This window comes from Sarcophilus harrisii, chromosome 2 (genome assembly GCF_902635505.1).
Source record: "Sarcophilus harrisii chromosome 2, mSarHar1.11, whole genome shotgun sequence".
Taxonomy (NCBI): Eukaryota; Metazoa; Chordata; class Mammalia; order Dasyuromorphia; family Dasyuridae; genus Sarcophilus; species Sarcophilus harrisii.
In genome coordinates this window covers 615,081,134-615,225,312 of record NC_045427.1, presented here as the reverse complement: position 1 = coordinate 615,225,312, position 144,179 = coordinate 615,081,134, and the positions used below count along the sequence as shown (strand labels likewise).

General features: G+C 40.5%; 1 protein-coding gene and 1 long non-coding RNA gene across 2 annotated transcripts; one reads left to right on the top strand and one right to left on the bottom strand.

Moving 5' to 3' along the window:
- The first annotated feature begins 31,333 nt into the window (after window positions 1-31,333).
- On the top strand, window positions 31,334-104,051 carry SLC29A3 (solute carrier family 29 member 3). Its single transcript, XM_012547968.3, has 6 exons — window positions 31,334-31,428; window positions 42,599-42,876; window positions 80,247-80,329; window positions 91,750-91,976; window positions 96,701-96,863; window positions 100,759-104,051. Coding segments are annotated over exons 1-6 (1,419 nt in total). The 5' UTR covers window positions 31,334-31,427; the 3' UTR covers window positions 101,426-104,051.
- A 4,761-nt stretch (window positions 104,052-108,812) lies between these two features.
- Window positions 108,813-115,815, bottom strand: LOC116421949. Its single transcript, XR_004232547.1, has 3 exons — window positions 115,435-115,815; window positions 111,351-111,568; window positions 108,813-109,082 (listed from the first exon to the last, which is right to left on the bottom strand). It is a non-coding gene; the product is annotated as an uncharacterized LOC116421949 (long non-coding RNA).
- Between the last annotated feature and the right edge of the window lie 28,364 nt (window positions 115,816-144,179).

Here is a 144,179-nt window from a genome sequence, read left to right as displayed (position 1 = left end):
TCCGGCTTAGGGTAGAATCATTCAAGAGCTGGTTAGAGGAGGGAGGGCACCAAAGCTGTCACAGTCAAGGAAGGCTCTCTCTAGGATATAGCGACTCAGATTTCCATAGGTGCCCCATGCAAGGCTATGTATCCATTTTACAGGGGGGAAAATTAAGGCTCTGATATAAGTGATATAAGTGAAGTTGCTCCCCAGGCCAGAGTTAGTCTTAGAATGGAGATTTGAATCCAAGTTTCACAAGTGAGAAGCTGAGGGATGGTTATGAGCAAAGGCAAGGAGTGTTTGTGGAGCAGTGACAGAGAAAACAGGCACAGAACCTACAGGGATGGTGGGCAGAGATGCGGTGGGCTGGAGAGGCTGAAGCCAGCTGGGGTCAGTTAGCCTTGGTGACGGTGACTTTGGGGCAAAGCCGGGAAGGGCCAGAGATCCCAGGGGGTGGGGAATGACCTCAAGATCGGCACAGAGGTCCCACTACAAAGCTGTGTGCCCTCGACAGAGCCATGTCGTCCGGAGGGAGGGGTTTCCTTTGGTTCCATGGTGTCAAGAGAAGCTGCTTACCAGGCACAAGGGTTCAGACCTGGGGGAGAGAGTGGCCACAGCCAAGGTCTAGGATGTGAGGGGCCGGGCCTGGGACCAGAGCAGGGAAAGAAGGGACAGCTAGAATGGGGCCTTGGTGACTGAGCACGTGTCCGGGATGGGTAAGCCCTTGGGAACCAGAAAAGCTGCCATGCCCCAGGTCTTGGGGGCCACCCAGCCTGCCGCCATCCCCAGGGCTATGGCCCTCCTTCTCCCCCCCAGGGCCATTCCACAGAGTGTGGGATTCCCCCACATGCTAACCCTGCCCCCAGCCACAGCCAACACAAGTGCCCTCGCAGAGGATTTCCCTACTAAGGGGAGGCAGCCTCCCCTTCCCTGAAGTGAGGACGCTGGGTGATTTTCCCCTCACATAGCACCAACAACAGCACCATGTCTGTTGTTAACCCTTGCGAAGCAAGAGCGGCCTTTGCTTGTTTATCCCGGTGCTCCCAGAAGTGCTCCTGCTGGCGAGGCCGTGGCCGTGACGTCCTGTCCCCCGTGCTGCCCAGCTGCTGGGGGTTTCAGGGAAGGCCCTGGTGTTACTGGTGAGGCACTGGAGGGGCAGTTATGGAAGCCACGTTGTTTGTGATGGTGGCCATGTGGGTCACAGGAGCAGGCAGAAGGGGTGGCCAGCCCCAGAGGGACCAGCATGGGCTGGTCTCTGAGAATGGGGGCAAGAAGCCACGTGTGGCTGAGATTGGCAAAAGTAGCCATCTCGAGAGAGAGAGACCCCTCTGCCCAGAAAGGAGCAGCACGGGGAGACACCATATTATTTCTAGTCCTGCTCATAAACCCCTCGACAATGAGACAGGAGTCTGGAAAGCCTTCTCTTTTTTAGTGGGAGAAGAGTAAAATGAGGGAGACGGCATGCTGGCCATCGGTGACACCCGTGGAAGGCCGCTCTCTCCAGAGGAAGGAGATGTTCCCCCCTCCCCCCCAGCTCTCTGCACTCCCTGAGCAGTCACAGACTCCATATTTATTTTCTTGCCTCTCCCAGTAGTCACTGTGTGGGGTTTTTATGGCTTTCTGCTTCCTAGAATTCCTCATCTCCAGCCTTTTTCATGGTGCAACCCTGTTCCATTACACTCACAGAAGACGCAGCTTTCTCCCGATTGCATCAGGGAGCAGGAGCATCTGCCCATCCCTCCCCGTTCTCGGCTTGACTCCCCGTTCCCTGAGAGCCAATTCCACTGATGAAACTGGCAGCGCAGCTTGACTGCTGGACCCCAGAGTCCATCTACCCCCATGAAATGCCCCTGGGACCACGTGACTGTAGAGAGGGAACATAGACATATGGATAATACAGTAATTGGTGAAGGATGGAGAGAGGGGGAAGAAGCATTCCTACAGAACTTATTCCATGCCGGGTGCTGCGCTAAGTGCTTTACAAATATCTCAGCTGATCCTTACAACAACCCTGTTATTATCTCGATTTTACAGCTGAGGAAACTGAGGCAAAGAGACAAACCCCATGCATATAAATAGAGCCCCGTATATTCTATGTGCTGCCTCAGACATTTATTAGCTGTGTGATCTTGGCCAAGTCAATTAACTTTTCTGTACCTTCACTTCCTCACCTGAAAAAAGTGGGAATTGGCTTTGATGATCTTAAAGTTCCTGTTCTATCTAAATTTATGATCTAGAACCCATTCCAATCGTATAGTCTAGGTGCAAGACTTACCACCAACAGGCGGCCCTTTTCCCCCCTTTTCTCCCCATTCCCACTACCCAGAATGCCTCCATGTTATTTGATTCTTCTCACAACTTGGATGATAGAGGGAGTCACTCCTTCTATTCCTTCTGGGGAGATAGAAGGGATTCATGCCTTACCCCCGTTCTGTTACCGTAGCTTACAGAACTTTTGCACTGGGCCTAGTCATCAGTCCAGACACACATACTTTTTGGCCTTTCCATCTACCCTACAACTGAACTTTTAAAAAGATATTTTGTTTTCCCCAATTAGAATATGAGCTCCTTGCGAGAAAGAATTATCCCCGCTTTTTCGATTTGTAGCCCTGGCATTTAACATCATTTTTGGTACATTGTAGGTATTTAATAAGTGCATTTTCATTCAGTCATTCATTTTCAATTTAATAAATTTTTGTTGAATCAATGGGGAAAAATCATTTCTTCCTTTAAATTTTCCATTCTGTGCTAAGCTAGGCAGTATAGGGACTGTTTTTGTCAGAAACAGACCCAAACTGTGGAGTCAACTGTTTTCGATTGTGCTGAGTGAGGTAAAAGGAGGGAAGGGTAGCAGTGGGGAGGAGACCCCAGAGATACCATAGCTGGTTCTGCTCCTTCCAGGGGAATCCATTTATTGAGTAGATGTAAACAATGAAAAACCTTAAAAATTGATCGAAAGTAACAGTTTCTGGGACCTACTGTTTTTAGGAAGGAGACAAACTGGACCAATTAGTTCTCTTCTGTCATCCTTTAGTATCAATAAAGTATTTTCTCACACAATTATCTCTACACTGCCTAACCCTTCATGATTAGGGGCTTCACTTTGAATTATTCTTCTAGTCATGAGGAAGCGTCCATCCAAAATATTCCTCCAATACCTCATAAGGGTGTGGACACGACCCTGTTCCACATAGATTGTGCTGGAGAAATATAAGCCTAAGCAACACCTACCAAGCGGGAAAGGCTGGTAATAGATTATACATCCAAGGCAATGGTGGAAGTCTAGTAGTCGTATCTCAGGTCCTTGTGAGTTCAAATCTGGCCTCAGACACTTAACACTTCCTAGCCATGTGATCCTGGGCAAGTCACTTAACCAAAAAAACATCTGGGATGAATTCCTGCCTCAGACACTGCCATTTAACCCTTAGTTTAAGAGGGCAGTGTTCCCAGAGCTGCATGATCAGCCAATCAGGGGTTGGGAAGATGGGTCCCATCCTCCCTTCTCTGTGAAAGTTAATCATTGAATTTGTCCCCAGCACCACTGTATATCACCCATAGTTGCCCAATGCTCCCCCACTTTACAACTTTCCAGTTCTGTACCAACTCTCAACTTCTCTTCTTCTATCCATCTTCTTTGGGTGATTATAAACTGACCCTCAGGCACCTATAATCAGTATTATGCAGGTACCATTAAAAATCCTTCTCCCCTAATCTGTTGCCCAGGATACTGCCCCTGGACCACCTTGTTGCTGTAGCAGGTGCTTCTCAGCTGGCAAGGGCCAAGGAGTAAGTGGTCACTCCCACTTCTTTTTGTTTTGGGTGGGACAAAATGAATCATGCAGGATAAGAGGGCAGATCTTTCCTTCTAACCTCCCCCTTCTGCCCTTCTCCATGGTGGAAGTAGTTCCGTCCTGCCAGTTCCCCAAGTTCAAAACCTTGATGCAGCATGATTCCTTGTCCTCACTTTCACTTCTCATACAAAATCTTGATATTTCCATCTCATCTTTCTATTCTCATGAAATACTGCATTAGCTCTTGCTTCTTGCCTGGACCATAGCAATCACTTCCTAACTGCTCTTTGAGCGTTTGCCTCTTCAATCTAGTCCCCCTTCCCCAGTTGCCAAGGCGATTCCCCCAAAAGTCCACATCTCACCGTGCCAGTCTCCCCCTCTATAAATTCCAGTGGCTTCTTGCTAACTAACTCTGATCAAACATCATGGAATCTTGATTTCATGGGACCATGGGCATAAAACAAGGGACTTCAGGGACCACCTCATCCAACTTCCTTACCTTCTCATCAAAAATCACATTATGTGACTTGTGTAAGGTCACACAGGCAGTAAACATCAAAGGTGGGATTTGACCCATGGTTTTTACCTTCAGAGTAAGTATTCCTTCCATTGTACCTTAGCATATAATAAATAAATATACACATATCAGGAGCAGATTCTGAAAAGAATTTTTGTTTTGTTTTCTGACAGAAATGCATAATCAAAAAGATGAAGAACATCATAATTGTTTTCAAGTGGATAAAAGGCTATAAAAAAGGAAGGGGCAGTGAGGTGGTACCATAGTGCATAGAGAGCTGAGCCTGACAACAGGAAGAATCATTCATCTTTGGATGTTCAAATCTGACCTCAGTCACTGGGTGACTCTGAGCAAGTCACTTTACCCACCTCAGTTTCCTCATCTGTCAAGTGAGTTGGAGAAGGGAATAGCAAAGCATTCCAGCATCTTTGCCAAAAACAAACCCAAAAAGGGTGACACGAAGAGTTAAACACAAGTGAAAATGAACTAAATGACAAAGGGATGACTTTTGTTTTTCTTGGCCCCAGAGAGTACAACTTATAACAATAGATGGGAGGACAAAGCAGTAAATTTAGGATTGAGGCAAAGGAAAGCTTCCTAATAATTAGAGCTAACCTAACTAAACCAATTAGGAAGGGAGTGGGGTCTTTGTTACCGAAGATATTTAAGTACAGACAGGATGACTTGTTATTGCACATATTACAAGGGGTTTCTGTCCTGATATAATTTGGACTAGTTGATCTAAGCTGCCCCTTCCAAATCTGTGATTTTGTTGTCCAAAGAACAAGTAATCTAAATCCAGAGAGGCTCATTACCGATTTGTCATTGGATGATGAAATTGTTAGTCACAATAAGCCTAAAACACCATCTACAACATTATGGAGGAGGGATGAACTTTATATTGGTGGAGGGAATGGCTATATCAATAAGAACAGAGCTGTAACTAAAATGGGGCGACTAGATCTTTGCCACCAGTCTAACTGCATTTTAGCCCAAGTCCAAGCCCAACTTGAAAATAAGGAACTTAGAGCCTAATTTGCAAGATTGATGAGTTAAAATAGAATTCTACCAGATGGCTCATCCTTTCACCTTTCTCCTCCCATCTTTCTTCTCTGCATTTATAGATGAACTCTCTGACCTCCTTATTTATTTGAGTATATTTAGCAGTAGGTCAAAAAAGGAGTTCTGGCATCTGAGCCATACTCCCATAATTCAATGAGGGAAAATGAATTTTGTGTCTCCAGCCCCATTATAAACATGATTAGCTATGGTTTCACCGATGAAATCTCTGAAGGATTGAAGTCTAAGAATATAATAAAATCCAATGGTACTATTCTCATTCACTTGTCCTGTGATGAATAGTATATGTATATTAAATTAGCAGTTAAATAATATGACCTGTGGCACAAGGTAATATGTAAGAATTACAATTTTTTTTAATTACATGTGTTTGTCTGTGTGTATATGAACAAATATAGCCATGCTGGAATCATGGAGATAATTAGATTTTAATATCTGACTGGTTCCATTTTGTTTCCAAAGTTGCTTAAAGTCATGATTAAATTTTTTAGTGTTTGCATAAAAACAAAACCCAAAAGACATGGCTTCCAGTCCCTGACATGGATGACTAGCCGTATAACCCCAGAACCTTACTGGGCCTTCCTCAGCAGCTGTCAGTGCATCCTTGCTTACCTCTCAGGCTCTTGTGTTAATTGACTGAGATGATAGTCATGAATATACTTTAAAAGACTCCGTCCAGAGACAAGATAAGATTTTTATTTTTAAACTAGTCTGGGAGGATTAGACAGAAGGTACTGTTGGTCAGGGACTTCAGATGCTTTTAAGAACTAGATTGAGTATGACAGGCATCTTATTGCCAGTTTCTCAACTATGTCTCTAGGTATGTTGTTACTGACTTGAATTGAAATGACATTAGGAAGTAGTAGCTACAGAGAGCCAGGCACTGCTGTCAAGCTTTAGAGGAGAGATGGGAAATGGGGAGAAGTTTCGATCCTTGACCAGATAAACTGACAATCCAGACATGACAAGGGGAACAAGTTTTTCTGAGAGCTAGATCAAGGGCAGTGAATTTAAAGGCTGCTAGAGGCACAGGTAGTCCTTCAGCATCATGGAAACAGCAGTTGTTAGCATTAATTAACAAGAATAATTAGTTAAAATAGGAAAGTTCTAAAATGGTGGTCTTCTTTAGGGTGGGATCAGGAGGGAAGGAAGGAGACAACTTGGAACTTAAAATGTAACCAAAAGGTCAATTAAGTGACACAGTAGATAGAGCTCTGGCTCTTGAGTTCAATCGGTCTCAGACTTACTGTCAAGTCACTTAACCCCAATTGTCTCACCAAAAAAGTAACCAAAATTAAATTAAATTAAATTAAAAATTAAAAAATTAAATAAAAATAAAAATAAAAGAAGTGGAAAAATAAACTAGAAAAGCTTCAATGTGGCTCACTTTCTACCCAAAGTGAATTACTCTCCAGCTCAGCCTGGGTTCACACTTGCAGCTTTCCAAGGTTTCTGTCCATGGAGAAGAATGGAGTTGTCGTTAATGTCCCAAATTGTCTTAAAAAGTTGATTTTGAGAGAAAAATCAGAACAAAATGGGATGGAGGGAATTGCGAATGCAATGAACTAATCTATAAAACGAAAGCAGATAGCAGAATGGATTAAAATTATAATCCAATAATATGATCACAAGCAATCACGTGAAACAGAAAGACACAGAGAGTTAAAATAAAGGGCTAGAGCAGAATCTAATATGCTTCAGCTGAACTTTAAAAAAAAGCCAGGGGTGGCAATGTGATCTCAGACAAAGCAAAAGCAAAAATATACTTAAGTAAAAAAGAATAACTACATTCTTTCTTTAGTTTCAGGGAAACTACATTCTTCTAAAACTTATCATAGAAAATGAATAAATATTTAAAAAATCAGAGCAGGTTTCTATGATAAATGCCTCATTTCTTAAATATACACTGAGTATAGAAAAGAGCCAAATTTATAAAAATAAGAACCATTGCCCAATTGATAGTCAAAGGATATAAACAGGCAATTTTCATAAGAAGAAATCAAAGCTATCTTTAGTATTACTTTTTTTTAAAAGCTCTAAATCACTATAGATTAGAGAAAGGCAAATTAAAACAGCTCTGAGGTATCATCTCACACCTATCAGAACTGACAAATTCTAGAGGGAATGAAGGAAAAATAGGCATATTAATGAATTGTTAATAAAGGAGTGAACTGGTCCAGCCATTCTAGAAAAACAGTTTAGAATTTTGCCCAAAGATCTATAAAACTGCGTGTACCCTGTGACCCAGCTACACTACTTTATCAGCTTTGTATCTCAAAGATTTCAAAGGAAAAAAAAAAGTACTTATGTGTACAATAACATTTATAGAAACTCTTTGTGTTAGCAGAGTTGGAAATCGAGAGGATACTCAGCATTTGGGGAATGGCTGAACAAGTTGTGGCATATTATTGTGATGGAATATTATTGTGCTATGGGAAATGATGAGGGGGTGATTTCAGAAAAATATGGCATGACCCGTGTGAAGTGATACAACATAAAATGCGAAAAACCAATGGATCATTGTACACAATAAAAGCAAGGTCGTAATGATGAGCAACTGTGAAAAACTTAGTTACTTTAATGACTACAATGATCCAAGACATTTCCAAAGAATTCATGATGGGAAAAAAAATGCTATCTACCTCCGGAGGAAAACTAATGAACTCTGAGTGCAAATTGAAATATAATTTTCTCACTTTATTTTCCTTGCTTGTTTTTGAAATATGGTTAATATGAAAATATATTTTGCATGATTTCACATGCATAATTGATATCATTTTGCTTGTCTTCCCAGTGGGTGGAGGAGGAGTTGAAAGGAAGGAAGGAAAGAATTTGGAACTCAAAATTTAAAATTAAAATAATGTTAAATAAATTTAAATTTATTTCAGGACATCTTTCCTACTGCTGGTTCTGAGCATGGTTTGGCCTTGGGTATCAAAAAAATATATTTCTTAGCATTTCTAGATCCAAAGTCAGTCTCTTACTAGCTGTATGAGCTTGGGCAAGTCACCTAATCCCAATTGCCTCACCAAAAAAAGTAAACAAAAATAAATTAAATTAAATTACAATGAATTCATGAAATTCATAAAATAAAATTCAAATGAAATTCATTCATATCCAAATTGTGTGTGTGTGTGCACGTGCCCAGAGGTGGGGATGGAGGGAAGGAAAAGTACTCAATACCTCCCTAGTTTATCAATCAATTCATCTAGTAGAAAACCCTTAGCTCCCTTGATTTGCTTGAAAATCCCTTTTCCCGTCACCTTTCCAAGAGGGACAAATAGGTTAACACAAATAAGCATTAACAGATAAAGGAGGACAGATGTAACAAAAAACACACTCGGTATATAAGTTAGGTGAATTCTACAGCTAACTCTCAGTTTCCCCAACTATGAAATGGGTATGAAAATAATAGTCCTTACCTCCCAGAGATGTGGCGAGTTTCAAATGAGACAATCTTTGCAAAGTGTTTAGCCTGAATCTGGCACATAACAGATGCTAAATAATGTTAGTTATATTATCATTATCATCATTATCCACTGCATTTTTCCACAGCTTATGCCACTCTAGTCCCTTGGTGATGAGCCATATTGTTAGAGAGCTCAACTCTGAGTCAGAAAGACCCAAGTTCTGATTTTGACCCATAGCAGCTGCTTGACTCTGGACAAATCATTCAGCTCTTCATTCTCCCAAGCAACTCTCCCAGTTGGTGAGTTGTAGAGCAGTTTGTTGATCTGCTTTGGTAGGTGGGAATGGGGGTGGGAGGTGCAGTTCCTTATTTAATTTTAATTTTAAATTTAATTTTAAAAAAGAATTTAAAAAAATTAACTACTGAAGGGGCAGCTAGTTGGTGAATGTAGTAGAAAGAGCACCAGCCCTGAAGTCAGGAGGATCTCAGACACTTAACACTTCCTGGCTGTATGACTCTGGGCAAGTCACTTAACCCCAATTGCCTCAGCAAAATAATAATAATAATAATAATAATAATTAAGCACTGCTGCTGTTACAATGCCTGGCTTGATCTTGGAGTAGACAGATGATTATAATTCCATCTCATCTGGGCAGGAGAAATCTAATTTTCCTTCTTTTCGAGGCACCCTTTCCTCTGATTTCCTCTCTGGATTGTGGGTGTGGGGAGGGTACATCAAGCCAGAAATTCAGGATTTGAATTCTGGCTTTTCTATTTGTTTTCTGGGTGACATTGAAGTCACTACATCCTCTGGGTTTTGGTTTCATCATCTTTTATTTATTTGTTTGTTTGTGCTCAGAGTCACATAGTGCCTGACGTTAGATTTGAATCCAGGTCTTCCTGACTCCAGGACCTGTGCGCTATCCATTGCATCACCTAGCTGCCCCTGCTCATCTCTTTTTTTATTCATTTGTTTATTTATTTATTCTTTTTTTCTTGGGAAAAAGCAACTTTCCCAAGGCTCCCAAGGAGCACCATCCAGCTGCCCCTGCTCCTCTTTTAAATGGATGAGTTGTACCAGATGACCTCTCAGGCCCTTTCCAGCTTTAGAGCTAAGATGCTTTAAATGCAGAGTATTGTTAGCTCTAAGGATCCTAAGCTCTCTGTCCAAAGGCTGCCTTGTACATCAATGGATGCGCTGTTTGTTCTAACCCTCCAGGGCCAGATGATTCCAACTTAACAACAAAGCCAGTAGGGAGGAGTGGTTTGTGTGGAGCTCTGCTCAGCAAACCAGTCCTTTGCTGGTCTATTGGGTCTTATTCTCCAGGCAGAGCCTGAGTCTCCCTAGGGGTAGGTGAGGGGGGAAGATTCCAGGATACAACCCACAGGAGCCTGGGGGAGAGCACATTATTTGTTGGACTTTCCTTTGAGTAAAAATTGTAATATCAGAAAATTCTGGCCTCTAAGTCACCAGGGTCTTTATTTGGTGGTAATAGAGGCTCAAAGTCTCTTGTAAGTACTGAATCCCGAAGTTCCAGGGTTGGAAAGGACTACTCAACCACTTAGTTGACCCCATAGTCCAGCCAAAAAGAGTTTCCTGAGACATCCAAGAGCCAAAGGAGCTGGGTTGAAATCCCACTTGACACTGACTACCCGTGTGCCTCAGTTTCCTCACCTTTAAAATGAGGGATGTTGGACTAGAAGGTCTCTGAGGTTTCCTCCAGAGCCAGATCTATGGACTCTGAGCTTCCAGTGAGGGGGAGACTATCCCCATAGGCAGAGAATTCTGATTATTTGGACATTTTTCTTGACATCAGTCTACAGGCAAAAAATGGTCCATTTCAGGGGTGCTTCCTCCATGAAGCCTTTCCTGATTCCTCTAGCTTGGAAGAGTTCTTTCCCTCCTCAAATTTTCCCATTGTCCCATCTCACCCTACTCTCCACTGCATGCATCAGTGTTATATATCCTAGCCCCTCAAATTGCCCCCCAATTATGTGTAATCTCCTTTAGCTCCATTAAAAAATCTTTGTAGTCTTAGAGGGCAAAGTGACTTACACCAAGTGTGACCATGATAAGCTGTTCAATCTCCATGTCCTCAATTTTCTCATCTGTAAAATGGGGCTGATAATAGATCGAGGTAAAACTCAGATGAAAACATACAGAAAATGCTGTGTAAACTCATCCGCGTCAGTTATCATTGTAATTAAGCCTCTAAGATTTGTCAGATGGAACTGAATAGCACATAGCCAACTTTTTTAGGATCAGCAGGGAAGGGGAGCTGACTAGAAGCTTAGTGATGGATTGAAGGGAATGTTAATTCACCCATAAAGGGGGGCTACCAAGGCCAGAAGGCCTGGGGGATAGTTCCTTCCTTGCAATGGCTTCATGGACTCTTCAGTCACACACCTAACCAGCCCAGAGAAGGGGTCAAAGTTTGGATCGAGTGCTCAGAGAACAGGCAGGAGAGGCCAGACTGATCCCGACTTCTATCTGGGCAGCAAAAGTATCAGGCAAAGGACCCATCTGATCGTGTGGCTCGGACGCGAAGGGAGAAGTCACAGCAGGACAGGGAAGTGGGACAGAGAGAAGCAGGCAGAAATTGGTGGGAATTCTCAGATGGGGCAGAGATCCCCCAGGATCTCAGGAGGAAGGAGGGCAACCTTGAGGGCCGAAGAATAGCCTTGCCGTGGGTAAGGCAAGCGCGCTTTGGCGCCCCAAGGAGAGCCAAAGCAGGAAAAGCAAAGTTCTGCTCATTTTTTGGGTTTTTAGGGAGCGGGCCAGAGGGCCTGAGGCCTCCCAGAAAAGAGAGGTGACTGTGGAAAAGACTGTTCGTGTGGCAGGGAAGCATTCCCTAAACTTGGCCAGCAGATGGCAATAGAGAACAGATAATTCTGTCCGCCCCCATGCTGCCCAGGTAGGGCTCTACGGGTCACAGCCATGCTGCCCCCATGTGGGATGGGATGGGAGCTGCTGTAGCTTCTCCAACTCCCTCAGTGAGAGTCAGAGCCTTCTCTGGGGCCTCCCCTAGCCCTTACGGCAACTTGGAAAGTCCGGGGAGTGCACAGAACCCTGGGATTTACTAGCTAGGTGACCCAAGAAGGGATTGGGATGCACCCAGGAGGGGCATCGGCCACAGCCCCCCACCGGAGAGCTGCCTGGGGCCCTGTTGGTCTAAGGTACTTGCCCAGCTACCCGAAGCCTAACTGAGGCTATTAGCTCTTTAGCTATTTTGCCATGCAGTAACTCTCAGGCCTTGTTTTCCCTGCCCATCCAAGTGTGAAATCAGCTTCTTTTTGTGACTCAGTCCCAGCAGGAGCAGGAAACTTTCTGGTCTCGGTTCCCCTGTCTGTACAGTTAGGGAGGTATTCTAACTCTATGATCTATGACCTCCTCTAATGGAGGTTACCCAAGCATCAGAGAGCTAAGTGGCGCAGTAATAGAATGACAGTTAGGGAGACCTGAGTCCAAATATGGCCTCAGATATTTACTAGGCAAGTCACTTAACCCTGTCTGCCTCGGTTTCCTTTTCTGTAAAATGAACTGGAGAAGGAAATGGCAAATCACTTTGCCAAGAAAACTCCAAAGGAGGTCATGAAGAGTCAAACACAACACCTAGAGATCAGAAGTCACAGAGGGAAAAACGTTGGCAGGGGAGCAGCAGCTACTAAGACATTAAAATGGTAGCTATGAGATCAAGACTAGACATGGAGGTCTTTTATTTTTAAATGCAAAAATCATTCTTAATGATACAAAAACAGGTGGCAGGCTGGATTTGGCCTGCGGACTATAATTTGCTGTCATGAATGACATATTTAAGTGGGAAAGTAGCATAGCAAAATGAAGCTGATGCTGGATCTAGAATCAGGAAGAAATCGGGTCAGATTCTATCTTTGATTGAACTTATCCACTGGTAAATCCCTCTCCCCCTCTGAGCCTCAATTTCCTCATCTGTAAAATATGGTGATCATATTGAAATGACTTACCCCCACGAGTTTGTTGTAAATCTCAAAAGAGGTGATGCATTCAGCTTTATCTTTTGCATTTAATTTAATTACATATACACAAAATGTTTGCATTTAATTGAATTTAATTACATGTAAATTCAGTTTTTAATATTCATTTAAACTTTTTTTGAGTTCCAATACATTACATTTGGAAGAACCATACATATCACTGATTGTTAGCATCAGAATATTGAAGAAAATCTGGGTGGTGGCTAATAAGGAGCTATGGCTTACAACTAAGGTCAGGAAAATGAATACTTAGGATTGGAAAACTACCCAGGGAAGATGTCCCATTGTAACATATGTCACTTGAAGACCATAAATGCTAAGAGGAACAAAGTTGATCTGATCTAGGATTGCAAAGGGGACTGCCCTGCCCAGGGAATTACCGAAGGAAGGCTGGATGACCCATTCCTCAGGAATACTAGCCTCCTGTTCAGGAATTTATAGCTCTGTAGGTTTCCTCTCAATTTCTCCCCGATTTTGTTATTCTGTGTAGGGTCTGAAAGTGACTGAAATATTCCACGAGGTGGCAGCATTGACCTACAGTGTCCTTCCCTCTCCTAGCAACTGATTGCCTTGATTAAAAGCTTCACGTATCTCCTATGGGGCAGAAATCTGCGTGGGGCTGGAGACACAGAGGGAGTAATTAAAAATGCCTGTGCAGATGGAAAATATTTAAGCTATCTCTGACTTGCAGGTCACGGGAGAAGATATGATGGATCTCCACTCCATTCTCAGAAAATGTACTTATTTATCACTTATTGTTTGCCTCTAATTAGGGCAGCAATCAAATTCTTTCACTCCACTTGTGGCTAAGAGATCAGAAAAATTGACCAAAGCCTACTCAATCAGGCAATCGGGGCGGTGGGATGATCTATCTAGTGCTGTGAGAGACCTCAGCGGCCATCTAGTTTAGCTCCATTATTATACAATTGAAGAAACTGAGGCAGGCAGGGCCACAGTCAATCTCCAAGCCTTTGGGAGAGTTTCGTGGTGCTATAAATTACAGAGGAATTGCTATCTGCATGGGTAGAGAGAGTTTCCTTATCCAGGAGCTCCCTACACTGATGAAATCACATAAGTGGGAAAATAAAAATAGAATACTTTCACAACTTATCTCACTGGGTGGTACTAAAAAAGAGCGTTTTGCTGACCTAAAAGTGCCATATAAATGTGAGTTGTTATAATTGCTGAGGCCTGGCTTGAAAGCTACCTACTAACAGCCTTTCCTGAGTAACTGAGATTCATCTTCCTTGGAATTCCCTTGACCTTTATGAAGTAAGTATACACCCATTAGGATGCCGACATGCCTTTTAAATGACTGAGAAATAGCTATTGTGCACATAAAAACATGAATACCTGGGACCTCAGTCTGGGACCTCTCCAAATCTCCAAATAAATCATTTCGTTTAACCTTCCAAATCCTAAACCATTTGGAGCTATTCATCGTCAAAGAATATCAAGATATTTTAATATAGGGCTGATTGTAATGCCATTGGCATGGGAGAATGGGAAGAGCATGAAATTTGCAATCAGAAAAGATGAGTCCCAAAGATCTCCGTCCCGGTCATATACTCCAGGGGGATCAAAGACGCAAAAGACAAGTCCAATGTGGGTCAAAATATTCATAGCTGCTCTTTGGTGTTCATAAAAAACCTAAGAAACAAAGTGGAGGCTCATCAGCCCATCCACTGTGTAGGGTGTGCACAAAATGTAGTGGGTGAAAGGAATGGTAAATATGGTGAATGCAAAGAAACCGGGATAAGACTTTCAGGTACAAAGCAAAACCAAGTTAGAACACTATGCACATTACCACAGATAGAAGCAAAATAACAGTAAGGCAAAGAGAAAGGCTGTGAAATTACAATGAGCAGTTCTGGTTCTGCTCACTGCAAAAGTGAGGGATGACTGGATATGGCAGGGCCATTTTAAATTTGAATTGTATTGAAAATGCAAAATTTAAATTTTGAATGTGTGAATGGGTTTACATCCAGAAGTAAGTGTGATAGAAAAACCAAGGCATAAATCAGACTTTTTTTCCTTTTTATTAAATATAGATATTTATTTATTTAATATTTCCCCCCCAGTTACATTGAACAAATAAAACTTTTTAAAAAGATGACTTGAATTTGAATCCTGGTATTGCTTCTGTTGTGTCTCAATTTCTTAATCTGTAAAGTGGTGGTATTACATACATGAGTGTGTATGTATGATGAGGTCAAGGTAGCAATTTCTAGTTCAAAATAAAATGACAAATTCACAATGGCCATTCTCTTTGCCAAAAAGTAAGTTTATTTAGGAAAAGAAGTTACAGACAAAACGAAAAGGTAAAATAGGCACCGGGGGTGGCAAATATAACGTAGATTTGGGAGAGTAACAGGGTTACCAAGGGAAAGAGTTTGTAAGAGTCCATTAAAGGAATATGTCATGAGACCTGACTGGCAGGTTAAATCCATAGAAGAATCTATTAATAGGCTAACCAGCATTAGCTATAGGAAGGAAAAAAAAATGTCATTAAAGGGGAGATACTGTGAGGAGGAAGGAGTATTTTATGATGGGCTTAGTTTTGAAAAGGACTCAACAAAGATCTTTTTTGTGGGCACATCTTTTATAGGGGAAATACAACCTTAGGGGTTTCTCTTAGGGAAAGAGGGGAAGCACCAAGGAAGAATTTGGTAGCTAAGTGAGAGGGATCAAGGAGGAGCTAGATAAATTGCAAACTGGCATACCAGGTCCCAGACCTGTCTAAAAATATGCTAATCAATATCTCAAAGGTTGTTTTAAAATGTCCAATGGAGATTCATAAAGAGTTCCATTCATACAATCACTCCATACAAACAGGATAGTCTGGGACTTGGTTGTGCCTAACGATAGCCAGTTGGACTTCTTCCTGACAAGGAAAAGGAGTAAACTCAAAGTCCACATCATGTATACATGTATATGTAGGTGTATATTTATGTATATTTGTGTATCTATATACAGAGAGATATATACATATTTGTGTATATGTATGTATATATGTGTATACACATATACATACACACACTTTTCATGCGATTGTTATAAGACACACAAGCTTTGTTTCCTCACAAAATGTTGCTTTTTTTAATAAAGCTTTTTATTTTCAAAATATATACATGGATAATTTTCAACATTCACCTTTACAAAACCTTGTGTTCCAAATTTTTTTCCTCCCTTCCCCCTACTCCCTCCCCCAATCAGCAAGTCATCCAATATATGTTAAACATCTGCAATTCTTATATACATATTTCCACAAATATCATGCTGCACACACACACACACACACACACACACAAAAACCAATCAGCTCAAAAAAGAAAAAAAAAGAGAAAGAAAACAAAATGCAAGTAACAACAGCAAAAAGAGTGGTCCACACACAGTTCCACAGTCCTCTCTCTGGGTGTGGATGGCTCGCTTTACCACAAGATTATTGGAACTGATCTGAATCATCTCATTTTTGAAGAGAGCCACATCCATCAGAATTGATCATCGTATAATCTTGTGTTGCCATGTACAATGATCTCCTGGTTCTGCTCATTTCATTTATCATCAGTTCATATAAGTCTCTCCAGGCTTCTTTCTCTAAAATTATCCTGCTGGTCATTTCTTATAGAACAATAATATTCCATAATATTCATATGCCATAACTTGTTCAGCCATTCTCCAACTGATAAGCATCCATTCTGTTTCCAATTTCTTGCCACAACAAAAAGGGCTGCTTTTTTGCACACATGGGTCCCTTTCCCTCCTTTTTGATCTCTTTGGGATACAGACCCAATAGAAACATTGCCAGATCAAAGGGTATGCATAGTTTGATGGCCCTTTGGGCATAGTTCCAAATTTCTTTTCACAACTCCACCAACAATGTATCAGTGTCCCAGTTTTCCCACATTCCCTCTAACATTCATCATTATCTTTTCCTGTCATCTTAGCCAGTCTTAGAAACATATAGTGGCATCTCAGAGTTGTCTTAATTTGCATTTCTCTGATCAATAGTGAACTAGAACACCTTTTCATGTGATTAGAAATGGTTCTAATTTCTTCATCTGAAAATTGTCTGTATATACCCTTTGAGCATTTATCAATTGGAGAATGGCTTGAATTCTTATAAATTTGAGTCAATTCTCTGTATATTTTAGAAATGAGACTTTTATCAGAATCCTTGAATGTAAACATTTCCCCCAGTTTATTGCTTCCATTCTAATCTTGTCTGCATTGGTTTTGTTTGTACAAAAACTTTGTATCTTAATATAATGAAAACTATCCATTTTGTATTCAATAATGTAATCCAGTTCTTCTTTGGCCACAAATTCCTTCCTTCTTCACAGATCTGAGAACAAACTATTCTTTGTTCTTCTAATTTGCTTTATAATATCATTCTTTATGTCTAAATCATGAACATATTTCAACCTTATCTTGGTATATGGTGTGAGGTGTGGGTCAATGCCTAGTTTCTGTCATGCTAATTTCCAACTTTTCTAGCAGTTTTTGTCAAATAGTGAATTCTTATCCCAAAAGCTGGGGTCTTTGGGTTGTCAAACACAAGATTACTATAGTCACTGACTATTTTCATAAAATATTTCTAATGAATCTTAGAGGAATGGGACTTCAAAGCTTATGTGCTTTTTGTGTTCATTTTTTAAAATTTACATCTTTTCATGAACAAAAATCTATTTTCTCTTCACTTCTTAAAAAAATGCAAAAACTTTTGATATAAACATACATAGTAAAACAAAACAAATGCCCTCATTGGCCATGTTCAAAAAATGTCTCCTTCTGCACCCTGAGTCCATCTCCTGTTAGGAGGTAGAAAACATGCTTCACATCATCACTCCTTCCCAGATCACCTGCTCCATGATATCTCTTAGAAGTGACACATTTAGCCTCCATTAGTAATCTCAAACAATGAACCCATTAGAAGATGATGGTTAAATATTCCATCTTTGTATGCTCTTTCTGGCACAACAGGGAGAGGCATGGAAATGGTTCCATGAATACAGATAATCCCTAGATCAAGTCAGAGATAGTAATTCTCTTGGTCCAAAAAAACCCTGAAGGATTCTTGAGGACCTTCATATTTTCACCCCTATTGGGAGAGTATCTAGTGATTCTCCCTGGAGAATTTTCCCCCAAAATCTAAAACCTAGAGATGAACTCAGCTCACCACTCTTCAGATAATATTCAGCTGTCATCAAAGCCAATGTTACATTTCTCACAGTTTTTGTTCTATACTGGTATTGGCCATGTGGAAGAGGCTGGGAGTTCTGAGTTTAGGGACCATCTATCCAAGCAAACACTTCTGGAGCCCAAAGGGAATTACAGAGAAGGTGCTGTCTAGGTCCTGGAAAAGCTGTACTCCTCTCTACTCCTGTCTAGCATCCCTGCATCCTTGCAAATACTGCTTTCCTTTCCTTCCACCTCCCTTTTACTCTCATGGAAAAACATTCCTCCAAAACTCATTCTGCCATTATTTTTCCCAGTGCTGGAGGCCACCTTCTAGCATGGTCATTCCAACCCTGCAAATGTTAGGAGCACCAGAGCCCTCCCTTTCCCCTTCATCCTGAATATAGAATATAGAATCACACCAACTTGCTTCTCAAGGAGTACATGAAGGACTCTTTCTCTAGAGAAGGCCACTCTTGCATCTGGTATTACTCACAACCCGTGTCCCAAGCTTTTGACCTGTCTGAAAATGGATGGAGATCCCAAAGGGCCAGATTGACAGGACTGTGGCTATAGAGCCTGGGAAGATGGCGCCTCATCTCTGCCACTTTGTTACTTGGACTATTGTCTTCAGATGCCATATTCCACAATATGCCACTATGTCCACAGGATTTTCTTGGCAAAGATACTGGAGTGGTTTGCCATTCCTTCTCCAACTCATTTTACAAATGAAAAAACTGAGGCAAACAGAATATGATCCTTGCCCAGGATCACACAGGCTAGGAAGTGTCTGAGACTGGTTTTGAATTCCATTTTTCCTGACTCCAGGCCCAGCCCTCTCTCCATTAAGTCACCTGGGCAAATCATTTAACAAAGATGGGGGCCTGACTCATCAGAGGTCTATCTCTTTGGATTCATAGTGTTTAGAGGAAAAGATCCCTAGATTTGGATTATGCTTCCTAATCCAGTTCTTCCAATCATGAATAAAGGTCCTCTATCTTTCTAGGTGACAAGGAGAAGGCGGATAGGAGGCCTGCAAAATAAAAACTATTTTCATAAAATTGCTAAGACATTTTCATTTTTAACATAATAAATATTGATAGAATCTACATAAACTCCTCGAGGAGCTTAATTCTTTTGAAAAAAAATTTAATGATAGTTTTTATTTTCAAAATACATGCAAAGATAGTTTTCAACATTGACCTTTGTAAAACCTTTTGTATTCCAAATTTTTCTTTCTTCCTTCTCCCAACCCTCTGCCCTAGACAGCAAATAATCCAATGTAGGTTAAACATGAGGCACTCAATAAGTCTTTCAATTATAAAAGGATCCTTAGACTTAATAGTTTAAGAACTGCTGCTCTAAAACTTCAGCTCATGCTGGCCCCAACTTCCTCTCTAGAGTTGTACTCACCCTTCCAGGTTTACTTCTTCACAAAGGGATACAAATGAGGGGGGGGGGAAAGGTCTGGGGACCATGGAAAGGAGTGCCACTGAAAAAGAGAGGTCTAGAAAACTTGGGTTCGAACTCCTGAGCAAATCAGGATTAATAAATAAATAATTAATAATAATAAAATTAAAATAATAAAAATTAATTAATAAATTAATCTCATTTGTAAAATGAGGTGGTTGGTCTAGAAGGACTTTCAAGTCCCTTCTCCTAGCCCTAAATTTATGATCCTATCACTAAGCTCTGTGGCAGACATCACAGGTCCCATTCTCTGAGAACATTTGACTGAATCGAGTAAACTATAACAAACTCTGGGTCATTCCAGGGCAGCCCATTGGATTGCAGCCCATGGCTCTTCCCTTGCCCAGAATCCCTGCCATCTTAATCCTGCAGAAGCACACCTGCAGGAGAATATCACAGTATCACAGGCCCATACATCAGCATTCAGCATTCTATTTGGACCACTGGGGTGGATTAACTCCACAAGACCTCTCTAAATCAAGTTCTGCTGACAGAGCAGGCTGCTCCAAGCACCCTTTCACCAGACCAAGGCCACCCAAGCCATCCAATCTCATTGCCTTTGGTGAAAAAGACAAGAGACTACTTATTCCTCCCAACCCCATGTTCTTAAACATGCCTTTTCCTCTCCACCTTATGCTCCTAGGCCCTATCAAGCCCCATTCCATGTTCTAAAAATCTCTCATGCATACTGCCTCCTCTCCTTCCACCCTGTTTCACGCTTTCATGATCACATAACCAAACTATTGTAGTAGCTGCTGATGGGTCTCCAGGCCTACCCAAGCTTCCTGCACTTGCTGTGTTGTTCAGTCATGCCTGACTCTGTGACCCTATTTTGATTTTTCTTGGCAAAGATACTGGAGTGGTTTGCCATTTCCTTCTCCTGCTCATTTTACAGATGAGAAAACTGAGGCAAACCATGGTCTCAAGGTAGTTGAATTTGAACTAGTCTTCCCGACTCCCAGGCTGAGGCTCTATCCTGCCTACCTTTTACTTGCTGTTAAAGTGATCTTCCTAAAGCTCAGGTCATACTATGTAATTCCGCTTTATTCAGTAATCTCCAGTGATTCCCTGTTACCTCAGGAATCAAATATAAAATCATCTGTTTCCCTTCTCTCTACATACCCTTTGCTGTTCCTTAAACACAACTCTGGCCCCCCAAACTTTGCCTTTGAACTGGCTGTCCCCCATGCATAGAATTCTATTCTGACTTCCCAGCTTCCTTCAAGACTCAATTCAAATGCCTTCTATAAGAAATCTTTCCTTGTTCCCCACAATGCTAATAGCTTCCTTCTGAGATTATCTTCAATTTTCCCTATATCTATCTTGAATGGATACACTTGTTTGCCCATTGTCTCCCCAGTCTGAAGACATCTTCCTGAGTTCAAATCCAGCCACAGACATTTTCTGCGAATGACCCTGAGCAAATCTGGCCTCAAATATTAGCTGCGTGACTTTGGGAAATTTAATTTAATCCTATTTGTCTCAGTTTCCTTATCTGTAAAATGATCTGGAGAAGGAAAAGGCAAACCACTTCAATATCTCTGTTAAGAAAACTCCAAATGGAGTCAATAAACAACAGTTATTACTTCTATTCCCAATAAGAATGTGAGTTTCTTAAGGTCAGGGATTGTGTTTGCTTTCCTAAGTCACTACTTTGTCCAGTACCAGGCACATAGCAAGGGCTTAATAAATAATTATTAATTTGCCCAAGATTTGACTATCATATTTATTTTGTACCTATTTTAAGTTACATGTTGCTTCCTCTAAGAAAATTTAAGCTCCAAAGAACAGAACCATTCAATGTTTGTCTGTCTAGTCCTGACTATTCCTGGCACATATTAGAAGACTAATAGTGGACAGATTGACTTTAGAGTTAGATGTGCTTTTAGCAGGGTCTTCCTTCTTTATCTAATTCTTTGCTACATTTCTAGCAGAATCTGATATTCCTGCTCAATAACTTGCTAACAATGTGATGTCACAATTGTAACACTTGCACAATTCCAACTCACTTAGTTACACACAAGTAAGGCTGGGCCTGACTTCCTCATCTCTTGAGATCGTATTTTAGCTTTAAAATTCAGCTCTCCCATCCTCTCCCATCCTCCATCTCCCATTTTGTTTTTCCTACTAAACCCAGTCCTTGCATTATCATTAGCCCTAATCCTCTGAAGTATCTGGAGTCCCGATCTCATGTTTTAGTCTCTTTTTTAACCTCGCTGTCGATCGCTGCAGTATTTCGCTGGTGACTGCCCCAGACTCCCCTGGCGCTCCGACTTTCTGTTGTTTGCAGTCTGTAATTCCTCATCCCCTGTAACCCCTACCATCTGATTGCTCTGCTTTGGCTCCAGGGCTGCTGAGCATCGTTGGAGCAAGTGATGAAATTGAGCTGATTTCACCCACTACAAATTCATGGTACATGAACTCAGCTGGACCCTCACTGCTACTCAACAATCTTTCTTCTCTGCCCTTATCAATTCCTTAGCTAATCTCCCATAGCAACTACTTCAGCCCTTTTCTTCTCTCTTCTTTTTTCTTTCTGCACCCCGATCCTTGTACTTGCAGCTGATACTTAAACCTGTTATTTCGCTGAGAACACTGGGTCTTGTATTCCCTCAGCAATCCTTTCGATCATTCAGGCATTTATTAAACACTTACTATGTGTCAGTCACTTTGAAAGACACTGGGAATAGAAAGACAAAAAATGATGCAATCTCTGCCATTAAAGAGCTTCAATTAATCTCACCCATTTCTCCTATTTCTCACATCTGATCAATATCATCTTTGCTGTTCTTCCATCTAGCAGTATATTCAGAAGATTCCAATTATTTGCAATAGTCTATTAGCCCAGTTAATAAAGTTATCCCTTTCCTCTCCAGCTGTGTATATTCTTCCAAATATTCTTATTTATGTTTCAAAGGGATACGAGGAAGGCAACAATGAGGTTTGGGGATTACTTGCGAAGTTGAGACTTGTTTATGGACATCCAGATAACATGTATCCAGACAAAGAACTTAAACCCAGGCCTTCTCAGCAAGACCAGTCTTCCCTCTACTGCCCCACGATACTTTTAATTTATGCTTAAAAGTGAAATTTGAGTAGAATCTTAAGGTTTGTCATGACCTTCACACCAGTTCCTCAACAACTTTGTGATGGAGGTAAAACATGATTGCTATTTTATAGCCAAGGAAACTAAGTCTCAGTTACGTTAAATATACATGTCATTCCTCCTTCATTCTAGAAAAGAACCATGACATCAGGCATGTGATGTATGAAGTAAAATAGATTTGAGTGAGAGAGGGCTGTGCAAAGGCAACAGCCTCACTTTCTTCCCTGAGTCATCTGGGTCCATTAGCAAGACAGAGATCAAAACTGCTTGAACTGTGGTCACAACACTATAGGCGGTTGTGCAATTGAATGTGGTGCTCACCAAAAAAAATTGGCAACAGTGAAAGGTTTCTGAATGCAACGACCAAAAATTAATTCAGCATTAAATGAGTGATGAATCTGAGGTGTTTTGTCAGTGCTTGCCCATGTGATATGGGCAATGTACACACACATTATGTATAGCTTCACTGCAGCCTTGGTTCTGAACACACAACCTGTACATTTTGCACGATGCGTGCATGAATGCTGCCAGAAACCCCTGGGTTCAGATTTGAGGGTGGGTTACATAAAAATTTCTCAGGTGAAAAGAGTCTGATATAGATGAAGATGACCCTGGATGCATTGGGGACCTCTCCTTTTTAAATAAGTTCTTTAATAGATCTCAGTTTGACTGACCTCTCCTTTTTAAATAAGTTCTTTAATAGATCTCAGTTTGACTGAAGCAACACACGTTCAGTGATTAAAGCTAAGTAAAGAACTGAGGCAAAGAAATGGCCTCTTTTATCTAATCCAAAAAAATCTGGGAGGAAAAGACCTCAGACTTTCTGGCCAAAAGAGCAACAATTCCTACTTATTTTCACTCTGAGTCAATTGGGCCCAAATAATGACTATTTTGACCAGAAGGTCTGAGGTTTTCCCCTCTCAGATTGTTTTGTTTGGGGTTTTTGGGACTAGACAAAAGAGACCATTTCTTTACCTCAGTTCTTATCCAGCCTTAATCACTGAATGGGTGTTGCCTTAGTCAAACTGAGACCTGTTAAAGAACTTGGTTTAAAAAGACCAAGATCTCCCATTGCATATAGGGCCATTTCCAGCTATCCTGATCTATATCTTGTCACTGGATCTAGATGACTTTGGAGGGGAAAGTGAAGCTGGTGAGGTTAAACATATGTAGCTTAGAATCAAAGTCAGGATTCAAACCCAGATTTGTTGCTTTCAATGGCAGGACTTTTTTCCACTATATTTTTGTCTTTTTTCTTTTTGGAAGTGCATATCGCAACAACCGTAGGCCAGCTGTGTGGATCAAAGGTGGCAGTTGCCCACTCTAAAGCAAATACTTAAATGAATTAGAAAGGCCACTCTTTATTCACTTGTTCTTTTCTCTCTCACTAGCAGGAGTCTCCTGGGCTGCTCTTCCAGTGAAAACTCAACAACAAAAATAACACAAGAGCAAAATACACTAGATTTGCTCTCTGTGAATAAGGCCAGCTGCTGCTCCTCTTCTGAATGGGGTCACAGTTGTATTTCCCTAATTCTCTGGACTTGAGTCCCCATCTGGGATATTCTTTTACTGAAATGGTTGGTGATGAGCACCCAGTTTCATTTAACCAATTAACATATAATGAATTTTTAAAGGGGTATTTTTGAGATGATATTTTATATCTCAGATAGAAAAGAAGATATTTACAGCAGGACAAAAGTTACAGACTTTCCCCCAATACCTGGGGTGCACAGTCTTTCCCATGTCATTTTGGTATCTTGGAAGACTTAGCTCAGATTTTAAAAAGTTTCGACATAGTATTTGTTCCATCAAGTTCACTTCCAAATTTGGCACAGCTGATAGATGAAAGTGTCCACAGTTCTCCTACTTCTGGGTTAGGTTAACACCAACAATGATAACAACAAGCATTTATCTAAGGTTTTAAAGTTTTCCAAGCACTTCACAAATATTATCTCATTTTATCTTATATTTTATCATCTTTTTGAAGAAATTAGGCCACAGAGAAGTCAAGTGACTTTGCCTTGAATCACACAACTAGTGTCTGGAGCAAGGGAAAATTCAATTTAAATTCAACTATAAGTCAAGTCTGATTCTTCCTCTAGATCATTCATGCTAACACCCCCACCTTCACCCAAAGATTTGTCATGGTCCTTCTTTTCTTCTCTTTCTATACTATTTCACTTGATGATCTTATCAGCCCTTATCAGATTTTATCATCTCTATGCTGATGGTTCTCAGATCTACATAGCCAGATCTGAGATCTATTAGATCTATAATTCTCAGTACTAATTATTAGTATCTATAGATCTCACTATTGCTTACGGTTCATCTCCCTGCCTCAAATCTCTTCCCACTCCAGTCCATTTTCCATTCAGCTGTTAAACTAATCTTCCTAAAGCTCCAATCTGATCATGCTACCCCCTACCCATCACCATTTAATAAACTCTAGTGGTTTCCTCTTATCTCCAGGCTCAAATATAAAATCCTCTGTTTGTCATTCAGAGCCCTTCATAATCTGTTCCTTTTCTATCTTACCACTATTATTATTGTGCCCCCACTCCTACCTCTGCCAATTCGTTCTGTGATCCATTGCCACTGGCTTCCTCAATTTCCTCAAACAAGACACTGAAACAAAAAAAAGGTCATTCTATCTGTTTCTTTGGGAAAATAGAGACTCATCACAAAACCTAATAATCTGTGCTGCTAATTGTAGGGAATATTTAAGACACAATTATTCTGAGATCCCACGTTATTTGCCTAAAAAGGCATGGGACATGCTCTCATTTGCTTTTTATACAGAGTATGGATATATAGTCCCTTCCTGGTTCCATTTTACTATGTGGAACTTTTGGAGGCTACTTCCATCTACATATGACTCATGGTCTTGTATTATGTGGTAAAAAAAAAGTATTTTCTAATTTGACTTCTACACTAGAACTTAATAGGTAATAAAAAATGGGTTATCAATTTCTCATCTCTCTATTTTTGTCTCTCTGTGTCTCTCTTGGTGTCTCTATCTCTGTCCATCTGTCTGACTCTCTCTAATTAGAATTAGGACTGCTTAGAGTTGCATCTGGAGGCCAGGTGAAAGAAGGGCATCTATTTTATCTCCCATTTGACAAACATGTATCTGTGAGCACATGGCCACCTCTGTCTCTTTTGTGTTTATTCTTTCCTGATCTTAGGTGAACAAATACCCAAGATAGAATTGTCCAGGTGATGACCTTCCAAAGGTCTTTGGCTGTGTCAGTAGTATCAATGTCCTCCAGAATGATAATGGCTGAAGCAAGAGAAGCACCTGCCTCAAGAATAGACAAACTGAGGAAATATTGGTACAGAAAGGTAGTAACTTAAGGATTATGACTGCTTTAGAGAGCATTCCCCCTCATGGTAGGAAAAAAATACTAGTTGAAGACATAACAAAAACATAGATTCAAAAGTCCTGGACACCCAAAAAGGAGAAATGGACTTCTGGGGCCTAGAATTGACAGGAACTCCTTTGTCACATATATTCTTTGCATATGTGTCTTACTATCTTTGTAATGAAAGTTTGTCATCACTCTCCCTTTCTCCCAAACTCTGAGTATATCTGTGGGAGCGTGAACCCCTGGTTTGAAAGGAATGTTTTGTGTCAACTGTTCTTGTTATACCTTATTAGGAAATATTTTTCCTAAAAGATAATTTAGCTAACTAGTGGATTCCTGATGAGAAACATATTAATAGGGACCCAAGAACCATAATGTTGTGGTAAGCATTGCCCATCAAGGTTATCTCTAGAACCTTGCCATCCCTTTAGGATGTATAATTAATTGTGAATCAAGAGAGGCAGACCTGGACTGTTGTTATATTCACAAGTTCAGGAAATAAATGATTACCCAAGAAGCCAGGCCTTGGACTTCTAATGATTCTTGCCATTACTAAATGAATTAGAATTATCAGGAAACGTTGAATGTCTTTAAACTGATATGTAAGCTCTTTGAAGGCAGACACTCTGTCTTCATTATATTATAGTTCATATTTACATAGGGTTTTAATTTTCAAAATGCTTTCCCTCACAATGATTCTGTGAAGATAGCTGGTCCAAGTGTTCTTATCCCCAATTTCCAGATGAAAAAACTGATAAAGCCTGGGGACATTAAGCAACTTGCTCAATCATCTGGCTATTATTTTAAGTAAAGAAGGCCACAAAAATGACAGAATGCCTAGAATTAGAAGGAACCCAAGTAGCCATTTATCCAACTGACATCCAAAAAGAAATCCTTACTATAGTGTCTATGTCCAATAAATCATCCTTCATTATCTATTAGAAAATCCCCTTAACTCCTGAGGCAGTCCATTTCACTCCTGTATTTCTATAGCACTCTAGGAAGTCTTTTACTAAAATCAGTTTAAAATTTTCTCTTTAAAACTTGAGCTCATTGTTCCTGATTCTGCCTATGGGGCCTTCTAATTGTTAGGGCAATTCTCTTTCCAGGATACTGTCCTCCCTTTCATAGTGGCAAAAAACTGGAAACTGATTGGCTGCCCATCAGTTGGAGAATGGATGAGTAAGCTGTGGTATATGAACATTATGGAATATTATTGTTCTGTAAGAAAAGACCAGCAGGATGATTTCAGAGAGGCCTGGAGAGACTTACATGACCTGATGCTGAGTGAAGTGAGCAGAACCAGGAGATCATCGTACATGGCAATCAATATTACATGACAATCAGTTCTGATGAAGATGACTCTTTCCAGAGAGATGACTGAGGCCAGTTCCAATGATTTTGTGATGAAGAGAGCGATCTACACCCAGAGAGAGGACTGTGGGAGCTGAGGGTGGATCACAACATAACATCCTCACTCTTTTTGTTGTTGTTCATTTGCATTTTGTTTTCTTATTCATTTTCTTTCCTTTTTGATCTGATTTTTCTTGTGCAACAAGAGAATTGTATAAATATGCTTACACATATTGGATTTAACATATATTTTAACATGTGTAACATATATTGGATTGCTGCCATCTAGGGGAGGGGATGGGGGGAAGAAGGGGAAAATCTGGAACACGAGGCTATACAAGGGTCAATGTTAAAAAATTATCCATGCATATGATTTGAAAATAAAAAGCTTTAAAGTAAATTTTTTAAAAGGGATACTGTCCTCCCTGTTAGATCATTCCCATCTCCTCTACTGCCCGGGCAGACTTTGTAAATTGTTGATACTATTTGAAGGTTTGTAGATGGGGCAGGGATTAGCCTGTGATTTCATGGTCATAGAGAACTATCCATGAGGACTGATTCAGATTGAGCCCTGGTCTGCAATTTATAATTTTAGAGAATGTTTTCATTTATGTAAAAGGAACAAGTTTTCCAGGATGCCCCATCTCGATGCCATATCATCCCTTTCACCAATCACAAGGCTGAGAATCTAGTCACTTCTTAGTCCCCTTCCACGTCACTCCCTGAAAGTTCAAATGGCTCCATCCCAGGCGTGCTCCTCCAAATTTTCCCACCATCCTTCCCCATTCCCACCAGCCCTCTGCCTCAGCCACATTGCTGATCTCAGGCTTGGGGCTTTCTTCACTTTATCTGATGGACCAGAACGCTCCCACAGAATCCAGATGCGCCGCCAGTGCTAATTGCCAGCCCTCCACATGGTTCAGCCTCTCAGGCTGTCGGCAGCCTGACTTAATCCCGACTGCTGCACATCTTCAACTTGGAATCAGAATGTGATGGACTGCAGCAGCTCCCAAATGCTCCCCCAGCTGATGGATGATGGCGCCCGCTGGATTCCAGGATGGCCCCCGGAGCTCCCGGGTCTGCATGTCAGTGCAGCTGCAAATCATTTTAAGACTGATTTGCAAACCTCAGGCTCACCTAATAATGGGCTTTGTTCCTGAGCTCTGTTGTCCTCTGCTTTCAGGTGTATTTCCAGTAGTGGGGATGGGTTGCTTTTCCTAGCATAACACCCCCTTGTGGCTACGGGTGTCACTGACCCTACAGGTGTTTAGGACTAAAAGTTAAATCTATGCTCTCATTCCCCAAGGTGGCTAATAGACCTCCTTGGAGCTCAATCCCATGGCCTGGACCTCCTTAATAGCTTGCTTTAATTTAATAAGTTTAAACAGGTCATAAACACCCTGGCAAATATTTGCTCCTGGGTAGAGAGGTTCTTTCTCCAATTGTGTTGTTCAATTCATCCCGTTTGGGGTTTTCTTGGCAGAAATACTCAAGGGATTTGCCACTTCCTTCTCCAGCTCATTTTACAGAAGAAGAATTGAGTTAAGTGACTTTCCCGGGATCCTATAGCGAGTAAGTATCCAAAGCCATATCTTCTTGACTCCAGGTTTTTCTGCTCCCCCCCCTCCACACACTAGATCCCAGCTCTAGTATAATATAGGGATCCCAGATCCCTTATAGCTCCTACATTCCATGTTTTATATTCTAAGATTCCTCTTCTCTCCTACCCAACTCTGAAGCTCTAAAATTCTATGGATTAAGCTCCATTTCAGTGTTCTGGTTCTCTGTATTCTCAAGTCCCATTGCTATATTCAGTTCTCTGAGGGCCCTACTAGCTAGCTCTGTTTTTTCTAATCAACAAAGTTCACAATCTGTGCAAAAGGAGTGATAAAACATTTTTTCCCCAATGGTTATTATCCTATGCTTAGGGTCAAGGTACAGTGTGTCCAGGCAGGTCAATGTGAGCTTGGAAGGCACTACCACAGATGAGGCACCAGTAGTGTACATCAACATCTGTAGTGGAAATGGCTCTAAATGTGCAGATCTCACATTTCTTTTGTAATTCTGCTTTGCTCACAGAGCCCAGCGCCTTCGATAGTCATTTTCAAGGTGTCAAGGGAGACAGGAACATAGCAGATTCTGTAGTGTCTGCAGTCATTCTGGGGTTTTCAGTAGTATCACATACTGTCAAACCTCAGACTGGCTGGGACCGTTTTCTTGTGTTGTCAGCAGAGCAGAGGAGAAAGAATGCTAGTGCTCTAGTCATATGGTTGGCCACCTGAACTGTCAATCAACCCATTTTGCTGTTTATAAGACATTTCAGCTTGGGGCATAATGTGACATATGTGACTACCTGGTGTAGGGAGCACTACTAGAACAACATTCATAGAATCGTTGGCCCTCACAGACCACTGAATCCAATCTCTTCATTTTATGAATAAGGAAAATGAGGCTCAGGGAGGTTTATTGACATACTTCCCCAAGACCACACAAGGCAGTAGAAGTGGGACCCTCCATTAAAGGTCCTCTCTATTGTACCACACTTCCTCCCTAACACATATCCCAGCACCCTTTGCTACTTACAGCAATTGCCTTTCTCCTGGCCCTTAATTTCAACTCATCTTCCTATCTTGCTTTAATGTTTATAAAACACTTTCCTTCCCAAAAGTAAGAGTATTATTATTTTCATTTTACAGATTAGGTAACTGTATCACAGGAAGTTCAGTAATTTATCCAGCAATACATAGTTGCTATCAGCAGGATAGCTGGAACAAGACTTCAAATCCAAGTCTCTTAGCTCCAAGTTCCTGACTCCTAGCATGACACACTGCTTTGGGCACAGCAGCAGCTGAAGTTAGGGGTTTCTAGGCAGAACTGAGTTTTTCTAGGTTGTCCTGGCTCAGCGTGCAATAACCAAGAGGAGAGCAGAGGGCCAAGACAAGGAGGGAACAGGCATTGGAAATTTTTGGGGGAAAAAGGTTAGATTTCTGAAAAGATTTGGTAACTTAAGATCAATTTATTGACACGTTAATAAGCCTTACAAAGAAATGGTTGGTCCTCCTGAAGAGTTTATATTCTGTAGATAAAGAAGTATTTATCTTCTTTATCTTATCAATAATCAATGAGTATTTATTAAGTGCCTACTATGTGCCAAGTTATGCTAGATGCTGGAGACATAAGTAAAGTAAATGAAGCAATCCCTACTCACATCATCCATGTCTTATCACCCCTTTTGCACAGATCGTGAACTTTGTCGATTAGAAAAAAACAGAGCTAGCTAGTAGGGCCCTCAGAGAACTGAATATAGCAATGGGACTTGAGAATACAGAGAACCAGAACACTGAAATGGAGCTTAATCCATAGAATTTTAGAGCTTCAGAGTTGGGTAGGAGAGAAGAGGAATCTTAGAATATAAAACATGGAGCGTAGGAGCTATAAGGGATCTGGGAACACACACTATACTAGAGCTGGGATCTAGAACAGAGAATATCAGAGCAGGAAAGGACTCTAAGAGAATAGAGTGTATGTGTATGGGGCAATGCTTAGCTAGACAACATAGAACATTAGAAAAGAAAGGATTTAGAACATGATGTGTTGGAACCTTAAAACATACAGAACAAAACTGGAAATTAACTTAATCCAAAGGATCTTGGGGAGCAGGAGAGAAGGAGGAGTCATGAACCTTAGACAATAGAAGGGACTTTTAGAACCTAGAATCATAGAACACAGTGGGTCAGAGGTGGAAGAAAAGGGACTTTAGAACCTAGTGCGATAGAACACCACCTCAAAAATGGAAGAGAAGGGACCCTAGGACTTAAAGTGAGAGAATACAGCAGCTCAGAGTGGAAGAAAAGGGAGCCTAGGACTTAGAGACACAGAACACCTGTGGCCTGACCCACACTAGGTGCTTAATGAGTATATTACAGATTAGGAAACTGAGGCCCGGAGAGATTCCCACAGCGGCTGGGTAGCCCACCGCAGCGCGCCTTTCGCCAGTCTGACTGGCTCCCAAGGGCGGGCCCAGGCTGGAGGCGGAGAAAGGCCGCCCCCGAGAAAGGGCGAGGGAGGAGCCGGGAAGGGCGGGGCGGAGCCCGGGGAGCAGCTCGGTCTCTGAGGCTGCGGCGGCCCCGGGGGAGCAGCTGCGGAGCCCGGAGGAGGCGACAGTGAGTGCTGGGGGGAGCCCGCGCCGCCGCGGCCCCGAGGGGGGGATCGGGCTGGCCCGGCAGGATCGGGCCCGGGGAGCGCGTGGGGTGCGCGGGCTGGGCCCCGGCCCGGATCCAGGCCGTCTGAGCTCTTTGTAGCCCACACCGCTCCCCCCGCGGCCGCCGCTCCTTCCTCCCGGGCCGCTTTCTCTTTCTCTGTGTGGCTCCTGGGCCTCGCTCACACTCTCTCAGCTGGCTCGGCCGGCCTGCAGCTCCCTCCTCTTCCCAGGTCTGTGTGCCCAGCTCTCCCCCGCAGCCCGGCCTCCCCGGGCCTTCCGACCCCCCTCTCGTCCGGTGGCTGCGGGCCGTTTCCCTTTCTCCCTCCTGCGCCCTTTCTGTCTGTCTCCCTCAGTTCCTGGCATCTCCCACCTTCCAGCCTGTGCCCCTCTTCCTCACTCTCCCATCTCTGTTTTTTTTCTCTTCCTCTGCATACGGCCATAGTGGACCTCAGTTTTTTGTTGGTTTGTGTTTTTACCCCTTCTTTTCCCACCCAGTAGATTTCTCCATGCTCCTGCAAACCAGCTTTGGGGCTGGGGGAGTAAATAAGAAGTAGCCAAGGCAGTGCGCTTTAGTGGAACCGGGAGTCCACGAATCTGGACTTAAATTTCGGCCCTGCTAATAGCAGCTGTTTTACCTGAAGTTTCCTCATTTTCCTCATCTGTGCTGGATGGTATCTAAAGTTCCTTCCAGTCTAAAACTATGATCCTAAGAGGAACTAAACCCGGCCTGTGCCGCCCTAGAGGTCTGATTGAAGATAGAGCAGCTCCCTGGAATTAGTGGCTCATAAAGTTAATCTCCCTGTTTCAGAATGGATAATAATAGTTTGCCCTGGCTAATAATGCTTGATGCCTTCAAAGCTTCCTCACTTGGATTATGCTCACTCTGTGAGCTAGGTAGTTAGCTCATGGGGAAACTGAGGCACAGAAAGGGGAAATGACTTGTCGAAAAGGACAGAGCTGGTAAAGTTGCCACTAAAACTCAAGGTCTTTTGCTTCCAGAGCCTGGGTACTGCCCTGTACTGCCAAGTACTGCCATGGCAATACCATTTCTTTGTTGTTTGCCCACACGGATTTCCTCTTCCATAGGTGATAATAAGAGCTAACATTTATATAGCGTAGTTGCCTGCCACTGTGCTAAGCACTTTGCAAATATTAAATCTTTCAGTCCTCACAACAATCCTGTGCTATTATATTTACATTTTACAGATGAGGAAACAGACAAATATTATAAATTTTAACTCTTTTGATCCACCCAACAATCCTGTGCTATTATCACCTCCCTTTTAGAGATCGAGAAACCCAGGAAAACATTGCACATTTTAAGACTTTTGATCCCTACAATAATCCTGTGCTATTATATTTCCATTTTACAGATGAGGAAACTGAGACAGATATTACAAATGTTAACCCTTTTGAGCCACACAACAACCTTGTGCTATTATTATCCCTGTTTTACAGATGAGGAAACTGAGGCAAACCATTAAACGACTTGCCCAGGGTCACACAACTAATAAGTATCTGAGGTTGGATTTGATTTTTCCTCATTCCAGGCCCAGTGCTCTATCCGCCATACCCCTTAGCTGCCACAGTGATGGAAGCCCCATTTGGGTTCCACAGCAGGTGACTATACAAATTGGACACAGAACTTGGGGTCTAAATAGAATGATATTCCAAATGTGTCTATCACTGAATACTACATTATTCAAAAAAAGTATTTTGGGTACCCTCTTTTTCTGTACCCCTGAGCTATGTGCTACTGCAGAAAAGGCAGTAGTTTCTGGCCAAAAGGTGAGTGATCAGGATCACTGCTGAATGTTGGACTCATTAGCCCGGAAATAAGGATATAAAATAATAGAATGGCAGAACTGGGAGGAAATTCAGAGACCATCCAAACCATCTTTAGACCCAGAAGGAAACTGAAGTCCAGAGGTTAGCGAAGCTGAGCTTTAAAACCTACACTTGGAAGTCCTGCCATCTCTCTGAGCCTCAATTTCCTCATGTGTCAAATGGGAATAATAATACCTTCCCTATGTATCTTCAAAAGGCATCAAGGTATCAGAAATCAATTGCTATCTCCTGATCTTGCACCCAGGAAGATTCAAGTCCTAACTCTGACACATAATAGCTATGGTCCTGAGCACTCCTGAACTAGAGAGGGAGCTTCCGCACCGGGAATTCCCTATGCTGGCAAATCACAGGTCTGCTTTCTCTATTCATGCCCTCCTTCTTCAGAAAAAGTAACTAGTGTGCAAAGTCATGAAGCTCAGTTTGGTATAAACTGTTTTTTTCAAATTTAAAACACTCTTTAATATCAGGTGACAGGAATAGGAGTGGTGGCCATGGTGGGGGCAGTAGGAGAAGGAAAGGGCAGGGGTCTCTATTTAAGTTCAGGCCTTTTAACTCTGTGGAGAGTGTTCATTCCTCTATACCAGAGGCATCAAATTAAGGTAGAAATGGCCACTAAATTATATATATAAGGAATCTGACAGATCCTCACGATGACCTAAAGAATTACATATTAAGAGGCCATTGGTGGTGGCATAATGCACAGACCACGGGCATTGAATAAAGACCTGAATTCAAATGTGATCTCACTCTTTGTGAGACTCAGGGCAAATCACTGCTGTGTTTTCCTCAGTTTCCTCATGTGTAAATTGAGCTGGTGAAGGAAATGGCAAACTGCTCCATAACTTTGCCCAAGAAAACCCCAAATGGAGTCATGAAAAGTCAGACACAAATTGAAAGTGTTCTATTATATTTTTATTTTGTTAAATATCTCCCAGTTTGATTTGAATCTGTTTTGGGATCTTTGAGTGTTTGACCCTTCTAGCTACATTATTCATACCCTTCAGGAAAGCAAGAGGACACGGGTTTGTGCCCATTCTTTGGTAGCCCGTCCCTTGCCCCTCAGTTTTGTGGCCAGCCTCTGTCTTCTTTCATTTTCCCATCCAGAAGCTGGTAATTTCTGAAATCTGGTAAGGTTTCGTTCTGTATTAATGCCTTGGACTGAAAGAGAGACAGAAAGAGACAGAGACAGAGAGACAGACAGAGAGAGACAGAAAGAGAGGGGGGGGAGAGAAACAGAAGAGAGGGGGAAGAAGGGAAGGGAGAGAAGAGAGAGATGAGAAAGAGAGAGAGAGACAGAGACATACAAAGAGAGAGAGAAAGATAGAGAGAGAGACAGAGAAAGGAGAAAGACAGACAGACACACTAGAGGGAGACAGCGACAGACACACACACACACACACAGAGAGAGAGAGAGAGAGAGAGAGAGAGAGAGAGAGAGAGAGAGAGAGAGAGAGAGAGAAAGAAAATGAGAATATTAATGGTTCATCCTGACTCTAACCCTCCCAATTCCCAACTTTGAGAAACTTGCTCAATCTTGACAATCCTTTTCTCTACAGTACCCAAAAATAATTGACAAGAAAGTCACTGAATTTGGTTTGGATGGGGTGCAGAGTGAGCCCTTCAGGTATCTCCTCATTCTTTCTCCCTGCCCAGAGTGAGTGGTAGAGTGTCTGGGGGAAAACCATTCCTCTCTTCCCTGCTGTCCCATGTGATTCGGAACTTATCTGCTTAAACATTTTAAAAAGTGAAATCAAAAGTCAGACCATGCTGGCGAGTTTGGAGGAGCGAGATTCTCTGCAAGTTGCAGTTGAGCTTGGAGAGTGCTCAGGCGGGGGAGTTTAAAATAGAAATGCTGACACCAATGCCTCGATGCCTGCAGCTGGACCAGCCTGCTTTGCAGCCATACAGAGTTATATGTTACAGTTATTAGTCTGGCTGGGTCAGATCGCCCCAGTGGGGCCCGCCATTTGTTTCCTGCCATCTCCCCTGCTTCTCCTTCTTTAGTGGGTTATCCCACCAGATGAAGACAGCCCCACTTTGTCCAATTTGATGTGAATGTAGATTCAGTCTCATCTGTCCTGGCTTTTCTTGTGATGCTGTTTTGTTTGAGGGAGGAACAAAGAAAGGGACTGATGGGGATCCCAGCTTTAGCTTTATGGATATATATCTGATTTTTTTTCAAGCTTTAACAGGGAGATGCTATGTAAAGCACAAAAATAGATGCTCTCTTAGAGTCAAATTCAACACCCAAACAGTCAGGCATTGCTTTATTTTGTGTCTGAGGCCAGCAGGGAGGCTGCTGCCCAGGATGGGAGAGATGGGGAGAGCTCTACTGGCTAGGACGAGATTGGGACTCCAGTGCCATTGTTTCTATGTAGCTCCAAGACTCTGAAATGCTGCCCACACCCTTTGTGTTCCTTTCCCCAGGAGAAACCTCCCATCATTCCACCCTGGTTGCAGTTCTGCAGCTAGGTGATAAAGGTAGAGATAAAAGAGGGGTCCAAAGCAAGCTGAATTGAATAAGGCTCTGTTAAATATATTCTATTTCTCTCCAGGGTTCCCAGAGTAGTTCAGGATAGGAATTTGACCGAAGATAAGGGAAGTGGCCAATTAGACCAGGCTTAATTCAGGTTAGACTGGTTACTTAGATGGAAACGAAATAAGTCTCTTAAAAGAACATCTGATTGTTAGCAAAACTTAGTTACAGCAGGCAAAGGATATTCAGAGCAGGGAAAAGCCATCCGGCAAGGTTACAGCACTGATTCAGGTGGGCACAGCGTTTCTGCCTCTGCGTTCATGACGGTCCGTTGTCATGACGCCTGACCGAGGTGCTGAGTGAGTATTCACATTTTAGATTTTGTTCTTAGGGCACTAGAGAGCTGTATCACCAATCAGAGCTTAGGATTCCTAGAACTGATTAAATATGGAGAATCCTATTAAGGAAAAGCCAGCCTAGTTTATAAGGGAACAGGGTTTTAGGCTATTGCACTTACCAGAGAGTAATGTCCACCATTCTTTCTCCTTACACCTAAAGCTTTCCTATCAGGTTTTGGAGGCCTCCCTAAGTAAGAAACCCCTATTTTATTTTATTTAACCCATTTATTCCCCCCCCAAGTTTTCCTGTTACCTTTGGTTTTAACATGTCATTCCTCTTTAACCACCTACAACCTTTGAAACTTCCTTTTTAACAGAAGAAAAATATAACCAACTAACTAAATATAACCAAACTAACCAATAAAGTAATCTTATCTGACAGTGTGTATATCACATACTGTAACCATATTCCTCCACCTCTCTACCAGGAAAGAATACATTTTAAAAAATTTCTTTGGGACCAAAATTGGCATTGCAGTTAATCATAATTCTTTTTCTTTACACTATTTATGTTGTAGATATAGTTCTCTTGATTTTGTTTATCCAAGTCTACGTTGTTTCTGAACTTCCTTTCTATGCTTCTCTAAATTCCTTATATTTGTTTATTTTTTATAGTTAATTTTTTGGGGTAAAGTTATATTCTGTAAATTCATATACTATATTTTTAAGAGATATTTTCCAATTGATGGGCATCCACTTGTATTCCAGGTTATGATATAATTGTGTTTTTTTAAAGTTTTTGACACTACAAGCATTACAATGTACATTTTGAACCATAAGGCTTCTTTTTCTGTCTTTGACCATCTTGGTCTAAATACCTAGTAGTGATCTCTTTGGGCCAAAGGGTATGAAAGGTGATCTTTCTCACATGATTCCAAATTTTGAAACTTTGACTATAATAAAGTATATGGCCACATCATAAATTTTAAAAGCTTCCTAACTCCTTCTGAAAGTCAATTGCTCATTCAAACAGTTAAGAAGCATTTATTAAGTGCTTCTGTGCCAGGCATTGTGTTAGGCATGGGTATATATAGAGAAAAAGGAAATGAGTTTTACCCTCAAGGAACTTAGATTCTATAGGGGAAGGGGACAGCATGGGCATATTTTAGTATTTACAGAACAAAAATAGAGTAATTGTTAGATGGGGACACCAGCATGAGATCAGAAAAAAGCTTCCTGCAGAAGGAGGCATCTGGCTTCAAGTTGAAGAGAAATGAAGATTTCTAAATAGTGAGTGATGAAGAAGTGCTTTTCAGTTTTGACCCTTAACAGCCTGTACAAATACCCAGAGATGGGAAATGGAGTGTTATGTATAAGGAACTTATTCAGTGTGATTCTTTTTTTATTTAAGTTTTTATTGAAAATTTTTTATCTCATGTCACCAAGTTTCTCTCCCCTCACACCTTCCCCAAGAGTCATCCCATGAGGCAAATTAGTAATTTTTTAGATTAGCAAAATTGATCAATACGTCAAGTATGTCCAAAAACATGTGCAATTTGTAACACCGATGAATTTCCCACTTCCACAAAGGGATGCATTGAGAATATCGTCTCATACCTCTTCATTCTAGTCTTGTTTGATTTTTATTTTGTTCTATTTCCTTAGAGGTAGGGGGAGGCAACTGGAGTTTAGTGACTTGCCCAGGTTCACATTGCTAATAAGTGTCTGAAGTTAAAGTTGAGGCTCCTGCAAAGGAAAATGCTATGTTGTGATCTACATTCAGTCCCCATAGTCCTCTTTCTGGATGCAGAAGGCTCTCTCCATCACAGATCTATTGGAATTGGCCCTCATTGCCTAATTGTTAAAAAGGGCCCTGATCAGAGTTGATCATAATCTTATTGTTGCTGCGTACAAAATTCTCTTGTTCTATTCACTTTACTCAGCATCAGCTCATGTAAATCTCTCCAAGCCTTTCTGAAATCATCCTGCTGATCATTTCTTATAGAATAGTAATATCCCATAACATTCATATACTATAACTTATTCAGTCATTCCTCAACTGATGGGCATCCTCTATGGTCCTTCTGACTCCAGGGTCCAAACTCTAACCACTGCATTACTTACTTGTCCCTGTTACATTTACTTTTGATTTTGATTTGTTGGACCATTCTTTGCATTTTTGTAGTTACTGTGCGCATGTTGTTTTCTTGTCTCTGCTTACTTCATTCTACATCAGTTCACGTAGCTCTTTCCATACTTCTCTATTTATCACATACATCAGTTCCTGTGGCATAATAATATTTGATTAAATTCATGTAAATTTGTTTAGCCATTCCCCAATTGATAGGTATCTACTCCCCTCTCCCACTTAGCTTTCACAAAAAATTGTGGCTATAGATATTTTGAAGTATATTGGGACTTTTTTCTTATCAATGGTTTCCTTAGGGTATAAGTCCAGTAGTAAGGATTCTGATTAAAAGGATATAGACATATGGGTCACTCTATTTGCATCATTACAAATTATTTGTCAGAACTATTGTACCACTTCATAGCCTCACCAACAATATGTTAGCATGCTCATCTTCCCATAACCCCTTGAAGAGTGACTGTTGTCATTTTTTGTAAATTCTTTGCCAATATGCAGGTTGTGAAGTGAAGCCTTCAGTTATTTTGATTTGTATTTCTCTAATTATTAGTGATTTGAAGCGTTTTTTAAAATATGGTTGTGAACATTGTACTTCTTTTGAGAGCTGTTTGTTCATATCCTTTGACTATCCATTGGGGAATGCCACATACATACATGCATATATATATATATATATATATATATATATATATATATATATATCACATTGTATTTTTTGTTAAAGCTTTTTACATTCAAAATATGTGCATAGATAATTTTCAACATTCACTCTTGTAAAACCTTGTGTTCCAAAATTTTTCCTTCCTTCTCCTCACCTACTCCCCTAGAGAGCAAGTAATCCAATATAAGTTACACATGTGCAATTTTTCTATACATATGTCCATGTTTATTATGCTGCACAAGAAAAATCAGATCAAAAAGAAAAAATGAGAAAGAAAACAAAAAGCAGCAAACAACAACAAAACAAGGTAAAAATACTATGTAGTGATCCACATTCAGTCCTCACAATCCTCTTACTGGATGTAGATGGTTGTGTCCATCACAAGTCTATTGGAATTGGCCTGAATCACCTTGTTCAAAAAAGCCACGTCCATCAGAGTTGATCATCACATAATCTTGTTATTGCTGTGTACAATGTTCTCTCAGTTTTACTTACTTCACTTAGTATCAGTTCATGTTAGTTTTGCCTCTTTGAAATCATCCTCCTGATCATTTCTTATCGAACAATAATATTCCATTACATTAACAAATCATAATTTGTATAGCCATTCCCCAACTGATGGACATCATCTCAGTTTCCAGTTCCTTGCCACTACAAAAAGGGCTGCCACAAACATTTTTGTACATGTGGGTCCCTTTCCCTTCTTTAAGGGAATCTTTATGATCTCTTTGGGATACAAATCCAGTAGAAACACTGTTGGATCAAAGGGAATGCAGTTTGATAGCCCTTTGAACATAGTTCCAAAGTGTTTTCAGAATGGTTGGACCAGTTCACAATTCCATCGACAATGTAGTAGTGTCCTAGTTTTCCCACACACCCCCCCTCCAACATTTATCATTATTTTTTTTTTCCTGTAATCTTAGTTGATCTGAGAGGTGGTTAGTGGTACCTCAGAAGTGTCTTAATTTGCATTTCTCTAATCAACAGTGAATTCGGGAATTTTTTCTTATGATTAGAAACAGTTTTAATTTCTTCATTTGAAAATTGTCTATTTATATCCTTTGACCATTTGTCAATTGGAGAATGACTTGAATTCTTATAAATTTGAGTCAATTCTTTATGTAATTTAGAAATGATACTTTTATCAGAACCCTTAGATGTAATCCCCCCCCCCCAGTTTTCTGCTTCCCTTTTAATCTTGGCTGCATTGGTTTTGTTTGTATAAACCCTTTTTGATTAATATAATCAAAATATCCATTTTGCATTTCATAATGTTCTCTACTTCTTTGGCCATAAATTCCTTCTTTCTCCACAGATGTGATTCTTAACATTAAGGTCATATCCATTTAGAATGTACTATGAAATATGATATAAGGTGTTTTTATTGTTCAGTAATTTTTCAGTTGTGTCTAATTCTTTGTGACATCATTTGTGATTTTCTTGACAAAGATACTGGAAAGTTTGCCATTCTATTTTCCAGTTGATCTTACAAATGGGGAAACTGAGACAAACAGGATTAAGTGACTTGCCGAGAGTTAGCCAAATAGTAAGTGACTGAGATGAGATTTGAATTCAGGAAGATGAGCCTTCCTGACTCTGGGCCCAGCTCTCTGTCCATTGTGCCACCCAGATGCCCTGATATAAGATCTGGTTCTAAATCTAATTTCTGCCAGACTGCTTTCCATTTTTCCTAGCAGTTTTTAACAAATAGGGATCTTTTTTCTAGATAATTTAAGTTTTCTACTTTGTAAAACACTGGGTTATTAAATTCTATTGTTTTTGAATCTCCCTTATCTAGTCTATTCCATTGATCTTGCTATTCTTTCATCAAAGCCAGATGATTTTAATAATTACTACTTTATAATATATTGTGAAGTCTGGAAATGCTATTCCTTGTTTGTCCTTACTTCTTTTTATAATTTCCTTGATATGCTAGATCTTTTTTTTAATGAATTTTCTTATTATTTTATTAAGTTTTGCAAAGTATCCTCTTGGTAATTTGATTAATATATCACTAAAAGTGTAAATTAATTTTTGGTAGTATTGGCATTTTTATTTATATTGGCATGTCCTAGCCATGAACACTGACTTTAGCTTTTTAAATTGTTCTTTATTTCCTTAAGGATCACTTTGCAATTGAATCTATTAAAGTCTTTTGTGTGCTTTGGGAAGCTAATCCTCAGATATTTTACACATCTTACATTTCCCTTTCTATTATTGCTTCTTGTGTTTTGTTATTATTATACAGAAATGCCATTGGTTTGTGATTCTATATTTTATAGTCTACAATGTTGCTAAAGTTCCTAATTGTCTCATTTAGTATCTTTGCTCATTTCTGTTAATCATATCATCAGCAAACAAGGATAATTGTCTCTCTTTATTATCTTTATTCCTTTTATTTCTTTCTTTTGTCTTATTGCTATTGCTAGCATTTTTAGAACTATATCAGATAATAGTTGGAAGAGTGGGCATCCTTGCTTCACTCTTATATTTACTGAAAAAGTGTTCTGGTTGTATTTGCTGTTTGCTTTTGGTTTCAGATAGATGCTTTTTATGATATAAAACAAACCCCTTTGCCTATACTTTATGGGGATTTTTTATGTATAAAAGTTCTGTACTTTGTCAAACTTTTTTTCTGTGACTATTGAGGTACTTGTATAGTTTTGGATATTTTGTTTTTAAATATGATTAATTATGTTTTCTTAATGTTGAAACATCTTTGCATCCCTGGTACAAATTCCACTTCATCATAATGCATGACTTCTTAGATAAATTACTACAGACTGATAGAATTTTATTTAAAACTTTCGAGTCAATGTTCATTAATGATATTGCCTATAATTTTCTTTGTTTTCTCTTTCTCTGGTTGGATATTAGGATTATGTTTGTTTCATAAAAAGATTCTGATAGGGCATTTTTTTCTCAATTTTTTGGGAGCAGAGAAATTTGTAAAGTCTGAGTACCAAACGTTTTTTAAAAGTTTGATACTTTTCAACAATGAGGTGATGCAAGACAATTCCAATGGATTTGTGATGGAAAGTACTATCCACAATCCAAGAGAGAACTATGGTGACTAAATGTGGATCAAAGTATAGTATTTTCACTATATGGGGGGGGGGGGTTGTTTGCTTATTTTTTTTCTTTCTCATGCTTTTTCCCCTTTTGATCTGTTTTTTTTGGGGGGGCAGTTTGACAAACATGGAAATATGTTTAGAAGAATTGCACATGTTTAACTTATGCAAATAGATTATTTACTATCTTGGGGGAGGGGAGAGAGTGAAAAAAATGGAACATAAGGTTTTGCAAAGGTGAATGTTGAAAACTGCCTTTGCACATGGAAAAATAAACTGCTACTATATTTTATAAAAGAAGTTTGATAGACAAAATCCTTACCATTTCAGGGAAGGGGGAGGTGAGAGAGGAAGAGAGAAAAATTTTCAAAATGATTGTTAAATTTTTTTTTTTTTACATATGATTGGGGAAAATATTTTTTTTAAAGTTTGATAGCCTTCTCCTGGAAATCCATCAGATGTAGGATTTTTTTTTCCCTTTGGCAGTTCCTTTATAGCTATTTCTTTTTCTGAGATTGGGTTACTTAAGGTCAATGTGATTCTCCTAGTCTGCTTTTGATTCTGACATAAGCCTTTCTCTGTCTCCCAATAGTGGCCATTGTCTCAGAAGATGGATTTTATCAGAGTTCCAACTCAATGTACAAAACTCCAAACAGCCCTTCACCAGATGAACATTCTCCCTTGCTTGAGGGACAGCCAGAAAGCCATTATAACTCCCCCAAGCCTCATGATCGCTACCATGGGGCCTACATCATCTTTTTCAGCATGGGAATTGGTTCCCTGCTGCCCTGGAACTTCTTTGTCACTGCAAAGGAGTATTGGATGTACAAACTGCAGAACTGCTCTTCCCAGGGAGCCTCGGATATTCAGGTAATATCCTCTTTCTCAGGAAGAGGTGACTGGTGGGCTAGAGAACCTTACCACATTAAGAATTCACAATACAGTTTATCTACAGACATCCTGATTTGGTAAGATAGTTTAGGATCACAGCTGTCAACTTGGAAGGGAACAATTCCTCAAGTGGCAGAGCTGGGATCTGAAATCAGGTTTAAGCAAAAGATTGAATTTGAAGTTCCAGAGTTTTTGGAACTCTGGCCTGGGACTCACTGCAAGTGGATTTGAGATTTGGCTTGACCATTTGATAGGAATTCCCCTTTCTTTAGTGTTTTAATATTATTTTTTTCCAAGTGCTTTCCTTCCAATTACCCTGAGAGATAGTTGGTACAAGTCTTGTTTTTTCCATTTTATAGTTGAAGAAAGTTGAGATTTGGAGAAGTGAAATAACTTGCTGATGATCATATAACTAATAAGTGGGAAGGTCAGCATATGAACAAAGGTCTTCTGACTCCAAAACCAATAGCCTTTCCATTAGAGCTTGTACTTTGTATTTGTGTAACTTTGGACCGTCACTTAAAGTCTTTGGGCCCCATTCTCCAATTTCTAACTCGGTGGGGGTAGGTGGAGGACAGTAAGGAACTACTTTTTTCCACTTGAAATTTTGAAATTGAGGGAGTGGGAGGTGCTGGGGATGAAAAGCCACAAGAAGTAGGAAGAGGAGTTATGTAACAGCAGTCTCCAGCTCTGCTCCTTTTTTTAATCCTTGGACACTGAATTACCTAGGACCCCTTATCTCCTCTACCTCATGACCATGGGGCATTTGAATATTAAATATTCATAAGGATGTGATAGTGTTTTTTCGGAATTTCAAGGTCTCTCATGCAGTGAAGCAATTAGACTTTTTCCATTTGGCTTCAGAGGGCAGTACCAGAAAAAATGGGTGAAAGGGCAGGTGCTGGATCTGGGGTCATAAAGACCCAAATTCAAATTCTGCATCAGATATTTATTAGCTGTGTGTCCCTGGGTAAGTCATGTAATGTAACCTCTACTAGCTTCAGTTTTCTTATTGATAAAATGGGTATAACAGTAATTTCTACTTTACAATGTTGCTGTAAGGATCGAGTGAGATACATAAATGATACATATTAATATATTAAGTATTCTCAAAACTTAAAGTACTATATACATGTTAGCTATTATTCTTATTATTATTTAGTTTCAATGCCAGGAAAATCTTTCTAGCAATTCAAATTGTTCATAAGTGGAATGAGCTGCTCCTAGAGATGGTATGTTCCTCCTCCCTGGACGTCTCTGAACAGAGACTGGATGACTATTTTTGGAGTATATTATAGTAAGCCTTCCTCTTGTCTATAGATTGGAGTAGATGGCTGCTCAACTTCCTTTTAGCTCTCAGATTTTGTTTAGAATTTTGTTGGGCTGTGAATTCATCACAATGGGGAAATCTTGGTCTCCCCTAGAGAGGGACTGTGCTCTGTGGGTAGCTTTCATACTTGTGGAAAATTCTTAGTGTTTTGTGGGAAGATTTATTATTGTCTTTCAGATCATCTAGAAATTTCCACACTCCTGAATTTACCCTTGGAAGAGCTCCAGCTGGGATGAGGGAGTGAGAGGTGGAGCTTCATTTTATCAGAATCCAGAGAAATCCTAGATTCCTTCTACTATTCTTCTTCTGGAAAGAAAATCTGGCCCAAGAAACCTTTCTTCTTCTTCCTCCCCTCCCATTCCTCTTCCTATTCTTCTTCTCCTCCTTCTTCATCTTTTTTCTTCTTTTCTTCTCCTTTTTCCTTCCCCTCCTTCATTAACATAGGAAAATTTGAGAAGAAATTCCCTTTTTAATGAAGATAAGCGACTTCTTTTATATACATACTTTACTTGATATGTGTAAAAACACTGTTAAAAGAATAGGTTCATGATCTTCAACAGACTGCCAAAGGAGTCCATGACTGAAAAAAAAATTGAGAACTTATGGTAAAGTACCAGACCTGAATTTAGTAAGATAAAATTCTATAAAGGATAAATGTAAGACTTAAAATGGTTCAAAAAATCAATTTCAAAAGTGCTTGATAGGGGAGACATTTTGGGGGAAAAAAAGCAATCTGTAGTCTTAGAAAGCTGCCTGGGGCCACTAAGAGGATAGTTAACTTGCCCAGAGTCACCAGCAAATTCTATCAAGGGTAAGACTTGAATTTAAATCTGTCTTCCTGGCTCAGAAGCCTGTGCTCTTCTGCCTCCCCACTTCATTCCTCTCTCTTTCCCCATTACAGAGAACAGACCAAGTGAATGTTCTGTGCACAGCAAAGATGCACAGCACAAGCCTCGGGTATTGCTCAAGAAAGCAGCTTTAATCTGTGCCATAACTAAGCCAGTAGCTCTAGACGAGCTTAGTCTTCATTTTATTTTTGCATCATTAACAGATGAAGTCCCAGGTGCCCCCTGGTGACCTGAAGTCAAAATACCTTTTACAGGGAGGGAAACTGAGGTGTTGATGTTGCCTCGGAGGTGGGAGGCAACCTGGTGCATTATCTCACATGACCCTTTTTGGGTTTCCATAGAAACTTGGGCTTGACCGAGCTGGTTTATGACTCGCTTTAATTTATAAGGCTTTCCAGCTTTCTGTCATCTTGTCCATTATCTATAAATCACATATGGCCCTTTGTGCTGGATCTGGCAGATTTCACAGCTGGCCCACATCTGAAACGCCCCTCCCCTCCATCTCTGGGCTTCACCTGGGGCAGGTGGGATGACCTGGTGTGTGAGGCTCGGGTGCCTGCTTTCAGGAGCTTCCCTCCACCTACTCCCCACCCCTCCGGATATCTGGGGATGGGAGGGAGGCTTCCCAGGAATGGGCCTCTTGCAAACTGGACATTTGCTCCTGCCGCTCTCCAAGGCTGAACCGTCTCCAGCTCGCAGCATTTAACATTCCCCAGCCCTCCTGTGATGCTTTATAGCTTTTTTCCAAGGGCTGGCAGGTGTGGATGTAGTACCTGCTGCAGCATTGAGCCCCTGGCTTTTGGCATCCGAGATGAGAGACTTGTCACCTCTCGATTCATGGGCCAAGCCTTCTGCAGAAAGCATGCTGCTGCGTCTCCCTGTTTCACCTGCCATTTTTCTTTACTTAATTCCTCATTGCTGCCACCCTCCCCGCTTCCCTTGCTCTCACCCTCTTCCTGATTTTCCTGTAAGACTCGGCTAATCTGACATCCTCACCTGAAGGCCACTTTTGGTGGAGATGGCAGAGGAGGAGGGTGTCAAATGATTCCTGTCTCCAGTCGCCACCTGCAGCCTGATTAGCTGTGGGTTTTTTTTCCCCTTGTTTATCCAGAGACGAGTGCTACGTGATGGGGCATACATATTCTTTGGAAATCCAGAGCTGTACAGACAGCGTGTCAGTGCAGAGAACCCAGAGCATCACCTGGAAGTCTGCCTAGAGCTGCCTTTCCTCCTGTACAACTTCCCACTCCTCCTTTCTACCTAGGACCCCTTGTGTTACTGGTTTTAAATGCTTTTATGGAGCAGTCTTGTTCTGCTATTGCTTCCTTAGCCTCTAGAATAAGAATCTCTCTCCAATCTTTTGGTTATTAGGACAAATTTGGTGGGTCCAGGGTTAGAAGAAAGTAAAGATCGCAGCACTTGTGGCACCTACCTGCCATACATAATATCCCCCAGAAGGACTATTTTAAGTTCTAGATATTCTGTAAGGGGTCTGCATTAACTCAAAGCACAAGCCCCTATTAGTGTTTTCACTCTTGCTGGCAATTGGTTAAAACCAAAGGTGCTTAAGGAAATAGCATAATAAAAATTGTAGTAGAATGTTCTCCTCATAAATGCTCTCTGTTTCACAAACATATACTCCATTAGTGAGGAAAATTTGTATGCATAGGAATCTTACCCAAGGGGCCCTGATATCATAGCACGGCTCTCAGTAGGCTTGATCTTTTATGGGCACTTGTCTTTGCCAGCGTATCTCTGCTGGGAATTGCTCCTTGCTAGTGTATTCTGATCTAATTTCTTCAGGACCATTCTAGCCACCTCGGTTTTATTTTGCTAGGGTGCAGTGGCTAGAGTTGTTGCATGATGAAAGCAGACTGAGAGCTCTTTAATCATAACTATCATACCCAGATAACAAAAATCAGACAGAATTCTTTCTGAGGTAAAAGTAGATTTTTTTTGGCCTTTTTTTTACTCCTGTGTCAGGGCTAGAGATCAAAGATTTGTTGCTGTTGTTGTTACATCTGACTATCTGACTCATGGTTAGCTACTCTTTTATATCCTCAGTCTTTGGAATTTGGGTTAGGACTGAGGGAGACCAGGTGAGTGTTCTCCAACCATTATCCAAATTTCTGCTTTTATTATGCACACGTGTTAGCAGCAAAGGCTGAGTATTTGATGCTGCATTTTAGCCAAGGAAAATCTCAGTATCTCTGTCAAATTACAATACATAGTGGACTTTTTGTATTTCATGGGGCCTCCCAGCCAGAATTACCCAGTCATTGAAGAAGTGAGTAGAGGATTGGTTGAATTTTTATACAATCTGATGGATGCAGAGAGAGGAGAGTGTCAGTTCCAAGTCTACTGTTGTTAATGTGATTCACAGGATGATAGATGGTTCACTAGAGAGCAGTTCATTCAGTTTAGTAATTATATTTGCTTGGGCTCATTCTGTTTAACGTAAGAAAAACATTCCTAACATTAGGAAATATTCAAGAATGAAATGGGTCATTCCTGGACATTGTAAATAATGGAATGGATCATTCCTGGACATAGTAGTGCCCTTCTTGCTAGAGGTCTTCCTGGGTGACCCTTGGGGAGAGGTGTTCTAGATGGAGTTCTTGTTCTTCAAAGGGTTGGACAAAATGGCATTCAAGATCCTTCCAACTCCAAGATTCTATGTTTCCAGGAAGAGAGCAGTTCTAAAAAGATGCTCAGACTTCAGAAAGACTTTGGTGAACTATAGATGTGATTCCCTCAGAATAAGAGTGAAACTAGACAAATCCTGGCTACATGTCTGGGAAGAAAAATCTGGTTGCCTCAATACCTAGTCATGTTATGGTGGGAGAAAAAAGTTCCTGTAACTTGAACACATGACTCAAAAGGGTGACCTTTATCTAGAGCAAAAAATAGAGCCTGATTCTAGGATAAAGAGTCTGACAGGCTGATAAGAGTCACTCATTACCTGACTGTCTAGTCTAAAAGGAAGAGTAAGTGGAAGTAGAATTAATTAAGAGTCATGAAGACCAAAGAGTGTTTTACCAATACTGAATTTGATGATTGCATGTTTTCCATTACACTGAGGAACCTCCAAAATGTAATTAAGTGAAGCATGAGGATTTAGGTTAGATTTAAAGCAGAATTTCACAGCAATTATTAAACTAAAGATTAGCTTAGATTCCAGTGCCTTAGAATCCTATTGCAAAAGATCTCAAATCAATAGCTCAAGAAGGAATCCCAATCTGCAGCCTCCTTAAATGGCCATAGATGTGGCTTGCCATGGCTGAGCAGTGAGAAGATTCTCCACCCCCAGGGACACTTTTTTCCTCTGCCTTCCCTTCGTCCTTTCCCCTGACCTTGGGCCACCCAGACCCTATTCCAGCTGCTTGACAGCTCACGGGGCTTTGATAAGATGGGAGTCTTTAACCTTATTCCTTCCAGCGGGATGAAGGACCAAGTCTCTTAGGTTCCTCTAAGCCTTACCATCTGCCTTGCTTCCATACCTGCCAGATTTCCAGGGACAATCATCTGAGCTCAGGATGTAACCTGAGGACCCCTGGGCCTTGCTTTGTGCCTTGCCTTTGCACCATTAGAAATTCTAGGCCTTTGCCAAATGCTTGACATTTTCACTTTCTTCAATATTCTCTTTCTCCCAGTTAAACTTCTTCAGAGCAGGAACTATCATGTATTTTATTTTTGTATCCTGAGCTCTTTTAATGTGCTCTGCACATAGTAAGAAGTTAATAAGTACTTTTTTCATTTATTTCATTTTTCATATTGTTGCTGCTTGAAGACTTGCCTTGATGTGGGATTCCAATTCCATTTTAGAATAGCTCTAATTGTTAGGAAGTGTTTCCTCCTACTTATCCCAAATCTGCCACATTATAATATCTATCCCTTGGGAACAAGAAAACAAATCTAATCTCTTCCAGGTATCAGCCATTATACATGGCTGACCACATTATACATGAAGACCATCTCTAAATCTGCTCTTCTGCATTTCTCCTACTTCCTTCAACCAGGGCCCCTGTGCTTTGGTTTGATCTCCCCTCACCATTCTTTTGAATGTTCTCCAGCTTATCAATCTTCTCCTGAAACTGAATTCTGCCTGCACAAAAAGGGATGAACTAGAAAGCTGCTGCTGTAATCCAATCCTTGAGTGTCTAAATCCATGCCGATAACATTAGGACCGGTGCAAATGTTGATGGGTTGAGATTTCTTTTAACCTGAATGTCACTGCTGCTGCAGCAGCCCTCCACATCTGTTGATCAAGGAATTTTCACCTTTCATTTTGCTTTGATTAACTCATCAAGACAGTTCATGCTGTCCTGTCTAATCCATCAGGTGCCTTGGCTGTGAGAAGGAACATTAGGTACCTTCTTTGGGGACAGATGCTCTCCTTTTGGGGGAAGAAAAGCCTGTTTGATGTTCAGTGAGTAAGGACCCACTTGATAGGCAGAAGGAACACTTAAGCCCTTTCTTTTTTTCCTTAACTCATTGCACAGCTCCAGGAAAAAGACAAATTGCAACCTAATAGATGCTAAGGATACTTTAGCTACAGGGATGACTGGAAGCAAGAATGAGTAAGAAAGTAAAACCAAATCAAGGAAAATCCTGTCTAATGCTCAGAATGCTGAACTGGAAATCAAGATACTCTGGTCTAATTCCTAAGCGATGACGTTGTTATACTGTGTGGCCTTGGATAATGGATCGATCTCTCTGTGACCTTACTTAAGGTGCTCCTGGCAATTTTTATGAGCCACAGTAATGACTTTGCCTCTTTTCCAATGCCTAGTTCCCTATTTTGTATGCAGCAGGTGCCTGATAAATGTATTTAATTGATTGACGTATTGGTTCAAAGAATTGAGGATGTTTATCCTGGAAAAGAACATCTGGAGACTATCATTTCTCCTCAGATTTTTCATAGGTTGAGCTGGTATCATTCAGGAATTTGACCCCATTGTGGGAACTTTAAAAGTAGTTTTAGATTTATCAAAAGCTGATCTTCCAATTATGGATGGATTATAATGGGAATGAGGGTAAAGAACATTGAAATATAGAAGCTACAAGAGGGAGCAGTTGTGGGAAATCTGATCAGTGAAAAGGAGCGAAAAGAAGAGGAAGGAAAAGGTGAGATGGGGCCATAAGTTTCATTTCCACTTAGGTCCATTTAAAACTTCTGTTTGTATTGGGACTTTGGCAGAAATCTATTAACAGGGACCAAAGACAGCTGAGCAAGCATGCATCTGCTCTGGGGGAAAAAGGCCTGCTATATATAAATAATGCCTTGTCTGGGGGCCCCAGTATCAAATTGGCATGGGAAACAGACAGTTTGCTGTGGCAGTTAGCCATGAGTTAGCTACAAGAATGAAACACAACCAAACAGCATAAAAAACAAAGCTAAGGATTTTGTTTCTTGCAAAAATGGAAGATAAGAGGAATTTTTTTTTCAGAGACATGCAGAGACTGTGCTGGATTTGGGTTTCTTCCAGGGCCAGGGGGAAATGTGTATGGGGAAAGTAGAAGTTCATCTCATTATTAGAGTCAAAAGTAAAAGGTTTGGAAGAATGACTTTATCTTCCTGGTCATCGGGGAGGCTGAGGAGTTTCTTGAAAGAATGGAAGAAGTAATTCAAAGAAAGGATTTTTTAAGCCCGGCTACTTTTATTATTATTTTCATATGGCACTCAGTACAGTGCCTGGCATATAGGACATATTTAATAAATGCTTGTTGACTTGCTGCCATATGAAACTTAGGACTAAGAAAGACAAGTAAGGATTTAGGAAGGAAATAGCTCATTAAGATGGTCTGTGAGGATGGGATTTGGATTTTTCAGCTGTGACAATACATAGGAATGACAGGCTCTTGGCCAGGGATGAAGCACACCTGGCAAGGAATGGTAAAAGCACGGATGCTTGGAATGCCATGAATCTGACCAATTGGACTTTAACTGACAATAGTAGGGGAAGGAGAAAACTGCTTGTATAATATGCTAAGCCAGAAAACAAAGAATATAGTAGGAACAACAAAGAAAGAAAGATATTAATAAAGACCAGTAATCAACAGAAGACAGTATCCAAGAAGGGAGCCAGCAATGAAACCCTTAAGCCTCAGGTAGGTGTGTATGTATGTGTATACAAGCATGTAAACAGAGATAGATATATCTAGATATCTAGATAAGTGTGTATATGTATGTATATGTGTGTATATATATACACACACATTATATATATATATATATATATATATATATATATAAACAAGAGTTGATAAATAATTTTTTATTGTTTGTGCATTCTTTTTCCTCAATTGGAGTAGTGTATCTTTTTTATTATAGTTTTTTATTGACAGAACATATGCATGGGTAATTTTTGCAACATTGTCCCTTGTACTCACTTCTGTTCCAACTTTTCCCTTCCCTCCCTCCACCCTTTCCCCTAGATGGCAAGCAGTCTCATACATACTAAACATGTTAAAGTATAGTAGATAAATAATTTAAAGAATACACACACACACATTTTTTTTCCATTCTAGATTTGTGATTTTTATCAGGGTAGGGAATGCCCAACATGAAAATATTCTCCACTAATTCAAGTACAGCACCTCATCTGCAACTTATAGTCCTAAAAAGTTACTTAGGGTTATGGAGAGGTAAAATAAATCGTCCGTAATTCTCTAATTATGATGTTTCAGAAGCAAGACTTGAATTCAGGTTTTCAATCCTATACCTCTCCACTTCTCATAGATTTTAATACAAGGAGACACATTTGGCTTGATAGATATCACTGAGACTCTGATGGGATTCTTGAATGGACTATGGCTACAAAATATACAATTCAAATAGCACAGAATAGATTAAAAGAAGTGGTGGATTAGCATTGTGTAAATAAGAAAATATATTAATCTGAGGAAGTCTAAGAATTAGAGGAGAGAAAGATAAAGAACATGTCAGTAAAAATAAATGGAGCAAGATCAGAAGCCATTTTTTGGTGATTATATACTGCAGACCACTGGGTCAGAAGGAAGAAATAAATATGGAATTGATGAAACAGATCACAGACTTGTCACGAGGATTTGATCATGAATAGGGGAGACTTTAGTTATTCTGACATATGCTATAGTTTCTCTCAGCTAAAAGTTGAGTAATTGATTCATGGTTCATTTTTTATTCAAGACACATAGGAAACAATGTGATGATTAGCAATTCTAGACTCAGAATCATGAGATTATATTATGATAGGTTCAGAAGCATAGGAATTATAGATATCATCTAGTTTACTACCTCCCCCCTCCCCATTTAAGAGATTAGGATAATGAATCCCAAATGACATGCATAGGGTCAAACAAAGTAATAAGTAATAGAGGTAGATATTAACTTAAGTTCTCTGACTCCAACGATTGATGGTGTAATAAAGAGTAAACTGATTGGAAGAAACAGTTTTTTCTTAAAGACTTGTTAAGAAAAGAAAGCCAGTTATATTGTTTGACACACACTTGAAATTTTGGGAGGGCTGATTTCAAAGAATTCAAAGAAAGAACAAATAGAATTTCATGGCCTAACATTCTGCCCATCTGACCTTCATAAGTTCAGTTCACCAACTTCAAGTAAATGGTATCCCAAGGTACTGAGAAGAAAATTAGTCAGTGCTTGTGATTTTTGAAAAAAATAATGAGGTGTCTTGGCAGAAGTGAAGAAATAGACAAATAAAAGGAGACATCCACTTTTGGTTTTTTGGGTTGATTTACTTTGCTTGACTTGTTTGTTACAAGGAAGGCTTCTATTTGGCAGGATATGAGTTAGTGGATACTGAGAAAAGAAGAAAGAAGGGATGAGAAGGAAGAAAGAGAAGACTAGAGAGGAGACATGAAAAGGAAGGAAAGAAAAGAACATCAATAAAATATTTTAAAATGCTCACAAAAATCATGGTGAACAAGATTATACATACCTAAATGTTAAGCCCAATTTTTAAAAAGAGGTTAAAATATTCAAAGTATAAGTCCATGGACTTGATTTTAAATCCTGTAAAATTTTTAGCATACATTATTATTTTTAAAACTTGTATTGGGGCAGCTAGGTGGTGTAGTGGATAGAACACCAGCCTTGAAGTCAGGAGAATCTGACTTCAAATTTGGCCTCAGACACTTAATACTTCCTAACCAGGTGACCCTGGGCAAGTCACTTAAACCCAATTGCCTCACACAAAAAAAAAATAGGAAAGAAAAAAATTTGTATTGATATATTTTCTTTTTATATTGCCATTATTTATAAATATTTATCTCCACTATCTCCAAGAATCAAAAACCAAAAAGAAGTTTAGTCAAACTGTCCAACAAATTAACTTAGTCTATGTGACGTTTTCCACTCATATTACCTCACATCTCCATTTTCTCTTCTTTCCTTTGGAACCAAACTCAGTCATTGTATGTATACAACATTCAGGCTTTTAAAAGTTTGTTTTGTCTAGAATGTTTTATTAAGGAAAGACAAAATGGTGTAGTGGAAAGAATCTAATTTTAGTGTCAGAACCTGGGCCCCAATCTTAATATTGCGATTTACTGTGACTACCCCCTGGACTTTCCTAGTCTCCCTAGCTGCAAGTACCTGCCCCTCCTTTCATTTGTGTTTATGCATGTGTTCGGTCATTTTCAGTTGTTTCTGATACTCTATGACCTCATTTGGGGTTTTCTTGGCAAAGATATTGGAGTATTTTGCCATTTCCTTTTCCAGCTCATTTTACACATGAAGAGCTGAGGCAAACAGGGATGACATGACTTGTCCAGGGTCACACAGTTAGGAAGTGTCTGAGGTCAGAATTAAACTCAGGAAGACAAGTCTTCTTGATTTCAGACTTGGTACTCTGGCCGCTGTGCCACCTAGCTGCTCTTATCTTGCATGTACTTAGTTATTTTTATTAGAATGTGAGCTTCTTGAACTCACCCTTTTTTTTTTTTTAATGTTATGTGTCAAGTGCCTGCCACATATAGCAAGTTCTTAATAAATGCTTTTTTGTTGATTGACTCATTATATAACCTCTCCAGATCTGTTTCTTTATTTGTGAAATGAATGGTTAGATTAGACAATTTCTCTGTCATTTCTAGCTAAGATCCATATGGTTTGAGAGCATATAGTAAAGGAGCTAATGAACACCATGAGTCAGTATAACTTGAAGACCAGGTTATGCCAGATTGATCTCATGTCTGTCTTTGATAGGATTCCTAAATTAGTAAGGCAGGAGAATTCCTGAGATATAATAGAGTATGTAATAAACTATCTTGCTACTTCTGTGAGTAAGATGGTTTTCTCTGACTGTCCCACATGCCTAAAACACTTTCTCTCTTCAATTCTGCCTTATTAACTTCCCTAGCTTCCTGCAAGTGCTAACTAAAAGTCCATTTTATTTGTTCAAAGTTTTTCCCAACCCCCTTAATTCCAGTGCCTTTACTCTATTAATTATTTCCTGTTTATTCTGAATATAGATCACTTTGTGTATGTTTGTTTTCATATTGTTTTCCCCACTGGTGTATAAGCTCCTTGAGTGTGGAGACTGCCTTTTCCCTCTTTTTTGTTACTCTGATGCTTAACACAGTGGCACATAGTAGGCACTTAATAAATGTTAATTTATTAGTTACTAATATTATGCTAATTCAGACCTGGTTGAATGATCAGATCTAAAAAAGTAGTTATTAAGGGACCAGCATTAATAATGATAACTATTCCTATTGGCTAAACCAAGGTCTCTTTTTAGCTCTCTGCTACTCAGCATTTTCAACAGTGACTGGGGAATAGGTGACACGCTTATCAAATTTTAGGTAAGAGAAGACTCATTGGATGACAGGGTTGGAATCTACAAAGGATCCTGATAAAACATATGCAGAATCTATTACAGTGAAACTTAATAGGGGTAAACATAAAGTCCTATACTAGGGCTCAAAAAAAAGTGAATTTCACAAATACAGAATGAAGGAGATGCACTGAAATAATAGTTTGTTTGAAAAAAAGATCTGGAGGTTTTAGTGGATTGTAAAATCAATATATGCCCAGTGTCTTATGGCAGTCAGAAGAGTCAATAGAATCTTAGGCTACATTAATAAAAGGTACAAACAAACTCAAGGGTGTAATAGTATGGCTATATTTTGTCTTCATCAGACCATATACAAAATATTGTGTTGGGTACCATCTTTCTTTATTTCTTCTTTAAAAAAATAAACCCCCTTTTTTAATCATCCTTTCTCCTTGTGTCACGTTTATCTCCCAACATATACCTCTTCAGCCAAGAGAGCCATCTCTTTAAATAAAAAGTAAAAATGAAAGAAGAAAATCAATTCAGCCGAACTAACCAACATTTTAACTGAGTCTGACAGTACACACTGTTTCCTACCTCCAATTCACTTCCTTCTCCTTGCAAAATTCACTATTGTGTCTTTTCTTCCCATTCAAGCTTATTGTAATTAAGAAGTGTTCAATTTCTATATTTAAATGTTTTCTTCATTTACATTATTGTAGTTATCACATACATTATTTTCCTTCTGCTTATTTTGCTTTGCATCAATTGTGTGTTTTCTCGGATTTCTCTCTATTTTTTATATTTATCATTTTGTTACTCATCACACAGTAATTTTTATTATTCTGATACATTCATAAATCCCAATTTGTTTAGCCATTTCTCAATCAATGAGCCCACTCTTTATTTCTAGTTTTTTTTTCCTTTTTAGTACTACAAACAATGATGCTATAAGTATTTTAGTACGTATAGAACTTTTCTTTGCCCACCTTGGGATTTGTTTGTTGTTGTTCAATTGTGTCTGACCCTTCATGACTCTATTTATCATTTTTTTCCTTGGGAAGGATACATTACTATTATTACTTTGGTGTACACAGTTCATAGAGGAGGCAATTATAGTAATGCTATAAAATTCACAAAGTGCTTTATACATATTCTCATTTGAATCTCAAGTAGCCCTATACAAGAGGTTGTTGTCTTCACTTTTTAGATGAGGCAACTGAGACTTGGGTAATGTAAATTACCCATGGCCATATACCTAGTATCAGTTATTCCTGACTATAAGATTAGCACTCTGTCTACTAGTGCCCACTATTACAAAGATTTCAGATCTCCCTAGAAACACTTTTCACACAAATAAAGTTAGATAGAAACAATTGGAAGACTATCAAGTACTCATGGGTAGAACAAACCATATAATAAAAATAACAATTCTACTTAAATTAATCTACTTATTCAATGTCATACCAATCAAACTGCCAAGAAATTACTTTATAGGGCTAGAAAAAAATAATGACAAAATACATCTGGAAGAAAAAAAAATCAAGAATTTCAAGGGAATTAATGAAAAAATACAAATCAAAGTGGCCTAGCTGTACCATCTCTAAAACTATATTATAAAGCACCAGTCATCAAAACCATTTGGTACTGGCTAAGAAATAGAGTAATAGATCAGTGGAATAGGTTAGGTTCACAAAATACAATGATCAATGACTATAGTAATTTAGTGTTTGATAAATCCAAGGATTCCAGCTTCTGGGATAAGAATTTACTATTTGACAAAAATTGCTGGGAAAATTAGAAAATAGTATGGCAGAAATTAAGTATTGACCAACACCTAACACCCTATACCAAGATAAGCTTGAAATGGATTCATGATTTAGACATAAAGGGTGATACTATAAGCATATTAGGAGAACCCTTGTTCTCCTATCCCTTGACAGTCTGTCTCTCAGATCTATGGAGAAGGAAGGAATTTATGGCCAAAGAAGAACTAGAAAACATCATGAAATTCAAAATGGATATTTTTAATTATATATAATTGAAAGGTTCTTGTACAAACAAAATCAATGCAGCCATCAAGATTAAAAGCGAAGCAGAAAATGGGGAGGAGGAGATTTTACATCCAAGGGTTCTGATAAAGGCCTCATTTATAAAATATATAGAGAGAATTGACTCAAATTTATAAAAATGCAAGTCATTCCTCAGTTGATAAATGGTCAAAGGATAGGAACAGACAATTTTCAGATGAAGAAATTAAAATCATTTCTAGTCATATGAAAAATGCTCTAAATCACTAATGATTAGAGAAATGCAAATTAAGACAACTCTGATGTAGGACATCTCTCTGATTGGCTAAGATGACAGGAAAAGATGATGATAAATGTTGGAGAAAATATGGGAAAACTGGGATACTAATACATTGTTGATGGAATTGTGAAGGGATCCAACCATTCTGGAGAGCAATATGGAACTATGCCCAAAGGGCTATAAAAACTCTGCATACCTTTTGATCCAGCAGTGTCTCTGCTGGGCCTGTATCCCAAAGAGATCGTGAAAAAGGGAAAAGGACCCACATGTGCAAAAATATAGCATCCCTTTTTTGCAGTGGCAAGGACCTGGAGACTGATGCCCATCAGTTGGGGAATGGCTGAACAAGTTATGCTATGTGAATGTAATGGAATATTATTAGTTCATAAGAATTGACCAGAAGGCTGATTTCAGAGAGGCCTAGAGAGACTTACAGGAATTGATGCTGAGAGAAATGAGTAGAACCAAGAGAATATTGGACAAGATTATGTGATAATCAGGTATGATGGACTTGGATCTTTTCAACAATGAGATGATTCAGGTCACTTCTAATAGTCTTGTGATGGAGAGAGCCGTCTGTACCCAGAGAGAGGATTATGGGGATTGAATGTGAATCACAACATAAAATTTTCACCTTTTTGTTGTTTTTCACTTGTTTTTTTCTTTCTCATTTCCCCCCTCCCTTTGATCTGATTTTTTCTTGTTCAGCATGAAATGTGGAAATGCGTTTAGAAAAATTCTACATGCTTAACCTATATTGGATTGCTTGCTTTCTAGGGGAGGGGGAAAGTAGGGAGGTAGAGAGAAAAAGTCAGAACACAAGGTTTTGCAAGGGTGAGTGTTGAAAACTTTCTCTGTATATATTTTGAAAAATAAATAGCCATTATTAATTTATTTTGCTGAGGCAATGGGGTTAAGTGACTTGCCCAGGGTCACACAGCTAGGAAGTATAAGTATCTGAGAGCAGATTTGAACTCAGGTCCATTATTATTTTTTAAAAATAAAAGGGATGTGATATGAACTGACATGCTGAGAGCCCAGTGGGATTGTCAGTGCCAAGAGGGCATAGTGGGATAAAAGGTGGTGAAAGTCATTGAACAGGGATTAGGCAGGATGGTAACTATCCCCGCTTCCGGTCCTCTCCTATAGAATACAAGCAGCTTCCAGGACTGCAAGGACAAAGTTCTCAGCTATTGAGAAATACTTAGCTGGCTGACTTAGCTGCTTTAAACTATTTTTGAAGAAAATTAAACTGAAGTTTCTCTCTGTCTCTGTCTCTCTCTTTCTCTCATTAACTCAACTGCTGTCTGATAGTGGCTGCAGATTCATATACCATACCATTCCCAATATATACACTTCATGATGACTTTGTTTTGAGCTTTTGTGATGTCCTAGCTTGGGAGGGGAAAAAAAGGCCAACTTGAAATGCTGTCAGTCATGCTTTTGGTGATCTTTACTTCTTTAATTCTCTCTTTATTTTCATCCCTGCTGTCCTTCCCCTCCCCTACCACATTTCCTCCTCCTCCTCAAACCATTGACTTCTCTTCCCTTTCTGTTTCTGATTTTATTTCTTCTTGGGTAGATCTTTAGAATCCAGAGGCGATTTCCTACTACAAAACTAGAACATGGCTTAGCTTTTAACGACTCAAGTGTCTCTCTTATGTGATTGATTATCACAAGTGTCTGGAGAACATAATCCAAATGAGACTTTTTCTGTGGAGAAGCTCAAGTCCCATTTTTACCTCCAGTCATTAGCCTGAAAGGGAACTTACACGATCAGTCTGGACAAGGACATGGCTTAATTTGGTCTTTACCCATCCTTCCTACAACTCACAAACCCAGAATCCTTTGGGTGTGCTGGAAGCTGACTCTTTGGAAGGAAGTGTATCATGGATCTGCTTTATGTCTTTGAAGAGAAATAGTAGGGACTATTTCTGGGAAAGTTATTTTGTGAGATGGGAGAGGGGAGAAAGTGAAGGGGGGAGAAAGACAACGACAAACACACACAGAAACATGGAGAGAGAGTGAGAGAGAGATGCAGAAAGATAGCAATAGAAGGAGGGGGAAATAGGAAAGGAGGGAGGGAGAGAGAAAAGAAGGAGAAGAAGGAAGAAGAAGAGGAGGAAGAGAGGAAAGATGGAAAGAAGGGAGGAGGGAGTTTTAAATGGAAAGACTTAACCATGGCCAAGAAAATTTTGAGACAAAAGTCATTTCTCTCAAGTTCCTGTGAAAGTATAACAGGTACCAGGGAGCTGGACTTCTTCTTTATCCATTGTCTGACTGAGAATGAAAACCTCAGACCTCAGAAAATCATTCTCAGTCATTTTCAGAAACTTAGATCTATGATGCAGACACCTGGGATGGGGGGGGGGGGCAACTGGAAGTACTTTGGCCAGCCCTTCCTCCCTTCTTCCACCTTTCTTTGTCCCCCTATCCCTTTTCCTGTGCCTCTTTCTCTTCCTCACCCTTTCCTTCCTTCACTCCTTTCTTTCCTCCTTTTCACTTTCTCTCCTCCCCCTTCTCTGTCTCTGTCTCTTTGTCTCTTTGTTTCTCTTTCTGTTTCTGCAGACATCTGAGGGGTGGGGAGGGCAACTGAAAGTTCTTTGGCCAGCCCTCCCTCCCTCCTTCCACCTCTCTTTTCCCCCTCTCCCTCTTCCTGCTCCTCTCCCTTTCCCTCTCCCTTTCCCTCCTTCAGTCCTTTCTTCCCTCCTTTTCTCTTTCTCTCCTCCCCCTCTCTGTCTGTCTCTGTCTCTTTGTCTCTCTGTTTCTCTTTCTGTTTCTTTCTCTCTGTATGGGGCAGGGAGAACAATTTTGGACCTTCATGGAAGGTTTTTCTTTTGTAACAATCACATGGCAGAGGCCAGACTTCAAAATAAGAAGGAAAATAATTAGACCCCACTCTAGACTGAGTTACTGAACTTGTAAAAGTAACTTGTTTATTTAGGGCTGTTTGTTTAATTATGATTTAGTTGTCCAGAGCTTTGCTAAAACAATCAACAAGCATTTCAAATTCTTGTCTGACACTGGATACAAAGTTGTATACAAAGACAAATAATAAAACATTATTACTCTCAAAGAGATCGATGTAACAAATACATATAGAACTATATACAGAGTAAATAGAAAGTAATTGGGAAGGAAGGAGGGCATTAGCAGTGTTTTGATTTTTTTTTATGGTGGGGAGGTTAGTATAAAACATTCTCTCTCTCAAAGAGATTACATTCTATCCTTGGATACAACAAATGTATATAGAACTATATACAAAGTAGTTAGGGAGGGAAGGAGGGAAGGAATTAGCAATGTTTTGGGGTTTTTTTTGGGGGGGAGATTAAATCAGGAAATGTTTTATGTAGAACATTGTTGTCAAATTCAAATATAAATGGATCTTTGATGCATAGTGACCTAGAAAACCTTAACTTAACATTATTTATATTGTATTGTACTTTAAGGCAGCTATGTGGTTGAATAGAGTGCTGGGTTTGAAAGCAGGGACACTCACCTTCCTGAGTTCAAATCCGGCCTCAGATGCTTAATCTCTATCTGAGTTTGCTTATCTGCAAAATGTCCATGTCCTCCTGACTCTTCTATAGCTTTCCATCTGTAATTCATTCCATCCTGTCTCCTCTTCCAGGTGATAAGCTGCTCATTTTATGGAGAAGGCAGTGGAAACCCTGAAAGTTAGACTGACTTGTCCATCCTCAGAGAAGTAGTGTTTGAAATCAGCCTTCTCTGGCTCTGAGCTCACCTCACCTGCATCGGGCTACAAGCCCAAAGACCCTTCTGCCCCCTGTTTCTTTTATAACAACATTTTTCTTCTCTTATCAACCTAACCTTCCCCCAGATCCCTTCTCCCCCCATTTCATTGTGATCAATTTGGAGTAAAAGAATTTGGGTTCAAACCCTCTTTGCCACTAATCACCTCTCTGACTTGGTCATATAGTCACTTAATGCCTCCAGGTCTCTGTTTCTTTATCCGCTAAAAAATAAAATGAAGAGATGAACCTGATGCCCTTTAAGGATCATTCCAGATGTAGGTGCATATTGACCTAGAAAACCTTAAATTCGGTATTTTTGCCAAGAAAACCTCAAATGAGGTCATGAAGAGTCAGACATGACTTAGATGAGTCATCGATATTGTGTTTCTATTTATTTTGATAGACGTTTCCCAATTATCATTTTAATCTGGTTTAGCGAACTCCTGGGCCCCTCGTGGGCTGTGAGTTTAGCCTCTCTGTGGTGTTACTAGAGCTGTGTTTTGAAGGAAGAGAGTGGTTTGTGAGGTGGAAGTGGAGGTGGAGGTGAGGGAGAGCATTTAGGATATGGAGGACCACAAGATAAAGGTCTAGTGATGGAAGATGAAGTGTTTTGTGTGAAGAACAAAGAAGGCTATTTGACTGTACTGAATAGTGTGGAGAGGGGGAAAGATATTAAATGAAATTGGAAAGAGATTGGGGCCAGATTATGTCTTCACAAGCTAATCACAGGAGTGCCCATTTGTTCCTAGAGACAATAGAGAGCCATTGGCATTTATTCAAAGGAAGCAGTTGTATGGAGGATGGGCTTATTTGGGGAGAGACGTGAGAGACCAAGTAGGAAGCAGGTGCAAGCACTGAGATGAGAGATTATGACAATGGGATCATGGATTTCAATCTGGGAAGGACTTCAGGGACTATCCGGGCCACCATTTTACAGATGATGACATGGAGAGGTTAGCTTGACAAAGGTCACTGAGGTAGGAAGGCACAGGTAGGATGTGAAGCCAGGTCCTCTGACTCTTTCCACTGTGGGCAGCTGTGTGAGTCGGGATGACTTATGTGAAAGATATCGTGCAGTGTACAAGTAGAAGGCACAGACTCCCCTCAGGGAGTTCAGACTCAAATTGGGGGAGATGATATTACACTGCATTTGCCTCTCAGATAGAAAATATTGATTGCCCTCTAGAAATGTACAACACAAGAACATTTGGGCCTGTGGCCTTTCATTGATCATTGCCAGGCAGCAGTCCTTGAAACAGAGTCACAAATGGCTCAGCAACTGCTCTAAGCCGTCTGGATTTGTTTCATAAAGGCAAAGGGCTTATGGTTGCCATCCTGGATTAATGAAGCCATGGAGGCTAATGAAGGGGGTGGAGACACAGTGAAAGGCTGGGACGGAGCCATCCACCCCTAACTTCCATGGGGGCCCATAAGGGTAGGGTCACAAAAAGAATGCTAGGGCTGCTAGAGGTTTAGATAAGTTAACTAGATGACTGTGGCTGGCTGTGAGATGGCTGGCCAGGCTGAAAACTCGAATCTGACTTTGATTGTAATGAATAGAATTCACCTTTTCCCCCCTTTCTTCTTGTATTTCTTCATCTCTGATTTCTTACAGGGCATTTAGATTTCTGACTCTCTGCCTTGATTTATCCTCCTGATACTCACTTAATAACAATTACTTGTTGGCTGATGGTTTGTTCTGACCTTTGCTAATAGTTACCCATGTGACCAAGTCCTGACCCAGTCAGGTAACCTCTGACATCTGCTTCAATCCTCCCAGCCTCCCCTGTAGTCTCTGGAATTCTTGCCTATTTTGACTCAAATGCCTAATTAAGACTCACCCCCAGGTCTCCCAGCCTTGGGATCTGGCCTGGTAATGGACACCGACATTTGTATAGTTTTGTACAGTATGTTGCAGACATGATCTCATTTGATTCTCCCATCAGGAAGGTATTACAGGGGTTCGATCTGTGTGTATGTATCTGAATCTGTGATTTCCTCTTTGTAGGGAGTCCGAGTGAGGAAACCCCCATTGTCCTTATAGATTGGGAGCTCTCCTTGGACTTCTTGACTCAAGATGCTGCCTGGTCTTGTGGGAGTTTCAGTGAACACCTGAAGCCATGTCCTCCTGACTCTTCTATAGCTTTCCATCTGTAATTCATTCCATCCTGTCTCCTCTTCCAGGTGATAAGCTGCTCATTTTATGGAGAAGGCAGTGGAAACCCTGAAAGTTAGACTGACTTGTCCATCCTCAGAGAAGTAGTGTTTGAAATCAGCCTTCTCTGGCTCTGAGCTCACCTCACCTGCATCGGGCTACAAGCCCAAAGACCCTTCTGCCCCCTGTTTCTTTTATAACAACATTTTTCTTCTCTTATCAACCTAACCTTCCCCCAGATCCCTTCTCCCCCCATTTCATTGTGATCAATTTGGAGTAAAAGAATTTGGGTTCAAACCCTCTTTGCCACTAATCACCTCTCTGACTTGGTCATATAGTCACTTAATGCCTCCAGGTCTCTGTTTCTTTATCCGCTAAAAAATAAAATGAAGAGATGAACCTGATGCCCTTTAAGGATCATTCCAGATCTGTCTCTGATCCAGTGATTCTCTAATCGGGGCATCCAAGCCATTTGCATTTGCCAGGGGAGCTGGGCATCCCTCATCTTGGAATTGCTCATCGGCCAAGTCCTGGGGTGAGAGGACACTGCCTTTGCAGTGTCATCAGGAGCCGAGGACTTGGCTCTCCAAAAGCAAGTTTGCTACCACAAACTCTTTCTGGCTCCAGCCTGCTTGCTGCTGCTAATTTCATGCCCCTGTGATCCAGGTAATGCTCTGCTGCCTTGAGCCGCCACCCCCGGCTGGAATTGCTTTTTTTCACCCAGCAGGAGCCCAGCTGCCTTTGCTGCCGAGTTCTCGAGGCGGCAGCTGAACAAAAGGTCTTTTGCAGAAACCACTCTGAAGCTCGGGGGCCCGAATCTGCTGCAGCTCATGACTAATTTGCTACAGTCTCTAAAAAGTGCCCAAATGGCATTGGATGGATAGAAAAGCAGACTGGGGTCTGCCGGAGATAAATGGGCTAATTTCAGCCCTGTCTCCCCTTCCTCAAACCTCTTTGGTCTCCAAACTTGGAATTACATTCTTCTGGAAGAGACCCTTAGCACAGGCCTCTCAGCGTGGCAGAGGAGAGGAAATGTTCCTTGTCATAAAATGGGACTAAAATCTGGCCAGCTGGCTTTAGTGGATTTTTCAATTGTGTTTGAAAATGAGTCACTTCTTGTCCCCTGGCATCCATGAACAGGGCTGGAGTTTTAGAGGAAAACAAGTTTCTTCATCAGTATCTTAAATATATTAAGACTCCCAGGGCCCCGAATCCCATAAAGATTACATCACAGACATGGGTCCAGTAATCTGGGAATCGCTATTCAGTAGGAGACCCCCGGGGGCAGAGCCTATCTGCTAAGGATAGTGCTGGACTATCCAATAGTCCCATAACAAGAGGTGTTACTGGGAAGTGCACTGTTTACTTGGAGAGATTTTTGGAGAGCTCCAAGTACTTAGAATCACAAGGTTAGAGATTTTAGCCCAACCCTCTCTTTGGCTTCTTGTTGCTATTGTCATGCCTTATAGATGGAAGACCAGGACATCAGGAAAGTGGTCCCATGACTTGTAAATCAATTGGTTTTGAGTGAGGGAAGGCTGGGTAAAGTCATCAGTCTCACCTTCTCCACTGGAGCTATTTAAGTCCAGTGGCCAGATATAGATCAGGATGAGTGGAGATGACCCCGGATGGTGGAGGTATCACAGAAGGATGAAGTGGCTTGCCCAAAAAAATTCCACGCCATGTCTTCTGGCTCCAAATCCAGGGTTCTTTCTATTGCACTTCATGAATGTTCAGTTTGATTTAAAATGGCTCATTCAGTATAAATTTAAATGTTTTTATTACATTCTTGAACTGACTATAGGCTGCCCTCCTGAAATGAGATCGTATCCAAAGGAATACGCTGAAAAATAATTATCCATGTAAAAATTTCTTATTTCCTGTGAAAGGTTTGCCAATACTTTTTTCAAATAAATGTTTGGTTCATTCCCCATCCCCGCCCCCATGGCTTTCTTTGGCAATATCACCTTGGTTGGCATTCTCTTACTCGGGCACGGATCATAGATCTCTCTTGAGTTTTGTATAAACCAGCTCTGGGAGAGGGGCCTCTTGGCAGACTAATAGGGTAGGTTGAGTGGCCTCCAGCAGACATTATTTTTTTAAATGTTAAGAGGGAACTCAAACCAGAGAAATAAAGAGATATTTACAGAATATTGCACAATGTGGTCCAGTGGAAACAGTCCTAGATTGGGAGTCTGAAGTTTGCAGAAGTTTGAGGTCCTGCGTGACCTCAAGCATATCAATTCATTTTTCTGTGCCTCAGTTTCCTTATCTGCAAAAAAAATGTGTTCCACTACATGGACTCTAAGATCTTCCAGCTCTAATCCTATGATCCTTCAGGCAGGAAGCCTTTTCCCTCTTGGTCAAGGGTTTCACCCATTGGTATCACTGAGAAGGCTGTAGGGTAGGGCCTGGGGATGCCTGCCATTTCTCAGCTGAGTTGGGTCTTTTCTTTGGGGGAAAATGGTGCATTGAGGAAAAATGCTTGATGTCAGCCATAACTTGAGACAGCATCATCTGATTTTCACAAACTAGTTAGGTGAGGAATTTCCTAGCTAAGGTTGAATGTCTGAGCACTCCCATGGGGGAGCACCTGGCTGAATCAGGAGCCCTGGGTTCTAGTCTGACTGTGCCACTGGAACAAATTCAGTAACTGATTGGGATTCCACTTTCCCTATCTGTAAACTGAGAGACGTTGCAGGTCAACTCGTCCTACTGACTCCATTTGTACATGAGGAAAATGGAACCAAGAAATGTTGTGACAATATTCATGTCTCACAAGTAGTAAACAGGAAAACCAGAATGTGAAGCCATCTCTTCCAGAGCTCCTTCCCTTGCAACTGCTTTCTAAAAGGACAGAGTCATAGTCAGAGAATTGGAAGAATAAACCTTAGAGACTATGTCTAGGTAGTGAAGTGAATAAAGTTCTGGGCCTGAATTCAGGAAGATTAGTTAAAATCTATATTCAGAGACTTACTAGTTGTGGGACCTGAGCACTGTCACTTATCTGTTGTCTGCCTCAGTTTCCTGAACTGTAAAATGGGGATAATAATATCATCTGATGCTCATGACTATTGTGAGAATCATTTTATTCTCTATTGCTAAGTGTTTAGAGCACATGGCCTGGAACGTATCAGGTGCTTAATAAATGCTTGTTTTCTCCTTCCCCTGACCATCTGCTCCAACATTCTCATTTTACAGATGAGGGAACTGAAACCTAAAGAGGTCGTGGGACCTCTCAGTTACATTTAGCTCACACATGCTAAGAAATCATATGAGTTAACACATGTGAAAACCTTTGAAATCTATAATACAAAGTAAACTGTGATGATTCTTTCAAAGGCATGACCAATGGTGACCTTTGACATTCAAAGAGTACAGTTATTTCTCCTCAGGAAACCAATGCATTGAAAATACAGGATGATACCTAGAAGGACCAAGTATTATCACAAGAGGGCATGTATTGGCAAAGAAATTCGACTAAAAGAAGAGAGGGAAAGAAGGATGACTATTTTCTTTCCTCTGAGATACTCAAAATGGTGGCATCCCCCCTGTTTGTCCTCCATGGAACTTATCTGGGAAAATGTTTGGTTTTTGTTTGCTTGTTTTGTTTTTTTAAATTGGGGTACCTGAGGACCTGTAGCTTCAAAATTCCAACCGATTTCCTGTCACTGCGACAAGCTTTCCACCATCTAAATGGGTGGCAGGGGTTTTTGGTTTGTTTAGCTCTTTCAGGATCTGCCCTCTGTTCAAGAAAGGCTCAAGGAGACAGATCCAACAAATGGCCCATCCCCAAATCATTCCAGTTGAACTACCAAAAATAGCAAAGCAGCCATCCTGGCAAAGATTAAAACAAAAGTGGGTGCAAATTTTAGTGGGTAAAGAATCTGAGCCATTTGTCCTGAGTCATATGTCAAAGTAGTTCAGAGAATCTCAGTCATAGAAATGAAAGGGATCTTACATACCATCTGATCTGATTCATTCATTTAATTTTTATATGGTTTTTATTCATTTTAGATGTAAATGCAAAACAAAAAAATTGACATGTACAACAGCAGAATAAGAGAAGACTCAAAATAAAACGATAAATTTCCATTTCAAGAAAACCTATCTAAGAAATATTACACATTGTTTTCAAAGCTACACAGTTTTTCTTTGCTTCCTTATAGATTTTCTTTTGTTTTGCTTATGCACTTTTTACTATATTTCCCCCGTCTTCTTACCCCTTCTCCCTTCCCTAAAGAAGGGTAAAATTAAACATATATATTCATATACATAGCTATATACACTCATACATATATATATAAGACCACACTAAGGATATTTCCACTTATCTCTTTCTCTGAAGATGGATAACATTTTTCTTTGCAGCTCCAAGTCTTTCCATGTTTTTCTAAATTAACCAGGTCATCATTTCCTAAGTCACAGCAATATTCCAATACAATCATATCCTATCTGAGAGAGTGTTTATGAAATTTCCCCCACCCCATTTTCCTACATTCTTTTTGTAATTGGCTACATTGGTTTTATTTATGCCAAAAAATTTTAATTTAAAATAATTGAAATTATCTCTCTTATCCTTCAACTTTTATAGGTTCTTACTTTATAATATAGTTTAAAGTCTGATACTATCGAATCTGCTCCTTTAAATCTTTATTCCCTAGTTTCTTTGAAATTCCTGAGCTTTTGTTCTTCCAAATAAACTTTTTCTCACTCAGGAGAATAAGTTTTTAGTAATCTAATTGGGATGGCTTCAAATAAATAGATTAGTTAGGTAAAAATTGTAAATTATCATTGTAAAAATTATATTGGTTTTACCTAGTTATGAAGAATAATTATTTTTTCAATTATTTGGATCTAACTTTATGTAAAAAGTATTTTATGTTTATGCTCATATAGTTCCTATGTCTGTTTTGGCAATTATGCTTTCGGTATTTTATACTGTCTAGTCAATTTAAATGAGTAATATTGCTGACACAAAATATAATTTCCCTATTTTTCTCTTGTGATTAAATCTATTTTTGCCTTATTTTTGAGGTCATGCCAACTATCCCAGCTTTTTACACAATAAATTATGCTCCTGTCCTTTATCTTTATGTGTATCTCTCATTTTTATAGTATTTCCCAAAAGGAACATATTTTGAATTCAAATTTCTAATCTACTATTCTTTTTTTTATTTTGTGGGTGAATTCATCCCATTCATATTCTAAGGGCCTTAGGGCCTTGCTAGAAAACAAAGGAAGGCCTTGGAGATGGGAGACCGGCTTCCAGTCCTCCCACAAACTAGCAGGGACTCTAGAGGGGCCATTTTTCTTCCCCAAAACCTCAATTTCCTCATCCCATTGTTGATATGTATCATGTGCCCAGTCCTGGGCAATAGGGATACAGAGGCAAAAATAATGCCATCCCTACCCTCAAGGAGCCTCCTTTCTCCTAGGGAGACATGGCAAGTCTGTAAATAAGTAAATACAAAGTGATTTCAAGAGGAAGAGAGAAATGCTGGGGTGGGGGAGGCAGGAAAGGCACAGAGCTGTGTTTGGAAGGACACTATGGGGTTCTCAGACTTTTTAAATAGGGAGCCATTTCACTGTCCTTGAGACTGTTGGAGAGCTGGACTATAGTAAAAACAAAAAACTTTGTTTTGTGGGCCTTTAAATAAAGAAACTTCATAACCCTGGGTAAGGGGGATAATCATCCTCAGCTGCTGCATCTGGCCCATAGGCAGTAATTTGAGGACCCCGTTAAGCTATAATTATTTGTTGTGTATTTTCTTCCTTCCTTTTTCCTTACTATCCTTTTCATCCTATTTACCTTATTCCTCCTCACTCCTCTACTTTTCTTCTATCTGCTATTTTGTCCTCCTATTCTGTAGCTTACCCACCTGTCCAAATATCACTCCCTTATCCTCTTCTTCTGCTCTATTACCTTGCCCTGTTGTTTTCCATTTGAGATTATATTTAACTTTACTTGGGTAAGTTACCCTTGTTCAAAACCCCAGCTCTTTTGCTCTACAAAACATAATATTCCAGGACCTATGGTACTTCAAAGTAGTAACTGCTAGAATTTGTGTAATTTATTGTAGTTCCATGATAGTTAACTTGTTAAAGTCCCCCCTCCCTCACCCCACCCCAGTTGCTTTTAATATGTTTTTCCTTAACCTGGAAGTTTTGAAGCTTAGCTATGATATTTCTTTGAGTTTTCCTCCTAGTATCTCTTTCAGGTATTGATCAGTAGATTTTTTTTCTTTCTTTGCTTTGCTTTCTTGTTTAAGAACTTCAGGGTAATTTTCCTTGATAATTTATTATAATATTTTGTATTAAGATTCATTTTTGGTCATACCTCAGGCAGTGAGACTATTCTAATATTGTCTCTCCTTGATCTGTTCTCTTGATCTGTTGTTTTTCTGATGAGATGTTTTACATTCTCTTCCATTTTTTTCATTTAAAAATTATTTTGTTATTATCTTGCTGTTTTAGAATGTCACTGCCAAAGCTTTTGCTTTTCCAAATCTAGATTTTAAAGAATTGTTTTCTTCTTCTCCTGTCTTTTTTGCTTTTTTCCCCCTAAGACAATTAGGGTTAAGTGATTTGCCTAGAATCACATAGCTAGGAAGTGTTAAGTGTCTCAGGTCCTGCTGATTTCAGTGCCAGTGTTGTGTCTACTGCACCATCTATCTGCCCCAAGAAATCATTTTCTTCCTTAAGTTTTTGATTATCTAAAGTTAGTTGACTTTCTTTTTATGATTTTCTTAGATTGCTCTTATTTTTTTCTTTTTCTTTTCCTTGATCTCCTTTATTTGATTTTTAAAGTTATTTTTTCCCTTCAGAGTTATTCCAAGAACTCTTTTTGTAGTTGGAACCATTTAACATTTCTAATTGAAAAAGGAGTGGCTTTTTTAAAGCTCCATTATCTTCCTCTGGTTATCAAGCCAAATCTTCTCTATCCCCATAGTAATTATCTATTGTTAGGTTCTTTCTTCTTTACTTACTATTTTTATTTTCTTTTGTTTTCAGTAGTTATTACTATAATCAAGTTTTATTCCTGAGGTATGGGGAATTATACCCCAAGTCTCAGGTCCTTCTTACTGTTATTTTCTGAAGTTTGTCCTGGGTCCCAACCTTGGGCTCTCCTTTTCATCTCTAAGCCACAGCTAGGGCCTCCCGGCCATGCCGTCCCATAGATGCTCTTGTTCCTTGTGTCCCTCAGATGACTAAAAATTCTAGCTGTCCTCTCTGACTTGGAACTGAAACCAGGGTCTCTGCTGTCTTGCCAGTGCCCACAGCCAGAAGGTTCTTGCCCCCTGTGACACTTACCACTCATGTGCTATCTCCTTCTCCTCCACAGCCACAGCCCAACACATGTCCAATCAGCACAGCCATGTTTGGCATAACTTAGATAGTGAAAAATACTCTAATCTTCTACTCTCCCAAATGACCATGTACTGGGTGTAAGGTGAAAAGTTCTTGAAGGGGATGCTTCCTCCTAGTCCCACTTGCCCCCAGACCTTGTTGTTTGTTGATTCTGCAGAGCCTGGAGGTGTTTGCACTCATTCAGACCAAAACTTCCTATGCTGGAGGTTAAATCTTTCCTGAGCTCTTCTCACATTGTTTTAGGACAACTGCTTTGTCCTGACAGTTGATTACTTCAGCTACTCTATGTTCCCTCTGACTTGATGTTCTTTTTTTTTGAGGAGGAGGAGGAGGAATTTTGGAGAGCTGAAAGCTTTCTTACCTACTTTTTCATTTTCTCAGAATCCTCTTTATTCATTTTCCGGATAAGAAAACTGAATCTCGTAAAGGTTAAGTGGCATGTTGAAGTTGTGAGTGTGTGTGTGTGTGTGTGTACATATTGGCCATGGGGGGGGGGGAAGGAGAGGGAGAAACTGAGGATAAATCTTAGGTTTTTTAATGATGTCATTGATATTTACATTTAATCTGAGACAATTAGGATCCTAACAGTGACCAAATGGGGCTTGGCTTGGGACCTGCAGATGACCAATCAATGAGAATCAGAGTGGATTTGGTTTAAGACATGGCCCTAAAGAAAGAGACCTGGTCATCAAACCCTAAAATATCTTGAGAAGGTTCAAAGATCCAAAACTTTTAAGAATATCTGTAGATAAGTGTATGATACCCTATGTGGATAGAACAAGAAAAGGGAAGGCAGGTAGGCAATAATGGCAAGAAATGAAATATTGGAAATATAGGGAATATAGGTTTATTTTGCCCAAATAGAGGGTGTGTGTGTGTGGGGGGGTGGTGAGTGAGGTACAATGGGCCTGGGAAGATAGACTGGAACCAACTATAAAGGACATGAAATACAAGCTCTAGGATGACCAACCCCTGCTACTCCAGTCTATGACCCAACTTTCTGAGCCTAAGACTCATAGGAGAACCAGTTTATCTTGAATGACCAAAGATGAAGCCGTTTTGACTCATCAGCCTCCTCTATGCTGATTGCTGACTGACTCATCCTCTTTCCCTCCCACTCATCAGCCTCTAACTGACCATGTGGAGTGTCCATTTTCACCAAGGAGATGCTATTCTCCTCATTTTTCACCCTGGCTTTCCATGTCTATGGCTTAGCAGATCATTATCCTTGTGACTCCTTGTGTTCCTCTTTGTACCTTAGGGGTAATTTTACTGACTGGCCCCTCAGGGTGTCTTGAGGGATAAATAACAATAGAAATCCTACCGTGGACCCTCAGTCATTAGCGCCAGTGAGGGGAGCATTGCCCTGAAGAATCCAAAAACACTGGGTAATCCAAAAATAACTTCTATTTGAATTTGTAATGTACTGGGCTCAGGGCTTAACAAATCCTCCTCCTGTCAGCAGCTAAGACAGTTCAATTTCAAGTCAACAATTATTTAAGCATTTCCCATGTACAAAAACACTGTACTAGATACCGGAAAGCTAAAGAAAAAGGGAAAAAATGTTTCCTGTCCTCAAGTAACTTCCATGCTATTGGAGAAATAGACTGGACACATCAATAAGTAAATTATTTGTTAATTTAATTACTTGTTGATTTACTTATTGACAGTGCTCTCTAATTGTACAGTAGAATGGATGCTACTTTATGAATAAGAAAGATAAGGCCCAGAGTAATTAATGATTTGTTTAAGGTCACAGGAAGGACTGATGCCATTTTAGCTGAGCTTTCAAGGAAATTAAGGATTAAAATAGGAGGGAGGTAAGGAAGGAGTGATTTCCTGGCATATGAATGTAGAGTGTGTGAAATCAAGTGATGGGAATTAAGTCTGTAAAGGTGGAAGAGGCAACCGATGAAGGGCCTTCAATGCCAAGATGAGGAATTTGAATTTTATCCCAGGATGATAGGGAGCCACCAAGTTCCTTGAGCAACTGTGTGGAGGATATTTTTGAGAGGGGAGAAGTGGAAGCAAGAAGGCCCCTCCAGAGATTTTTGTAATTGTCCAGGGGCTAAGCTAGGGTGATGGTTGTGGGAATGGTGAGTAGGGGATATATATGAGAAATGTATTGGAGGTAGAATTGCTAGATCTCTACAATAGATTGACTATGGGATGATGAGGGGGAGAGAAGAACTGAAGATGATTGAGGTTATAAAGGCAGCTAGGTGCTACCATAGTGAATACAGTGCCAGATCTGGCACTCATTTTCCTGAGTTCAAATCCCACCTTAAACACTCATTAACTGTATGACCCTGGGCAAGTCATTTAACCGTGCCTCAGTTTCCTCATCTGTAAAATGAGCTGGAGAAGGAAAAGGCAGATCGTTCTAATATCTTTGCTAAGAATATCCCAAAAGGGGTCACAGATTCACGTGATTGAAACAGCCGAACAACTGGGAATGTGAATCCAGGGGACAAGAAAATGATAGGAGGAGCAGCTAGGTGGTGCAGTGGATAGAGCACCAGCCCTGAAGTCAGGAAGACCTAAGTTCAAATCTGGTCTCAGACACTTAACACTTCCTGGCTGTGTGACTCTGGGCAAGTCACTTAACCCCAGTTGCCTCAGTGAAAAATAAAAAGAAGAAGAAAGAAAAAGAAAGAAGAAAGTTTTCAGGATGATTGGGTCTAGGGGAGAAGATAATGAATTCCTTGACAGTATTTATTTGAAACTTGTGGAGTTTTTCTTGCCTTTTTGTTTCTCTTGGTTTGTTAGGAACCAGCCTAGTGGGCCTGTAGAATGTAATAGCTTCCTCTGAAAATAATTCCCCTTCCCATAAGTTCCTTCTTTTTGTCTTCCTCTTTGTTTTTGTTTTTTTTTAAATGGCAGAAACAAGCCTGTGCATTCCCATATCCCCTCTGCTCGGTTTGTCCAGCCGGAAGTACCCGTGGGGGCCTGGATCACCGGTGACCCACAGAGAGAACTAGAGCTGACTGGATAAGTGACCACCAGCTAATCTGCCCCCAGTTCTGGTTACTGTCGCTAAGGGCCATCCGCCTCATCATGAAAGCCTGCCAAGGCTTTGTAGCCAAAGAACGCTGAGCTTCAGGCTGCTGGTTGTGACTGAACTTCCTTAGTAATAATTTTCTTAGAGAATTATCTGGCCTATTGTACTTCGCCCCCACTCAAATATACATGCATTTATTAAGGACTTACTGTGTACTAGGCAATGTATTAAGGGACTGAGATAGAAAAACCAAAAAAAATCCCAGTTTTCAAGGATCTCATAGTTCTGCTCAGGGTATACAGCTTATCCCCTGGCTGGTTAAGAATTGTCCTCCCTTGCCCTGGGACAGAATGATTCTCTGGTGGTCCCCAGAAGCGAGAACATATTTCTCCCTGTTGGGCAGACAAGAGAGCCATTATATCTTGGGAACAAAGATCATGAGCCCAAGCATTCAATTATTCCACAGGCTTTAGGCTGACACTGAAGCTCTGGAGATTTTGCCACCCCAGTGGTAGGGACACGCAGATAACCAATTCCTTACTCTGACTACTACTCCCTCCACAGAGAGGGGCCTGCCCACCCACTCTGGACAAAGCGGCCAGTGAACACAGATTGTCATCCATGCAGTGGGATGGGCAGCCTATTGAGTGAGTCCATCAGTGTGCCTACATATTATGTCTCCGAAAGACACTGCTGGTGGATGAGGACCCAGAGTTGGACATGAGGAAGAGTTTGGCCTTGGGTATCACACTGGGCAAATTGGGCACCATTCTTGTTTGTGAATCATGCTATTCATTTCGGGAAAAGTCCATCATTTGGGGGGCAGCTGGGTGGGGCAGTGGATAGAGCACCAGCCCTGAAGTCAGGAGAATCTGAGTTCAAATCTGGTCTCAAACACTTAACAGTTCCTGGCTGTGTGTCTCTGGGCAAGTTACTTAAGTGCAATTGCCTCCCCCCAAAAAATCCATCATTTTAAACACCAGCATTCTCCTAGAGATGCTATATGGCCACCAATTATGGAACGATGATCTTTACAGAAACCAAACTGTAGGTGACTCAAAAGCTTTTTGATGCGTGTCAGTAGGTCCTAATATATGGCCAGTGGTGACCTGAAGTGGGCCAACAAGTGTGAGGCACAGAGTGTTGTGCTGATGTCTACAAAAAGAATAATAAAAGAATAGGAGAAAGAAGACTTCCAATGGGTTCTGTAAGTCAATCAAGGATCAAAATTTCCTAAAAGATACAGACAAAAATCTTATTAGATGGCAAAATTTTTCATCCATTAACACATACTAGGTTCACTTCTTATTTTCTTTTCCATTCTTTTCCCCCTTTGCTCTGATTTTTCTCTCCCAACATGATTCATAAAACAATGTGTATTTAAAATAAAATTGTTTTTTTTAAATCCAAAAAATTTTTTCTACCTTTATTATGTGTTGGCTTGATAACAATAATAATAGTATTTATATAGCATTTTCAGTTTTTTTTTTTTTACAAGTGTTATTTTATCCTCACTACAACTTTGGGAGTTTAGTGCTCTAATTAAATCCATTTTACAGATAAGAAATTGGAGTAGACAAAAATTAAGTAATTTACTCAGAATCACACAGCTGATAAGTGTCCAGGGCAAAATATGAATCTGTCTTCCTAACTCTAGTCAAGAAGACCGAATTCTGCCTCAGACACATTAGTAGGTGTGTGATTCTTGACAAGTCACAAATTTTTATCAACTTTATTTTTCTCATCTGTAAAATGGGAGTGATGATAAAACACTTCCCTTCCAAGATTTGGTTTTTTTTTGAGGATCAAATGTGTGATCATATTTGTAAAGGGTTTTTACAAATCTTCAAAAGCTATGTAGATGCTAGTTCCCTTGGCACTGTTATTAGATAAGTTTCCATCTATGTCTGGGGAGGGAATCCCACCCCAGTGAGATCCCAAACTCTTTCCACCCAAGTTCTCAGGTCCCCTGAAATCTATCCACCACAGATCCCAGACTAGAAATCTCTGAATCTCTCAAGGCTCTTTGGGCATCTTCACCATCACAATTCCCATTCTGCCTTGAACTTGACTTCCTTTCCATATCACACAGTGGATAGAGAGTTCCTATCTAGCCTTAGACACTTAAGAGCTGTATGGCTTGTTTAGAAGAATTGCACGTGCTTAATTTATATTGGATTGCTGCTATCTTGGGGAAGGAAGAGAGATGGAGAAGAGACAGAAGAGGCAGGAAAATTTGGAACACAAAGCTTTTGCAAAGGTGAATGTTGAAAACTAGCTTTACATGCATTTGGAAAAATAAAATACTATTGAAAATGAGTGTTGTGTGATTCGAGAGAAGTTATGTCTTCTTAGTTTGCCTCAGTTTCCTCATCTGTAAAATAGGGATAAAAATAGCACTATCCTTCAGAGTTGTTGTGAGAATCAAATGAGATAATATTTGTAAAACACTTAGTGCAGTGCCTGGCACACAGTAGGTGCTGTATAAATGCTGGGTATTATCATTTACCTGAAGGGAAAGGAAGGGGAAAGAAGAAGCCCCTTGAGTTACATTTTGTTTTTGTGTCCTTAGTACTTATCTCAGTGCCTGGTAAATACTTATTTTTTGGAGGGGTGGGGCTGGGTCTATGTTTTAATTGGGATAAAAATGAGTCCACAGGAAACTCCCTCCTCTAAAGGAGACTGACAAGCCCTTTCTACTTTCTTATCTTTGGAACACTGAGAGATTAAGGGATTGGATCCCACCACCAATATGAGTCTGAAGTCTTTCTGACTCAAGGCCACCTTTCTTACTACAGATGTCCTCTTGCTTTTCTGTCTGATATACAGTAGGTGCTTAATAAGTGCTTGAACAGGGTGGTAGACTAAGGCCCACCTTATAAAGTGCCATGGCCAAATTAGAGTCACAGATTCAAAATTCAAGGGATCAGAGGCCATTGAATCAGATCTAATTCAGCTCTTCCTGTGAATATTCCCAGAAAGTCTAGGCCTTTTGCCTATAACGTGAAACACAATGTGCTTGGAAGTTTGCACTTTATGACAGCAAAATGCCTTCTTTGGTCATTTTTTACTGCTTTTTCCTCCTTTCTTAAAACCTGAAAAACTAAAAATTATCTTTGAAATTGTGCTCAGGGCACTGCCTGAGAGTGGGAGCTAATTTGTCTAAACCTGAATCAGAGGAGTGAGAATAAAGGTTAAGGAATGGAGGAGATGCTTGGGGGGGAGGTTGAAGCCTCAGGGGAGCTCGTCTTCATGGGTGTGCAGGAGGACTGAGTGGAGGGTGGTGATCAGTCATTATTGAGGTCCTCAGGACAAGGCAGTTCACAAGGAGAGGCAATGGGGAGCAGAGGAAAAAATGCTGCTCTGGGGCGAAGGGCCTGGATTGAAATCCTGTCCCTGATGCTGTCTGGCCAGTGTGACCTTCAACATGTGACTCAACGGGTGCTTGAAGCTCCTCAAACCCTCTTCCCTGTTCTGTCAATGAAGAATTAGGAACTATTTAGTAAGTTCTACCATGTTGGGCACAATGTCGGACACAAATGAAACAGTCCTTGTCCTTAAAGAACTTACCTTCTATCAGGAAAGGGAGTGTGTCTCTCTGTCTGTCTGCAAAACAAACTTCTAAGTTGAATCTTTAGTAGTGACATTTTCCCCCTTGTTTTTGTGGAGCCAGGAAATCAACAAAAAATAATCGAGCCATGATTTGTAGCAATTGTTTATTTAACTGAAAGACCTTTGAGATGACTACCTGTAGGGGAGAAGGCACTGGTGCAAGTGAGCATCTTGGGGTTCAGGAGAAGCTTCAGGTGATGCTTGAGCTGACTTTTGCAAGGAACAAGGGATTCTAAGAGGTGAAAGCAAAGAGGAATGGAATTGTAGGCATGAGGGACAGCTAATGCAAAGGCTCAGAGGTGGGAGGTGAAGGGTCATGTGTGAAAAAATAACTAGAAAGCTGGTCTGAAGAGTATATGAAGGAGAATAATGCATAATGAAGTTGGGGTGGTAGAAATTACCCAAGAATCTCAGAATTACCCAGAATTCATGAGAACAGAAAGGCTCTCAGGGGGCACTTAATTCAATTTGTGCAGGGACAAAAGGCTTCTCCATGACATACCCAAAAAGGCTCATCTCCCTTTACCTGAAATCCTTCTATGAAGAGGAAGAAGATTTTCTGCTGAAGGAATCCTTCCTCTCTGGGACACCTTAGAATGTTCCTTCAAATGGGGCCAGGTTGTGGAGATTTTTAAATAATAAATAGAGGAGTTTTCTTTTGATCCTAAAGATAAGCAGGAACTACTGAGGTTTCTTGAGCAAGGGAATGATATATCATAACTATATTTTATTACTATTACTACTTTGTAATACTTTTATTACTATTATTACTATTTTTAATAATACTACTAGTGATAATAATATCTGGATTTTTATAATACTTGTATATGTTTATAGTATTTTATGTTACTTGATTTGAGCCTCACAGCAGTCCTAGAAGATGGGTCCTGTTTTTATCCCCATTTTCCTGTGAGATTACTTTCACTTTGGCAGGTCTGGGGGGGGGGGGTGGATTGGAGCATGAGGAAGACTGAGTCAAGAAGATCAATTAAGAATCCAGGGGAATCATTCAAAGAAGATATGATGACGGATTGTACTAGGGTGGGGCTGATTTTGTGAAGGTAGAAGTGACACAAATTGGCAGAGGCTTTATTGGATGAGTCAGGAGAGGGGTCCTGAGTTATCATCCTTAAGATGCCATAGAGGTCAGCCTAGTTCAGTCCCAGGTCCAGTTGACCCTGCCTGGGCACCCAGGGGTCATTCAACACCCGAGTGCCCGGGACTATCCAGTATTGGAGCAATCCCCCTGGTGCTCAGGCATAAAATTGACTAAGTTCTTAAAATCAGTGGGCGATGGCCGGCTCACTCTTTGGGGAGGGGGAGAAGAGAGAGCCCGGGGAGGAGAGAAGAGCAGAGGAGAGTTTGTGAGGAGAGTTAACTCCGCTGGGCAGAGGTGCTGAGGGGACATGACCTGGCTCAGAATCAGGGCTCATCAAGCTGCAGCCTGACCTCCCTAATAAGCATCTGGATGTTCTGTGTGCTGGGTCGTGATGTCCCCTTGGGCTGTTGTGGCATCTGTCACTCTCATTGAAGGGGACACGAGCAGCTTCCCGTCTCACGTGCCCCCTTTGGGCCATCGTGCCTTTCTTCTAACTCCAGGAAAATGCACTTCAGTGCTAACCTGACCCTGATTTCTGCGTCACTGCCCCAGCTTGGTTTGACCTTATGTAACAGCCCCAGTGAAAGAGAGACAAAGCTGGACAAAGTTTCCCAAGAGGGAAAGGCATAGGCCACGTTCTTAGTTATAATGCTATTCAGTGTTTCCTCTTTCCCTCAAACTCTGGTAAAACTAAAGATTGATTCTTTTTTGTTTCAATTTAAGAAACAAAACTGAAATCAGTGGCCTGAGTCCTGGCTCCCAGGGTCAAAGGCCTGGGTCCAGAAGCTACCTCTGATGCTTTTTCTTTGTGACTTTGAATGTGTCACTTCATTTTTCTTATCTGTAAAATGAAGGATTTAGAGTATGATTTTTTTGGTACAAGGTGCTGTATCCTATTGGGTTGAGAATAAAAAAGACCAAAATGAAATCATTTCTGCCCTCCAGAAGCTTATATTCTTCTTGGGAATAAGCGGTGGGTGCTTCCTTCAACTGTTCTTCATATAGTGTGATTTCACATTTCCTCATCAGCCTGGTCCCCCTTTCAGTCTGTAGGTGTCCTTCCTAGAAGGTGGGGGTCAGGAATGAATGGAAGATCATTTATTAAGTGCTTACTGTGTCACAATCTGATGATAGAACTATAAGAAAGCAAACCAATCCTTACCCTCAAAAAGCTTACATTCTGATAGGGGAAGACAAAAGCTAGAGTTGGAGATGTGTTGTTAGGGGTTTGCAGCTGGCTGGGAAATGGGCTCAGGGCTCCAAGAGGCAGGAGTCAGAGTTTTTCTGGGAGGAAGAGGTGAGCTAGAATGTTATGGACATGGCGACCCAGCATTCCAAATGTATCTAGAGCACACCATGGGGCTATGACCTCCTTACAAGTAGTTCCCATGAAGACGAGTGATTTTTTTAAAAATATGCTTGCTTGCTTTCCCATTGTTTCAGGATTTACCCATTCAAACTATGCACAGGATGTGGAAGATGGGGACAGTTTGGGCCACTGGGAATGGGAGAGGGAGAAGGGCTTTGAGCTATAGAAATCTGAGAGTTAAACTAATGCCACAATTTCATTCTTCCTTAGTAAGGAATTAGGGAAAGTATCTCTGATGCCATTGGATTCACTTGATTGTCATAGTAAGCACTTAATAAATGCTTTTTTCTCCTTTTCCTCCCTTTCTTCTTTCCTTCCCCCTCCCTTCTTCCTTCCCTCCCTTCCTTTCTTCTTTTCCTTCCTTCCTTCCTTCCTTCCTTCCTTCCTCTCTCCCTTCCTTCTTTCTACCTTTCCTCCCTCCCTTCCTTCCTTCCTTTCTTCTTCCCTTTCTTCTTTCCTCCCTCTCTTCCTTCCCCCCCTCTCTCTCCCCTCCCTATTTCCCTTTCTTCTTCCCTTCTTTCCTTCCTTCCTTCCTCTTTCCTTCTCTCCCTCTCTCTCTCCATTCCTCCTTTCCTTTATTCTTTCATTCCTGGGCCCTATATTCTTAAAAAGATGTGGAGAAACTGGATCCTAACCAGGGAGGGACTTGGTGTCTACTTTGAGTATCTGACTCTATTCCCTTCCTACGTTTTATCCACTTTCTGGTTTCTTTATTTACAGAACTATTTTGAGAGTTATATTTCCATCGCCTCAACAGTGCCTTCCGTTCTGTGCCTCATAGGGAACTTCCTGCTAGTCAACAGGTAAGTGACTGTGAAGCTCTCCCCTCCTTCCTGCCTACAGAGATCTGCTTGTGCTCCTTTCTCTTCCATCTTTGACTGTTCTCGTCTCTGAAGGTGGGAAAAAGAATCCTTCTGGCTTGGGAGTCCAGAGACTTGGGTTTAAGCCCTAGCTGGGCCATTTTCTACCTCTGACCTGGCTAACTCACTTCCTATCAGTTTCCCATCTGTACAATATGGGGTTGACTTATGGCTCTAACATTCCATCCGCTAGTTTGAAAGTCTTGCTTTAAACCATTGCTTTTCAGTAATTTGTTTTGCAATATACCTAAGTCAACAAATGTGACCCCTGTGCTCAGACTCAACTGTTGCCTCCAGTTTCCTTCTTTATGGGAGACCTAAACTTGCTTAAAGAACAGAGTCCAGCGACAAGGCACATCTCCTGAATGAGAGAAAGCAGTAATTAAATTCATACAAATTAAGATAGACCCTAGACAAAGGGATTTGGAGACTCTGGCCCATCTCTTTGGAAGCCTGAATTTTCTAAATCCAGAGGCTGTTCTTTCTTCTTAAATGTTGGATTTATAAATCGAGGTAAGTGCCTTGTGCTCTGGAAATCCCAGCTTCTCACGAACAAGAGAACTTCGAGACAGAGACTTGTGTGATCTATTCCCAAACCACGCTCACAGGAAAGGAGAAGCTGGTACAGCAGGAGTGAACTTCAAATTAGAGTGCGTAGTCTTCTGGATCAGTTGGAAGAATTAGCCAACAGAATTTTGGCCTTAATCATCTTTTGGTAGACGGTCTGGTCTCTTCCCTCTGCTGGCTCTCCTCTCCCATGGACTGGCAGCTTTGAACAGCCGCAACACTCAGAGTTCTTCTGAGATATGGGTGTCCATGAAATCCTCCCTTCACAGGAGTTTACTTGTAAGAGGAAGTAGTAGCTGTTTCGCCTGAGGCCCTCTGGCCCAGCTATGTCTGTCAAGGGTGCTCCTGGCCCAGAGAGCTCCAGATATGAGCAGAGGGAAGGAAGTAATGGCGAGCGCAAAGGGGGAAGGGAAGAATATTCATACAGCACCTACTCAATGGCCAAGGGAAGATCCCTGCCAGCTCTCAGATCATGGTTCAGTGCTTGCTTTCATTTAAGCTGCCGCCTGGTCTTAGACTCACAGGTCCAGCTTCTTTGTGATGCTGTCTGTGGATCCATTTTCAGAGCTGGGATAACTCCCCTTCCTTGTAGCTGAGGGTGATTTGGCAAAGATCAGGGATAAGAATGTGCAGCAAAGCCAGTCTTCAGTGCGGGTAAATCCCCAAGTCAGTGAGGGACTGCTCCCCCAGTTCTACGGCTGGGAGAGACGAGTCTACACTTTACCTTTCACACATGAGAAAACAGTGGCCAGAACGGTCCCGGCTTGCCCCAGAACACCCAGATGTAAGGCCTGACCTCAGCCCCCGGCTGGGGGTAGGGGCTGTCACATGGCACTAGGACAGTGACCAGTTCACTCTTCCCCAGTGAGCTGCATGTTTTCACTTCCTCTCCCAGGGGTTCCTAAATCCTGGGTTTAACCTCTCTCTGCCTCGTCTCCCATGCACAGAACACACTGCAACATGCCTCGGCCCCAGGGCCACTTCCTGATGTGCTTAAACACCCTGAGGAATCACAAGCAGTTTCTTCCCCTTGTGGCATCTCCCTTCTTGCCCCCACACCCTGCCCCCTCCGCATCGAAGAAGGGACAGAAAACTTCTACCAAGGAATATGTCTCCTAACTCCTCTTGTGTCCCAGCCTCCCTCCCTGTGACAAACCATTTCCCCCCCACCCAGCTCAATATTCTCCTCTTTCTCCTCAGAAAAGAGGGAGAGGAAACAGCATGGTGCAGTGGATAAAGCCCTGGATTGGGAGTCAAGAAGATCTGGATTCAAATCCTACACTAGATATTTAATAGCTATAGGACTCCTCCCTGAGTTTCAATTTCCTAATCTGCAGAATGGGAGAGTTGGACTATGTTTTCTTTTTCTTTTTTTTTTTTGATTCTTAATAGCTTTTTATTTACAAGATATATGCAGGTAATTTTTCAGCATTGACAATTGCCAAACTTTTTGCTCCAATTTCTCCCTCCTTCCCCCCACCCCACCCCCAGATGGCAGGATGATCAATACATGTTAAATATGTTAATGTATAAATTAAATACAATATAAGTATACATGCCCAAAGTTATTTTGTTGTATAAAAAGAATTGGACTCTGAAATAGTGTACAGTTAGCCTGTGAAGGAAATCAAAAATGCAGGCAGACAAAAATAGAGGGATTGGGAATTCAATGTAGTGGTTCTTTCGCTGGGTGTAGCTGGACTATTTTCTAAAGTTCCTTTCAGCTCTAAATCAGGCAGCTAGGTGGCACCAATTTGGAGTGAGGAAGATATATCTTTTGGAGTTCAAATCCAGGTTCAGACAGTTACTGATTATGTAGCCCTGGACAAATCATTTCATCCTCTTTGCCTCAGTTTCCACATCTGTAAGGTAAACTGGAGAAGGAAATGGCAAACCACTACAGTATCTTTGTCAAGGAAACCCCAAAGGGGTCATGAAACACTGACCAAAAACTGAACATCAAATAAGTCATGTCTTCAATCTGGCTTGCTTAGAAAGCTCCCCAGATCCTCCTGGACTGGTGGGTCTGGGTAGGAAAAGGCCCTGATGGCCTACTTCCCTCCCTGATCCCCCTTCTCTTGGGTGTCCTCCATTCTTTCAGAGTGTAGGCTAACTACTACTTACGGTCCCCCAAACCTCCACCTGGTCTTCCCTTACCTCTTGCCAAGGTTTGTTGGGCAAACCCTGAATTTAAAGGCCCTTCTCCTTACACTCACACTGCAGGTCTTTCCTATTCCCTCCTTATCCCAGCCCTAAAAATCGTCTTCTAAGTGAAGGGGCGAGCAAACTATAGTCTGTGGGCCAAATCTAACTGTCTCTTTTTGCATGTTTTTTGAGACCATTTTCGGTTCCAGAACCATACAAAAACAGGTGTGGGGTTAGATAAGCGTTAGCCACAGTTGGTTGATGAGAGCATCAACCCTTGTTGTCTCTTCCCTTTAGTAACTAAGTTTAGAATCCTTATGATGCTGCATCAGGGGAAGGGTCTCCAGTGTAGAGAAGTGACAATGGCAAGGTCTTCCATCAAAGGGTTTTTCTGGACCAATAGATCAGTAGTGTCCATGTGACTGGACAGCAGAGGGACCTACTGGAAACGTGGCCTTGGGCCAGCTCATTTGTCCACACTCTAAGACATGAAGCCCTCTCTGAACTCGCCCTTTTCTCCCTACTTACAAAACTCCTTTTCCATCCTGATCCCAGCCCCCAGCCACATGATGAGAGCCCCATAAAGTCCAGATAAGAAGAGGCTTTCCAACAATAGCATAGACATCGAGTACCTGGTGTGATTTCTTATAAGGTGTCTTGTGCCAAGTGGCTCCTGGTTACAATAAATCTCCTTTTTTCCTGTCAAGAACTTTCCCAGCACCCACCAAGTCTTGGGTCTTGTGGCTGTCCCCTCTTCATATGGTTTAGTCCACAGTACATCTATATAAGAGTGCCTGCCAGACCCACTAGGATGTTTGGGGTATGAGTCTTGGAACTCATCACTCAAGGCTGCCTTAAAAATCTCCGTCAAGGCCAGAGGTCTTATGTTGTAATGGAAAGAGGAGCAAACCTGAAGCCTGAAGTTCTGGCATTGCTCCTTATTATCTGGGTAACCTTACATGAGTCCCTTCATAGATCAAGGCTTCAGTTTGCTCATTTCTGTAATGAAGGGGATGGACTAGAACTATTCTACTTCTAAATCTAAAATTTTTTTGGTGTGGACATTATTCATTTATTTATTTTTGATGCACATTGCTTTATGAATCATGTTGGGAGAGAAAAATCAGAACAAAAGGGAAAAGAGAGAGAGAGAGAGAGAAATAAGTGAATATAGTATGTGTTGATTTACATTCAATCTCCATAGTTTTTTCTGGATGCAGATGGCATTTAATGTTCAAAGTATATTGGACTTGCTTTGGATCACTGAATCACTGAAAAAACCCAAATCTTTCATAGTTGATCATTGCACAGTCTTGCTGTTATTGTGTACAATGTATTCCTGGTTCTGCTTGTTTCACTCAACATCAGTTCACGTGAATCTTCCCAGGCCTTTCGAAAATCAGCTTGTTGATCATTTTTTGTAGAATAATAATATTCCATTACTTTCATATACCACAACTTGTTCAGCTATTTCCCAATTGATGGGCATCTACTCCTTTTCCAATTCTTTGCTACCACAAAGAGAGCTGCTACAAACATTTGTGCACAAGTAGGTTCTTTTCCCTCCTTTATGATTTTTGAGGGTCTAAATCTATTTTTAGCTTCCATTTGTTACCATCTCTTCTGAGTCAGAGAGGGCCTTTAGCCACTAATACTCATCCCTGCTGCCCAATAAGAGCCTTACGCTTAACATCAGAGTTGCATTCTCTGCCTCAGAAAAGCCATGTGGCCCTGGGCAAGAGACAAACCTCTCTCAGCCTTAGGTTTCTCATCTCTAAAATAGGGATAATGACTGCATCTACCTCCTAGGGTCCTTCTGAGGATAAACTGAGATAATGTTTATATAGTGCTTGGCAAGCCTTAATGCACTAAATGAATTCTAGTTTTGCTGTTGTTATTGTTAATAATGATGCACCAGCTTTAAAACTTTGGCGGTTGCTTAGCATTGAGCTGTCTGTCCTCCATCAAAGTCACCATAAGTCCAGTCCAGTACATCTTAGCTTGCTGAGATGTAAATCAGCAGGGTCATGTCCTGAGCACTAGATGGCACTGCTCCAGAAAAACTAAAATCTGCTTCTCTTAAAAATAGGACAGAATATAATTACTTGGAGGGGAGGAGAGGGATGGGCAAAGGGAAATGAATGCCCCATGTCCACACAGGTCAATCTTGTTCTACCAAGTAGGGAGCTATAAACACTGTGTACTCCACGATCCAGCAGCTCCACAGACTTTAGGATTTATGAAGCACTTGAGATGATATATAGATAGGTAGACAGATGGATGGATGGATGGAGAGAGAGAGAGAGAGAAGAAGGAGGAGGAGGAGGGAGGGAGGAGGAAGGAGGAGGAGAAGGGGAGGGAGGAGGAGGGAGAAGAAGGAGGAGGAGGAGGAGGAGGAGGAAGGAAGATGAATGGATGACAGATAGAAAGATAGAAAGCTGGATGGATGTATTCAAGTGTATATATGTTTGTTAATTTACATATATACATAGATACACATTGTGTGTCTATATCTATGTATATAGTATATGTATGTATGTGTGTATGTGTGTGTGTGTGTATATATATATATATATATATATATATATATACACACTCATGCACATACACACAAGTCTCAAGTATGCACATACACACGCATTACCTCCATTTGATCCTAACAACCTTGTTGTTGTTATTGTTGTTTTAGGGTCATTTCAGTCATGTCCAACTGTCCATGCTCCCATTTGGAGTTTTTTGGCAAAATCACTGGAGCATTTGCCATTTCCTTTTCCAGTTCATCTGACAGATGAGGAAACTGAGGCAAGCAGGGTAAAGTGATAGGCCCAAGGACCCAGCTAGGAAGTGTCCGAGATCAGATTTGAATGCAGGAAGATGAGTCTCCCTGAGTCCAGGACCAGTATTCCATCCACCATGCCACCTGGCTATTCCCCAACAACTTTACAGGTAGTGATATATGATGTGCGATGTGATTATTACTGTATTTTTGTTTTATCTTTATTTTAAATGTTCATTTTTTAGAATTTGAGTTCCAATTTCTCTGCCTCCAGCCCTTCCTCCAGCCATTGAGAAGGCAAGCAATGTGAGATCCATTATATATAAGAAGTCACATCATTACCTTTGTGCAGATGCTGAAGGACAGCTAGCGAGGGTGGTAGATAGAGCTGGACCTGGAGTCAGCAAGAAGCTGAGTTAAAATCCAGCCTTTTTCCTTAGCTCCGTGTCTCTGAGCAAGGCATTTAGCCTCTATCTCCCTCAGTCTTCTTATTTGCCAAATGAAGATGCTGAGTCACTACCCTCCTCCCATCTCTTTTCCCTCCTCCCTCTACTTTCCTCCCCTTTAATCTCACCCCAAGTCCCAGATACATGGCTGGAACTCACAGGTTCCCCTTGCACACTCAGAATCACTAATCTCACACACTGACACACACCAAGAATTCTCTGTTGCCATAACCCATACTATTGCTTTTCTTTCTGTGCTCTGGGACCCATGGCTTCCAGTCCAGTCTCTTGAATCCCCAGTGGATGTCGGACAATCCCAAGACTCCTTCCGGGTGCTCCTCGATGCCCCCTGTAGAACTCCTTCCCCCAGCAGCCATTAAGGACCTGCCTTGTCCTCTCCCTCTCCCCCAGCATCTATAGCATCTATAGCTCTCACTTCACCTGCCCTTCCCTTCTCCCTACTTAAGTCACCAAACCTTTTGGAGAAAGGAAGGAAGCAAATAGAGAGAGTACATCACCTCCCCTCCCCTCTTTTCAGAGCTGGGAATAAAATAGATATGAGATGTTACATATATTGCCAGAATTTTTTAAATGTATTGATTGTTTTTGCTGATCTCTCTTATCTCTCTCTCTCTCTTTCTCCCTCATTCTCTCTCTCCCTCTCTCTCTCTCTCTCTCTCTCTCTCTCTCTCTCTCTCTCTAAAAAATTTCTTTGCTCCAAAGAAGGCATCTCTTGTAGGAAAAGGAGGGAATACAAGGTAAAAGCAAAAGATAGCAATACATTTTTTACAGGAAGAGGGTCTGTGCTGGTTCGTAATAGGGAGGGAGGTCAGGTTCTTCATTGGAACTGAGGCATGGTGGGGGTGGGGAATATTGAATTTTTCGGTCATATGTGGTCCTTCATATCTAAGGGATGTTACAACTGTGCAGTAATACCACACCAGGATCTGCCCTTTGCAGGGGGAGGGAAAAGCTGAAAGATCCAACTTAAGAAAGTGCTTCTAGTCTTCCATCTGTTTCCAAGCTGGGGGGGAAATAGTTTTTGACTAAAGTGGTTTTTTATTTAATACATGAGATTGAAATGTCGCCTCTTTCCCCCTTGTGGAGGACCCAGCTCTTTCTGCCTGGCTCATCTATAATCGCCAAGTGTTTTATTATGTTAAATTTGCAGCATCATAAATACTTATGAGGAGGATTTACATTTTGGAGATTTGTGAGGAAATCAGTCCCCTGGGGTCCAGATCCCTCATGAGCAGGGGTAGGAGGAGGCTGGGGGAGACTGGCAGCTACTGTGAAGCCTGCAGCCCATTCCCATCATGGGTCGGTTCTCAGGAGGACGGCTCTTCCTCAGGAGAGTCAAGATGAATTTGCCAGTTTAGCAGCAATGTGCATCCGACGCTCATCTGAGGCTCCCTAGGCTATTCCGCTGTCCCCCAGTTGACCCATATAAAGGGTCCCACAGAGAAAGTCATCCTCAGATCTCATCTTGGCTACTTATAATCTTGGGCGAGCCACTGAATTCCTCAGTTCTCGGTTTCATCATCTGTCAAGTGAAGAAATCCATGCTCCCCGTCTGAATCTATAATCCTATGACTGGAATAGAATCCCATGGGCTAGCGGAGCGACTTCAAACAAATTATTCCGTCTCCCTCGGCCACATAGAATAAAGGGGTAGCTCTAAACCAGGGATAGGAGCTGTGGAGTCTCTAGAAGGGCTGCCTTGACCTTCCTCCTAAAGCCAAGCAGACTGGGACCTGGCTCTCTCCACTCAGGGCAGGAGGGCCGGCTAACTGAGCCCTGCACTAAACATTAGGTGCGCTTGGGTGGGCCCCTTTGCACATGGTGCCATTTCATAAATTTTTATGATCATTAAAAATAGTCCAGGGCATAATTACTGAGGGCTTCAGACTCGCGTCTGGAGGTTCTGGTCCACGGGGCCAGTTTATTCAGCAGGTTATTAGAAGACAGGATGTGCTCAGGGAAACCAGGGCTTCTCGGACTGGAGAAATCCGGATAGCTGAGGGACCTTCTCTTGGAGGCCAGAAGAAGCTTAGAATCCACTCCCTTTGCAAATCCACTTAGTTTCCTCCTCAGATCTTTTTCTTCTCTTGCTCCAGGGTTATGTTGACAAGAAGTCCTGTAGTCTATAATAAGTAACCTTCCTGTGCAGGCGCTTAATTCCCTTAGAGTCGAGAACATGTGATGGCTTCCATCCTGCCAGCTGTATTCTCCGGAGTCCTCTGTATCTTAGGTGGTTGTTGTCAGTGCATTTAGGGTCAGCGTCTTCTCATCCTGGTTGGAGAGCCACAGCCAGCTGCTGGAAGTTAGTTTGTAAACATGTATTAAGCACCTACTGTGTGTCACGGGCTCCAAAAATCACTCCCTTTGTAAGGGGCTCACAGTAGCTGATATGCAAGCAGCTTGGTACAAATGAGCTGTAACAGGATAAATAGGAAATGAGAGAGTGTTGGGTCGGTTTTATTGTTGTTGTTTTCTCCATTCCTTCCTTGGTGTGAGGAAACTAGTCTCACCAGCAACTGATTGGCAACTATCTTAAAAAATGTTAAGGTGGGAAGCTAGTTGGTGCTAAGGTGGGAGAGTGGACCAGCCCTGAAGTCAGAAGGACTTGAGTTCAAATCCAGCCTCAGTCACTTAACATTTTCTAGCTGTGTGACCCTGGGCAAGTCACTTAACCCCAATTGCCTCAGCAAAAAAAAAAAAAAAAAAAAAAGTGTTAAGTAATATTTTGTATTATTTGCTGTCTAGGAGATGGGAGGTGGGGAGAAGGGAAGGAGAAAAATTTGAAACACAAGGTTTTGCAAGAGTGAATGTTGTAAGCTATTTTTGCATATATTTTGAAAATAAAAAGCTATTCTTTAAAAAAAAGTGATAAAGGTAATATCACTAGAATGTGTCAGACATGATTCTTGAACTCAGAACTTCCTCATTTCTGAAGCTAACTCTACCTACTATATCCTGCCTAAGGATTACAGCACTGAAAAGGACCTTAGAGACCATCTACTCTAACAGATCATAACCTTTTTGGTTTTTTTGCTGAGGCAATTGGGGTTAAGTGATTTGCTCAAGGTCACACAGCTAGGAAGTGGTCATAACCTTTTTTTGAAGTTATTTGGCAGTCTGGAGAAGCCTCATCACTCAATTAAAAAAAATTTATAATGAAAGGAAATGCTAAATTTCATTTAGAGGGTAAGGAAAATAATGAACACTTTAATAAGCATAATACTAATGAACATTAAATTTCCATCCAAATTTTTACAGAACTCCTGAAATCTATGACCAGATTAAGAACCCAAGATTTTGTTCCCCCTCATTTTACAGCTGGGGAAACTGAGCATCAAGGTTTTCTGTTCACATCCACATTCTCAGTTGGTAGATGGTGATTCAGAGGATCCTGGATTTAAAGGTGGAAGGAAATCTCAAAGGTCATTTAGTCCAATGCCCTTAAATTTTACAGGTAGGGAAACTAAGGGCCAGGGCTAAGAGCTTTCAGTGTCAGAGTTGAGACCTGAGCCTGTGGCCTCTGACTCCAGAGACTGTACTGGGGAAGGGTTTGTGCTCTCTTCACTCCCATTCATTTCTTCCGTCTTTCCTTGCCTAGAGGAATGGTCACAGCCACGTGGGGCCAGCCTTTCCTCTCTCAGCAGCAGCTTCCTTCACACTCACGTTCCTTTCTCCCAGCGGACCCTCGTTACCCTAGGAGCCAGCAGTTACCTAGGCGAGCTGCCAGGGCTCCAGCTCCTGCCTGGAGAGCGCTCCCAGATGGGGATCTCAGTGGGACGCAGGCCCTCCCTCAGTGGGATGCAGGCCCTCCCTCAGTGGAACAGAGGGCCCCAGGGGAGCACCAGCCCCCATCGCATCCTTAAAACAAATGCCTCCAGCTCCCCCCGGATTGTACAGTTAGCTGCCTCCGAGTCCGGAGCTGGTGCTAAACACGAGCACCTCCGGGCATCCTGGAGAGATGGCGTCCCTGACTCTGGTCCTGCCCCGGGGCCCTCAGGCCCAGTTGGCGGTTCCATAGCTGGGATGCTCAGGATTCTGGGAACTGTAGGAGCCACCTAAAGATGGCGCTGTGAAGGGAACTCTGACAACAGGGTCCTGGGAAAACCTGCGTTCTCATTCAGCAGGCCGCAGAGTGACTGCACATAGTAGGTGCATTATTGATGTCAGCTCAGTGGCTGGTGCATAGTGGGTACTTCATAAGCATTTATTGTTTGATTATTGATATCAGCACTGGTACTGTACAGTACCTGTTACATAGTAAGCACTTAATAATCTTTTCTTGCTTGCTTGATTATTAATGTTTCCACAATGGCTGGTACATAGTAGGCACTTAATAAGCGTTTATTGTTTGTTTAGTGACGTCGGCACTGTGGCTGGAACATAGTAGGCACTTAAGCATTTCTTGCTTGCTTGATTACTGATGTCGACTCTGTGGCTGGTTCATAGTAGGTAGTTATTTATTGCCTAATGGATTATGGATCTCAGTCTTGCTTTGACTCAATGAAAGGCCTCGGCCAGCCATTTAACCTCTCTATTTCATTTTCTCTGCCTGTATTTTAGACCCAAAAGCTATGTCAGAAACCATTTAATTAACTTCATTCATTTTACAGATGAGGAAATTAAGGACCACAAAGCTTAAGTCACTTACCTAAGGCCCCACATTATGTTAAATGGGGCTGATGAAACCTGCTTTGGTTTCAAAATATATGTGTGTACACATATTTAAATACACACACACACTATACACACACACACACACACACACACACACACACAAAACACGTGTAGAGAGAAGCCTAGTAAGGACTTATCAAATACCCACCATGTGCCAGGCACAGAGCTCTGCCCTTTATAAATATTATTGTGTTTTGAGCTTTACAAGAACCTTATGAGGGACATCTGTAAAAAGAGATGGTTGAACACAATTGCTCTCTTAAGGTCTCTTCCAGCTCTAAATGTATGTTCTTAAATAATAGATATGAAACTACTTTGAGAAAGATTCGGTATAATAACTAATTTTTTTTTGTTTTATTTAGCATCCCAGTCTTATAAACAGGGACTTTTTTTTTTCTTTCAAGCTTTTATTCCTGAAATTAAAGCCAGACATTTTCTTCTTCTCTTCTGGTCCCATTTTCTTTGGCAGCTTTAACCCTTTCCTCATTTCCTTTGTCTCTCCTTCTTCTTCATGCCCAAATCTTGCACAGATTTCTGGTGAACCTTTTACCTCCTGGCTCTATGAGTTCCCTTGTGATTTTTGTCAGGTGTGGATAATCCCTCAGAGAATCCCTCCATCTGACTTGGGCTATTTACCTCTTCAGCACTGGATCTCCCAGTATGACATTTGAGATCCCCTAGGAACCTCCAGACCAGAAAGTGAGCCAAACAGATTAACCAAATCTCATTGGCAGGGTGTCGGTCCATGTTCGGGTCTTGAGCTCCTTGGCCATTCTGCTGGTGGTGTTCGTGGTGATAACAGTGCTGGTGAAAGTGGACACCTCCTCATGGACCTTTTCCTTCTTCATCATCACCATCATCTGCATGGTGGTCCTCAGTGGCACTGCCACCATCTTCAACAGCAGTATTTTTGGTCTTGCGGCCTCCTTCCCCATGAGGAATTCTCAGGCTCTGATATCAGGTAAGAGCTACCACTGAGGTGGGCTGGAACCCAGGCTGGGTAACTTCTCCCAAGGAAGGAGCTAGAACCTGAATCATGTATTCATTAGCTCTGATACTTCACAGATCCTGAACGATAGTAGACAAACACCCCATCCATCCTCACCTTCCACTGTTACCCAGCTTAGGACTGATGCCCTGAGTAACTGTGACCCTGTGAGTGGGCTAGACCTAGTCTTCTGACCTAATTTGGAGTTGGCTTGCTTTCTGACAGTATAGGCCCAGGTGCAGTGTGACCCACAAGCCCACAGCACTCCTCATTCTGGCCTGAATTAGATTAAAATGTAATTAAGAAATATTGAACAAAAGAAGTAAGACCTAGATAATGTTAATATGTGGTTTTCTAAATCAATATGTGGCCTCTAGAAATTTTTATGTATGGTTAGTGGCTCCTGTTTTGATTTGAATTAGATATCGTTGGTATAAGGGACTGCTTCGTTTCTTCAGAAAGGATTTATTTGCCTACTCACTGCTCTGTGTGTGAAAAATGATAAGGATTTTGATTTTTATGCAATTCAATTCAAAGCAATCATTTATTGTATATTACATGCCAGGCTCTTATACCAGGCACTGGAGATAATACCTGAAAAAAGAAAAAACCAACAAAGCAGCCCCTCCCTAAAAGGAGATTTCATTCTACTTAACCTTTTTTTGGTGTCCTAAGCCCCTTTGGTATTAGACTTAAACTTCTTGAGAGGACTTTCTCTTGTCTTTTTATTTTTCTTGTATCTCCAGTGATTAGCACAGTGCTCAGCACACAACAGGTGTTTAATAAGTGCTTATTGACTGACTGGTGAAATCCAAAGACCTCTTTTCAGGATATTGCTGTTAAATTCATAAAATAAAAGACATAGGATTACTAATTAAATCAATTTTATTGAAGCACAGTTATCAAAATATGAGGGGAGAAAGCACATTTACATATTCCTTTGAATCTCTCTACTTCTCCTAGGGTCACTAGATCCCAGTTTAAGAAGAAACAACATGTCTGGGGATAAAATGAACATAGAGAGTGATTTTGGCCAGGACTGGGGAGGGGGTTAACACTGAGGAGTTCACTGAGGAAGTTTGGGAGTTATCCTGACCTTGAAAGAAACTAGATATTCCAGAAGGTAGAAGGAGGGAGACCATTCTTGACATAGGTGACAAAAGCCCATTACATATATGGAACATCAAAGAGGATCCCTTGACTGTAACTGCAGAATAGAAGGTTTGAGTGGTTGAGTGAAATAGCAATGTGACATCATTCTGGAGAGTTAACAACAGCACCAAATTTATAAGTGTTCTCTATGAGACTATGTATCAGGCACTATACTAAATACTTTACAATTATTAGCTCATTTGATCTTCACAGCAACCCTGGGAGGTAGATGCTGTTATTGTTCCCATTTTACAGATGAGGAAACTGAGGCAGACAACATTTAAGTGACTTGTCCAGGGTCACACAGCTAGTAAGTGACTAAGGCTGTATTTGAATTCAGGTCTTGCTGACTTCAGACACAGCACTCTATCCACTGTGCTACCTAGATGGAAGGTGAATTAGAATTTAGTGGTTCTCAAAGTGTGGTCCAGAGAATCCTGTGTGGGTGTCTCTAAAACCCTTTTAGAGAGTCTTTAAAATTAAATTTTTTTCTAATATGATAAACATCTTATAAATATAACCCACAGAAACAAAACTCTTTGGACAGATCCTTAATAATTTTTAATAATATAAAGATACCAAGAATAAAAGTTTGAGAACCACAGGGCTAGATGAGCTTCTGGATTCTTTCTGTCTCTAGATCTGTGATTGATGATGGATTTCTAGAGTAGTCTTATTAAGAACTCACACTGTGCTGGCCACTGTGATAAGGACAAACACCAGGGAAATCAAAAAAGACAAGAATATGGTCCCTGTGCTCACATTATCACAGGGGAGACACAATGCAAACAATATATAAAACATAGAGAGTTTAAATGGGGCAATTAGGTGTACAGTGGATAGAGTGCCAGTCCTAGAGTTCCTGAGTTCAAATTTGGTTTTCCTAGCTGTGTGATCCTAGACAAGTCACTTAACCTTGTTTGCCCCAATTTTCTTATATGTTAAATGAGCTGGAGAAGGAAATAACAAATCATTCTATTATCTTTGCCAAGAAAATCCTGAATGGTGCCACAGAGAGTCAGACATAATTGAACAACAAATAAACCCACTTAGTCCCTTCTTTTAAGAAGCTTAACTCTAATAGGGAGGGATATGTTATTATTACCTTGTTGTACACACATCATAGAGGAGGCAATGATAATAGCGCTGCAATAGACTAAACAACAACAATAATGAGACCATAATTGGTGTCTTCACCAGGGGGAATGACTTTAGCCCTTCTATTTGCACTGGTCTCTCGCATTTGTCAGTTCTGCCATTTGCATTTACTTTGTGGTTCAGGTATGTTCTGAGAAAGGGAGAGAAAGGTGGGATAAAGCATGGAAGGGGTTTAGTACTTAACCTGGAGTGTTAGGCTGGGTTTAACCTCTTCACAAACATCTAGTAGGGACCATGCAAAGAGTGAGAGAGAGGGGTGAAGATCCCTCATACCCCACGAGGTTTGGGGGGCGCTCTCAACTTGGAATATCATGGCTCAAATGTGATCTCTGGTGGTTGTTGTTTGTTGTCTTTTAATTGAAGGGAGAAACTACCCTGGAAGTCTGCAAGTGTTCATATCTCAGGAAACAATTCATTTGCTTTATGCTGGATTTTTTAAAAAGCCCTCATTTGCATGTATTTCCATAACTGATGAGATAAAAAGTATGAAGTCATGAAAGATGAGCTCCCCGGAGGCTTGCCTTGTTGTTGATGATAATATTGTAAATTCTCTACAAGGGGGAGAGAGAGCTTGCGAAAAGCTTGATCAAGAGGAATCAATAGACAGTGATTTTTAGATATTCTTCCTTAGGGCAGCCTGGGAATTTCTTAATGAGTTTAACCCCAAATATTACCAGAAGCCCAGGTAATAATTACAGATCCTTAGAAACAGCTCCCCTGCCCCACTGCCAAAGCTTTCATGATGTTATTGCTATTTAAAGAGAGAGATTTAGCAAATACCTGAGAAAGGGGGAGGGAATATTTAACCCTTTAGCTCCAAACCACCCATCTCCATAGGTGTTCACTGGAGACCGGTGACTTCCCCTCCTTTGGTGACCATATTCTCACTGCTCTAAGCCATAGAGATGTGGACAGAGAGTGGGTGGTGCTGGACAAGGCAGAGTTTTGTCCCACCAGGGGCCAAGCTGACTGGTACCATGCAGGCAGAGGGGAAGGTCAGGATAGTAGATGAGGTTCAAGTAAATGAGAGTTCAGACATACACTAAAAGCCAGATCAGGGTTTGGGGGTACCATGGTGTCCCGCGAAATAGGGGGCTCAGCAAAGCAGGAAGATCCATCACCAAGGGAAGTCAGAAGCAAACATGCTGGGAGTGCTGGGAGGGAGCCTGACCCCCCCTCCAGTTTTAGTATTTTAAAATTGTAATTAGCTTCCCCTTGCATCCCCTGTCCAGACCTGGCTCTGATAGGACAGTGTGGCCAGGCTCGGGATCCTTTCAGGTTTCTCAATCGAGTCTTGATTAAATACGTCCTCTGTGGCAGACAGTAAAAGAGTCCCTGCCCTTGAGAAGTTTACAACCTAGTTAGGAAAGACAACATGTAAATCTGTAATTATATACAAAATACATACAAAATAGATACAAGATAATCAGGGAGAGGGATATTAGCAACTAGAGAAATCAGGAAAGGCTTCACACAGAAAATGGTGGTTAAGCTGAGCCATGAAGATAAGGAGGGATTTGAAGAGGAGAGATGGGATGTCTTCCAGGCATTGGAGCAGGTGGGAGGGGGGTAGCTTAAAGAAAGGTACAAAGACGGGGGTGGGTTCGTGCATGAGGAGGCTGTTAGAAAGAAGCATTGGGGACTGAGGAGCAGTGTGGCTAAAAAATACTCTGGGGACAGTTTGTGGAGGGCTTCTAGATGCCAAACGTCTTGAACCTGGCAGGAATAGGGAGCCATTGCAGCTGACTGAGTGTGAGAGTGAGAGGGTCAGGAAGATCACTGTGGCAGCAGGATGGGAACTGGATGACGACAGAAAGACCACATAGGAGGTCATTGCCATAGTTCAGGCAGACAGTGACACAGTCCAAGTGGGATCCGTGTGAGTGGAGAGGGGATCCTGGGAAGATGCAGAAGATAACGGCTTGGCAGACATAGGGCGAGTGTGAGTGTAGAGCTGAGGTTCTGAGGACTGGGTAGATTTCTGATGGGTGTCGATAAGCTATCTTTTGCTAAGGAATTCCCTGAGCCCACGTGCCTTGGAAGTAGCTCTGAAGGTTGGAAGAGGAGTCCTTGGTTGTAAGCTCCCTGAGGGCAAGCATGGGTTTATTTTGGCCTTTGAATCTCCAGGACTAGCAGAGTGCCTCACTGAATGGATGGCGGTCAAGGGCAAAAGGAAGGAAAAAATGGACAACATAAAAAAATACATATGCGTATATATATGTGTGTGTCTATATTTATATATGTGTACTTTGCCACATAGAGATATAAACATAAATATATGGTTTTAAATATATACATATATGTTTTTTCTTATATAATTGCCCCATTGTTCACTGCTCCGTTGCCCCCTTCTCTTTCCATGACTGGGATCCAATTATTACCTACAGGTGGGGCTATGGGGGGAACCATCAGTGCCGTGGCCTCATTGATGGATCTGGCAGCATCCAATGATGTGACAAACTGTGCTCTGGCCTTCTTTCTGACAGCCGACATCTTCATTGCGATTTGCATCGGCTTGTATCTGATTCTTCCCAAGCTTGAGTACGCCAGGTAAGAGGGATCGGCTATCTTGACGTCTTCCACATTCTGACTGAAACTGGATTGTGGTGTTGCATGCAGAAGGGGGATAAGGGTGGGCTGCAGGCAAACGAGGTGAGAGATGAAAGCCCGAGAAGTGGTAGAGGTGGGTTTCTTAGCTGAAATTTGTCAACCACTAAAGCTTACAAAGGGAGGCAGGGAACCTCCAAGATTGGCCCAGAGGCTACTGGGAGTAATGTTCTTCCTTTCCTCTCTCTTTTCCTTCTCCCTCAGCTTCCGTCCTTTTGCCTCCCTTTCCCCCTCCTCCTTTTTATATTCTACTATTTCTTTTTTTTTTTTTTACAAATAATTAGTAACACCTTGCCTTCGGTCCTTTATGCTTTTTAAAATGCTTTCACATTTAGGGTTTCATTTGATTCTATCTGTGGGAAGTAGACAAGGCAGAAATCATTATTCTAATTCTGTAGATGAAGCAATTGAAGCAGGGGACAGGCCAGATTACTCACTCAAGATCATGTCACTAGTCAGTGACAGAGCTGGAATTGGAGAGCCCAGATCTTATGATACCCTGTGCCAACTTTGACCTGCCAAGTGGCACCCCCAAACATGATTATTTGGCTGAATTAGTGGCACTCAGTTCTAGAGAGCTGGCTGGCATTTTCTAGGTGATCAATACAAATTTGGTAAGTTAATTGTTTCTCCTTCTGGTAGGGGGTGTTGGATCTAGAATTTGATAAATGAAAGAAACTCTCTCTCTACTGATGATTGGGAAGTCAAGAGAGATCAATGATTTGATGAGTCTCTAATCTAGTATGTGCCTGAGTCAGGAGATGAACCCTGATCTTCACAACTCTAAAATCAGTCCCAGCTTCTTGAGCATTCCACCTCTCAGAAGAAGGGAATGAGTGAACAAAAGAACTAACCTGCTTATTTTGGATTCTACTGGAAGAAAGGATGGAAAGGTCCTCCCCCAAATCAGTATTGCTGTTCTGTTCTGAAGTTCTAAATCTCATCAATAGTGCCTAAAGAGGGATCATTGTATGATTCTCTAATCAAGAAGGAAAAGAGGTATTCTGTCATCATTTTCCTTATCATAATACTGACTCTAGTTGGGCAGCTGGGTTGTTTTATCATTTAATGGGGGTTCATCATAGCCTTAGTTAACATCACCTGGTTCCAATTTCTAGAAGAAAGAAGGACAAAGGCCATATGAAAATGAGTTCTGAAATGTTTAGAATTGTCTGGAAAACATGAACTGACCACTTCGGGTGGCAAGTCCCTCTGAGGGACATGGAGGAAAAATTCTGTATTTCCATTGCCAAGTCATTCTAAATAATGCTGGTACAAGAAGGGGCAAGAGGAATGGGTGGGGCCAAGCAGAGTCCACAAGACCTCCAGAATCAAACAGCACTTCCTCTGGAAAGCATTCCCAATTCAAACCTAGGTTTGACTAACCATAAATCCATGGATAGACAGGTTGGGATAGCATTTAATGGCTTTGTTGGCTGAGTGGTCACAACTTCTGGGTGTGAATGAAACAACCCTGAAACCTGCCAGCAGAGAGAGACCCGGCTGGTTTTTCCTGAGTCCACTCAGTCTGAACCAAATGAAGAAAGTACATTTTAATTAAGAGTAAAAGGTATATCCACTGCATGTCAATGAGTTTGTCAGGGCTCATCTGGCTAACCTGGGATGGAAAGGGGAGTTAGGTAGCATTGGATAGAATTTCCTTTTAAAATGTAGGTTCCTGAAAGTGACAAGGGTAAACTAGAAAGAGAACTGGACTTGGAATCCCAGATTTTGGGTTCAAATCTCAACTCTCCTAATCTCCAAGAGGGATGTATCTGCCTGTGTAACCTTGGTCTAGACATTATTTTCTGAAAAGTGAGGACTTGAAATTGAATGATCAATAGTACCAGAGACAAACTGAGAGCTGTTGTCTCCTCTATTGAAAGCTCTTTAAAAGTGGGGACTGATTTAGCACAGTAACTGGTACACACTAGGTGCTTAATAAATGCTTGTTAATTTGGCCATACGGACCCTTCCAGCTCTAAATTTGGTGTCCTACACATTCACAACCAAAAGGGAAGAAGATATGGAACAAAGGAACAAACCAGAACCTGCTATACATAATCCAGGTTTCCCAATATGAAAATTCCCTCTATTGGCACAGATTGGCAACTCTTCTCTAGTTTTAGAGAGTTGTCAAGGGGTATTTATTGTGACTTGCCCATGAACAGCCAATATGTGGCAGAGGCAGTACTCCAGTTTGGAGCCTCCTGATTCAAAAGCTGCAGTTCTCTGTCCACCAAGCCAGGGTACTTCTTGAGTAGAGTGATGTGCCAGCCAAATGAGAAAGCAAAGGGAAATGGATTATTATCTACAAAAAATATAAAATATCCAAATTAAGAAAACAAGGTGAAAAACTGCTGGGCGCTGGAACCTGGAGGTAAGTATGGCAGCTTGGTAGGGCTTGCAAGGCAGGGCTTTTTCAGCCAGAGAAATCTGGCACAGAACAATCTTCAAACTGTTTAGAAAAGAGGGAGCTAAAAGGGACAGAAGGAAGTAAGATGGTTCCTTTCTCTAGTCCTTGCTTATGTATCAGGACGAATTCAAGATGGAATGAAGTGACCTATTCAGTCGTGCATAATTTTAATGCTGGGGGACTTTCTCCCCAACCTGACTTGATATATGTTATCTCGCTCCTCCTTATCACTCCCCTGCAAGGAAAGTGCAACCCAGATAGTCTCCTGCTGGTTTTTCTGAAATCTGAGGCCCACAGGGGTCAAATGACTTATTCAAGAATACTGTCTTCATTTTCTTTTTCTTCAGAATGTCTTGGAATGACTTTGTCCATCTTTTATATTTACTTATCCACGTACATCTTGAATCCTCCCAGGAGAACGTCAACTTCTTGAGGGCAGATACAGCTTTTGTTTTTGTCTTTACACTCTTCAGGGCATAGGCAATTAAAGAATATTTGTTGAATTGAATTATGTCTAATCTGATCTATTTAAGGGCAACCATAGGGCCTTTTAAGGATTGAAACAACCCACTTCCTGCTGACCTTTGTTTAGAATTCTTTTTCAGTAGCTCTTATGTTAGTTAGTTGGGGTATTTAAATGAACTGATATAACTATTGTATTATTTTTTATTTTTGAAAAAAGAGTATAATCTGTAGTTTTTTGGTAATTTGTATAGCTTAACAGTCAAATGTTGAAGAGGCTGAGTGCAAAGATTTTCAGAATCACCAGCAGATGCTTTTGCTGTCCATCATACTAATCTAATAGAATCCTAGAGTTTTACTTAGAAAGGGTGACTATGGAAGTGGATTGTTGTGACTTTACATAGTTGAAGTTGGGATGCTGACATTACAATTTCCAATGTATTTGTTTGTTTTCCCGGTTCTTCTTCCCTGCCCAGCTGAGGGATCTTCTCTTGTTCTTTGATTATATTTTTCTCTTTTGTAGATTTTTGTAGGCTTGGGAGTGGGAATATCTGAGTTAAAATCTTGCCTCTGATATTTCTTGATCATAGGCAAGAAATATCTTTAACCCTCTGTTCCCTAATCTGTTAAATGGGGCTAATACTTTATGTGCTACCTGACTTACAGGCTTGGGAGACTTAGATGACATAATGCACTAAAAGTACTTTGCCATATTTAAGGCAATATATAAACTTTATCTTTTTTCAGTTTTCAAGTAAACCTAAATTTTATATATCCATATTTTCAATCTATAATTAATGAATGGCCTATGCATTACAAACAATATCCAATTACCACAAAATTTTAATATAACAATAATCTGAAAATTATCCCTCCTCAACCTATCCTTTGACTTTGAAGGTCATTTTCATTGGATTTGACCAATTTTTCCCAAAGTTAATTATTATTTTTTCCCTTCAGGTATTACATGAAACCAATACAATCAAGCCATGTATTTTCAGGAGGTTCCTTTAGTGAAGAGGAACAATCTTCCAGCCTCCTTAAACTTCCACCACAGATCATCAGGCTAACAGACCCAAGCTTGCCTCCTCTCTGCTTCATGCTGAAGAAGACAGCTGTGCTGGGCTTCTGTGTTATCTATGTCTTCTTCATCTCCATCATCATTTTCCCTGCCCTTTCCTCCAATGTTGAGTCAGTCAACAAGAGTTCTGGATCTCTATGGACCAACAAGTTCTTTGTCCCTCTCACCAGCTTCTTCCTGTACAATGTTGCTGACTTGTGTGGCCGGCAGATCCCTGCCTGGATTCAAGTCCCAGGGCCCAAAAGCAAACTTCTCCCTACCCTAGTTCTCCTAAGGACGTTTTTTGTTCCCCTTTTCATTTTCTGTAACTATCAGCCTCGGCTCCACTTGGACAAGGTATTCTTCAATTCTGATGTATACCCGTGCGTCTTCATCTCACTTTTAGGATTCAGCAATGGCTACCTCAGCACCTTGGCACTAATATATGGCCCCAGGATCATGCCTAAGGAGCTGGCCGAGGCTACTGGGGTGCTGATGTCATTTTACCTCTGTCTGGGTTTAGCCTTAGGTTCAGCCTGCTCTGCCTTGGTGGTCCATCTTATCTAGGAAGACAGAAAAAAATGGCAGTCCTTCTGCTACCCTACCCTTAGAGACATGTCAACAGCAAAGCAAAATATCATGAGAAGTAACAGATGGGGTATCCAGGGTGCCTTGGATAAGGTATCTACATATTCTGTAAGGAACCTTTTGAAGAAGAGAAAGTCCATTAGTCATTCATGGACCATCAGTTGATTTCTGTTACCTGTTATTTGGAGGTGAACAAAAGGAAGCAGAGCTGGCTGCACTCAAACTATTGAAAGATTAAGTAGGGGAATAAAGATACATCCAGACATATAAAGAATATATGGTTCTCTGGAAGAAGCATTATATAACAGACATTTAACCTGAACTAAAAGGGATACTGAAAAGAAGGTAGTAAATGGAAGACCATCATTGGAGACAGGACAACCTGTCTAGGGGACACTAGACCCCTTTGTCTCTCCATGGCCCAGGCAACACTGTACAACTCAAGTTTGCAGATGAGTCATCAGCCTGGATTGTTGGAGGGCAATTCCACTCTGGGATTTCCTTAAACTGTATGGGCTTAGACCAAAACAAGACGTTCTACCTTTAAGTATATTCCTTATTTACTATGAGTCTAACAATTCTATTTTTGTCAATAGTTAGAAACTGGTTTCTTGCTCTTCTTATCCATTCAATCTCTCACTTTTGTGGTCCATGTCAAACTCTCCAAAAATCTCTTTATACTAAGCTTCAGTTCCTTGGGGAAACTTTAAAGCTTTGTCTTTTCTGAGATGTGGAGATACAGAATTCTTGGTGCTTGCTGGATAGCTGTGGGCTCTCCCTGCAGCTCTCTTCAGCCCTGAAGGATTCTTCCTTGGAATGACTCTATTGGCCAGAGGAGCAGTCTTTAGATAGTCCTTTAATTCCAGAAGAAGCCTTACATTCAGCTAGGAAGATGCTACTTGTAGGATACATCATCACAAAACGAGGGACTCCAATCTATTCTTACAGATGAGAAAACCAAAGACACAGAGGCGCCAGAAGTCAAACATGTATTAATGAGAGACATTTGCATAATGCTTTAAACTTCACAAGCACTTTGTAATCTCGTTTACACTTCAAAACAGTCCTGTGGGTGGGTAATACAGGTATTATCTCCATTCCACAGATGAGAAACCTGAGATTTAGCAAGTCACCATGAGCACAGAGCTGGTAAGTGCCAGTCAAGATTTTCCACTCTTCCCCCACAGGATCTATTTTCTGTAGCTGTCCATAACTGGAGTTTGTAAGAGCAACTTATTGAGAGGGGACATGTTGACCAGGCGGTGATGGCTGGAGGAGTCGGGGTAGTCTGAGATGCGCTGGGCCCCTGCTTGCTCCCTGCCAGCCAAGGCCTGTGGCAACGACCCCTAACATTGAGGTGGCTTGGGCCATGAAGGCTATGCAGCAGGCTGGGGTTTATTCCAATTTTCAGATGACCCTCTGTTTCTAAAACTCACTAAAGTAGGTGACCAGATCTAGTCGGAGTCCCAGGAGAATTTAGAAAGCGCAAGATAGCTGTGTTGGACCTAGAAGAACTCAGATCAGAACCATGGAGACCATTTGATATGAAGTTCAATGGTATTGTTGAAGATTTCAACTCCTGCATGCTGCTACAGCTAGACTGTTCTCAGGAGTATAGTAAAGAAAACACCACCTTGCTATTAAGGACACAGTTTTTAGCTATTGAAATAGCCTGGAACCAGGAAGGTTCTAACCGAGCTGTTATAACAGTGCTCACAGAACAGAGACCCAGAGAAAGACAATGCGATGTCTAGGTAAAGATCACAAGAACTACCAGTATTTTAGATCACTGAATCAAATATACAAGGGAACTTGCAGGAATCTTTGTAGTTTCCTGACTGGACTATTGGAGGCATCGTACAATCTCTGCTCAAAATTTAGTTGCATGGAAAAGCTATTGTTCAGAATCAGTTTTTAAAAATGATCTCGTGACTAGTCTGGATAAGTTAAGAAAATATGCAGAAATTCAATCCATTGTTGGGTATGTTTCTGAACTTTATATGGAAATTTTTATAAAAAGAATTTCTTTATACTTTACCTTTTCTTAGTGTTCTCAGAAGTCAATAATTCCTGAAATGTATATGCTCAGTAATTCTTATTCTAAGACAACAATTGTCTTATTTGTTGTCAGATCTGCTATACCTCTTGTACATTTGTAGATTAACAGTTTAGACATTTGGTTGCAATGGTAACCTGCCAGTTATTGGCATTATGCCAATCATTATATGCCTTAATATCCGTGCAGGGACTAGAACATTTAAACAACCAGATGAGAATAAATTCAGTAGAAACAAAAAAGAAAAAAAAGGAGAAAGATATTTGAACCCAGATCTTTCCTAGTCCCACATTCACTCTGCCATGTTGCTGACTCCAAATTCAGTGTTTTTACCACTATACCAGGGATTTTCTTTTGTATCCTTGACCCCCTTTGGCAGCCTGGTGAAGCCCGAGGACCTTTTCTCAGAATAAGTTATTTAAATGTATAAAATAAAATGTATAGGATAACAAAGGGAACTAATTGTATCAAAATATAATCATCAAAGTCCATGAAGCTCAATTTAAGAACCCCTTGGACTTTATTATGAGGATGCCCTCTGTGTATAAATAAAAAATTATATATAACATGCAGCAGTTTTTTTTTTCAGCATGAAAATAAGCTTAATTTTCTCTACTTAGCTCCAAATTTTCCCTGCTCCCTCCAGACTGGATCTTTGGACCAGCAGTGATGTATTCTGCCATTATAACACAAAAGTGATCCATAGCCAGGTTAGCCCAGGAACTCCATTCCATAACATGCTTCCTGCTTGTCTTAGGAAATTGTCAGAGATGATATTGTTGGATTAGTATGAATGTCTCCCAAAGCTCAGAGATGATATTGTTGGATTAATATGAATGTCTCCCAAAGTTCAACAAAAAACCTATTTGAAATGTACAGCTCTGGAGAATGGGGGCTTGGGAAGGAGTTCTCAGGAGAAGAAGGGGCAAATGGGGAGACACACTGAGGGAAAGGAAAGGCTTTCTGAGTGACCATGAGAAAGTTATCCACCTCTATGGGTTTGTTTCCTCAAAAATAATAAGAAGAAAATACAATACCTACCTCATGAGATTGTTGTAAGGAAAGTGAGTTTTCAAACACTAAACCACTTAATAAATATACGGGACTGCATTGAGATCATGCCGTGTCAAGATCAGCTGGAAGAATGAGGGGTGTTCGCTCTCAAGAAAGGAAGATATAAGGAGACAGTGGCTATCTTCAAGAAATCGAAAGATTATCACATGGAGGATTAGACTTGTTATTGGTTGCCCTAGGAAGACATATCCAGGAGCGTGGGGTGGGAATTTCTAAGAGGCCAAATTAGGTTTGATTCAAGGAAGAGTTTCCTTACAATTAGAGCCTCCAAAGCAGAATGGGCCATCTCGAAGGGAGGTAAGTTCTCGCTTAATGACAGTCTCCAAGCAAAGGACAGATGGCCACTTGTGGGAGATGGAACTGTGGGTCAACTTGAGTGAGCTGAGCCTGAGACCATTTCCAATTCTGAGACTGTCTGAGTTCTGCCTCCAACTAGCGTCGGAACCGCATCCACAGTCAAGGGCCAAGTTAAAAGGGACCTTCATTCTGTCTTATTGTCATTCTGTTAGCTTAGGTGATGATGTGTCTCTTCTCACTGAGTAAGATATATGAGACATATGGATTTACGATTATCCAAGAGAGGTTTAGAGTGGTCCTCAAGGAGTCTACAGGTGGGGCTCTTGTACTGTTGCCATTTATAATGTGACAATGTCTGTACATGTTGTTTCAGGGACCAACTAATGCTTGTGTACTTAATAAAAAAAAATAGATGGTATTCCACCTCAAGCTATTTTTTCAGAGAGAGAAAAAGAGAGGGGAGGAGGGAGGAAGGAAGAAAGAAAGAGGAAGAGAAGGAAAGAGAAAGGGGAGAGGAGGAGGAGAGGGAAGGGAGAGAAAAAGAGAGAGAGAGAGAGAGAGAGAGAGAGAGAGAGAGAGAGAGAGAATGAATGAATAGGAATGGGAGAGAATGAGAGAGACACTCAGAGAAACAAAGAGACAGATACAGAGAGAGAGGGGGTGGGAGAGAGAGAGAGGTAGTTTATTCATAAGCATGGTGTTTCTGAATAAGCTGATCTGGAAACAGAATCCCAGCTCCCAGCTGCCAGCTCCCAAATGCTCCCAGCATTTGATATTTTCCAGTTCCCTGCTGTGCTCTTTTGTCTAGTACTGGGGAACCAGGGTGACTATGAAGGAGCAGTGTAAACAAGAGGAGAAATGGGCCCAGCCCAGAAGGTTGTTCTGCATGGCCCAGTGACAGTGACCTGTCGACCACACAATGGCTGCAGGCCTCTCTCCCTCCCCTCAGTTGCTACTGCAAGATACTGATTAAAATGGGAAACAGTCAGTAATCTACCCACTGGCTGCAGCTTCTATTTTCAAAAGTTTCAGTCTAGTAAACGCTCATGCTTTTTAGCCAGAGAATTGAAGAGGATACTCTTGATGGATTTTTTGAAACTTTAAACCTTTTCTATTTTAAAAAGAACTGCTGCTTTCCCTCTCACTCCACCTTGACCCCAAACACACCCTTATACACTCACAGATACACACTCACAGGCTTAGGACACTCCCTCAGGCACTCACGCCCCCACTCACAATATTCACATTCACATGCACTCACAAACACACATTGTTCATGACCATTTGGGAGTCTATAACTACCTCCTGTAAATGGGGGTCTTTTCAACCATTTTTAGTCCTGATTTTCATGTTATTGCTCACTTGTTTTTCAGTTATGTCTGTTTCTTCGTAACCCCATTTGGGATTTTCTTGGCAGAGATTCTGGAGGGGTTGGACATTTCCTTCTGCAGCTTATTTTACAGATGAGGAACCTGAGGCGCAAAGGGCTAAGTTACTTGCCCAGGGTCTCACAGCTTACTAGCTATGAATGAGGCCAGATTAAAACTCAGGAAGATGAGTCTCTCTGACTTCAGGCCTGGTGTTCTATCATAGTACCACCTACATGCCCTGATCTTCATAATGCTGATTATTTCCCAATGATTATCAACTCCCTACTTGGTTTATTATTATGATTCTTAGTAGATCACACAAGATCATAGAGCTAGAAGGGAACCACAAAGGCCATTTGGTCTAACTGCCTTATTTTGTAGATAAGGCAACCAAAGTTCAGGAAGATAAGTGACTTGACCCCCCAAAATAAATAAAAATGGTGAGCATTTCTGTATGTTTTCTGATAATATCTATGTACATTCAAAGGCCTTCCAGATCATCAGAATCTGCTAAACCCTTCAAGAACCTTTGGCCTCCTTGCATAACCCAATGAGCAATGTTGGTTATTTTGGAGTAACTTTCTTATTTTTTATTAAAGCATATGCATAGACAATTTTTAACATTCACCCTTGCAAAACCTTGTGCTCCAATATTTTTCTCTTTTCCTTCCCCTCACTCCTTTCCCCTAGATGGCAAGTAATCCAATATATGTTAAATATATATTTTCATAATTATCATGATGCACAAGAAAAATCAGATCAAAGAGAAAAAATCAGAAAAAACAAAATGCAAGCATACCACAACAACAAAATGAAAATACAGTGTTGTGATCCTCAGTTGTCTCTTTTTATGATGAACTTTATTTTTTTATTATAGCTTTTTATTTACAAATTATATGCATAGGTAATTTTACAGCATTGACAATTGCCAAGCCTTTTGTTTCAATTTTTCCCCTCCTTTCCCCCTACTCCCTCCCCCAGATAGCAGGTTGACCAATACATGTGAAATATGTCAAAGTATAAATTAAATACAATATAAGTATACATGTCCAAATAGTTATTTTGCTGTACAAAAAAAATCGGATTTTGAAATAGTGAACAATTAGCTGTGAAGGAAATCAAAAATGCAGGCGGACAAAAATAGAGGGATTGGGAATTCTATGCGATGGTTCTTAGTCATCTCCCAGAGTTCTTTTGCTGGGGGTAGCTGGTTCGATTCATTACTGCTCCATTGGAACTAATTTGGTTCATCTCATTGTTGAAGAGGGCCACGCCATCAGAATTGATCATCATATAGTATTGTTGAATACTATGTGTTGATCATTATATACTTCTGCTCCTGCTCATTTCACTCAGCATCAGTTCGTGTAAGTCTCTCCAGGCCTTTCTGAAATCATCCTGTTGGTCATTTCTTACCGAACAATTAATATTCCATGACACTCATATACCACAATTTATTTAGCCATTCTCCAATTGATGGACATCCACTCAGTTTCCAGTTTCTGGCCACTACAAAGAGGGCTGCCACAAACATTCGTGCCCATGCAGGTCCCTTTCCCTTTAAGATCTCTTTGGGATATAAGCCCAGTAGTAACACTGCTGGATCAAAGGGTATGCACAGTTTGATAACTTTTTGAGCATAGTTCCAAATTGCTCTCCAGAATGGCTAGATGTATTCACAATCCCACCAACCATGTATTAGTGTCCCTGTTTTCCCACATCCCTTCCAACATCCATCATTATCTTTTCCTGTCATTTTAGCCAATCTGACAGGTGTGTAGTGGTATCTCAGAGTTGTCTTAATTTGCATTTCTCTGATGACTTGGAGCATCTTTTCATATGGTTAGAAATAGTTTCAATTTCTTCATCTGAGAATTGTCTGTTCATATCCTTTGACCATTTATCAATTGGAGAATGGCTTGATTTCTTATAAATTAGAGTCAATGATGAACTTTATTTTCAAAAAGTCTTTTGGTAGATAGGTTTTCAATTTTTAAGGAAAAAATATTTTTTCTCCTACTTACCTCTCATTGAAAAAAAATGCTTGAAATAAATATAAATAATGAAGTAAACCAAAACAAATTCCTGCATTAATCTGGTCTAAAAATGTCACCATCCACACTCTCAGCCCATCACTTCTTTTTCCAGGGAAGGGCAGCATGCTTCATCATCAGTCCTGTGGAATCATGGTGGGACATTCCATTGAGTAGAGTTCTTAAGTTTTTAAGATTCTGTCCTTACAATATTTGAGCTGTATTTTGAGGAAGTAAATTGGTAAAGTTGATGTAGGGAAGAAGTCCATTTCAGGCACGAGGGACAGTCAACACAAAGACATGGACATGGTAGGTGGACGAGGAAGAGAGAAAAGGCCAATTACACTGGATGTTAGAATAGTGAGTGATTTTTATGGAAGCTGGAAATGGAGGCTATATCAGGCTCTAAAAGCTAACAAAGGAGTTTATATATATATTTTTTTTCCTTAACAGCAATAGGGAACCACTGTCATTGACAAAGGAATCACATGGTCAGATTTGCACTTAAGAAATAGCACTTTATTTTAAAAGGAAACTTCATGATTATAGAAATTTACAATTCTACTATATCCAGGATGAAAGAATGTGGTCAGGGTGAGCCAGTTGGTTCAGGGACAAAAAAAAAGAGGCAGTTTGAATCAGTCTTCATATTCCCATCGATTGCTTTATTGGAGGAGAAAGACACAGGCGGTGCTTGATGTTTAGAAGCTGTCTGATTATCCATTTTGTGGTCGATTCAGGTCATTTGCTTATCCTCCTCTTACAGCTGCTCATTTTGGGGATATTTCACTATGCATTATCCCCTCCTACAGAGAGTGAGTGGAGAAAATAAAAGTCCGTTTGGCAGCTCTGGTAAAAGGCTCAGTCGGGAGGAAATTGGAATAATTGGTTCATAGAAAGATCTGTTTCTGGGAACCAGTGATCTTTCTATTACCAATTATTTCATTATGATTATTGCAGTCTGCCTATGACATTTCTGGGCCTCCTCAATGAGGTCTCTGATTAATCAATATTATACAAGTTCTTGAGAATAAGAACAGATTTTGTGGGGGTTTTTTTGTCTTGGTATTGCCAGTACTTAGGTTAGCAGCTATCATGTAGTTCATGCTTTTTAAAAAATGCTTATTAATTAATTGATTACTCAAAAAGATTAGCCTAGTAATCCATGTACTGAATGGATGGAAAGTGACTTTTGTCTAACCTTTGACATGCAGTTGGCAAACCAGACCATTGAGTGGATTCCATCACCATGGATTTCATTAGGTGTATTTACCTGGGCCAGCCACTGCAGATGGACAATGAATTTAAGCTCAGAATTGAGTAAAAAGAAGAAAGCACTTGGAAAATCCCACAGGGCTTTTAATAATCTCAAACTGCTTTTCAGTATAAACCTCATCTTTTTTTCAACACTTATGCTTTCTTAGTGATGCAAGTCCTAGGATATCATAATCTCTGAAATATCCAAGCTGAGAGTCAACAAAATGAAGTTTAGTGCTTTATAAAGCCCCTTGTATATATTATGTCATCTGATCCTGATAAAAACCTAGAAGATAGGTGACATTATTAATCCCATTTTACAAAGGAAGAAACTGAGGCAGAGGTAAAGTTATTTGTTCAAGATTATATAGCCACCAATTGGCTGAGACAGGATTCAACTTCAAGTCCAGTACCACCACTGAGGATAGAAAGGTAGGTTGGATTAGTCTACATTGTGGTTCGCTCAAAAGGACAGATGTATGAAAGACTCAAACAGGCCATAATAATAAGAAACAGCATCCAAGAAAGTGATGATCAGAAAAGGAAATGGATTGACCATGAAATAAAAGCAACAGACCAAAGAAATGTAAGAAAATCCAGGAAAGGTCTCCAGGGAAGATCTTTGGGGGGGGGGGCATTGGTGGGAACACATGTACAAGAATCAAAAGGGAAGGAAGGGGGTGGATGAGCTGTAGTCTACACTCAAAGTGAGTGGACTCAGACAAACAGATCTGTGTGAAGATAATGAAGTAGAAAACAGAAGAATGCCCTGGTCCACCAACATGCTAATAATGAATAATAAGGCAAGAGTCACTCCTACTGTTACTAAGATGGTTTCCCCATCAAGACTTTAAAATAGAAAAGAGAGCCCAGTGACTGACAAGTCTTTTGATTGAAAAGGTAGATCATGGGTGAGCCAGATTTACCATATTCCTCTCTAAGATTAGACTGCTGATCTCCAAGGTGAATGGGTTATATCAGTGCCAAAAGACACTTTGCCCATCGCCCTAAGTAACATTTTTTCACATGGATGAACAATAACAAGTTTTCTCCTATTGTAGGTTAAAAAATAAGATTATATGGTTCAACGATAAAGGATTGGATTACGCTCTATGAGTTTGTAACTCAAGATAAGTCCCAAACGTCTGTGTCTCCAAACCACTGACTCTTAACCCTGAGAGGGTCTTTCTTATCACCTTGCTCAATGTCCATACTTTATCTCTGAGAAATGGGAGACCCATATAGGTAAAGGGATTTGTCCAAAGCCACACAGCAAGTGAGGGCAGGGTTGGGATTAGGATTCAAGTCTTTGAATTCTCAAGCTATTCTTTCCACTCTGCCAAATCCCACCCCTCCCATCTGAATAACAGCAGCCCCCCAAAAATATAAATGTTAGCAAACCCTGTCCTTTTCTATGTGTATTCTGCCTTGACTTTCCTGAAATAAATATTAAACATTTTTTTCCTAACCATGAGTTCTGAAAATGTGATTCTCTTTCATCCTTTTAATGGTTTGAAGGCTCTTTTAGCTTATAGGATGTACAGTATTGTCATCTTAACCCTAAATAAAGGTTTTGGAACATTTGACACAGAATTCTACTCATTGGTAACTTGTCTGGCCCAGTGACCATGAGCTCAGAGCAGAGGTTCTTCCTTCTCTAGTTCATCCTTTACTCTCTTATGAAAACAATCTTCCTAAGGGACACATCTATGTCCCTCCATGGTCATACACTTTTATTAATTCCCATTTTGCTCAGAAAGAATAAAATACACATTTTCCTTGTACTTTAGACCCTCCACAATCTGCTTCCAACATACCTTTCCAATTTGATTTGATTCTACTTGCCTTCATTTCAGCAAAAGTAAGATTTTTGTTTCTCCACAATTTTGTCTTGCTCTCTCCTGCTTCTTCCTATTACATGCCAGAACATACCCTCTTCCCACATCTCCTTCTGTGAAAATCCTTCTTTTCTCTCAAGATTTAGCTCGGTTGCCATCTCTTCCATGAAGTCTTCCTTGATCATTCTCCTCTCCACCTGAAAGTGACCACTTTTTCCTCAAATTTTTTTATAGTATTTGGTCTTGGATTCTTCTTTGTCCCCATCACATTCTACCTTATAAGATATTTGTTTGTGCATGTATCTTTTAAAAAAAATTGACCCAGGGCAGCTAGGTGGTGGATAGAGCACCAGCCCCGAAGTCAGGAGGACCTGAGTTCCTATTTTGTCTCAGACACTTAACACATCCTAGCTGTGTCACCCTGGGCAAGTCACTTAACCCCAATTGCCTCAGCAAAATAAAAAAATAGACCCATGATCTCATCTATGTAGGAGGTTTCTAATGAGAAAAATTCCTCTACAATAAAGATCATCACCTGTTCTTTTACCTGCAGAGTTGCTTGGGGCGCTAAGAGATAAAGTTATTTGCCTAAGATCATATTTGTTCAGATGTATACAAGCCCTCATGATCCCATGGTTTTCTTGGCAAAGAGACTTAGATAGCCTGTCATTTCCTTCCCCAACAAATTTTACAAATAAGGAAACTGAGTCAGAGTTAAGTGATTTGTGTTCAAGGTCACACAGCAAATGTGTCTGAGGTCAGATTTGAACTCAAGATGATCTTCCCTAATTCCAAGTCCAATGTTACCTAATGCTACTGTGCTACCCAGTTGCTCAATAATAACAATAGACTTTTATATTATATGTTAAGGTTTGCAAAGCAGTTTTACAAATATTATGTTATTTGATCCCCACAATCACCCTATGAGGTAAGTATCCTCATTTGATGGATGAGAAAACTGAGGATGTTTTCCAAATGATCTCAAGTCATAAATGAAGGAGTTGGGATTCAAACACACATCCCTCCTGACTGAGACTGCAGAAATCCCTCCATTGCACTTTGCTGCTGTCATTAGATTGTAAGCTCCTTGAGGTCAGTTACTGTAATGTATGTTTTTCTTTTTCTTTAAAACATAAGCCACTGTTCTGTATTTTGTCTTTGTATCCTTAGTCCCGGCACATAGTAGGTACTGGAGGTCATTGTTGTTTGTCCTTCATTCTTGAAGAGGACCACAACATCAGAGGAGTGACGCCATGTCATGCAAGTGAACTGGATTTAAGTGAGGGAGGGCTGGCAAAGTCACCTGCTTCACTTTTCTCTCCAGCAGCATCTGATTCCAATGACCAAATATAATTTATTTATTTTTTTAATATACATTGATTTATGAATTATATTGGGAGAGGAAAATCAGAACAAAAGAGAAAAACCATGGGAGAGAAAAAAAAAAAGAAAAAATAAGCGAACATAGTATGTGTTGATTTATATTCAGTCTCCATAATTCTTTTTCTGAATATGGGTAGCATTTTCTATCCAAAATCTATTGGGATTGCCTTGGATCACTGAACCTCTGAGAAGAATCAAGTCTTTCATAGCTGATCATTGCACATTCTTGCTATCACTGTGTACAATGTATTCTTGGTTCTGCTTGTTTCAGCATCAGTTCATGTAAATCTTTCCAAGCCTTTCTAAAATCAGCTTGTTCATCATTTTTTATAGAACAATAATATTCCATTACCTTCATGTACTACTTGTTCAACCATTCCCCAATTGAAGGACATCTACCCATTTTGCAATTCTTTGCCACTACAAAAAGAGCTTGCTACAAACATTTTTGCACATGTGCGTCCTTTTCCCTCATTTATGATTTCCTTGGGAGACAGAAACAATAATGGCACAGCTGGGTCAAAGGGTATGGATAGTTTTATAGCCCTTTGGGCATAGTTCCAAATTGCTCTCCAGAATGGATGGATCATCTCACACCTCCACCAATAATTAGTGACATTAGTGTCAGTGGCCAGATATAGATCAAGATGAGACTGGAAATGGCCTGGGAGACCTGGGCCTTTTTAAGTTAAGGTCTTCAACAGGTCTCAGTTTGACTGAATGATTCAGTGATTAAGGCTAGGTGCTGGAGGAATGTCTGTTGAATGGCAATCATGGGTTTTTTCCTTCTTAGACCCCATTGTACTGTTGGATCTGAGGATGGAGCCCAGACAGAACTGTATTGGAGGCTGAATGGATCTGTCTGAGAGGAATATCAGCAGTTAGTGATACTGGACTAAATGCTTCTGCAATATTTAGTGTGGGATCAGTAGTAATTGGTAACAGAGGCAGTGGTGCTTTATAGGCAGTCAAGACATAAAATTCATCCAAGCTGAGGGGGAGATTTACAGGACATGTGGTGGAGAAGGGGAAGCTTCACCGCATGGGCTTTATGTATCAGACACTTAGAATGTCTCAAGTGAAAACTCCACCTTCCCAGGCTAATCTTCTGGAGCGTTCAGAGAAATATGACCCAGGCAGATCCTTGCAAATGTGATAACTCTTTCGGTAGTTTTTCCTTTTTAGGGTCAGAAAGGGGAAGGGGATAAAGAATGAAATCCTTGCAAATCCTGCTGATCATTCTTCCACAGAGAGTCCTATTTGGAAGCAGAGGACTTTGCTTTCTTTCTTAGCACTCTGGAAGACCTAAATTAAAATCCTGCATTGGATGCTTGACTGTGAGACTCTGGGGAAGTCACTTACCTGCTATCTGACTCAGTTTCCCTAACTGTTAAATGGGATAAGAGTACCCTACATCCCAGGGTTGCTGTGGGATATTTGTAAAGTATAAACAGAGTGCTTGGCATGTAATAGGCACTTGTTTCCTTCCTTCCTTGGTATTTTGGGCAAATCCCTTAATTTCTGAGCTTTAGGTTCCTAATCTATAAAACCAAAAGTTTCAGTTAGTTAATAATAAGTTAACACTTACACCGCTCTTTATAGTTAGAATAGATTATCTTATTTGCCCTTCAGAACAATCTTGAGAGGTAAGTACTTATATTAATCCCATTTTGCAGATGAGGAAATTGAAAGTGAGTGAAATTAAATGACTTGCCAGGGTGATCACACACCTGTCTGAGGTGGGAGTCAAACGCAGTTCTTTCAACTCCAAGTTTGTTATTCTGACCACTTGTCATCAACCTGCTGCTTTTAGCTCTGAATCAAAATTCTATGTGTTATAATCTAAACCCCAAAGTCAAAGTTCAAAGGCTAAAAAGCTTCCTAAAATTCCACGGTCCAATTCCTTGAATCCATGATGGATTACACTTAAGCCATTATACCCACCATAGGAGTTAGGAGAGAAGATTGAGGAGTCAAAGTTTTGATTTGGGTCAGGGTCAGGGACTGTTTCTTTATTATAATCACTCTGATCAATCTCCAAGGCAGAAAGCCCCCCACAGACTAGGTAAATACCCAAGTGCTATAGCTTAGATAAAGCCTTTCTTAATCCTACTAGTTTCTAATGCGTTCCCCTTAGAAATTATTTAATATTTATTTTGAATAAATGTTACATTGACTTCTCTGTGTATATGTTGCTTCTCCTAATAGAATGTAAGCTCCTTGAGAGCAAAAATTATTTCATTTTTGAATTTGCTTTAGTGCCTGGCACATAGTTGGCACTTAACAAGTGCTGGGTGAATGGTTGAATGAAAGAAGGCATTTTTAGTGTCTAGTATATAGCAGGCATTTAATAAATGCTAAATGAATGATCGATTGAACAAGAGAAGAGCCATCAAGAGTCCCCAGGAATCTTTAACTGATTGTATTTAGTGAAGGGCTGCAGAGTAGGGTTGAGGGAGAGGACTATGTCCTGAATGAGGATATTTGGGCTTCAATCCTGACTCTGCCACTTGTCTCATACATGACCCGCATTATTAATTTCTCCTCTTTCAGCCTCATTGAAATGAGGAAATTGGACTGAGGTGACTTCTTAGGTTCCTCACTGCTCTAAATTCTCTCTGATCACTAAGTTAGAAGAACTTGTGTTTTCACTTCCCATTAAGTGAAAATTTCCACTTACCTTTAGTTGTGGGGGAGAGGAGGAGTAAAGGTGAGGATCGTCAAAGGTAGGCCACTCAGCATGGGGTCTGAGGTATAACACCTTCTTCTTGCCACCCAGTGTTTGTTAGCTACTGAGGTGTTAACTGTTTCTCATTTTGCTGAATCTTTGCTGAAACTCAAAAAGGGAAATGAAGCATTACCAAAGAGCAAACTCTTCTAAAATGGAAACTGAATCGATTGCATTTTCTCTTAATGTTTTTTTTTTGGGGGGTGGAGGGAGGCAGTATTCAAACTCAAAAGTCCAGCCTAAGTTTATTGACATTGGCTACCTGGGCACCTAGCTCCCTTCCCTACAAAAGCATTGTTTGTTTGTTTGTTTTTTTCACTTAATAGTATTTTGTTTTTTCAATTACATGTAAAGATAAATTTCAATATTCATTTTTATAAGATTTTGAGTTCCACATTTTTCTTCCTCTCTCCCTTCTCTTCCTCTCCCTCCCAAGACAGCAATAATCTGATATAGGATATACATATACAAAAATGTAAAACATATTTCCATATTAGTTATTTTGTGAAAGAAGAATCAGTACAGAAGGGAAAAATCATGAGAAAGAAAAAACAAAAAAAATGAAAAAAATACATTTCAGTCTTCATTCAGTCTCCATAGCTCTTTCTGTGGATGTGATGGCATTTTTCATGACAACTTTATTGGGATTGTCTTTACACAAACATTGTTGAGAAAGATAGAGAAATGACCTCCTGGAAAACAATTCTGCCCTGCTAGTTCTTAAGCAAAGAGCTCATTTGCATAGAATGTCCATGACCTTGTCCTTCTTTCCAGTTGGGTTGATTCGTTTCCATTGGATCTTGGAGCTCCATTTCTATTTTGATATATCCTAATTCTGTTCTCCACTGAGCCTATATACATACCCCCCCAAAAAAATCTTATATTCTATCCTTTCTTCTTTTCTAATTTCCCAAAGCTCAGATTGGAACTCGGAAAAAGATATGACAGGATATAGAAGGAGACCAAGAATGGCCACAGTCCAATGAAGGGAATCATGATCTCGTGCTCTTTTTTTCTTTTTCCCTTTTATCTCAGGCCCTGGCACATAGTCCAAAAAAATCTAGTTGCCAATAGTTAAGCTGAAGATTGTTTGAATTCTCTAATGATCAGATAAATGCAAATTAAAACCATCCTTATGCCCACTCCGTTGACAAAAATGCTTTTAAATGTTAAAGATCAATGGTGAGAAGATTGTATAAAAACAGGCACACTACACACTGCTGGGGGAGCTATGATTGCTTTGGAAAACAATGATTAAATGATTTTTTAAAATGATAAAAAATCCAAAGCATCTCCATAAGTTCCTTTGGGTCAGCCAGTTCATTTCCACTGATATTTTGGAAAGAACACTGGACTCAGAATAAAAGACTTGGGTTCAAATCCATGGTCTTCCGTTTCCTGACTGGGCTATGCTATCTTGGGCAGAGAGAATACCAAGTATTCAATTTTTCTTGTTGTAAGATGGCTGGTTGGATGGGATGATCTATCCCTAGAAGCCCCTTTCATCTCTAAAATCCTGTGATCGACCTTTTTGCCTCCTATGCCACATACAGATAATGGTAATCCCCACTCAGACAAGGTAAGACAATGATCTTAGCTATGAACAAATGCCCAATTTCCCCAGCAAAGTGATACCTTCCACTGGTATCATCAACTGCCCAAGCCATCCTGACCAGCTGACCTGCAATAAAAGTTTCTGATCAGCTTGGTAGATCCAAGCGTAGTTCCCCTTGGTCTTTCCTCATTACCTTTGCTTCTGAGAAACTGTGGCTTTTATAGCAACACTAGGAAGATACTTAGACACTTACTAGTATCAGATTTTAAAGGACATTGATTTAGAGCTGGATCTCAGAGGTCATCTGGCTTAACCCCTCATTTTTACAGATGAGGAAACTGATCCTCAGAGAAGAACTTGTCCATGTCCACACAACTGTGGAGCAATAAAAAGCAGAAACAGAGTTTGCGTTCAAGTACAATATGCTACCCACTGTATCAGATTCCTTCTCATCAGCCCGAAAGGGGGGCGGAGGGGTGGCTAGTCCAGATAATTTATCAAAATTTCCTCTAGCTTTAAAATGCAATGACGAATCCACTTCATTTTTTAATAATGCCATATAAAAGAGTCTGAGATTTCTGATCCTCCATTTGAAACTCTCTGGAGAAAGTCAATTACAGAGATGCCTAAGGAAAGGTGCTCATAGAAGATACAAGTGAATGTAGATAGAAAGAATGAACAAGAACATACATATGTGTGTGTGTGTGCAATACACAATGTATTGTGTGCATATATATACATATATATTTACACATGTATACACTGATATGTGAGGAGACCGAAAGAAAATTGCATGTGTCAACTGAATTTCAAGAGAAATAGAGGAAGCAATGTCAAAACATTATGACAATTTTTAAGGACTTGAAACTGCTGGGGATAAGCAGAAACATCCTACGGCTCAGCCATGGAGTGAACAGAGGAGTCTGCATTCTGATCCTGGTCTGATCCAGACGGAAGCCTGGGATGGCTTCCTCTTTTAAGTTCATTTTAATTAGGGTAAAGGAGAGTAGCCCTTTCCTTAGGGCTTAGAAGTCAAAGGTTATGGAAAATCTTTGACTTCCTCATTATCTAATCCCATACTGCTTTCCATGAAGATCACAGATTTGGCTGCAATGGCTCAGTCTGCCTGTTTCTGCACAACCCTGTTATCAATTAATCTGTTAATTTTAATGATATTTCCCAATTTAGTGCATATAAAACATAATTATGGATTTATTTGTGTTTCTCTGATCATTAGAGTTTGAACAACTTTTCAGCTACTTATCAATAATTTGTATTTCTTCTTTCAAGTACTGCCTGTTCATATCTTCTCCCCATTTTGCCATTACCAGATGGATCTTTCTATTATAAATTTGCACTAGTTCTTTATGGATGTTGGGAAATAAATTTCACTATTATAAATTTACATCAGTTCCTTATGGATGTTGGGGAATGGATCTTACTATTATAAATTTACATTAATTCTTTATGGATGTTGTATGTCAGATTTTAATCTGATTTTAATACACCTAGAACGTGCTTATTTTAAATATTTACTGCAAAGACAGTTTCCCAATCAGTTCATCTTCCTTAATACTTATTATTGGATAAAAATGATTAGTTCTTATGTAATCAAACATACTTGCAAAGAGTTCACTCAGATCCTTTTTGGTTCAAATTTCGCCTCTGTTACTTAGAACATGTATGCTCTTGGAGAGATCATTTCACTTCCTCATCTGTAAAATATGGAGTTGGATCTTTGGGGTCCCTTCCAGCTCTAGATTCAGGAGGAGTTCTATCCCATACGCCATCTCTATGGTTTTCAATTTCCTCCAATACAAAATGAAGGGTCTGGACTAAGTACCATAGGGGTTCCGAGGTCCCTTCTACATCTCAATCTATCACCCTGTGAACATTCAACTTTGCCTCCTGTAATATCCTCTATTTGTTCCATAGATACGAATTCTCTCTCTCCACAATATGGATAAATAAATCATCCTGCTTTCTTCTAATTTTTTTTATAATGTGAAGCATGCAGTGCTCCCATTCCTGGCAGATGTAAAATGCTATAGAAATACATAAGGAGAGCTTAGCCCCAGCGCCAAACCCAGCCTACTCCAGAGCCTGCCAGCTGCAGTCTCTCCCTGCCGGCACCTCCTTGGGGTATTTCATCGGAGGAGATTTACAAGGCAGTGACATGCTAGTTCTTTAAATGAAATCATCAACGAGAAGACCATGTTGAATGAATCCTTGTAAAAAGAAAATAAAAATAAAAGGTTCCTCCCCCCACCTCCCCTACCCCGATGCCGGGAGAGAAATATGTAAAAGCCTCGATCTGGGGACATTCAGGTAGTCCAAGAGGGGCTGTTTGGCGTGTGATTTGTGGTCGGGACACGTGGGGGCCAGCAGCGCAGATGTGTGCTGTGTTCTGCCGGGAGCGCACACGCGCGCTTAAATCACACCCAGAATTTCTGACTAGTGCTGCAATTGTACTACGGTATTGGGCCAGGCTGGCCTATTTGGCTGTGCATTAGTAATGAGATGCTAAACAGATGGCTGCCTGAATGCTCCACCAAGGATGTGGGGGAGCTCACGAAGTTCTTCAGCCTCAGCCCGGGAGGGGAGCCAGAGGAGCGTCACCGGGAATCCGGCTTTGGCTAGTTCCAGGTAAGCCCCGGGAGAAGAGAGGGAGCTCAGGCTTCATAAATCATAGCAGCTCGACAGGATCTCAGCCCAGTTACAGATTAGGAGACTGAGGCCCAGATCACATTGGCCTAAAGTCACTTTTGTAACTAAGTCACAAACAGGATTTGAACTCAGACATTCTGATTCTAAATTTGGAGAACTTTCCATTGGATTAGGGGTTCTTATCATGGGGTCCTTGGAACCTCATTCCCCCATATGGGATCTATGGCTAGAGTTCAAAGGGTACATGGGGGTGAAGAGCAAGGAAAAAAAAAAGTTTTCTGTCCATGGAGGATTCTTTAGCAGAAGCTAGATAATTACTTCTTGAGCGTAGGGATTATGCTAGCCTTTCTTGGTATTGCCAAAATTTACCATAGTGTTTGACCCTTAGTAGGTATTCAATAAAAACACCAAGTTCTGCTTGTTGAAAAAAAAAAAAAGAAAAAGTTCTCTCATTCCCCCCAGGAATCTAAGGCTAGATTTCAAAGGGTACATCGGGGAAGGGGCAAGAACCAAAAAAACCTTTAAAAACAAAACAATTTCTAATAGAAACTTAGCATTTCTTCTAAAGTCTTATTTTGAGAAGAGATTCATGGGTTTCACTAGATTGTTGAAAGAGTTTATGACACCAGAAAGATTAAGAACTGCTGCCACCAAATTATAGCCTTCCATCTCTCTAAGCCACAGAGTTGCTGAATGAATGATACAGGAATTAAAATAAGCATTTATTAAGTTCCTACTATGTGCCAGGCACTGTGTAAGCACTTTACAAATATTATCGCATTTGAATCTCACAGTATTCTTGGGAGATAGATTCCATTATTATCTACATTTGGCTATTGAGGAAACTGAGGCAGACAGAGGTTTAAATGACTTGTCCAGGATCATATAGCTAACAAGTGTTTGAGACTCAATTTGAATTCCACTGCATTGCCTAGGTGCTTTAGATACTTACTAGCTAAGTTGTAAATGGAGAGACTGGGAGATTTGGAAACCCGAGTTCAAATCCAGACTCCACTACCAATACCTATGTGATCCTGTCAACCTCCCTCTTTTGGATTCAGTTTATTCATCTGTAAAACAAAAAGGGATTAAAAATTCTCTAAAAGCTCTTCCAGTCTATATCTATAATTCTATGACTGGCCCAACAGCAGATATTTGGCAAGATGGTGGCAGAGGTGATGTCCTAAGTCCTAATATAGGTAGCATGGACCAGTGGAAAGAGCATCCAAATTCAAGTCCCTTATTTGCCACAATGAAGCAGCTAGCTAACACAATGTATAGAGCCACTGGATCCAGAGTCAGGAAGATCTGAGTTCAAACCCAGTTTTGTACTCACTAGCTGTGTGACCCTCGATAAGTCACCCCCTGTCTACCTCAGTTTCCTCAAACTATAAAATAGGAATAATAATAGCAGTTACCTTAGAGGGTTGTGGTTATGAGGATTAAATAAGATAATATTTGTAAATATGTAACACATAATACATGCTTATTCTTCATTCTTAGTACCAGCAAAGGATAACTTTGCTTTGAGGCAATCAATCATTTTCCAGATAAAAGACTTGCATTAGGTGGCCTCCAAGCTCATTTCCAAGTTGAAATTTGTAACTACAGAGCAGGTAGGGAGATTGAGTGATGTGTGGAAGCTTGGGAAAGAGAATCACACAAGTAGGGCTCAACCCTTCTGTACTAGGTTTTGAGAGTTGGGGTTAGGGAGCATAGATCTATAGCTTTTAGTTGTTTACTTGAGAGCAAATTTGGCCTGGGTGTTGGGGGAAGTAAGGATACCATATGAAGGTGAGAGGTATAGAAGAAAACAAATAATCAGGAAAGCAAAGGATGCCTAATGGTGAAATTCACTTTGTCAGGGAGACGTGGTACTGCTCACCTTTTGGTGTGGGTAATTGGGGGTCTGGGATGGAACTTCTCCATTTTCCTTTTCTTTGGAGATGGGGCTACAAATGGGAGGGGGAAGCACTGGCTCATTGGAAGATCAAATACTGGAGCTGAACCTTAAATACTAATACTTTGGCCACAAAATGAGAAGCCGGGATTCAGTGGAAAAGACCCTGATGCTGGAAAAGAATGAAAGCAAAATGAAGGGGATGACAGAAAATGAGATGGATGGAGAGTGTCATGGAAGCAACAAACATGAGCGTGGAGACTTGGGGAGAGCTTGGAGACTTGGGGAGATCATGGAGAATAGAAGACCCTGGTAGGCTAAGGTCCACAACATCATGAGGAGACAGACAAGACTGAATGAATGAACAAATCTCATGGCCTGCTTGGTCTCTTGGAAATGTACCCTCCTCTGCTAAGGGAAGACAAATCTATCCTTTAATTAGTCCCATGATAGCTAGTCACACTAGTTAAAGAAATAAAAAATCTTAGGATGGGATATTAAAACAACAACAAAACCTAAGCTACAACAAATTCTCTTTCCAATTTCTTTAAGGAGAGCTTGGAAGATTACATAGAGTACTAGATGGGGAAGAGGGATGATCTGAGTTTAAATCCCACCTTTGACACTTCCTACCTGCCTGATGTTGGGCAGGTAATTTAATTTCTCTGGTCTTCAGTTTCCTCTCATAAATTGGTGACCTCCAACTCTAGAGGCTATAATTGTTGGAGGGATTATATATATATATATATATATATATATATATATATATATATATATACTATATTTGGGAAATCTGAATATCTGTTGATATCAGTATCAGCATGATACAGTCATGATAGTGGCTGAAATCTCTCTGGGGCAGAGGAGGTGGAAAGGAGAGAAGAAAAGGCTGGGCCTGCTTAGGGCCAGTGAATTTCAAACCTTAAAATGCTATAGAGATGCCAGCTGCCACTATTTTTATTTTCATGAAGACTGGAAGCCACGCCAAACACTACTTTGGAACAATGGCTCTGTCCAGCTGGCAGCCTTCACGCGCTTGAAACTGCCCAGGTGTGCAGACAGGGCCGGGGTGGACAGTACTTTTAACATGCTCACAGCCAAGGGGCTGGGGCTGCTCCTTGCCAGCCCCCTCTTCCGTTCCTCCCTCCCCAACTCCAGATCTTGGCCTTCAGCTCAACACCTTTCACATAAAGCTGACGTCTTTGATTCCAAATGGGCCTGGAAACTGGGGCAGATTCAAAGGCAGAGGGCCACTGCTGGGTGCCGCTGGCCGCTACTGGCTGGCCCTCTCCCTTGAACTCTTTCATTCTCTCTGATGTCTGGTTGTTGGAGTTCTTAGTTCATCCATGTTCAGCCTTGCACATGCTCCACAGAGGCACCATTCACCATTCCTCTGTCCCTATGTCCTGTTTCACTGGATGAAAGGTAATGCATTTGACTTGCCCAGCCCCAGAAGTAACTTATGGGAACAAAATATACTTTTCTCCTTCTTCCTTTGAGGCCCAAAGCCTCCCTCAGCTTTCTCCCTGACTGATGAACCCTCTTCCCTGAGGTTCCCTCCATCCCTGTATTCATGGCAGTATGGTATAGTAGGAGGAGGTGCATTGAGCTGAACATCACATAGCTGTAGATCACATAGCTCAATGGAGATTACATGCTGTAATCCTATGTTGGATCTGGAGCTGAAATCATGGTTTCACAACATGCTGTCCTCCAGCACTTCTCCTTCCTTGTGCCAGCGAGGTGCCTGTCCTGCCATCAAGAAGACTAATCTTCCTGAGTTCAAACCTGGCCTAGATACTTACTAGCCATGTGACTCTGGTCAGTCACTTAACTGCTGTTTGCCTCAGTTTCCTCAACTTTAAAGTGGGGATAATAGTCATGCCTACCTTACAACATTATTGTTAAGATCAAATGAGTTGATATTTGTAATGCAATTAGCATGTGCCTGGCACAAAATAGTAGATACTTAGCAGATTTTTCTTTCTTTTTTCCTTCCTTTTTTCCCTCCCTCCTTCCTTCCCTCCTTCCCTCCTTCCTTCCTTCCTTCCTTCTTTCCTCCTTCCTTCCTTCCTCCTTCCTTCTCTCCCTCCCTCCTTCCTTCCTTCCTTCCTTCCTTCCTTCCTTCCTTCCTTCCCTCCCTCCTTCCTTCCTTCCTGCTTTCCTTTCTTCCTGCCTGCCTTCCTTCCTTTCTTCCTGCCTTCCTTCCTTCCTTCCTTCCTTTCTGTCTTCCCTCTTTCCTTTTCTTCTTCCCAGGGAAAAAGGAAAAGTGTGTATGTGAAAGAAATACTTCTCTTTTCTGTGCTCATGATCTCTCTCTCTCTCTCTCTCTCTCTCTCTCTCTTTCTCTCTCTCTCTCTTCTTTCCTTCTCTGTCTGTCCTGTGTCTATCTCTTCATTCCTTCATCCCTCCTTCCCTTCCCTTCTCTTTCCCCTCCTCTTTCCTTATCTCTCCCTTTCTTCTTCCTTTTTCTCCATACTCTCAATTTGTTCTCAATTTAATAGGGCAATGGAGTCCCTAATTCTCTCTTAGGGCTTCAGGCTTTTACCCCTGAGCTGCTAATTCTACCTTCTGACTTAATCATCATACTTAGCACATTCAATAAGGCTTTTTCATCTTCAAAGCCCTGTGCAGGCATTAGCTAATTACTATAATCCACTCAGCTCCCAAGGCATCCCAAGGTGGAGAGAAGCAGGAGGTTTGGGTCTTCCTGGTGGGGAAACTGAGAATAAAATTCATCCATCCATTCACCCACCAAATATTTGTTAAGTATTTATGTGTACAAGGGCACTGGGCTAGGCTCTGGGGAAGATATATAATTTAAGTCAAATACATATCTTGTCTTGATGGAGCTCATAGTACAGTAAGGGGAAAAGACAGGTATGTAGGTAACTCTAATATATATATATATATATATATATATATATATATATATATATATTAGAAATGAAAGTATAAAGAGAACCCAAAGAACAATTTATACAGTGACCACATTAAGGTAAAGAAAAGAATCACTGAAAAACTTCAGTCCTTCAATCCATGCAGGGAACACTCATGATTTCAGGATGCTCTGATCTATACAGAGACCAATCATGATTTCATTGCCATCTGATCCTTGTAGGGAGCACTCATAATTTAGCCCCATGGTAAACATGTTTCTTGCGTCTCATAGAGAGGCTATTTATTGACAGTGAAGTGGCCATTTTCAGACATGACCCAAGTATTTATTTATGTTTGACTTCTTTGTTAGATGGGACAGTTTTATTGTGTTAGGAGAAGCGGGTGGATATAAAAACATGGACATAAAAAGATAAAAGGACTCTCATGAGATCATAGACCTTATAAATCCTCTCATCTAACCATCTCATTTTACAAAACAGAAAATTGAGGCAAATTAAGTGACTTTCCCAGGGCCACACAGGTAGTAAGTGGCTGATGTAGAATCTGAACCTGTATCTTTTCTTTTTTTTTTTTTTTTAATTTAATAGCCTTTAATTTACAGGATATATATATGGGTAACTTTACAGCATTAACAATTGCCAAACCTCTTGTTCCAATTTTTCACCTCTTACCCCCCCCACCCCCTCCCCTAAATGGCAGGATGACCAGTAGATGTTAAATATATTAAAATATAACTTAGATACACAATAAGTATACATGACCAAAACATTATTTTGCTGTACAAAAAGAATCAGACTCTGAATTATTGTACAATTAGCTTGTGAAGGAAATCAAAGATGCAGGTGTGCATAAATATAGGGATTGGGAATTCAATGTAATGGTTTTTAGTCATCTCCCAGAGTTCTTTTTCTGGGTATAGCTAGTTCAGTTCATTACTGCTCCATTAGAAATGATTTGGTTGATCTCGTTGCTGAGGATGGCCTGATCCATCAGAACTGGTCATCATCTAGTATTGTTGTTGAAGTATATAATGATCTCCTGGTCCTGCTCATTTCACTCAGCATCAGTTCGTGTAAGTCTCTCCAGGCCTTTCTGAAATCATCCTGTTGGTCATTTCTTACAGAACAGTAATATTCCATAATTTTCATATACCACAATTTATTCAGCCATTCTCCAACTGATGGACATCCATTCAGTTTCCAGTTTCTAGCCACTACAAAAAGGGCTGCCACAAACATTCGTGCACATACAGGTCCCTTTCCCTTCTTTATAATCTCTTTGGGATATAATCCCAGTAGTAACACTGCTGGATCAAAGGGTATGCACAGTTTGATAACTTTTTGAGCATAGTTCCAAACTACTCTCCAAAATGGTTGGATTCGTTCACAACTCCACCAACAATGCATCAATGTCCCAGTTTTCCCGCATCCCCTCCAACAATCATCATTATTTTTTCCTGTCATCTTAGCCAATCTGACAGGTGTGGTGGTATCTTAGAGTTGTCTTAATTTGCATTTCTCTGATTAATAATGACTTGGAGCATCTTTTCATATGACTAGAAATAGTTTCAATTTCTTCATCTGAGAATTGTCTGTTCATATCCTTTGACCATTTTTCAATTGGAGAATGGCTTGATTTTTTATAAATTAGAGTTAATTCTCTATATATTTTGGAAATGAGGCCTTTATCAGAACCTTTGACTGTAAAAATATTTTCCCAGTTTATTGGTTCCCTTCTAATCTTCTGCATTAGTTTTGTTTGTACAAAAACTTTTCAGTTTGGTATAATCGAAATTTTCTATTTTGTGATCAGTAATGATCTCTAGTTCTGCTTTGGTCATAAAAACCTTCCCCTTCCATGAACCTGTATCTTTTCAACACCAGGGTCAGCACCCTATATAGTAGGTGACACTACATCAGCAACAATTTTTTTTAAAAGATACATTGATGAATGGAGTCTAAGCAAGAAGATGGTTACTGACATAGAGTGGAGTGTTGATAAAGAAAGGCTTTTGGACAGAGATGATGTGTGTGTAAATTAGGCTTTAAGGAGAAATCAGAAACCATGGGACAAAAAAAGAGAGGAAGGGGAAGAAGCATGAGCAATGCCATGGGGTCAGACATGTCCTGGAAAAATTGTGGTGGACTCCAGAATAGGACAAGACACATCTGGAAGGTTGGGGGAGACTAGAGTACAAGGGGCCTTGAGTAGCAGAGATGATGAAAGAAAATGAGATGAGTCGAAGTTGAACCCTTTGGACTGTGATTCACTGTAAACTCTGCCATGGCAGACTTGGGCTTGGCAATGCTCTGGAAAGGACACACTCCCTTTCCACCTTTAGCTTCTTAAGGGACAAGGACCATATCTTCTATTCCCTCTAACACCCCCACGCATTAATTTGCTCTAGGATTCTGCACACAATTGGCTCTCAGTTTCAGACAAATACAAGAATACAACACAAAAAAGTACTTCACTGTGCCAAGCATTGAAGATATAAAAAGAAGAAAAAGACAGTCCCTTCCCTCAAGGAGTGTACAATCTAATGAAGGAGAGAACATACAGACAAAAGAACATACAGACAAACATATACAAAGAGAGATAGAGGGACAATAGGAAACAATTAACAGGGCAAGCCACTAGAATTAAGGGGATTTAGGAAAGGCTTCCTTTAGTAGGTAAGATTTTAGTTGGGACTTTAAGGAAGCCATAGAGGTTAGTCTTCAGAATGGAGGAAGGAGAACCTTTCAGGTATGGGGGACATTCAGGGGAAATGGTCAGAGTTCATGAAATGAGTGTCCCTGGAAATGGAAATCCAGTGTCACTGGATTTGAAGAGTTGACATTGGGGAACAAAATATAACAAAACTGGATAGGTAGCACAGTGCTCATAGGCTATGAAGGGCTTTGAATGTCAAACAGAGCATTTGAGACAACTGGAGTTTATTGAGTAGAGGACGACCTAAATGGAAGATGGACTGCAGTGGGGAGAGACTTGAGGCAGGAAACTTCCCCAAAGCTATGGCCACAGTCTAGACATGAGATGATTAGAGTCTGCACTAGAAAGGTAGCAGTGTCAGAAGAGAAAGGGGGATGTGTAACTGAGATGTTGCAGGAGTGAAATCTGTAGGCTTTGACAACAGCTTGGATATGGGAAGGTGAGAGATAGTGAGGATGCTTTTAGATCATTTTTATCTGATTGCTCTTGGAGGGAGGGAGCTACTCCCTAGTGGGTTCTAGGGGAAATTTGGGCAAGCAGGTAGAACAGGAGTAATAGTCATGGAAATGAGAAAATGTACAATTCTTAAAATTTCCTCTGCACAGGAATCTCTAGAGCAATCTCTGCTCTGAGGGCTGAATGAGGAATGGGGGAGGGGGCACTCATTGCACCTGTGGGCCTGGGAATGCCGTGTATGAGGTGTCTGATCAAGTCCCAATCTTTACATAAGGTGAAGGAGTCTCACAGCATCTAGCCACTATAATTTGGAGTAGAGACTTGTTTTCAGATATAGTTTGAGACTGGGGTGGATGGCAGAAAAAAACAACTCTTTAAGTCAGAAAACAGAGATCCTGCACAAATCAATCAATCGACAAACATTTATTGGGGTATGTGAGGATTTAGGGAAAACTAGTATCTTTGGTGTGAGGGTTTGCTGAACTCTTTTCAGGGCTTCTCACCCTTGCAATGGCCATACCCCAGTAAACTGTCAGGAGATGGGCTAAACAGAGTGAGGGGAACTGACAGAACTCAAACTCATTGGTAAGTTAGAGAAAGCAGGTGAAAACTTTGTATAATGAGCAGATGAAAAAAATTGGTTTCAGTGACCTGGTTCAGCTGAACCAGGTCCCACAGAATTCATAGAGCTTGGCAAGACATCAAAGATACTAAGATCATCCACTGAATCCCAGGCCAATTTCTTGACTTGTCTTTCCACTAGATTTCAGTAATTCTGGAAGAGAGAGCAAGGCTGATGACTTTGCACAATTCTTCTTCACCTTAATCTAAGTTATTCAGGAGTCAAACTATCACCCTCTTATGTTATTAGTCTTCTTCTTCAAGAATGAAGGATGAGCAACAATATATAGCACCTACTCCGTGCTGAGTACCATGCTGAGGCTGGGATACAAACAAAGGCAAAATTCAGTCTCTGAATTTGGAATGACCTGAAAATAGGGTAAAAAGAGGTAGAATTAACAGGGGTTAAGGTGTACCTTAAGGGAGTAGTACCTCATTACTTCAAATTAAAAATTCTAGTGACTGTTTTAAAATTATTTTAAGATATAGAAAAAAGCATTTTTCTTGCAAAAATAAACAAAAACAAAATCCCTGTAGAATGAATGTTGCAGGGAGTGCAGGAGCATGGAGCCCGAGGAAATCTTTGTTAGGAGAGGGAGGGAACCATTCATAACTACAAGGGCCATGGTTGGTGACAAACTTATCAGCTTCAGAGAACCCTGCTATCTTGAAATCTCTGATTCTATGATCCCTCTCTGCCCTTGCTTTGCTGCCACTGGGGATCTTCGGAGAGTGCTTGCATGATCAAGTAAGCGGCACCCAGGACACCTGGGTCTCCTTTTAATTCAGTTGATGCTTTGTTGCCTTGGCAAGCTACTTCCCATCCTCATCCCTCTGCTGACATGACTTGTTCTCATTTCCAAAACCCAGCTGAAGCCCATTTTCCTTAATAGAATGATAATCTCTCACATCAGCATTGTGCTTTACATAACTTCATCTTCCTCACCTCCAAAATGGGGCTTCATGACATTGAATAAAAGAAATCGTACAGGCATGGATTTCGTTTCCACAATGACCTTGTGAGTTGGATGGAACAATTCCTCCCACACTGTGGGTACTTAAGAAGTATCCATTGAATCGAATCCTTGTTTTAAAGGTAAAGAAACTGAATTAGAGAGGGATTGAATAGAGCTTACCCAAAGTTACATAACCAGCTAGTGACAGATCAGGATCATACCTCCTCAAGTCCTGGGATGGGCAAAAGGGGATGCTGTGGGATATCCTCTGGTACACTGGGTTGCAGTGCCAACTCTTACCTGTGAAAAAGCAATTTCCTTTCCCTGAAGCTTTCTCTATAAAAGTAGGCATTTGTACTATAAGATTTTTAAGTTCTCATTTCCCACTTAACTACCTGGTGTTTTTAATTATCTTTGTGCATACATGTTACTTTCAGGGATATTCTGAAGCCAGCTTAGACTACTAGCTTGAGAGTCCATTGTTAAATTTTCAATATGTTCTTATGCTCCAGAAATCCCCAATCATTGCAAATCAAGGCTTAATTTATTGGGTTTTTTTCATTGTTCGGGCTTAAGAAAGAATGATACAGATTATATTTAAAAGTGTTCATACATACTGGAGAGCCTGGTTGTAAAACACTGTATCACCTTATAAACATAGCTTGAGCTCAGCAAGAGTGTGGTAGAAGGTTCAGGGAATGAAGTCGTCAACAGACTGGAGGCCTGGTAACTTGGACAACAACAACAATAGTTTACATAGCACTTTAAGGTTTACAGGGTGCTTTACACCCATTACTTCCTTGGAGCTATGTCCCTCCATACCTTCTAAAGAAGATCATAAACCTGTGTTCTTTCAGTACCTAGGACAGAGCCCCTAACATTTGGGGATTACTATTAGCTAAGAATTTCTGTTCATAATAATTCAAACTGTCCTAGAGAGGTTTTTGAAATTCTTGCATGAATTAAAAAGTGCCATGGGAGACTGGAGCACAGAAAAGGAAATCTAAGGATTTTTCCCCCTCTGGCTGAGATGGAGGCTGGCATTGAGTATCCTAGTGACTGGAGCTGTCTGCCATGCTCCTTGGCAAATTAGCATCTTTCATTGTCCAGTGTTTATACTTCCCAGAGGTCATTACTTCTCAATCTTGGCTAGTTCCTAGCTAAGGAAATGCTGCTTTTTAGCCAGGCATGTTTGCCTCGGTGACCCTGTGCCCTTTTTGCCATTTATGAGATGGGTTCCACCCTCTCTCAGGTTCTGGAGGAAGAGAATGCCTCATGGCCCCAAAGATGGCATTTGGCTTCACTGGGTCTCTCTCTTGGAACAGCCCTTCGAGCTGGTGCCTTGGTCTCCCCAACCTGGGTCTCCAGTTCAGTTCAGGTATGTGCTAATGAGGGCTTCGGCTCCATTGCTTCTGCCCTGCCTTGTGTGCCAGCTCCCCCTCTGAGAGCTGCAGAGCCAGCACAGATGCTCTATGACCGGAAGCGCCTGGTGAGGGAGGCCCACTCATCTGCCATTGCTTGCCTGAGATGGATGGTTATTACAGGGCCCGCAGCTAGAGAGAAGACTGCTGATGTCTTCTCTCACCTGCCAAATCGGCCCCTGGCACAGTGCCCTCTTTGCTTCAGTGCCCTGCTGATAGGAATCCTGCCCCAGGGTCAGGCAGAGCTTTTGGCAGAGAATGAGGATTTCCTAGTCCTGGTTGCAGGAGACGGACTTTGAGGCATCCTTTTGTCTCCAAAGGTGGGGTCAGCTGGGTGGCCCTGAGTTTGGGGGAGGGGATGGAAAGCATTCTGAGTAGCTTTTCCCTTTTCTTCTCAAGGTCATTTTTATGGCAGGTTAACCAAACAGCCAGAACCCTAGCCCAAGAAACAAGGTGGTTGGGTAGGCAGATTGACCAGGTGGAGAGGCAAGAACTTTTAGGTTTCGTTCCCCATTGTGACACAGATACCCATGCTTATAGGGATAGGGCAGTAATCAACCAATCAATCAACAAGCATTTATTAAAGTGCCTTCTATGTCTGAGACCTGTTAAAGACCTTAGCTTAAAAAGGCCAAGGTCTCCCACGACATCCAGGGCCATCTCCAGTCATCCTGATTATATCTGGCCACCAGCCCCAGATGGCTCAGAAGGGCAAAGTGAGGCAGGTGAGCTTGCCCAGCCCTCCCTCACTTAAATACAATTCACTTACAAGTCATGGTATCACCTCCCTGTGCCATGGTCTATCTCCTTCTGCATCCAGGACCATCTCCAGTCATCCTGATTATATCTAACCACTGGACCCAGATGGTTCTCAAGGGGAAAGGGAAGCAGGTGACCTTGCACAACCCTGCCTCACTTCAACCCAACTCACTTGTATATCGTTACCTCCCCAATGTCATGGTCCTCTTAGAAAATGAAGGAAAAACAACAACAAATATATAGCAGGCATTATAATAGGTTCTAGATACACAAAGACAAAAAAACTGCAATAGCTTCTGCCCTTAGGGAATTAACATTCTTTTGGATTACGTTTGGAATGGGTAGACCCTTCTTACAAATGGTAGTTATGAGAGGCAGGGAATTGAAACTCCTAGACAAGAATGGCCCCATTTATATTGTGACGAAGAGAGCCATCTACACCCAGAGAAAGGGGACTGTGGGAACCGAGTGTGTGTGAGTGTGGATCATGACATAACATTTTCACCCTTTTTGTTGTTGTTTGCTTGCATTTGGTTTTCTTTTTCATTTTTTCCTTTTGGATTTGATTGTTCTTGCACAGCACGATAGTTGTATAAATATGTATACGTATGTTGGATTTAACATATATTTTAACATGTTTAATGTATATTGGATTACTTGCCATCTAGAGGAGGGGGTGGAGGAAAGGGTGAAAATTGGAATACAAGGTTTTGCAAGGGTTAATGTGGAAAAATTACCCATGCATATGTTTTAAAAATTAAAAAGTTTTAATTAATTAATTAAATAAAAAGAATGGTCTCATTTAAACAAACTATTCCTTTGCTCTGGATCTTGGATCTAGCTAGCTAGTACTTAACTCCTGCCTTAGACCCAGTCAGCCCTTCTCAAAGAAGCTACTTGAGTAGCCATTTACATATAAAAAGCACCAAAGGCCCCTGTAAAAAATATACCTAAAAGCAGAGAAAAATGAATGGGCAGATATTCTTTTATTAATATATATGTTTATTATTCTAAGGCGATAATTATCACCCCTAGAAACACAGGAAGCCTGGTCTCAAGGGAATTAGTTATAGGATTCGGACTTCTATGTGTAGGGATGTGAAACAAAGCAAAAAAAACAAAGCCCTGAGCATATTGTAAGAATAATAATAAGACACTGGGAATAAAAGGATCATTAAAAGAAATTGAGACTCAGACAAAGCATTTGTCCCTGGATAGCTTCAAACTATTTGGAAAAGAAAGGGAAAGAGGGATAGATTTGTACTGGACCTGGCCCATAGGTGGCGCCGTCTACCAGGTGGTCTTTGGGACTTCAGGGCTGAGTTGGACTGACCAGGGGAGACTAGTAGATGTCCATAGCTGTTCCCAGTCCTTTCAACCCAGTCAAGGAATCTTCCCTATCCAATGACTGTTCAACAGGAAATTATCTTTTTCATTTTTTCACTGCTCCCATCATCTCTTAGCATTTAATAGCACACGTATAATGTTTTAAGGTCTATGAAACTTTACAAATATCATCTCAGTTATCTTCACAAGCACCCTAGGAGGTAGGTGGTATTACAATACTCATGGCCAGATGAGGAAACTGTGGCAGACAGAGATTAAATGGCCTGCCCAGGATCACAAAGCAAGTAAGTGTCTGAGGCTGCATTTGAACTCATCTCCCAGAGTCTAGCTCTGTTCACCAGACCATCTAGTTGCTAATTATCCACTCACCCATCCACCTGCATCACTTATCCCACAGAGAAATTACCTGAAAAACTATAGAGCTGCTGTGTTTCGACAGCAGCTTCTAAACAACACATATAAGCAGTGTTCTTCTTCACTATGCATAAATAGCCTTCCCCTTACACCTTCTTTGTCCTCTGTAAAATCGACCCCTCCCCTCCAATAAGTCTCTGTTTTGCTGAGCTCAGCATTCTAGCTTTGCTAGAACAATTATTCTCAAGTCTTCTCTTGACTCCCCCATCTCTGCCAGCCATCACTCTGTACCTGTTCCTATCCAACCTGGGATTCTCAAATCTCATCTCACTCCTCCCCTTCCAGCTATAACTACATGCCATTGCATGCCACATGATGCTAGAGCAACTGTGGTCCAAACACAAGGATTTCCTTGACCCGTCACTCACAGAATTTTTAACTTCCCTCCATAGTCCATTCAAAGACTCCTTTAATGAGACATGACTTTGAACTCTTCTTGAAATGATCTTCTGAGGCTCACTCAGGTTCCGGCATTCTCAGAGATACAAGACTATAGTTCATAGGACTTGGGCCAAAAGAGATCTTACAGAATTTTTTTAATAGATGAGGAAACCAAGGTCCAGAGAGATCCTGATTTTGCCACATCTTTTTCAGCTCTCTGGACTCTTGCTATCATGCTTCAGAAAGTATTTAAGAAACTCTTACACACTAAAGTACAAATGACTGATGTAGCTCATCCCTCTGTGGGTGGGGAAATGTATTTGTAATTCAATGCCAGTCAGTTCCATTTAAGAAGTATTTAATTAGGCACTTACTAAGTGCCAGGCTGAGTTCAAAACCCTAAGGGAAAAGAACTTTAATAGTAGAATCCATGCATCAACTGCCAGCCTGTGGGGGAGATGGTTTTTGGACAAGAGATTTGCTCACAATCCCTGGCATCCAACTATATTGATGGACACCTATTCCACCACAAATAAAGCCACCTTGGCTCATCTGCCGTGATTTTCCTCCACCTGCACAGGCCAGTTTCTCACTCATGGGGTGATGATGATTCTCCTGCCTTCCTCTACCAAAAACTTTCGAAGTCTCAGGGATCTGCTTGGGAGGCGCACCTGTCTGTGACAGAGCTTTCGCAAACTGAGGGGCTGAGGGAAGAAAACAGTGCTCTCTGCTTTTTTACTATAATAAGAATAATGATGAAAATAACAATAATGGGTCATATTTTATAGCCCTTTATAATAACAACCATCATTTATAGAGTACTTTAGAGTTGGCAACTTACTTTATTACTAAATAGCATATTTAGTATTATTAAATACTATCTAATTTCAACCTCATAACTAACCCATGGGAGAGGTGCTATTATCCTCCTGATTTTACAGATGAGAAAACTGATGCTCAGAGAAGTTATATGACTTGCCTAGGATCACACAGGCAGAAAGATTTTTGAGGGAGGATTTGGACTCAGGTCACCTTGTCTGTACAGTCAGGACTCTGCTGGCTGCTTTTATGATCAAACCACAATTTCTATGCCTTTCATCTGACTCAGAACATTCTCATAAAAATACCATAAGGTAGGCAGGGCAACAATTTTATGCCAAAAAATTTGATAACCTAAGTGAAATGGAGGAATACTTACAAAAATATAGATCACCCAGATTAACAGAAGTAAATTGCTTAAAAAGTCCCATTTTAGAAAAAGAAAGAGAACAAGCTATTAATCAACTCCATAAAAAAATCCCTAGGATCAGATGGATTTACATGCGAATTCTACCAAACATTTAAAGAACAATTAACTCCAATACTATATGTACTATTTGAAAAAATAGGAGATGAAGGATTCCTACCAAATTCCTTTTATGACACAGACATGGTACCGATACCTAAACCAAGTAGGACAAAAACAGAGAAAGAAAATTATAGACCAATTTTTCTGATGAATATTGATGCAAAAATCTTAGATAAAATATCAGCAAGATAGGCAGGGCAAGTATTATTCCTATCTCCATTTGTATAGATGAGAAAAATACATTTCAGAGTGCTTCAGAGCAAAGCATTCAGCAGGTAGATAGCAAAGCCAGCACTTGAATACATGTCTTCCACCTTCTAGCTTCCTGCTCTTCCCACAACATCTAGGACCGTCCTCTCTGGCAAAGGGGAAGGGGAAATGAATGGAAAGCCTTCCTGTAAGCACCCTGAGTCAGGACCATGGCCAGGGTCATGCTGTCAGTGATTATTAACTTGTATCTCTGACCACTCCCAAGCCGAGTCCTGGATCCAGATAAGTAGAGGCTGCAGGGAACAAACTAGCTAAGCAGGGTCGCTTCTGTCGGATGAGAACAGAGTCTTTGATTACTTCTGCTGATGCCTTCACATCCCTGGATGCTATTTTCCAAAGGGAAAGAGGCCACTTGGGGACAGTGGTTGAAGAAGCTCTAATTCCCCTCTGGAGTCGGCTCCTGGGTGAAGGACACGGTACAGGGGTCAAGCAAGGTGGAATAGACGTGATCTGGGGAGCCCAGTACTCCCCAGCACCCATGGCATTGTGTGCCAGGCTGTGCCACCATCTCATATACATGTTTAATTCATGCTCCGGCATGCCAGACTGTGCCAATTTTAATTAGCTTCTAACTTTTTGCCATTCATTTTACTATGAACACTTTATAAATAAATGATGGGAGAGGGAGCAGGAAGCAGGGCAGGAATGGGTACAGACAAGCAATGGGTCTTCTGGGGGTGAGAGGGTAGCAATATTTTCTGGGCCAGGTTGTATTCTGTGGCAGAGAAGGCTTGTGACGGAAGAGGAATTTATCTGGGCGTCTTCTCTTCTGCTGACTTGGCAGCCCTCATCCAGCCCTATATGCACGCCTTTAATTTTTTTTAAAGCTAGAGTTGAACAGACACAGATGTGCCAAGCTCTGCGGGGCCCACAAACCAAACTCCAGAACATGCATGGCTGTTTTATAGAGGCAGACACAACCCCGGGAGAGAGCAAGCTCAGGAAACAAAAACAAATTTGGAGGGGAAAAATCCCCTTACTCTAACTAGATCAGCAAAGAGAAAGAAATAAAGGGAAAATGTTGTCTCTGCTACACAGGGGCATGAACAACTGATAGTAGAAGATATTGCAAAGAAAGATGCACTTAAATATTCTCCCGGCCAAACAAAAACAAAACATCCCATCCTACCTTCATTACCCTCCCTCTAGGTAAGGGGAAAATGGCAGGAATCTCACCATCTTGGGGGTAGGGACTGGTATAAATTCATAGAAAATTAAATCTGGAAGGAATGGTAGAATTCACTTAGTACAATCTGTTCATTTTACAGATGAGAGAACTGAGGCTTCGAGAGAGAAATATATTATTCAAGGCAGCAGAGCTAATTAATTAACAGGATGTTGACTCCAGACCCCTTCATTCTAGTTCTGTATTCTTTCCATATCTCAGAGACAGATTTGGTATAGAGAATTTTGACAAGCTGAATATTTGCTAAGATGTTCACCTCCTGATGCTTTATTCAATAGATACTTATGAGAACTGCCTTTGAACATCATCCTCAGTTAGTTGTTGTGAGTGATATGGGATATCTAAGATGAAGGCCTCTGGTTTGGGGGGTCCTCTGAGTGTGTCTCAGGGTCCTAAAAGCAAGAGCCTCCCTCTACCAAAGCCTGTAACTGTTATCTACACTTACAGCCTTAGAGAGTTGTATAGGGTCTCACAGCCAATATGTGTCAGAGGTGAGACTTGAACTCGGCTCTTACGAGTTTCCCTATGATACAGGATTCAGTGCCTGGTAGTTTGAGAAGAGAATATTCCATGGGTCTAAGATATTCAGGTCTGGGTAGTATATTTTAGGAAGTATATAGACAAAGACCATTCAGGAAAGGGTGACTAACATAATGATGGGTTGTTGAAACTGTGTCATATGGGAGTTGGTTGGAAGACTTGGGTAGTACCTGGGAAGGGGAAAATATGGTAATTCTCCTGCAGCATTTGAAGCACTGGCAATAGAAAGAAGGATTAGACTGATGCAGATTGTCTCCAGATTCCAGAAATATGGACAGAATGGAAATTATAGAGAAATCTGCTCAGTGTGACAAAAACTTTCTAACCAATGGAACTGTCCAAAGATAGAAGGGGCTTCTTGGAGATAAATTGTACTTCTCATCGCCAGAGGTTGAATGACTTTTCAAGAATATTGTAAAAAGCTTTTAGGCTTCAGATATGATTGGACTAAATTATCTCTAAAGTCCCATCCATGGGCTTTTGGGTAAGTTACTCTTCTATTCCAAAACTATCAATAGCTCCCCTTTGCCCTGAACATGAAATCCTAGTATTGAACTTTATCCTAGCATTGAAGAATCTCAACCTAGCCCCATCCATCTAGTTTTGGCTCCAATATTACTCTCCATAGATCCTCTCTTCTAGTTGGTCTAGGTTATCCTTATCATCAGGATCATTCTGATTCAATCTAATGCAATAAACCTGCTTTAAGCACTTACTATATACCAAGCACTGTACTAAATGGGCCACACCTTTGCCCTTCTGAGATGCCCTTCCTTAATTTGAATCCTACTTATTCTTAAAGGCTTGACTCAACTTGAATTTCCTGAAGGAACCCTCCTTGGCCACCCCAGCCTACAGTCATTTCCCCATTCTGACCTTGTGTAGTATTTATTCTCATTATCATTTTTCCTTTCACATTTATCATATAGTACCTTGCCTTGTTATTAGTGATATTTTCATGTGTGTGTTTATTGTCTCATTAACTAAACTGACAGCTTCATGAATTCAGTGAATAGCTTGCTCTTTATATCTTCAGCACTGAAAGAGTAAAAATATTTTTAGCTGATCCAGAGAGAAGAGTAGGTTCCTAGTTATAACCTAGTTATCTTGTTCACCCGAAACTCAGAAGTCCTTCAAAAGTAGCTAGAAACACCTGATCTTTAAGAATTTTTATCAATAATTTGAATGAAGTCATAAAGGCAATGTTTTCCATTTTTGATTCAAAACCAGGAAAGAGAGCTGATATTAGAGATGATTGAATCAATATTCTCACTATCTCAACAAATTGAAATTACAGATCCAGACCAGCAACATAATATTTAGGACAGATGAATGCAAAGTCCTATGTTTTGGTCCAAAACACTAATTGTACAATCACAAGATAAAGGAATCTTGAACCAAGAATTCCTGGACTTAACTACCTCCTTGATAGCCAGCTTTCTTCCTTGAGGAAACCTCTCTTTTATGTTTGTTCTCCTGATTGGTAACTCCCTTGCTTGGAACACTATTTCCCCCCCAATTATATATTAAAGCAATTTTTAAATATTTGAGGTTTTTTTTTTAGTTTAGAGTTCTAAATTTTGTCCGTCCCTCACTTTATCCCTCCTGAACCTTCCCCTTCCCTGAGATGGGAAGCGATCAGATATATTTCCATAATAGACATTTAATACAAGAAGGCTCAAATAAAAGAAAAGACTTTAATTTAAAAAAATCAAAGCAAAAAGAAAGTGAAAAATAGCATGTGTCAGTCTATAGTCAAACGATGTCACTTCTTTTTCTGGAGGTGGATAATATGCTTCATTAGTTCTTTAGGATTATCTAGGATCATCGTATTGCTGACAATACCAATTATTATGGGCTTGACTCAACTCACTCACCAGACATATCAACTTCCTGGTCAGCTGCCTTGTGATACAGGTACATTCTTTCCCTCTTTCCACTTCTCTTTTATGTGTTGTCTTTCCTGATAAGAAAGGGTTGTCTTGCTTGTGTCTGTATCTCTAGTGCTTAGCACAGTACTAGCTCTTAATAAATATTCTGTTTCTGTTTCTCTATGTTTCTGTCTGTTTCTCTTTCTTGAATTCCTTAGTTAGTTACATGTTGTCTCCCTTATTAGAATATATACTCCACAATGACAGGGACTATGTTTTTTTTTTTTTAACCTGCTTTGTATCTCTTGTACTTAGCACAATGCCTGTACTTAGTAAAGACTTAATAAATGTTTCTTGACTACCTAAAACAAGCATTTATTAAGCACCTATTATCACTGGATAGTATATCTACTGGTTGCTGTACTGGGGAGATACAGAGAAATAAATGAAACAAAACCTGCTCTTCACCCACGTAAATAGAAAGAAAAACTACAGAACCCACAAAATTGAATGTTATGAAGTTAATGATAAACTTTAACCCCAAAGAAGACATTAAAAAGTACTTCTTTCGAAGCTCATTTGTAGCTTGTTTATTTTCTTCCCTAGAAATTGGTTTGTTAAGTCCCCATTTTCCTTTGTACTGTATACATAGTAATAGACAAAGTTGTGGGATGATCAGCGGTGAATCACTTTGCTATTCTCAGCAATACAATGATACTTGTTCTACTCTGAAGGACTTATGATGAAAACTGCTATCTATACTCAGAGAAAGAACTGGTTGTGCCTGAATACAGACTGAAGCCTTCCTTTTTCAACTTTCTTTTTTTTCCTTGAAGATTTTTTTTGGGGGGGGGAGGCTGGTGAGAGGGAGATCTATGTTTTCTTTTGCAACCTAATTTTTATGGAAATGTTTTGTTTAATTTCACATGAGCTTTCTCAAGGGGAGGTGTAGGAGGAAAGGGGAAAATCGGGAACTCAAATTTTTAAAGACAAACATAAAAAATAGTTTAATATGTAACTGGAGAAAATAAAAATATTAAAAGATAAATTCTCTACTTTTGTATACTTAAATTGGGCATTCTAGATTGTTGTAAATATTTCATTTAAATTGTTGGTTTTATTGGCAAAATGTTGGATGCAATAATTTCTAAAAAATATCCTTTACTTCTTCATTTGTTATAAGTTCACTTTTTAAGATTTTTGTTACTAGGATTATTTCCCCATTTCTTCCCTTAAATCAAATTAACTGTTTATTTTACTTTTTTAAAAGACTCCTAGTTTTATTTATCAATTAAATGGATTTGTTTTTGTTTTCAGTTTTGTTAATTCTTTAATTTTCAGGATTATTAGTTATTTAATTAAGGCTTTTAAATTTACTTGGGTTTCTAGTATTTTTTACTGATATCCCAAATTCACTATTTTGTTCTTTTGTGCATGTTAGCAAATGTATTTAGAGATTTAAAAAAGTTTCCCTGGGAACTGCCTTGATTGAATCCCCAAAACTTTAGAATGCTTCCTTATATGATTATTATTTTTAATAAAATTTTAAATAGTTTCCATGAGTTTTTTTTTGGGGGGGGGTTAAGGATTGTTTGGCTTGCAGGTGATTTTTTAAAATATTTTTTCCAGTAGCCATATTTCAATATGATTTTATTGCATTATGATTTGTATATATATGCATGCATGCATGTATACATGTATGCTATTTTTGATTTTCTGCATTTATTTGTGGGATTTTTATGCCCTACAACATGGTCAATTTTTGTAAAGGTGCCATGCATAGATGAGAAAAATGTGTGCTCTTTTCTATTTCCATTTAGTTACTGCCCAAGTTCTAGATCTACCATATCTAATTTTTAAAAATGTATCCATGTCATCAACTTCTTTGTTTCTTTTTTGGTTAGATTTGCCGTGAGTAAATCAAAGTCATTTATTATTATTATTGTTTTATTATCTATTTCTTCCTGTAATTTAGTTTTCTCTTTAAGTATTTATAAACTATCTATTAATTTCATAAATGTAAAGCATTGGGATAAATTAAAATATTGAAATTACTTTTCAACAAAATGTAATTTCCCTGTTTATTTCATTTAATTAAGTTTATCTTATCTGAAATAAAAATTGCTACTCTTTTTTTTTTTTTGGTATTCATCTATGATATGATAGATTTGAGTCTAATTTCTTAATTTATCTCTTTGTGAATGTTTCTTTATGTTTCAAGTGTGTTTCAACATATTGGTAGATTTTCCTTTCTAATTCATCCTGTTTATTTGTTTGGTCATTTGGGTGAATTCACACAATTCACAGTCATTGTTATGACAATTAATTTTAAAATTTCTCTATATTCTATTCTCTTATAATTTTTCTTTTCTATACTTCTCTTTCCCTGTTTATTATCCTTTTCTTTTTTTCTCCTTTTAACCTTTTCTTCACTATCCCCTCTCCATGTCTAAACTTCAAGCACAGTGATCAATGTAATAATCATTCATGATTCCAGAAGATATCCATTTTAAGAGGTGATAGATTTAGGGTTTAGAATGAGACATATTTTTGCATACGGTCATTGGGAATTTGACTATGCTTATTCATTAAAAGAATTTTTTCATGGGATGGGAGTGGAAAGTGGAGAAAATAAATGTTTATTCCCTTAAATCTTTAATACAAATTCACATAATTGAATTGTTCTATAACTTTCAGATAAAGTCACTGTATTATTAATTTTACTTAACTGTTTTACTTTGTTTCAAGAGATCTTTCATGAAGTGAGAATAAACTGAAAATATTTGTAATGTAAAAATAAAACATACCAATAAAACTTTAAAAAAAATTCCTCCTTTCTTTGCAGAGAGGGGCGGATTATGGGTATGTATAATTCTGGATTTAATTCATATGTTGGTTAGTTTTGCTCAACTTTTTTATTTCTTATTATCTATCATAAAGGATGACTCTCTTGGAGGGAATAAGACTATTTTGAGAAGTGTCGATGCAAAAACAAAAAGTACAAATACTTTTTTTTTAAATCAATAAAGTGGGTTGGATACATATGTCTAAAACAAAGCCCAACAGCATGACACTGATATGCGTGATACATTAACGATGCCATTACATTATGTAGATTCTTTGTGGGAAAAGTCATGGGACGTCACGAACAAGAATCAGAGAGGATGAGGAGACATAAGAGAGCTGTGTTCTTCACTCTATCCTTTAAGAACATTAACTTTCCTGAATAGCACCTTCAGGGACTCTTCCTTCACTCCCAATTAATCCATTCGCTTTTGGCAAGCAATCAAACTGTTCTGGATTGGACAAAAAAAAATAAATCAATTGTCATTGCAAACCTTAATATCTAGCAGTACCCAGACCATGCTTCACCCCACCCAATCTAATTCAAGTGTCTACTATGTGCCACGCACTGTGTTAATTAAACATTACAGTTATTTTTTAAATGTCCACAAGGAACTTACAATCAAATGGAAGGGAAGGGAGAGATAACACACACAAAAAAAGACAGGAGAGTGGGGAAGGGTAGGAAAGACCAAAAGAATATCTTGTCCTATGGAGTTGAAATCAGGTAGAGAAGCAGGTATGGAGTGGAATGAACCAAAAAAGACTAGTTTCTGCCTTCTATAAAGGAAGACTTTGGGGGAATTTGGTACTTCAGCCTTCAGTCTTTCAAGGTATCAGATACGAGGGGTCTAGCCAGCGTAAGCATCTTGTCATGAGCCCCTAATCCTGCCCCCTACTTTCCACCTCTTCTCAGGATACAACAATTGAATCAACATTATCATTGTTATGGGAAATAGTGTGACAATCTGCTGTCTTCCCACTTCCACCTGTTGGCTGCCTTGACTTCCTTTGAGAGTCAGATGAAATCCAATCCTGCCTACTTTAGGAAGCCTTTCCAGGGCCACCTCAGCTCCTAGTGACTTATTTCTCAGTTCACATTCCATCTACGCTGCACAAAATTTGTATGTATATAATTATTCCCACACAATTTCTTCTACTAGAATGAGTTCCTTGCCAGTAGGGTCAATGTTTTGTTTTGTTTTTTTCCTTTAAATATTCCAACACACAGTACCTAGCACAGAGTAAGTACTTAATAAATGTTTGTACACTGACTGAGCAATCTCTTTATTTGCCAAGATTCCTTTTCTTGACCATTCTTTTTTGATATCTCTTCAGCCCTAATAGAATGCAAACTTCTTGAGAGAAGGAATTATCTTATTTCTATATTTGTGTCCGTAGACCTTGCATAGGCTTAATAAATATTTGTTATTGGATTAAAAGATTGTCCAAAAGAGTGCTCTTATCGATAAGATTAAGGTTCAAGAAGACTTTGTTGAGACTCTAGTGTTCAGAGCTAGGGAGAAAGGTCTGATTGCACTTTCCCTTAAAAGACCACATCTGAGGTATGGTATTCAATCTGAATGCTACATTTTATGACCTTTTGAAAGACTCAAAGTTTCAGACTGGAAGGGGTCTGAGAGATAACCTAGTCCAGTCCACTCATTTCACCAGTGAGGAAATTGAGACTCAGAGACTTGACCAAAGGCATACAGGCAATCACAGAGCCTCAATGTGGTGCTGGTAGTGATCTGAATTTCCTCCTGATGACTTCGTCTTTGACTTTCTCTACTCTGTACCAAATTATTTCCCAAAGGACAGTCAGAGGAAGATGAATGATATGGGCCCAGGATGTGTAGTTTGGAGTACAGAAGACTTAGGGGAAACAGAAGAGCTGTCTTTTGGTATATAGAGGGCTGCTTTCTGGATTGGACAAAAAAAAAATCAATTGTCATTGCAACCCTTAATGTCTAGCAGTGTCCAGACCATGCTTCATCTCATCCAGTCCAATCCAAGAGCTTACTGTATGCCAGGCACTATGTTAAGTTCAGGATACAATTAATTTTTTAAAATGCCCTCAAGGAATTTACATCAAATGGAAGGGAAGGGAGAGACAACACACACACAGAAAAGACAGAAGAGTGGAGAAGGATAGGAAAGAACCAGGGGAATATCTTGTTCTATGGAGTTGAAATCAGGTAGAGCAGCAGGTATGGAGTGGAACGAACCATAAAGATCAGTTTCTTCCCTCTATAAATACATTATTATTCTGTGGGACTGTGGACAGACCCAGAACCAGTGGGTGGAAGAAACCCATAAATAGAAAACTTTGTGTTCCATTTGAGGCAAGACTGTCTAAAGATGTCCAATAATTGGAACACACTGTCTCAATAAGTAATGGACCCCTTTTATGCAAAAAACCCCCAAACAAACAAAAACAGAAAATAAAATGGTTGCCCATCAACTGAAGGATGGGGAGGAGTGGAAATCTGTGCTTCTATGAATCTAATAACATATTATACAGTATGAAGAATTAAAGAGAAAC

What these genes read in the sequence shown, in the direction of transcription:
- SLC29A3 (XM_012547968.3), top strand. An exon ending in AGGGAGCCTCGGATATTCAG is followed by an intron (nt 42,877 to 80,246) that starts GTAATATCCTCT and finishes CTTTATTTACAG; the next exon opens with AACTATTTTGAGAGTTATAT. An exon ending in CCCAAGCTTGAGTACGCCAG is followed by an intron (nt 96,864 to 100,758) that starts GTAAGAGGGATC and finishes TTTTCCCTTCAG; the next exon opens with GTATTACATGAAACCAATAC.